At 45.8% G+C, this 121,396-nt stretch overlaps 4 protein-coding genes across 8 annotated transcripts; 2 read left to right on the forward strand and 2 right to left on the reverse strand.

Moving 5' to 3' along the window:
- Positions 1–12,012: 12,012 nt before the first annotated feature.
- Positions 12,013–69,136, forward strand: SLC6A9 (solute carrier family 6 member 9). The gene is made up of 14 exons (XM_054980643.1): positions 12,013–12,324; positions 18,914–19,060; positions 58,656–58,812; positions 59,221–59,352; positions 60,019–60,274; positions 61,258–61,390; positions 61,892–62,026; positions 62,165–62,268; positions 63,626–63,863; positions 64,518–64,652; positions 64,806–64,905; positions 66,011–66,111; positions 66,390–66,560; positions 66,646–69,136. Exons 2-14 carry the CDS (start codon positions 19,031–19,033, stop codon positions 66,862–66,864), a joined length of 1,911 nt encoding a protein of 636 aa, XP_054836618.1. The 5' UTR covers positions 12,013–12,324; positions 18,914–19,030; the 3' UTR covers positions 66,865–69,136.
- Positions 65,360–83,773, reverse strand: CCDC24 (coiled-coil domain containing 24). 5 transcript variants are annotated; one of them, XM_054980647.1, is made up of 10 exons: positions 83,354–83,435; positions 82,828–83,013; positions 75,476–75,654; positions 74,167–74,274; positions 73,019–73,108; positions 71,051–71,105; positions 70,305–70,374; positions 70,070–70,190; positions 69,642–69,796; positions 65,360–65,716 (listed from the first exon to the last, which is right to left on the reverse strand). In XM_054980647.1, the coding sequence occupies exons 2-10, from the start codon at positions 83,005–83,007 to the stop codon at positions 65,652–65,654; spliced, it is 1,023 nt and encodes a 340-aa protein (XP_054836622.1). In that variant the 5' UTR covers positions 83,008–83,013; positions 83,354–83,435; the 3' UTR covers positions 65,360–65,651. The 5 variants fall into 5 exon arrangements, with proteins under 5 accessions (XP_054836622.1, XP_054836620.1, XP_054836623.1 ...); XM_054980645.1 differs by lacking the exons at positions 65,360–65,716; positions 83,354–83,435 and adding an exon at positions 83,615–83,773 and having other exon boundaries at positions 69,110–69,796; XM_054980648.1 differs by lacking the exon at positions 65,360–65,716 and having other exon boundaries at positions 69,110–69,796; positions 82,833–83,013.
- A 198-nt stretch (positions 83,774–83,971) lies between these two features.
- LOC129330569 (von Willebrand factor C domain-containing protein 2-like) lies at positions 83,972–92,629 on the forward strand. The gene is made up of 3 exons (XM_054980650.1): positions 83,972–84,452; positions 90,817–90,946; positions 91,400–92,629. The coding sequence occupies exons 1-3, from the start codon at positions 84,135–84,137 to the stop codon at positions 91,585–91,587; spliced, it is 636 nt and encodes a 211-aa protein (XP_054836625.1). The 5' UTR covers positions 83,972–84,134; the 3' UTR covers positions 91,588–92,629.
- Positions 92,630–92,709: 80 nt separating this feature from the next.
- B4GALT2 (beta-1,4-galactosyltransferase 2) lies at positions 92,710–116,097 on the reverse strand. The gene is made up of 7 exons (XM_054980649.1): positions 115,874–116,097; positions 99,894–100,270; positions 97,621–97,856; positions 97,049–97,239; positions 95,987–96,109; positions 95,197–95,301; positions 92,710–94,260 (listed from the first exon to the last, which is right to left on the reverse strand). The coding sequence occupies exons 2-7, from the start codon at positions 100,201–100,203 to the stop codon at positions 94,110–94,112; spliced, it is 1,116 nt and encodes a 371-aa protein (XP_054836624.1). The 5' UTR covers positions 100,204–100,270; positions 115,874–116,097; the 3' UTR covers positions 92,710–94,109.
- Positions 116,098–121,396: the final 5,299 nt, after the last annotated feature.

The following is a 121,396-nucleotide window of genomic DNA, read 5'->3' on the forward strand; positions in this document are numbered from 1 at the left end:
ATTTTGGGGGGGGGGGTTGCGAGCAGGCAGAAGCCTGCCAGCCACACAGGAAAGCCAGGCCCAACAGGGAGATTGGCAACCCTAGAGGGGAAGACTGAGAGATGTATTTTTACCTCAGGACACGTTCAATGACTCCCAACAGTAACTGCATACTGTTTAGAATGTTGGGGTGATGACCAATCAGGCCGCATATGCAAATGACCTCAGGGAAGAGTGGCCATGTTGGCAGTTGGCAGGGGTGGGGGGAGCAGCCTGCCAGCCACACAGGGAAGCTATATCCCTATGGGAAAACACATTTTACCCCTTTTTACCCCCTTTCTAGGTCCAAGGGGTTTGGACTGGGCGTTGATGAGTCAGTCAGGATACTTGTCTTTATATACATAGATAATATACATGAATTTAATATACATCAATTAGGCTGCTCAGCAATTGATTTAAGAAGGTTAACAAATTCAGCTGAAATTTTATTCTTATGGAGTACAAAACTTTAATATTTGCATATCTTTTGCTAACTACAAGTATATTTTTTGCTGTGGTCCAAGGGCAAATCTACGCCCTCTTGGAGTGTCCCAGCGTTGCACTAAATGTTTGCTAAACACCCAGAAGTATAGCATCTTTCTAGTGCGATTTCAGAAATAGCGCTAGAAAGACACTGTACTTCCAGGTGTTTAGCGAACATTTAGCACAAAGCTGGGACGTGCCAAGGGCGTGTGGATTTGCCCCAAGTGTTTTCTAGAAAAGAACCCATTAATGGTGCTTAATGACAGGAATCCTGATAGGATTTTTTTAAAAATCAAGTGAACCAAAGAACAGCATTTGACTATAAAACAAAAGGAAACTTTAACAAACTAGTGCTTCAGCAAAATTTTATTTGCAGCGCAGCTATTTCAATAATGAACAGCATTTTTCTTTACATATCTTTAATATTTTCAGGGTTTATTGAATGAGATCAAGTCTGCTTGAGGTAACTCTTAGACTCCCCATGTTCCCCACTGCCCAACTACATAATCAATTACAATAGATTCAGAGCTGGATTTAGATGAAGAGAGGCCCTAGGCTACTCCACTTGTGAGGCCCCTCCCAATCCCCCACCCTCATGACTAGAAGAAAATGAAAGAGTGTTATAATCAAAACTGAGTGAAGCCAAGTATGATGACGGGTATTTAAAAATCTGCAATTCACAATTTCTTCTCTAAAGGACATGTTATTGTTAAATACCATAGCGATTGTAAAAAGATACATAAATGTTAAAATCAACACTGAAAAACTTTTGCAATAACTGAACTTTGTAAACCTTTTGTGGAATAAGCATTAATTTTTAGGAAAATTAAGTTGTACTGTTATTCTTAAAAAAAACCCCTTGAGTTTACAAATTATACTGCCTGGGAAGTGTAAATACTATGATCATGATTACCTGACAGTGTGGCACTTTTAGAATCAACTTTATATTGTCATTAAACAGTCAGTTTTAAAATACATATTAAGAAGTAAACGACAACCATCAAATACAGTAAGACTAAAAATGTTTTTTGAGCCTTTCTCAATAGCAAAATCATCCAAAACTTCATCAAAATTTGTTTTTTGCTGTATACCATTGTACTTACCAGCTATGTTGGCAGCGTTGTCATAAGACTGCCCGCGGCATTTTCTAAAGACAATTTCAAGTTCAGTAGTGAAATAGTTGAACAATAAATCAGCCATGCTTTCTCCTGAGTGCTCTTTTAGCTCAAGGAAAGTTAAAAATCTCTCAGTTGGCAAACCATCTTCAGGTGATACATATCTGATAATTAAAGTCAACCGATCAGTATGTGAAATGTCAGGAGTGGAATCTACTGAAAAGCTGGAATATCCAGCCTTTCTCACGTCAGCCAGAAATGCATCCTTAACTTTTTTGCCATGAGTTGAATAATTTCCTCACATATAGTTTTTGACAAATAATAGGGATTGCCTGATCCAGAACGTCCATACCAATTGATATGAGCAAGTAAATATGGATCAAATGTTGCCACTAGTTTTAAAAGACCAAGATAATTGCCATTATTTGGAGATCCAAAGTGTTCATTGTCTTCTCTGAATGGTAAGCCTCGTTCTACAAGAGTGCATATTACAGCAATAATTCTCTCCATGACATGCCACCAGTACTGCTGTTATGCTTTTATTTGTTCCTCTAGCTTGGAAGTTAACATTTGCCCTCACTTCCTTGTTAGGTAGGCCAACATGGCATTCCTATGCTTCTCTGAGTTTTCATGAGTTTGGATAAGATGGGGTTTTTGCCAGTCATCAAACCCTTCAGTAGCTAAAGCTGTGGATGAAGATGCAAGGTTTGGAAAGAGTTTACAAACAAAGCAATAAATCCAGCCTTTTGAGGGAGAATATACAAGCCATTCTCAGCTATATGTTTCCCCATTTGCTTTTGTTGAATAAAAAAGAGCTTTTGTGCAAAACCTGGACTGCTTTTTGTACACTCGCTTAGAATTTGAAAATGGTCCACAATGATGCAGAACTTGAGAGGGATCCCTCTCTACCCAATAGGATACTTCCTCATGTGATAATTCTAACCACAAATCAACATCTGTTACAGTAGATCTATGTTTGGCATTATCTTTATCTGCATCTGGAACACTTTGGACTTGGCCTATCTTTCCAGGTGTGAACTGCAAAATCTGACTATTTACATTATTTTCTTGTGGCTCTTTAGCCTCTCCCTGTCCAGTAAGTGACTCTTGAATTAGTTCTATATTTTCAGTTTGAGCCAGCATCATGGCTGCTTCCTCAAAATCAGCTTGCTGTTCCACATCCTGCTTCGCTGTTTCTCTTTCAGGGAGGTTTTTGTCTGGCTGCATGCTAGTAGTTGGCTCAGGCTGGATAGCTTCACTGCTGGCTCTTGTTGCTTCAATGAGTGGTTGATGCACAAAAGCAGTGATTGGTCTTAAATTCATTACCATAGCATTTTCAAGTCTCTGTCTCTTGCACTTGCTAGCACCACTTTCAAATCTTTTACTCATGCTCAGATTAGAATCTAAAAATAAAAATTAGTCTTCCACTGGATAAACACATGGATCAGAGGTCCATCAGTGGCTATTGGCACAAGGTATAGATGGTTGCTGCTGAAGGTTTACAAAATTCAGTTGGGCACCTGCACATTTTTGGGCTTTTCCCCTCCCAGGACCCTTAAGGCACTGGTAGTGGGCAGAGCAGGGAAGACTCTGTGGTCAGAGCACCAGACTGGGGTTTTAAACAAAGAACAAAGATTTTATTGACTATTTACAAGTAACAGGATTTTAAACCCAAAAAGGCACTTTAAATCAAACACAGAAAGGAAAACACCACCAGGCACAAATAAAATAAGACAAAACACAGTTCCTCTGTCCCTGAACTGATCCCTATACTCATTTTCCCTTGGGATGAGGTTCAGTTACCAACCTGCAGCCTGGACTCCTGCCTTCTACAAGTAGTTCTGGATCCCTCCGAGGATCCCTTCCCACTGCTGCCTTCCCTGATCCCCAAGGCCTCTGCCTGACTCCAACCCCTGGCTTTCCCTCACTTTTTGGCCATAGGCCTACCCTGGAGTTTTGCCCAATTTCTCAGGGTGGGTGGCCATTTTAACTTAACTAAACAACCTAAATTAAAGCAAACACAAGATGGAGTCTATTCTGTCACATCCAACAAGCCAACCCTATAGCACAACATCATTTTCCATTCTAAACATTTTCAAAAGTTTATAAACTCCCAAAATTGCCAAAAGGATTCAAAATAATTTTCTCCAAGACACATGCATTTAGGAGGCTTGAAAATGATGCAAAAACATAGGTTAATAATTAACTATAATTTCTCATCTAATAATTCCAGCAGCAGTAAACACCAAGCTCCCATCCAACAATCAATACTAGCCATTTAAAAGAGCCAACTGCCAAAAAATGTTATATAAAATAAATATGTAAAACTTTGATTAGATTCTGCAATGGCTTTAGAACAATTTGTCTTCTATTAATGTCTGAAGCAGTATTATTTGGATTTATTGGCGTTTATTTATTTATTGAAGGAGTTTTTGTTAGGCTTTAAGGTGCCAGGCTGCACTGATTATCTGGTCCTTCTAGATGGACCTATAAGAATTTTTTCTGTGACTGCCCATATTTTGACTTCTAATACAGCGCTAGGGATATGAGGCACAAACCACTCATGAATGGAAAAATCACAAAAGGTGCACACACTGGATTTGACATGAGCAAGAGCCTGTCTCATCAAATGCAGAAAAATGTGTTACAAAGGTGCATGTTTCTTAAGAAAGCGGCATTTTCTGCCTGTGAAACCTACTAGGCATTTCCAAGAAACAATACTGGATGCTCCTTTTTCATGAACAATTGTTAAGGTCAGATTACTCAGAATCTATTCTAGATCATTATAGGACCCTACCATGGGCCCTGTTGACTGGACCCTCCACCTGCTGAATTCATACTTCATTGACAAGTCCTTATGCCTTTTCCATGGTGCTGCCACTGAGGAAATGATTGGCAGCTGAAGCCTGCAAGGCACCATCTTTAGCAACTTTTCAGAATGTCTACGAAATTATGCTATTTGCAGAGCTTTACTGGTCTCATTGATGGTACTTATTCTGAGCAATGGATTTTAGCATGCTTATTAACTTGCTGATATTTTGAAATGGTAAGGTTGCAATTATTGTAGTTATTGTTATTGGTTGAGCATAGGACTTTGGTTGCTAGCACGTGGCTATTTGGAATGCCCTGTGTATAGTGATTGGTAAGGTGGGATATAAATTTTTAAATAAATCAAAACTTGATCTTGCCATGACAAGGAAAGAGAAGAATGGACTGTGAAGAACCCTTACAGCTTCACTGTTTTTAAGTTTCATCTTCTGGCCCTGCTTATTTATGTTTAACATTTTTATTCTCTTTTTCTTCTTTCAAACTCAAAGCAGCATACATGGGGTTCCAGATGGTCTCCCATCCAGGCACTTAGTAGATGCATCATCACCACCACCACCACAGCAAACAACACCAGAAGAAAACCACAATACAATCTCAACAGCAATTAAAACCCATAAAATGTCCATTTAAAATTAAAATAATAATAATTAAAATCATAGCAATGATATAGAAAATCAGTGGCAACTTTCTGTTCTTATAGTAACACACTGAAGCCAGCATAGTACTTACAGTATATCCATCAGCCAAAGTAGCAATAGATGGTTTTGATAGAGTCTTTATCACCCAAGTCAAAAAGAGTCCAGTAGCACCTTTAAGACTAACCAACTTTATTGTAGCGTAAGCTTTCGAGAATCACAGTTCTCTTTGTCAGATGCAGTTCTCTCTGAATCTGACGAAGAGAACTGTGATTCTCGAAAGCTTATGCTACAATAAAGTTGGTTAGTCTTAAAGGTGCTACTGGACTCTTTTTCATTTTGCTACTACAGACTAACACGGCTAACTCCTCTGGATTTATCACCCAAGTGATAAACTTTGCCATTTGTGATGTTACCCATTTATTTTTATCAGCAAGCAATATTATAAGTCTGTTCTGGTCTGATCTCCCAGGATATCATAATAAAATATTCTCAAGATATTGTTCATGTTCAACTACAAATCTTGAGCACCAGAAAACCACATAGGCTAGGTCCTCAATAGATCTCTGGTAACAAGGGCAGATGTGGTCATTACATGGGATTCCATTATAATGATCTCTTAACATTGCCAGTTGTAAAATAGGAATGCTTTCCTATGCTCAACATTTATTAGATCAATAAAATAAGACGGAAGGGTTAAAGGGGAGAATGCAAGCTGCCTATAGAGAGAAGGCTGTTCTCAGGGTAACCAGTAATATAGCATCTGCCTGAACACTTAATATCTAACAGACTTTGCTGCAAAAAAAGTCAAGCCTCCTTAAATATTCTTCTGAAAATCCTCGTTTGGCTACTAGATTTAGTTTATCACTTAGAGTTAGCTGGTCATTTCCTCATAAGCCAAAGCTAAGAAACCTGAACTTGGACCAAAGAGAATTTTCAATCAAAAGTTAATAGCAGCTTTATGGACTGAGGACAATATTGGAATCAAAGCCAGCTCAGATCTAACTATAACTGCTGGTGCTGAGTTAGGAACTGCTAGTAACATATGAGCAAATTTCTTTGAATAACTTCTAATGGTTGTAAATTTCCAAACCCCCAAACTGGGGCTCCATATAACATCTGTGGTAACACCTTTGTTCTATAGATTTCTAGTACTGGGAGCACCAAACAACCTCCCCTTGTTCTGTAAAATCTAAAGTCTAGATGCAGATATACATTCAATGAGGATGCTGTTATCTGGTGTCTTCAAGCCATCCCCTAGAACTGTTCTCTCTGTTTCCAAGGGAAACAGCCAAAGACATTTCCATCTCCTGTCACAAACGTTTGTCAACTTCTGTTCCTGATGCATACAAATCCTGTAAAGAATGGGCTCCTTCAGGGTCAATAGAGGTGTCCAGACAGGAACAATTCCAGATAATATGGTGCAATATGCTTCAATATTTGTTCCTGGAAAAAAACTGACACCCCCCCACACACACACTTTGATCTCCTTTGCAAAAACACAGTTTCCCCAAGCAATAAACTATACTTTCTTTTTCGTTTGGAAACTGCTACCATGTCCATGACATCAACAAGCACGTCTGCAGCCATTTGGAATGTCATGTATTAGTGTGCTAGTATCCTCGATATCACTGATGACAATTAATATGCTTCCCCTACAATATCCATGCTATTTTGTTTTTATTTGTCCCATTGTACCAGAAATATCACCAATGCATGTGAATGATCAGGGCTGGCGCGCCTATTGAGGCCAGGTAGGCAGTGGCCGCAGGCGCGGGGTGCCGGAGGGAGCGCCGGAGGCGGCGCGGCGGGCGGGAGCGCACGCCACAAAGGACCAGCCTCCTATCCCTCCCACCCCGCACCGCTGCCGCCGCCAGCACAAGCCCCCGGCCAGGCGCAGCCACCGCGGGCAGGCATCTGCGGCGGCGCAGGCAACCGAGCGGGAGAGCTCGGAGCGGGAGAGCTCGGAGGCCGCCCGCCACAGCAATCGGGCTGGCGGCGGCGCGTGCGCTCCCATGATGATATCATCACACAGGCCGGTGCGCGCACACGCGCGTGGGGGCACCTGGCCGGCCAGCCGCAAACCAGGTAAACCCTTGCGCCGCCCCTGTGAATGATTTATTATGAATGGATATGCAATTGAATATGGCTTTTGAAGAAGCTTTGCGAAACGGGATGTTTTCGTTGCTAGCGCACCCGTTGCTAACTCTCCCGGATCACTGTTTCCTATCGGAGGAAATCCTGTCCTTCATGATGGTTTATTGCCTACAAAGGAACGAGATATTACATTGACAAAAAGGACTGTATTATGTGAAATTACTCATATTGTTGGACTTACCTGATATACTTACCTTATATTGGAGCACTGGTTGAACCTAATAATTATTTATCAGGGGCTTTTATCTTAATGATTAACTGGTTGATTAAGAATAGTCAAATATATGTACAAATCACTTTGCATTTATAGCACTCGCACTTTATGAAATAATATATTGTTTGCTATATTGGCTTATTCTTGATAGAATTTTTTGGGTCTCTTTGGAGTGGGTTCCTTGGGTTTTTGGCTACTTATCTTTTTAGTCTGTATTGCAATGCAGTATTTTGACAATGGGAAGTGGGGCCACCTTTCGGGAGAATCAACAGGACAGTCACCTCCCCTGCATCAATGCCACATCAACTCTTGTGAAGCTTTTTTTCTTCTGTCTTCTAAAACTGAAATTTAGGTTTTGACTTCTTGCTGGAGTGTAGTACTTGTTTAATGAGAGGCAATTATTTACTTCACTGAAACCCTGCCTTTCTCCCAAATGGGGACCCAAAGCAGCTTGTATTATTGCCTCCATTTTATTCTCACAATAAACTTGTAAGGTAGGTTGGGCAAAGTGTGTGTGACTTGTCCACGGTCACTCATTCTCTCCGAGTGGGAATTAGAACCTGGGTCTTCTAGATCCTAGTCTGAAACTCTAAATACTACACTCCACTGGCATTTAATGAAATAGTGAAAGGGGAAATCTTACAGCAGAATGCCCCCTCATCCCCAAGTCATTGCTCTGAGGATATTCCAGATCAGCACTCCTAGATTAATAATGAATTCATTTTTTATTTAGTCATCATCCAGAAAGGCCCCAAGACTCTAATTTTGGCTTTTTAAATAACAGGAAGCATGGCCATATTTATTTCCTATTTCTTTGTCTAGTGGATTTAATTACTAGTACTACTAATATACTCCAAGCACCTGGTTAAACAATTCCCTGTTATTAAGATCTTATCTTTCTCAGTCATGCAAACAGTCATTATGAATCCCATTTGTCATTCCAGAAACTCTAGAACTTCACGATTTGCAGAGCAGTGAGGCCTTAGAACTGGATTCCTTAGGAAAGGAAGGGAAACTGCCAGAAAGTTAGGTGATCATCTAATGGACAGAAGTCATTTATACTGAAGAATCACTCAATCTAAACCTTCCCACAGAGCAGTCACAGAAGTCTAGAAAAGGTATTATGAAATAGGTCCCCCCCAAAGGATCTCACGTATATAGACCAAAGACCACCCCTCTGTCAGACTAGCTGTAGTTCTCTCACTTTTGGCAGTTGTCATTTTAAAATAGACTAAGGACTGCTGGATTGCAAAAGGCAATGGGGAGAAACTACTCCCCCTCTCATTAACAGTCTGGCAAGGAGAGATCTCTTGGCACTTGCATGTTAAACTGAAAATAGTGTAGAATCTCTGCCCACCTTCATTTTGATTAAGACCTGCTTGTGTGCATACCCAGCTCCTCTTTCAGAGAGAGAGACATGCAAACAAGTAGCTGCTACAAGGCTGTACATGCAACATATGTCATGGGGGGAGATGTGCAAGCTGAGCTATTTATTCAAAATAAGCAAGTGATTATGCCCTGCTGGGTTTTATTTTGGTGCTGCCTGTGCAGGAATAATAATGTGTGTGAGTATACACACACACATACGCACATGCATATGCTACTGACCTGGATGACCCAGGCTAACCCAGTCTCATCACACCTTGGAAGCTAGTCAGAGTTGGCCCTCGTTAGTACTTGGATGGGTGACCACCAAGGAAGTCCAGAGTCACTATACAGAAACAGGCAATGGCCTTGATAACTAAATAACCCTTGTTGATAGCCTTGATAACGAAATGGAAATCTATAAATACTAAATGTTGATTGGACATCTTCAGACAGAATCAGTTGTAGACATTGGATGACACATGTAATGTTACTCCCTTTATGGTTGTCTTTATGGACAGCCAACATGGTCTAGTGGTTAAAGCATTGTACTGGGATCTGGGAGATCTAGGTTGGAATCCCTGCTCTGTCATAGAAGCTTCAGGAGGACCTTGGGCTAGTTACATTCTTCCTCAGGCTAACAGGGCTGTTGTAAGGACAAATGGAAGAGAATATTATGAGCCACTTTGGATCCGCATTGAGAGATCCTTACTCTACAAGGGGTATGGAGAGTCCACTCCCGCTGGTTGCCCCAAAAGGGCATAGTATTTTATCTGTTTTTAATAGATTTTAAGTTGTATTTTAACCAATGTTGTACCTCGCCCTGAGCCCGCTTGTGGGGAGGGCGGGTTAAAAATCAAATAAATAAATAAATAAGAGGGGTATAAATGAAGTAAGTAAATAGTCTTTATTCCCCCCCTCCCCCCCCATGATTCAGCTCCCTTTCTTTCTACATAGGTTAATGCGCCTTCCTTTGCCTTCCTTCTCTATCTATCCCACCACTGACATTAATAACAGGTACACAAAAGGGGCAGTGGGTGCCTAGGAATTGCCTCCTTGCTGTTCCTTGCAGTTATCTTTGGGATAACTGCCATAGAATGGCCTTCAAGTAGATCCTGGATTCTGCACGGATGTAGTCTTCTTCTTCCTCCTCAAAGGTACTTATGATCTCACAGGAGGCATGCTTTCAGCAGCACAGAATGGCAGAGGCAAGTAGGAAGGACAGGTGCTTCCTTCTTTGTCTGTCTGTTCCTTACTGTGATGTGAAAGACACTTGGGATATAATCCTTTTAGGGGAAAACAATGCCCAGCAGGCTGCTACTGTCCACATTCCAGAGGGACTGCACAAGCTACATGAAGAAAGCTAATGCAGGTTCTCCCCAAGTGCAAATTACTGACTAGAGGTTGGAATTGGAAAGGAAAATGCTTGTTCTTCATCCAGGAAGAAAGACTCCGCAGCCCACAAAAGGGAGGGGGAGAGAGAGCCAACAACTTCCTTCCTTCTCCAGGACTCAAATGACAAAACACAAGGGGGAAACAGCCATTATGACTGGAGTCTAGTGGGAAAGAGGGAGGCATGAAGACCCTGGCACTATTATTTGATCTCAGTAGGTCTTATTTCTGAGGAAACATGAGCAGAATCTACCTGCAAGTGTAACACAGACTGCATTGCATTACAGAGCCACCTGCCCAGAGAATGGGAATGAGCTGTTAATGTCTGTTGTATTCTTCACAGTCATTTATCCTATAAGACTACTGTCAACTGAGGACAATGTTGGTGTTGGGTGTGTGTGTGTGTGTGTAAGTCCCTGAATTCCTGCTTGGGAGCAAAATGCCACCTGGGTTTTGGGGAAACCCAGAATTAAATTACATTTTTTTCCCAGATCAAGCTATTACCTGCAGGTAGGTGGACACAGATTCTGGAAACGTTTAGATCTACAACATTTGCAGACCGGCAGAGGGTAAAGAGTTAGTTGCGCGCTTTAGGCAAGTATTGACGAAGTCTTATCCTCTGCCCCTGCCGGGAGGACTAAGATTTACCAGCAGGGGGCGGCAGCGGACAAAATCCTCGGGTTCATAAGCATACATGACAGGATCGCCACGTAGCCGTTCCCAAATTTTGAGTAAATTCTGTAGACCAAGGCTAAAAGGCTAGTAAATTGGGGGTGAGCTCTGTCCACCCTAGAGCACAACCAGAAATACAGTACCTGGCTCGGACTGGGGAGGGTTTTCCCGTTCCTTCCTCCTTTTTTATCCTGTGGGTGATTAAGGACATCTGGGGCGAATTTGCGTTCAGGGGGCGGGACGGCGGGAACCCGGTGTTTGTCTGAGAGGCAGAGCAAGACTGGAAATGTGATGCCGCCTTTACAAGACACGCCAAACCAGATGCACTCGGGCTTGCGTGTGCCAAGGAATGGATCGAGCACCCCTGGGGAGGGGATCTAAGCTGGAGAAGAGCGCGGCCCCCTCGGCAGGGCGCTGCCCGCAGAGGCTGGGCGTCCATCAGATATGATGGTCGCGATCACAACAAGGAGCCCGAGGCACCTTAAAGCCCATCCGATGCGAAGTATGACGGCGGCAAGAGCATCGGAAGTAGGAGGAGGGCGCATCCAGGGCTTCGGGGAGTCCTACCACCCATACTTGCGCGCTGAGGGCTGTGTCTGTGCCAGGTGCTTCTTGACGGCGTGCGGGTTTTTCCTAACGCCTTCCAATCCGATTGCGAGTGCCTGGAGTAGCGCAAGCCTTCCCTTCTGTGCACTAGTGTGCCAAAGGTACTCACTGCAGGTCCTCGCGCGGGCATGTGCATGGGCTCCTAACTGTGCGTGCTGCGCCCGTTCCCAGAGTACGCGCGTGGCCTTGGCTGCGTTTTCGCCCAGAGTGAGCCCTGTGTACGTCCACGCCCTCCCCCAGGTGCTTGTATGCGTGTGCGCTTACCCCGGCCCTTCGCCAAGCGGCTGCAAGCAGGGGAGGCGTACGTCCCCCCCCCCCGGTGATGTGGGTGGCAACAGTGTTTCTTTACAAGCCAAGCAGGAGCTTGACCGTCGCCGCCACAGCCTCGCAGAGCATCGGGCTCCGCAGCCCCCTCCTCAGCACCCTAGTGGCGGCGCGGCTAGACGGAGGCAGGGCGGGGGGCGTCGGAGAGGCAGGCTCGTCCCAGTCAACAAGGGAGGCGGGATCGGCAGGGCGGAGCCGGCGCGGGGCGGGCGGAGGTGCCCGTTTCCCCCGCCGAGCTACCCAAACTTTCGTTAAAGTCAGCGGCCCCCGAGCCCGGGGCAGAGACGGAGTGTCTGCTGCCGCACAGAAGCGCACCCGCCCTCGTCCTTTGACGCGCAGCCGGGCTCGGAGGGAGCGCCGCTAGAGCTGCTGGCGGAGGCAAGGCCGGGCAGCACGGTGAGGGCTGATGCAATTCTCTCGTTGAGGCCAGCCACCTTGACAGCGCGCCCGCAAAGTCCGGGCGAGGCACACGCGAGGCTCGGCAGGCGGCCACCGGATCGGCATGGAGAAGGAGGTAAGGAGTGGACTCGGAGTCTCGCTGTCAAGCAGCGACGGGTGTGCGCGTGCTCGTGTGTCCCGGGAGGGGCGCGCTGGGTTGGAGCACAGTTGCGAAGTCCGAGGCACAACCGCTTCCAAGCTGGGGCATCTGTCAGTGTGGTCAGCCCGAAGCTGTCCTCTAGGGAAGCCTGGCCAGAAGCCCGGGAGCTTCGGAGGGGTCCCCGGGGCTCCCAGGTGAACCAATACCGGGAGACAAGAGAGGTGGCTCGGACTGGCGGAACGCAGAGGGGCTGCCGGCCCTAGGAAGGTGAAGGTAACGGGCGCTTCCCGGGGCCAGAGCGAGGGGTCTGCGCGCTGTAATTTTCCACCCCAGCATGTGCAGGGGAGGAGCCTGGAGCGGCTCCCACGTGGCGGCTGATGTAACCCCCCCTTTCCCTTGCCCGGCTGTTGCTTTTAAAGGGACCGCGCACCTGCCGGGGCCAGGTGTCCCGAGCTGCTCTGGGGCTGTACGACTCTTTGGAGGTGTCCTTACCCAACCGGTGCAAAGAGGGGCTTTGCTTAGCGCACTAGGGTAGCGGTTTGTGATGGTGGTATTGCGAGGGCTGTTCTGTCTCAGAGTTCCGGCAATCCTTATCCACACATGCGCGCATAAGCGCATACCTCTCCGGGCTCCCCATAGAGACAGGACTAGGAATCGGCTCCTGCTTCTATAGCTGCGGGGCGGGGAGTTCATGGTTGTTTGTTTTTTGCCAATATCAACAGCCAAAGTTTAGTGCTTCACAATAACACCGCTATGGCTTTTCGCGGGTGCGGGGGATCAGATCATAGATACGCACACTGGACATTCTCATACAGGCAGAGTAGACTTGAAAAGCGTTGGAGCCATGGAGGGAAATGAGTCCAACAATCCCTCAGTTTAAATCCGAATAAGCAACAGGTTGGGTGGCTGCTGCTGCAGACCTCTGCACGTGCAGTAGCAGATACTTGCTGTGAAATCATGTGCAACATGAAATCAAATTCAGAGTCATAGATCTACTAATGTGCATGCTAAAGGGGCTTGGCACTCACTCCAGATTCAAGAAATGAGACCACTGGATTGCAGGGAATGAATGGAACAGTCAGAATCACTTTACATTCACAAAGTATTCTTCCTCCAGATAGCTGAAGCAACCATCTTTAGCACCCTTAAAGATGTTTATCATGGTATAAGTTTCCATAGGACACAGCCCATTTTATTAGATACATGAAATGGCATATGTGACCTGCATATAGAGAAAAGGGAAGGGAGGAAAAAAAGATAGTCTTTGCCACAAGACTCTTGGTTGTTTTTGCTACAACAAACTAATAAGACAACCCTATATAATCAGTTTGGAGTTCCAGAGCATATGGTTTTATTTCCAAAGGTGAGGAGGAAAAAAAGCAGGGCAGCAGATATGAGCTGAGATGAAGAGGGTGGCTGGACTAAGACCCCCTGGTGCAACCCTGGGCTCATTCTAAAAGGTAGAGATTGCCCTATTGTATACAATTGTGTTGCAGCAGCAGGAAGTTTATATGACTGGTATATAGGGAAGGCAAGGGCAAACAACCCCATAACAAAGTCTGCCAAGAAACTGTCATGATGCAACGTTCCCGCATGGATCAGTAATTACTTCATGCTTGCATAGGGTGCTTGCACCTTTACCTTTTTACCTATATGCATCCTGCCACACTGAGTTGGACACTTCTCAGTTTCTCAGGCTCTGGGCTCAGCTGCTTAAATAACCAGGAAGACTGACCTAGGGCAGCATTCCTTGCATTGTGCTAGCTTCAAGTGGTGAATCAGTAGCAAACATAGCTGAAGATCTGCCTCCTGCTAATGTAACACTTTGGCAGAGCAGGGGCCTGGACTTTTCAAGGTGTGATGTATTCCCACCCCCTCTTAACAGGGTCCAGCACCCTTCTCAAAGTCACTACAGACTCTTCCAAGATAACTTTACCGGCTTTCCCTACAGGACTTCTGATCCCCTTGCAATTTTGATGGATGTCTGCCAAAGCCTATTCAGTTGGCTGAGATGTTATTGGCAGAGGAGCTCCCTATCCTGTGCCAAAAGGGTGGGGGGGAAGTTCCTCATTGCATTGTCAAGACAAGGTAGGCATTCCACTCTTGAGAGTGTGTGGGGTCTGTGACGAGTGGCTCTGAGACACAGTGCCATCTCTGGGCATAGTTCCTCCAGGTCCCTTTGTGAGATGTACCCAGCTCTGTTGCCGTATTCTTATTGCGCTTCCTTGTTTTTGGCATGGCAGAGCAGAAAACTTTTCTGCATCCCAATTCACCAGGAATTTGTTGGCAGAACAAGGGCTGCTTGAGAATGAAAAGAGAAACACCATTCCGGTCTCTGTCTAGAGGAGGAGTAGTTCACTTCAGCCTAGGGGTGGGGTTAGATGCAGTATCACATAATACCTTGCGTGTCACCTTGTTCCTCCCTCCCAATTTAGGATGCAGTTTTTCTTGTCTGATTCCTGACAGCTCGAGGGTGTCTTTTTCATGTCCTTCCTCATACGTAGGACACTGGTGCAGAAAGGAACTCTGTTCCAGCCTCCCCACAGTGTCCTTCTTGGTTGCACAACCTCTCTTGTGACCTCAGATGCTTCTTAGTTATGTTGCATGGCCACCTCTGTTCCCTGGTCACTCCGTTTGTGGCAAAAGAGTTTGCTTTAGTTGTTCTTTCGTGAAGTTAAATTGGCTTTTTTTAAAAAAAACAAGGCTGAAGTTGGTTCCCAGGGCCCTGTTTGTAGAACAGGGAACCAGGAACTGCAAAGAGGACCCTGGGAAGCAATTTCAGTACATTTGCTCTGGGCAGGATCCTGAGCTGCTTGGATTTTTACTAGTCTGACAAATTTGCTGGATGTATTTTGAATTTCTTTCGGGAAATAAGAGCAAGGATATGGGACTAGAAGAGAGGTTGCCATTGCATACTGTTTTTGACAGGGCCTATTTCCTAGTAGAAATGCAGCAGAAGCTTCGCCTTTTCCCTTAAATAAAATTCCTGCGCCCAGCAATTACACAGCCTGAGCTATGCTCTGAAACTTTAAAAAAAATGCACCATGACAAAGTTGTGCAGATTTTGTGTTAATGATTAATTATGAAATATGTAAATCAGACTATTTTGCTTATAATTTTATGTTTGACGTGGAGGGATGCAGCTATGCAGGATTTCAGATTTCTGCCCAGAAGAAATCCTGCTTATTGCCCCCTTCTGGCTTCTGGGACTTTACCATGTACTTTCTAGCTTACCTTTGAATTCACAAATGCAAGGAATTTGCTTTTTAATAAATGACTAAAATCCTTAAAATGCTGAATTCCATACCCAATTTTAATTCCATATCCAGTTTTAATATCTGAGCTTCTGTCAGTTATGTACTTTCACCTCAGTAATCTCCCCCTCCTCATACTATTGCCCCCCATACAGGAGCACATCCCCACAGCCTTATAGATATTCCTTCTCCCCCACCCCTCATCTCAGATATGGGCTGTACAACACACACATGATCACACCCTCTGCTTTGTATTAATCTGGAGCTATTAGTGATCTTGAATTACAGCAGAATCATAAGAACCAATGTCGTGTAGAGAAAATTTCTGGCGGCTTAGGTTGCTTGTTTGTTGTAGGGATGCTACAAATTTTGCTGCAAACATATTCAACTGTTGAACTTACCGTATTCAAAGATGGCGATCCGATGTGAGCTAGTCACTCAGTTCTGTTCCATTCATGCCAAGCAGTTGTGAATGCCTGCCGAACCGGGTTGCACTGGGTTTTCCCAACACTGCGCATGTACAAAGACACTGCTGATTCAAGAAGATTGCAGTCATTAGCTCCACTAAAGACTATGTAGATGAACACTGAAGGGTAGGATGTTATTGAATCACACGATTCATTGATGAGTCATTTATATGATTTGTGAATGACCTGATAGTATATTTAAATAGTTGTCTGCTTAGCAGAGCATTTACACAGCAAATATAGGAGTGTAGTAGAACTCAGTTGGGCTGCGTGAGAATGCGCTTACATGAAAAGCCAGTTGCACTGCTCTGCATGGTTAGTAAGAAATACAGTGAGACAATCCTATGATGAACAGATGAACAAACTGTCAAATTGATTGTCAAAAAGTCAGGTCTCTCAGGGTTGCCAGGTGAAAATGGGGGGTGGAGGGTTCATGGAGGGAGTGGCGCACACTCCAGAGAGCCCCATGTTGCACCAAGAATGATGTCATTCCAGGCACAACGTGGAGGTAATGGGTTGTGCCAGGGGTCAATTGAGTAAATATTGGCCCCAAACACTAAATTGGGGGTTGATTTTTACTCAGTCGGCCCCCACCGCAACCCAGTGCTTCCACATTGCACTAGAAATTACACGGGGGCACTCCAAAGTGCACAGGAGCACACTTTGCCCCCATCACCACATTCCTGCACCTCCCCCCCCCGCTGGCCTGTTGAGTGGTGGTGAAGGGCATCCCCTGGAGGCAGAGGATTCCTGCCCCCACCAGGGGACTGGCAAGCCTAGGCTTCTATTTGCAATTTGTGAACAGTATGTAAGCTGAACTGGTGCTTGTTTGAGCATCCCTGTTCCGTAGATGCTCTTTGATGAATTCAGAAATCAATTGTCTCATATCTTACAGTGTAACCACTTCTGTCTTAGAACCTGGAAAGGCATAGCACTGAGTTATTTGAAGGGATCTGCTGTTTCCTGTAGTGTATGCCACTTGGCAGCTACTGTGATTGTCCCTCAATGAAATATTCAAGGACCTGAGGTTTCTGCCAATTTGTGATCACAATTATTTTCATAGAATTTGACAGCTGAAGTACAGTTCGATCAAGTTTATGAACTGTCGGCTACATACAGTCAGTATTTATAGAAAGTCAGGCGTGAGGGTATAGCAGCCTCCAGTGCTTGAAACAGCTCTTGGCCCCCTCCACTTCCCACATCATGGTCTACTGAATTAGTACACCTGCCCTGTTAGTTCATCCATCCCAGTCTTTGGCCTCTCTCGAAAACCTACAATATCACAGAACATTTCAACCATCTACCTGAAACTGTCACATTCAACTATACTTTTGGATCGGGGAGCTAATGGTACTAAAGTTTCTATTTGACTGCGGGCTCCTAGACACAGGGATTTATGGGAAATGAATGATGTTCTGTGTCATCTGACTGGTTCTCAAGGTCTGTTTTGGGTGCTAGTTTATCTCTTCTCTCCCATTATATGCTAGTTGTGTCCAAGGAAGAAGGAGGCATCCAGGACTCTAACTGGTTTATTTACATAGCCAAATTGCTCTCACTAGAGGCCGGGTGATGAGTCTGAGATGAAGTTTGGCCCCTAATGGACACAAATTTCTGAGTCAGCCCTCTAGGGGGAAGGGTAGCAGTGGTGCCCCCACAGGGGAGTGGGGTACTTGTATAGTCCTTCATTGAAAAAGGGCTCTTTCCTTGCAAAAGGTATGCCATTGGGAGTGTTTCATAACCTTAAAAAGGGTCTCCCTTCAGTTGTGGGGGTTGGATATGAAGTAGCGTCAACCTCCATGCATCCTTTGAGCCACAAAATAATAAAGACCAAACAACAGAATAACATGACTTTGGGTCCCCATGTGTTGAGAGACCAAATGAAGGTCTATGGTTGCTTAATTTTTTTCTCCCCTTCTTTCTCTGCATTCATCATACAAGGAGCAGTTGTCAGAGTTTGTGTTCCTGAGATCACAGTGGGGGAATGCTCAGCTCCTTATCTTACCAACTCAGGCACTTAAAACCGCCCCACTCCACCCTGTTCCCATATGCTACAATGCAAAGAAATCACCTCATGCTCCCTCCCTACTTGCAATATTGTGCCCATCATGACCATATTTAAAAATTGCTGTTTCTATACTATGGACATTTTGGGCAATGGACAGCCGGGTGCCATGGATGTATATACATTCACATACCATTTCTCTCTCTCTCTCTCTCTCTCTCTCTCTCTCTCTCTCTCACGCACATGCACACGCACACGCACACATACTCGTGCTAGCTGACCAGGAAGCTGCTTTCCCGTACTGCTTTATATTGTACTAGGGAGTGGGTGGACAATTTCCTTCCCCCTTCCATTGCTTGGCAATGCCACCTGGTCTCTGGCACAATGGCCGAGCCAGCCCAGAACGTGACTGGGTGCACCAGGGTGGAAGGCAATTGCTTCCCATCTGTGTCCTTGGTGGCAGCTGTGTCCCTCTACATGCTCAGTGCCCTGAAGACTTCCGCTGCCCAGAGCACTAGCTATGCTCTTTTCCAGCCATATGTAATACTTGCAGCCTCTTCCCACTTCAAAGGTGGCAGCAGGCTGAAAGGATTCGGAATAATGGGACAGATAGGGTGCTTGTTCTCCTCCGTTCTGGGACCTTCCCAGCCCTGCTCATTTTACCATCTTTGGGTATTTGTTTAATTTTGACAGTCTAATTGTTGCAGTTAAATAAGCAGTTTGCAGGAGCCCTCGTATTAATGGAGAACCCAGTTGGTGTGGATTTTTCCTGCTGGATATTTAGGGTGTAAGAAGCAAATCTCCCCATTCTCTGACCTGTACCCTTTTTTTCCCCTCTGCAGCTTGCTGTTTCTTTGGTGTAATTTTGCTGCCATCTGAGGTCGCTGTGTAGCCTGGGAAGTATAGCCAGCAAGACGGGACAGTGGGCAAGTGGGTGCTCACATCATAACCCCCCAACCATGGCAGAAAAATGCAGTGAGGGGTTGCTGGTAAGTTTGCAGGGATCCCCTGTGGATTCTGTAATGTCCAGTCTGAGTTGGAATGTACCCAGTACTGCCTCTTGGGCATGGGGGAAGCCATGGGACTGAATGGCCTGGGACAGAGATGGAGCAGTTCCTGGACCTTCTGGCTGCAAAAAAAGTCTTACTTTCTTTATGCTGTGCTGAATCATGAGAATTTCCTGGTTCTATCATACCTAACTGCCCCTCCAGCTGGGGTCCTCTGTTCCTTAAGAGTATGGCCATTATGCATGATGTTGTGTGCAGGTTCCTCTGTTAGTCACCTTTCCCGGCTGATTTTACCTGCCCTGTCAGGCCTGCTTCGGAGCAAGCAGGGAGAAGGAAATGTTCTGGGACTGATAACTGACTTCTAATAACTGAAGTAAAATGATGATCATGGATGGAGTGGAGATGAAGGGCTTGATTGCAGTGGGAGTGAATTGTTGCCATAATAGTAGAATACTGCTACCTTAGAGGACTACTGAGATCAGATTGATAGGTTTTGTATGCACATGGACATGCAGGAGGTGGACCTGAGAACTGGAGTGTGCCAAAGTCCCAGACAATTGGTGATAGTGGAGGGGGTTATGAGATTGTTTGCATTCATCTTGTACATCATGGGGTAGTGTCTTTGTTGGCCCATTGCTCTTTCATCTCTTGCTAATGGTCCTGGAACAGAGAGGAAAAATGGACCTTTCCTATGCCAACTTCACCAGAATCAGGCTGCTTCTCCAAAGTACATGTGACATCACTCCCCTCCCTCCACCAAAGTGCTGCAAAGTCACCAAACGTTGCTGGAGAAACACAGTCTATCAGGTAGAAAAAAGCCTGGTCCCACCACACTGCTACTTTGTTTGTGTTTTTGATTTCTCCATCCACTGAGAGCGAGGTTCCCGGGAGGCGCCTGAAATAGCCTGCACCCCAGCCAGGGGGCACCGTGCCAGCTTCAGGCCTGGGACACATGGGGGAAGGGGAAGCTTGGATAGCTGTGGCATGTATAGATTGCAAACATACACAAGGTCTTGCACTCCGGGACTAAACAGCACTACTCTCTCCTACATCATTTCACAGGCACGTGCCCTGGAGCACTTCTTGTTGATTGCTGTTGGATACTTTTCTTTCATATTATCTTGAACAGCTTCATGTATGCATACACAGAGCACTCATGTCCTTTCTTTCTTTCTCTTGGATGTGAGTGCATGCTTTCTTCCTCGTATATAGAATAACATATTTTAGCTTTTTACACATCCATATACAATGCATTTCCCCACTCACCTTTTTGAATCTAGGGGTTGTAATGATGCAGCAAATTGTTTCATACCCATGCAGTTGAAGGCAGCTTTGCCTGGGAAGCAGGTTAGCCATTCTCTATCTCAGTGAACACAGGTGGTACACAAGGATGCTCCAGCCCACCTGTGGTGCTGCAACCCAGGTTGGCTTGATCTGGAAAGCAAAGAATGAGTGTAAAAGAATTCTGTTTCATATGCTTGTCTGGCAACTGGCTCTTTCAACATTATACACTACTTTAGGAAACGTCCCAGCAGGTCTACAAATGTGCACACATGTTTGCACATGCACAAACACAAAGAGTGCTGCTCCGGTTGCACAGCTTCCACTGTTCTTTGGATGCATAATGTATACTATCTTGTGCAATCTTGCTTTCTTCTTCCCTTGATATCACTTTATACTGCCTTCTAGCTTTCTGCCTCCTGGTCTGGAGCCCTTTAGAGGTATCATTGTGCCCCAGGGCAGAGAGAGTGGGATATGTAGCAGGGAGGGTCCAGCATAGTCTTGCAGTGACAATCAGTTCTGAGTCAACATTTAATCAGTTCTGGGAGCCAGATGTTTTCGGTGGGGCGGGAGGGGAGGATGCTTATAGATGCTTCTAGGGCAGGGAAAGGGGAGTAAGTCAGAAATAACCTTCAGTCATTACCTATTTCACCTACTTTTGGAGGCCTGGATTTGTTCCCATAGACTATATGGTGTCTAGGTCACTGGGACAGCCACCTGGAACTTTCTGGTCACAGAGAAGGAGCTAATCCCCTCATTGAGCTGCCTGGACATCATTGAAATAGCAACATAAACCCATCACCCATTAATCCCCTAACCCAAGTCAGGAATAGCATCTCAGGGCCAACAGCTTCCCTCTGTGGGCCTTGGATCAGCTCTCTCTGATCCTTTTGGGGGGAGTTTAATGATTACTTCGGGGCAGATTTTTTTATTAGATCTCCTGTAACTTGGCTTGCTATGATCCATGCCTAAATAAACAAACACAACCTGGCACAGAATGTCCCAATCTGACAGCCACAAACATTTCCGGGAAGAGAGACACAAGGGGGTGGCTAATGGTACATCAGAATCTATTCATCACCCCCACCACTCCTTATGTTTTGCTGTTAATACCTACTTCACCTTTTTTTCTAGTTTCCTCAAGTGAATGTTGGCCCAGTTGCGGTTGCGCAGCTAGAACTATCTCCCCGAAGAGAATTTCTCCTGGGCTGTTTTGGAACTTCTCTGTCCTAATACTTTCATATGACATAAAGCAGGAAAAGAACTCTGGGACCTTCATGTAAATCAGAGTAAGGTGGCAATGGAGTTTAGGGCTAGTGAATAAGTTGGGGGTGAGTTTTTCCTCTAATAAATTCCCCATCTCTTAACACTTGTTGGAAATTGGTTCCAGGAACCATTATTTGGGGCTTATATGTTCTGTACAATGCACAGACAGAAACAAGGGTGGGGAAAACAGTTTCAAACCAAAAGAAACCAGGTACCAGGAAGGTTGAAGCAAGAAAACCTGTTTGTGTAGAAATAACAAGGTATGTATTCAAAAACTAAAAAATATTAAATCTCAAAGTCTTTAATTGATATCAAACTCTAAAAACCATGTATTTAAAATACCACAATTTGGATACATATGTAAGTACCTTCCCCTAGTATAAACATGTCTTTTAAAATACACCTATACACATGGAAATGTCACATGTTACAGGAATCTTTCCTATGACTCGGTATTTTGATTCCTGTGAGTGGCACTACACAGCATTTGGATAATATTATGACCTGATGTATAAAGAAAGTTGTTGGTCCCATCAACAACTAATATTTGAAATTTTATTTCTGATGGTACCTGTTAATTAGACCAACAGAGTGAGATTCATGAATGAGTGAGTGAGATTCCATGAATATGTTTCTCTTGTATGCCGTTGATGTTATTTTAATGTCTTGGTCAGGCATGTTGTAATTTCAATTAATATACTGTCAGTGCAATCCTAAACAGAGTTACTCCAGTCTAAGTCCATTGATTTCAATGGGCTTAGGCTACAGTAATTTTGTTTAGGATTGCACAGTATATGGTATACAATTGATATATTTGTATAGTATACAAAACATTTCAATCATTGAGGAAGGCTTCACAGCCAAAATGCATTTGGTTTTGGTATACATGTTTTTAAAGCCACAAATAAATGTATCTAGCCAACGGAAAGATTCCTGTCACAATATTTTTTAACTTTTTGGATATATATATATATTTCCCATACTGGTTTGGAATGGGCAGTTGTATGGAGCAAAGAAGTATTTTTTAAAGGTCATAAAGGCCATAGAGAATGGAAGGCCTAAGATACAGAGCTTGTAGTGATAGTCTGACTTTTATAGTAAATGAAATCCTCTATTGTATGTAGAAGTAAAATGAACTCTTTGTTGTCAACTTGCCCCCAAAAATTGCTGATGGGAAGACTGCTGTTTGGATTGATATTTGCTATGGCCAGGCACCTCCAGTGCCCAGAGGTGCCAAGGCTTGGGGTATTTACCTTTACCTGAAGTGACATGGCATGCGTCAGTCTGATGAAGTGGAAAACTACTACAGTTTTCACAGTACTTGTGCAATATAGAACAAGCTGGGCACAAAACTACAAGCAAGCTCTTCTATGTCATTCCCCCCTCACTTGGTGACAGCATCTATACAGTGGAATGGATCAATAGGTTTGCAGGTGTCTGTGTCCCAGCAACATTTTTCTAGCTGGCCTCTGCCCAAGTCAGCTACCCATTGGACTATATGCAGGATGGTGCAGGGCATTTCTGCTACTGGAGCTAGAGGGTTTTCCTTAACTCTAAAAAATAAAAGTATGTCAAGGGGATGAAGGAAAGATCCATTCCTTCACTATAATGAGAGAGAAGGCCATAGGCATATCACCTAGGACTGAAACCTGCCTAAACATTGTTGAAACATTGTATATCAGAGGTCCCCAACCTCAGTGAACCTGTTGTCAGAATTTTAAGAACACAAAGTGAGTGCCACAACAAAGGAGTTGCTATGGGACTAGAACTAATCCCCAAACGCTGGGAGGTTCTATGTCATGTATCCTATAATGTAGGCAGCTATTTCTAAATGGTGCTACTGCAGATGCAAAGGTGCTGCTTCCTGGGGTCTTCTGGAGCATCCCTTTCTCCAATTTGGTGGAGGAAAGCCCAGGCTAACTCTTTGCTTTGGGCAAGAAGGAAGTGGAGACAAGGAAACACACTGGCAAGTGCCATGGTGCCTACGGGTATTGCAATGGGAATCCCCATATGTACTGCATCCCCTCCGCTATTCCATGTCAGTCCCATTCCTCCTCAAAACTGGCATGAATTCCAGTTCCTTTTTCTTGGTACTAGCACTGACTCCAGACATCATGAGCCTCAGGATAAGGTCTGTATTAACCATGTTATTATGCTCCAGGAAAGAGGAACTGTGTGCCTGCCTCAAACTTAGGTACCCAAGAAGAATTAGAAAAAGGATTGCTGCCTCTGAAAAGACAAAATCCCTCTGAATTGGCCAATTCACCTTAATGTCATGTCCCGTAGGCAGTCTGTCTATTTACAATAAGTAACCAAAATCATCCACTTTATTGTGGATGATAAACAGGCAGGGTAAAAAAAAAAAGGGAGATATATGGAAAAAAACAGTTAAAAACACAAATGCTCTAGTGGGTCACCTTCCTACCTTGACACCTGCTGAAGCAACTTTCTTAGATGAATGATAAATCTCTAATCTGATATGCTCAAAATTAGAAGGTCCATTTCCTTCTTTGGGAAATTCTGTCACGAAATTGAAATCTTAAGTAGAGTTATTCAAGTCTAAATCCATTAATTTCAATGGATTGAGATTGGAATAACTCAGTTTAGGATTTCACTGTAAAACCAATTCCATCCACTATTTGCCTGACTCCACTTCTGCCTAAGGGTCAAATACACATCCTGGTCCTTAAGGGTGAAGTCCATGTGTTGATGTCAAGCCATCTTGCGTATGCTGAGTACTACCTAGGAAAAAGGATGATCAAATAGGGAGAAGAACTGAACTAGCCCAGGTAATGGTGAACTGAGGTGAATTCATTCCAATGCATCTTTCAAGAAAGCAAAACATGAGGGAACCTCATTCTCAGTGGAGAGGTACAGACCTACTATCAAGAGTGTGTATATCTAGAGTATAGCCGTGTCAGTACACTTTGTGGGCAAAGACTGTTAGAACAATTCAATCCAAAATGAAGAAGGTGGAGGAAATTTGGAGGTAATCAAGGTAGCAAACAGCTCTATTGGGTGTTACTGTGCCCCTGGACACTGGGCCACAGCCCAGTTTTGGAACATTTTGTTTTGGTTCTTGCTAGAGTTTAGTGATTACAATAAAGAATCCTCCAATATCTAGACTTGCATCAAATGCAAACGTTTTGGACCAGGGATGAGAAAAGAACTTTCAGGTGCCTAGCTAACAGGCGGTATGGTATACTTGTTAGATGGCTGGACTTTCCCACTCTGCCATGAAGCTGAGTGAAGCTGGGCTGTTCACTCTCCCTCACTCTAACCTATCTCACAGGGTTGTTGTTGTGAGGATAAAATGAAGGAGGGGCAAGCAAAATTCACTAACCTAAGCTCCTTGGAGGATGGGCAGGAGACAAATACACTAAAAACAGATTTGCAGAACCCTTTCCTTTCTATGGTAACAGAAATGATAAAAAAATCTTAAGAGCCAACAGCATATTTGTAGATTTCTAGGACCCTACTTTTTCCTTTAGTTATGGCTTGCAGGCATTTGCAAAGGACACCATCATTGTAAATGTTAAGATGTGAACATGTGCTGAACCTGAGCAAAATAGCTCTGACCCACTATGTTAGGAGTCCAGATGAACAAGACTTGGATTCCAGCCAGCTTACTAAGTCCCTCCAGACTGCCTTCACGAAGATCAGGGCTCGTATAGCATGGAGGAGCCACCAGTTACTGGGGTAGTATTTGATGGCAAAGTTGTATAGAAAAAACCCTGGTAACAATGGGAGCCTTGATTCTCTAGGGAGCCATCAGGAGGTGCTGTGCATCAGAAAGAGGGTGCTAAACAGAGAATAAGAGCTTGCTGGGCTTTGGGGCAGTGGCCTTTTTCAGCAGTGCTGAAATCCACTCACAAATTCCCTTTCCTGTCCTGACAGTACCTGAGGTTTGTGTGTGTGTCTGTATGTTTCTTCTCCAGGGGGGCACTTCCCAACACAACTCAGTGCCAGACACTCTCACTTGCTCGTTTTAAGGACATTATGTTTTGTCCTTGGATTTGCCACTGCCTTTGTTTGCACAGCAGCCCCTGCCAGCAGCAGCTCCTGACTCCTGGCTGCTTGGGGGCTTGCAGCATCTGCTGGGGAAATTTTGAGAAGTGAGGGCAAGGGGACGAGGATCAGTGGTGCATATGCCATTGGCTGCACAGGGGGTTCTGTTCTGCTTGGCTGTGGGGGTACAAGAGTTAGGGGACAAGTTTCTTTCTGGATGTGGAGGCTGAAGAAGCAATCTCTGGCTCATGCAAGCTGGCCCTTGGCCAAGCCACCCCCCACCGTGGTTGCTGAGTCTTTACTGGACTGCGGAAGTGCCTCTGCCTGGAATAATAAGGGGGAGCAGGGGAAGGGGGGCTGAAGGCGATTTTCTGCCTGAGCAGCTCTGGAGAATTGAGGCCAGGCTGTCAGCGGGGCCTGAGAAAGTCGCCTGAGGATGTGTGTGTCTGGCTTGGACTTCTCCCCCCACCCCACCTCCTTATCCTCCCGTGGAATGACAGGCAACAGTTACCACCTGTGAATGAGGTAGCCAGGTAAGACCTCATCTCATACCTGGGAAATAGGCCTATCATGCCTGCACCAGAGCTGTTGTCTGTATTTCAGACTTCCACAGCCTAATTTAGGCTCACAGGGCTCAACTACATTAATCACCTCACCTGTTCAGTGCAAGAAATGTAAATCCCAAGCACTGGAATGAAATCCCAAGGATCCTAGATTTCAGTTTAGAAATGAAGAATCTAAGATTCAAAAGGGATTAAAAGAATTTTTACATATGCAGCTTTTTGATATTAGAAAATGGTTCTGGTATAACACTTCTTCTGTTACTGTTGGGTTTGGCAGCTTTTTCTCCACTAGGCTTCTGCTGTGATGCTGGCATATACATTTTGCATTTGCAAAAGGTGTATTGAAGCTTTGAAGATGCAAGTTTGCATCATACACGGCTGCAGAGGGAACTCTGAAATCATGTTGGCCATGCAGTAAAAAGCACAGAATAAATGAGATACAGATGGGAACTTGGGCAGCAGTACGAATTGAGGTGAGTGTGTGGCATCAGATATGGGATGGCCAAGATTTCTTCCTTTAGTACAGCTATTAGCTGCATGCCACAGGACCCAACTCCATTCCCTTATAGATATACCCCCCTCCCTCCATTTCCCAGGCCTTCTTTCCCATAAAAAAATCTGAACATAAAATTCCAAATTTTGCAAAGTGCTTCAAAAATAGATTCTCAATTATGCATGTTGTGGGCAGTGTATGTTTATTAAAATGTGTGCATAATTAGTTTAAATAATTGTGGGTTTCTGCTTGTACAATATGGCTTTATCAAAAATGCATCAATCTTGCTTCTAGCCCAGTGTTCCCATTCCCAGCCTGGTTGTATGGCGAGTGAGGAGGCAGGTTTCTTGAGCTGACTGGTTTTGGTCTAACAAACAAGCAGCTAGGACTGTGCCAGATGTAACTAGAGGCACAACTGAATATCTGGGTAGCTGTGTATGTGGTTCCATCAGTGTGCTGTCACGAGCCCATATGATGGGAGATGCTGCTTGAAACTCTCATCAGTTTGAGAGTAAAAGCTATACAAGCCAATCTGTGGTAGACATATGCAAACATTCATGTATGAAAGTGCATATATACTAAACCTATGTTCCTTTATTTCTCTGTTGCTTAGCTTGTTTTATATATTGGGCTTTGGTGTTTTTCATCACAAAATAGTGATTTCCTTGGATGAACTGATCTTTTACCTTACCAGGAAAGTACATGGTGGGCTGCAGCCCTAGAAAAGCAAGTGGGTCCAAGTGATCGCCATATGCTGACTTGGCCCTGAGCCACACCCTGTCAATGGGTTGGACAAGCCTATACTGGCTGTCATCATTGTTGTAGTCCAGCTCAGCTTGCTCCAGGGATGTTTTACAGTGCCATTCTTAGCAGATCTATACCCTTGCAAGTTCATTGAAAGGAATGGGCTTAGAAGGGTGCAGCTCTGCTTAGGAAGGTGCTGTTCATGTCTCCATCCACTTCTGCTGGTTTCTCATTCAATACTTGCTAGAGTCAAATACTAAGGTTTTGGCTTGCTCTGTTCCTTTATTTAAGTGTGGATTGTATAGATGCATACCCACTCAATGTTGCTGTCAGACAATGATTAATAACAACAACAACAACAACATTCGATTTATATACCGCCCTTCAGGACAACTTAATGCCCACTCAGAGCGGTTTACAAAGTATGCCATTATTATCCCCACAACAAAACACCCAGTGAGGTGGGTGGGGCTGAGAGAGCTCCAGAGAGCTATGACTAGCCCAAGATCACCCAGCTGGCTTCAAATGGAGGAGTGGGGAATCAAACTCAGTTCTCCAGATTAGAGTCCTGGCTACACCAAACTGGGTAGCTAATTTTTAAAATATGCTATTTTAAAAAAATATGCTTTATTGAACTGTCTAATGTATACATCTAAAGTTTATTATGACTAATGGTCTCAATAATAAATTGTTGTGGGCACAATAACTTCTTATAGACCACAATTTCCCCTCTTTCTTCCTATGGGAGCCCAAAATGCCTCCCAGAATCATTTCAGGCTCCCAAAGGAGTGGGGTGGAGAAGGTGTGCTCCATGAATGGAGGTCCTTACGCCTGCAGAAACCAAGCCACTCTCTGCCACCAGTTAGAATAATAGAATCATAGAGCTGGAAGGGGCCTTACAGACCATCTAGTCCAACCCTCTGCCCAATGCAGGAATAGCCTAAAGCATCCCCAACAAGTATTCCTCTAGCTGCTCCTTGAAGACTGCCAATAAAGGGGAACCGACCACATCCTCAGACAGTTGGTTCCACTGCTGAATTACTCTTAACATGAAGAAATGTTTCCTTACATTCAGCTGGTACCATCCCTCCTGTAGTTTAAACCCATTATTGTGAATTCTATCTTCTGTGGCTAACAGGAACAGCTCCCTCTCCTCCCCTAAGTGACAGCCTTTTTTTTAAAGAAGTGCAGTGATGCCTCCCCTCAGCCTCCTCTTCTCCAAAGCTGTGAATCAGCTTTACTTGGTCAACTTTCTTCTTCAGAACAATGAAATCAAAAGTTCTTATCCAAGTTGAAATCTAACCACCGTGATGTTAATTGGATCATTATCCAAACTCATAAAGTCACAAGAGAAAAAGCAGTTTTATGGGAGAGAGTGTATTCTGGTTACTTTAGTACCTCCTTTTCTCCCATCGTACTGCACTTGAAATATCCCCCATCTCCCTTATGAGAGAAATCAACATGATTTGCATTGTAACACTAGGACAATGCCATAAGAATGTCTAATTTGGCCCTAAGTTAGCTTGTTAGTCTTATATTTGTTTTCTTATATACCTGATTTTACATTTTGTTCTTTTTTTACCCTAAATAAAACTTTTTTGTTATATAAGATCATTCTTTTGCTCTAGGTTATTCAGAAAGTTTGTGGTTGCCAATAAGGTCAAATCCACATTCACCCATTACCCGCATGTTTATCGGATATCTTCCGTTTGCCTCCAATCCGCTATTTTTTCCTCTTCGTTCACATTCCTGCTTCCAATCCGTCTTTCTCGCGCGTCCCTCCGGTCACACGGCCGCTCGAAAACCGCTTTTTTGGGCGGGACCTTTTTTTCCCGCCCATTTTTAAAAAAATTTTTGAGTGCACTTTTCTGTTATTTCGATCTTGCCTTATAAAGAAACATCATTGAAGATAATGATGCCTCTCTTTCCCCCACTGACAGCACTGATGGCTCTCTCCCATTTCTTTTTTGGAAATTTGAAATGCTTTCGTGGGCATTTCCTATGCAGGACAGTTTAGTGCCTGAATTTTACTGAAGTTTCACTTCCTTGGAGTGTCATTATTTCGATATTTCGTCATTTCGATATTACAGTAATATAAAATAAAAAAAATAAAAAACAGTTAAAAAGGAAGTTTTGCAAGTCTGTTCTGAGGATGGATTCACCCCAAAATGATTTTTGAAACTACCAGATTTGATTCAGAAACAGCATAATCAATAAATCCAATGCTATGAAGTCAAAAACAGTCTTTTGCAGACTACGGAGCACTTGCAAGTTGAATCAGCCAATAGGAACTCTTGGAACGGCCGGAGAGACACGAAGGGTGGTGGTTTTTAAAAAAACCGCGTAAATTGTGCGTTGGCCCGTTCACGGCCACCGTGAAACTCCCGTTGAAAACCTGTGACCACATATTCAGGAGAAATGCGAATGAAATGCGTCTGTTTAATGAGGTAATGTGACTGGCACTCGGGACTGCGTGGGGAATGCGGGGAACATGCGACTTAGAATGAGTAATGTGGATTTGACCTAAGTCTTGTTGACTTAGTGGATACAGATCTTCAGGACGAGAATAGTGAGTGATATTGGGAAGCTCCCTGGTTAATTCAGGAAAAGATACATAGATTTCAGTTAGGTGCAGAGGAATTCAGTTCCAGTTTCATGTTAATCAGGCATCCTTATATGTCTAGATATGGATGTGTGTCAAATTGGGGACTATTCCTCTGGGTAAAGCACCAATGTGAAGTTTGGTTAGTTGATCCCAAGGCTGGATTTGTGTATAAAAAGCATGTTGGCTTAAATAGATCAAAACTGGGTCTATGACAGCAATAGATTGGGGAACTGATTTATGCATGCAAGTAGAATCCGCACTAACTGAGTAAATGCAAAATGAATAATTCAGAGTTTCCATCATGTCTGCATACAGAGTTTGTAGACGGATCCTTGAGGCTTGTGTTATTCTACAATGTGTGAATGGATGCTCCTGGTTTGTTAAATATTATATGATGTGTGTCATTTGCGATTGTTTGAGTGAGTGAGTGAGTGAGTGAGTGAGTGAGTGAGTGAGTGAGTGAGTGAGTGAGTGCAATTTGTACCATATGTATAAGTCATTTCCCTGTAGAGCCTTACGGAATACCTGTCTTGACTTTAGTTCATGCCATTAAAGTACACTAAAAGAGCAAGTCAGACTGACCAAAGTAAATGCGATTTTGTATATATACATGGCTTGTAAAGTGGAATATTTCATTTATCAATTCTTCTGGACTAGATAGTTTAGTTTGCACTTGCAGTGTGCCTGGGTTCTTTAACGCAGCACATTCAGGGCCAGAAATGTGGCCACCACCACCACCCATTCTTTCTCAGTTGGTGGAAACTCTTATATTCCCCCTCCCCAATAGTTACACTGATTTGGGCAAATACACAGACTGCATTGTAACAGTGGTGCACTTTGAGGTCTTCTCTGTTCATCTCTCTGAATCAAGCACTTTCTCTGAGCTTTAGATTGCAATGTTTTGTGCAACCCCTCATAGACTGAACAGGCTTCTTTCATACCTTTCCTCCTGGGAGTCTCTAGAGCAGAAAGTGTAGCTCTATTTCACTGTTCCCCGATACAAAGAAAATAGATTTGAGTCACCATTCTTTCATGTAAAGGGCAAAAAGAAAAAAAAATCGTCTTGGGAATATTAAATAACTTCAAGCTGTTCAAGGTTTTTACGGTTGAGTTAATACTGGAAGATATTTTAAATAATACACATCCATCTTTTTTGTTTTGGCTTAGACGTTTGCTGCCAGCTGGGTACCAGAGAATTAAAAACACATACAAGTTGATAACCTTTATTGGATCACTTTCTGTTGGTGTAGCAGGCAAGTTTTTAACTTATACAGAACTCTTCATTTACCTGAGAAGAATTTTGTATTGTCTTCAAAGCTTGCATATTGCTTTATGACAAAAAACTCATAAAATCACTTTATAAGTTATATAAAATTCATAATTCAAGTATCAAAAGCCTTGGTGGACTACATATGTCTTATCTAATCTCTTTATCTGACTTGAAGTTTACACTTTTTGTAGTTGTTCTAAGATGTTCTAATAATGTGATAATCTTTTCTAAATGACCCCTTGTGTTATCTGTTTTTTTTTTAAAAGATGTATTTGTGCATGTTTTCTGTAAAGAGACAGGTTAATTAAACAGTACGGTTCACTTATGGGCTAAAAACAGCCATATGGTGACCTTAGCTATACCCTCTTGTTTGCTTCTCTAGTAATCAGATCTGATGAAGAGAGCTGTGGTTCTCGAAAGCTTATGCTACAATAAAGTTGGTTAGTTTTAAAGGTACTACTGGTCTCTTTACTATTTTGCAACTACAGACTAACACGGCTAACTCCCCTGGATCTATTTGCAGGTTGGGACTTGGTTTACATTTATACTTTTGGGTTTTAATCTTAAACATATTGCTGGCTGTTTTGTTCAGGCAGCATCAGAAATGAAAAGCACTTTGTTATGTTTGTAGCAACAAGAAGCATTTCAGTTCGCTTCAGTAGCTGTGGTTGATGAAGTTCCTGTATGCACACAAAAAATGTTGCGTAAGTTTAGTATATTGAGTTATTTCAACGGATGCCTGGGATTCCACACCCATGGAGTAGTAAAGGAGACTGAATGTTGCTGCTTTAGCTCCAGTGCCATTTGAAAGTGAGAAAGTGTTTGCGTTCAGTGCTTTGTTGTTGTCCTACAAAAACCCACAGCCAGTTTATTCCAATGATGCTTGGGGGGGGCGGTATTATTGAACTCACATATGTGTAATAAGGAGTATGTTCAGAACTCATCTGCATTAGAATCATTCTGTCTTTTGCAACTTCCTTCCTGGAAGTTAATATGCTCCTCCCTTCAAACACACATGGTTCAATAGAAATAGCAGGCCTCTCTACTGTTCCTGTGGTGAAAGCCACATTTCCAGTTCACAGCCGGCATTTTCTTTCTGAGCTAGTTACTGGAAACAAAAGGTAAACTGGAGTTGCATGCCCATCTTTCTAGTTTGTTTGTTTTAACTGTGACCCCTGTTGCATGTCCTCTCTTGGCACCCTTTCACAGACTTCCTTTGCTTGTAGGAAATGACCTTTTGGCTAGAGTCCATCTGTGGACCTCATAGCTTAAGCTGGAAAAATCCCATGTGTCTGAGAATTTGAAAAAGTTTCCAACCTTACTGCCCCCTTTCTGGACGGAGAGTATAAGATTTTTCTTGTGACTACAGCTGGGAAACTGAGGAAGACGCAGGGAAGAAGAAGGGCTTCCCAAAAACAAAGCTATGCTGTAAGTTAACACAAGGTGTGGACGAGCTCAGGGAACGGAAAGGGCCTGTTGCTCTGCAGCAGAGCACGTGGAGAAGATTCCATGTTGAATTCCTGGTATCTTCAGGAAGTTGGTGTTGGACAGGCCTTTCTGTGCTCAAGATCCTTGAGCGCTGGTACCAGTAATAGTGGCATTCCACTGAACAAGGTGTGTGTGGGGGGGGAGATTCCGATGTTTATTTAATTCCTACTAGCTTTCTGGAACACACTATGCTCAGAAGTGGATACTTGGTAATTCTTGAAGACAGACTATGCACAGTGACCACTTTACCATTTTCAAAGGAATGACTAGGCTTTCTATTCAGTCTAAGATTTGGTCTTTACAAGACTCATTGACCTGATGTAGCCTTCCAGGCCAAGATGACACACAGTTTGAGGAGTTTGGGCATGCTCCTTTTGCGTGGTGGTCATCATAGGTAGCTCTCCACAATTGGATGTTGTTCCCATAATCCAAGCATAGTTTTGTTTAAAGGGTTAGTGCCATGATCTTGGGTTTCTGGAGAACAGAAGAGCTGACTATACTTTCCCTTAGACCATTATGCAAGATGCATAGATCTCCCTTGGCTTCCTTGGCTTTTTCCTGGGCTAGGATTCCCATCCTTCCTGGCCTATCTAGCTTCACCTTCTTGTTGGATCAGAGTTTGCTGCTGGCAGGTTCCTTTGGGTTTTCTGCAGCAATATTGTAAGTAGATTTTGAAAAATGGTACTGTTTCTAAGCAAGCATTGTGCACTGACTGCCCCTCCCATGTGTGGCAGTGAGTGGCAGCTCTTTGCTGGACTATGCCCCATCCATGTATAGCAATGTCGAGCCCCTTGACTCCATCTGGTTTCTACCCTTTTTTCTCTTTTGCCACTCTTCTCTGCTGTGTTCGCTGTCTCATTCATGCTTCACTGGGCTCCTTGGCCATTGATGCTCATGAAACAGCTGGGGCGCTTGAAGCCATAATGGAGAAGTGGGGATGCTTAGTGTTCTGTCATGAGGCAGGGGGCAGGAGCATCACAAAAGGGACAGAACAAGGCAGGGAGCAAAAGGCAAAAGGAAAACTGAGGGTCAAGTTCTTGCGGCTTCTGTAAATAGCCCAGATCTAAGGGAAATATGAAGTCCTTGGTTTTATCATCCCTAACAATCTATCCAGCTCATTCTGTGGTCGCCAGATGATTACCATGGGAATCGATACGATGATATAAAGAGGAGTGAAGGGCTTATTGGAAAGGATGTGATATGCTCCCACCGCAAAGAGAGAACAACATGCGATGGGAGAGTGGAATAACAGGGTGGAACAGGCTCCCCTTCCTACTTGGATCAATGAAGATGCACTTCTTGCTGCTCTTCCTCCCAGTTGTGTGGTTTTAGGGAACTCATGCAGCTGAAGATGGTGAGATGTAGATTCAACATGGAGGAACTTTACTAAACTCTGATTTATTCACTCAGTGACCTGGAACCAGATAAGAAAATGCACTGTTTGAACTTATGGAATTAGGAGGCATTTACCATCTCAGTGTTTACGTAAGGAACATTGTGCTTTGCATCCCTGCATTCTGGTTCCATTGTACTGTCTGATCAGGAAGTCTCATTGGCTGAATGGCTAGCATTTGAGTGAGACTGGGCAGGAGAGCTGGTTGGCAATTCAGGACATGTCAACAGAACACACCCACCCACAGCAGAGCTGCTGAGGGGAGGGAAAGTATTGGTTGTGACCATTAGGAAATTAAATCTCTGGAGGCCATACCATCAAGCAGACTGGGCCTGCTTGGAGGGGGCTAAAGCTCAAGCTGGTTTTGGAGCTGCATATGTACAAGTATCAGAGTTGCCTCTGTGTGGCTCCAATTTCTTCTAAGCTCTGGGACTGGTTAGGCTTTCTAGGATGCCCTGTAACAGGTGTGTGCAGGCAGAAATGTCCCTGTGAGGCCACTGGTGGGTCAGGTCAAGACTTAAATAGCCAAGTGAGGAGAGGCTATGTGAGCAGTGTGAATGAGCTGTTATGAAATCAGATCCAGCCCATGATGCATGTCTCCACCATATCCAGCAAAGCTGAAGACTTCTGTTTGTGTCAGGTATTCCTGCTTCCAAGGAGCCAAGCCCGGCTGTCTTGAAGAAATTCTCCATTGCGGCCTGAGAAGAAGGGGGTGGGCAGAGCTCTTCTTGGCTCCCCTCCCTCCTTGATGCCCGGCTCCTTGCCCAGGCACTGTGGGGCCCATCTGAGCCCATCTTTGAGGCAGCCCCACTCCCTATGTTAGCTAATTGAAGAGGAAGGGCAGCAACAGCTGGATGCTGCTAATGAGGCCTCATTAGTATGAGGTCAGGCTGAGCTGTCTCTTTCATCACAGTGTGCCTGCTGGGCAGACGGGAAAGGGCCGTGTCAGTATTGGATGCAGGGCAGAACAAGAGGTGAAATCTCCTACTCCTTTTCTTTCAATCTCAGTTTCTAGCTGGTGTTAGAAAGGAAGAGTGAAGTTTATTTGAATGTGAGATTGGGAATGTTAACATGCTAGGCCTGGCTTAAGGTAAGTCAGATTCCTGCCTAGGTATTAAGTTCAAAAAAGAAGAAGAGAACCCCCACAATAAACTTCTATTCCCTATGAAGTGTTTATTGCGGGGGTTCTCTTCTTCTTTTTTGTTATCTATCATTGCTGTGATACTCCTTTGTTTTACTCTCTTAACTGGAGACATAAGTATTAAGTTCTGCAGTGTTTCTCAGATTTGCTTGTTGTCCCAATACTGTTAACTCTCTAGATAGTGAAAAAAAATTGTTCTTTGCAATATGGGCCTTGTGCATTGGAATGTGGGTGCAATTGGTCCATCATGTCAAAATGAGGAGTGTAGCTGATAGTGTTGCCAGGTCCAGGTTGGGAAATTCCTGGAGATTTTGGGAGTGGAGCCTGGAAAGAGTGGAGTTTGGGGAGGGGAGGGGTCTCAATGGCTCAATAGGGTATAATACCATAGAGTCCACCCTCCAAAGCAGCCATTTTCTCCAGGGGAACTGATTTCTGTGGCCTAGAGATCAGTTGTAATTCCAGGAGATCTCCAGCCACAACCTGGAGGCTGCCAACCCTAGTAGCTGGAGAGGAATGACCGTGTGCTAATGCCTCTGAATAGCAATTCCATATATTGCTTAGTGCCTTGGACAGCAAGGCCTGTACTCTGGAGACAAACTCACACCATTTAGGTCCTGCTGTTGCAGGAGATGCAGATCCATCCAGGCACTGCCTTACCAGCCCCAGCTTCCATTGGCCTCTAGCAGGAAGAAGGCAGCGTGGGTTGGGATCCAACCACTGGTCTAGGCTCCCTCTGGAAATGGTCATTCATTTCAGTTTGTATATGAGAGTGTGCTGGCAGAGGAAGGGAAAACTGAACAACCTGAAAGGAGCCACCTTTTGCCCACCTTAGTGAAATCTTAGTAGCAGAGGAAAGAGCTGCCGCTGGGATCTCCAGGGGCTGAGAGCGCCTGCCTTCCACAAGAGACAGCAGCAGGAGAAGATTTTGATGCATGCTAGGCAGGGCGGTGCTGAGCACTGGGCAGGCGGGGGCAGCATGGTGCTGGAGGAACTGAGCTAAGAGTAATGCCAAGTTCATGAGCAAGAGGCAAGCACATTATCGCCCCAATAGCAGCAGGGCTGGATGTGAAGAAAGGAGCAAACGGCAGCAGCTCTAGCAACATCCCGAGATATCAGGAATGAGCAGACAAGGGGTACCCTGCCCCCAAGAACAGGTCAGTGTGAAGCCTTTCCTAAAGCCCTGGGGGAAGGGGGGAGCAGCTTTCGGATGGGGCTGGTAAATGTGGTGTGTGTGCGTGTGTGCATGCATGTGCAGAGCAGGGCATCTGGGAGGGGGCAGGCTGTGACTGCCACAGCAAGTTGTGGGGGGGGGGGGAGATGTTAGTGCCGGAGATTCAGTGAAAGCTGGTAACCACACTCTGTCAAAGCCTCTTTGTGCTGGCTCCCAGGGAGACAGCGGCAAGAGGTGAGGAATTGCCAAGCTCAGTGTGCCTCACATATCCCTGCCAGGCTGTTTGTCATGATGGTGGAGATGCATAAATTGGTGGTGCAGGGGTCCAGCACATAAATACATTGGGGGAGGGCACCTTAGTTGCTTTTCCACCTGCTTTATGATACCAGGAGGCTTGTATTGAAGGTTGGATGCTTGGAGGTGTGACAGGTCATAGAAGGAACAACCTTTTATAAAGATACGTAAGTATTCATTCTCTGGTGGGCACCTGTGAGCTCCCGCAATGTGGCCTTCCCAGTCCCTAGGACTCTAGCCCATGCTTCTAAGACTGCCTGCCAGCTCCTGAGGGATTCTGCATGTGCAATGGAAACCAGAACTGCTCGTCACTGCCACCAGTGTGGTTTACTGTCTGCCCCACACCTTGGGAGCCATTGCTGCATGGTTGCAGTTTATATATTAAGTATATTTTGCCTGCTGTGTCTTCTCTTATCCTCTAGAGTGAGCCAGAGAATAGCACGAGTAAATTGTGGGATGGTGGGCTATAAAATGAAGAGAATGGATTTGTTACTGCAACAGGTTAGGCAGCTCCTACCACATTCCTCTGTGGGAGTAACGGACTTTGTTCCCACAAGCCCTCTACTTCCAAGGCTATCTGAGAAGGTTTATCAAGATAGCTAGCCGTGTTAGTCTGTCTGTAGCAGTAGAAAAGAGCAAGTGTCCAGTAGTACCTATAAGACTAACAAAATTTGTGGTAGGGTATGAGCTTTTGTGAGCTACAGCTTACTTCTTCAGGCATCTGAAGAACCAAAAGTCCAATCTACTGGACTCTTGCTCTTGTCTACTGAGAAAGGTTTATGTCCTACTTTGGCCACCAGGTTGTTTTTGCCAGTTTGTCCATCCCTCCCGTCCATCCCTCCCTTCCAGAAGGAAGAAGACCTAAAAGAAACCTCTAAGTGATTTGTATGAGTGATCTGTTCATTCATTTCCAACTTCTCAGCATTTGAAGGATTCATGAGTACCCTCAGAATGCTTACGGATGGCCTTGTGCATGAATCGTCCTGAATCTTACTTATCTTGCCCTTTGCATACATTGGTCTATCAGTGAATTCCATAAAGCAGCTTCATGCCTTGTGAACAAGTGTCCCCTCCACCTTTGCATCATGCTTTTAACAGCTGCATGATAAGCAAAATTTCAGCAGATGAAATCTTTCCAAACATGCAGATTAAGTTCTTGGGGCGGGAGGCGACTTGACTTGTTGAATTTCTTGCCTAATAGCACTCAAAGGTATAGGATCTGTGCTAGAACAGAAGATTGGTGGCATCAAAGTCTCTATTGTCACAGGTTTCACAGTGCTATATTATATAAATATGGCACTGTGTTTTAGATTCTGGTCACTTTCCAGAAATTTGAGCATTCTGAAAATTATTAATACTGTTTTCCTCCCCTCTCTTTCATGTCATGAACATGAGAGCAAGAAATGTCATTTTGTTCAAGAGCTGTGCTGTCATTTTTCTGTGTTATTCTGCAGACAATACTAAGCACTTTCAAATGTCTAACACACTTCATCTAAATTATCTTGTAATCCTTATAAACAAACCTGTAAGTTAAATAATTATTTCAGCGTATTGCTGATGGCAGGCTGAGACTGAGAGAGTTCTGCCTAAATCCACCTAGCTGATTTATGGCAGAAATGAGACTTGGACCAGGGACTTCCTAAGGTCTTTTAACCACTACTAATCCTTTACGAGGGAGGTGGGGATTATGTATATAGTGGGTTTCAAAGCAATTGTTCCTATGTTCACAAAGCCATTTCCTTATAGCATCATCAGCATCGCCTTTTAGCCATGTCTGCCAATGTGCATCTAGTTTTTTTAACATTGGATGAGAACAAATTTTGATGTGGCACAAATAATTAACTTTAATATGCATTAGCAAGTGGACTGATACCAATTGATGCAGGCTAATAACTGTTGTGGAATTGTTTGCATAGCTGTGATAAAGTGTAGTGGCTTAAATGAAAGAGAAAGAAAACAAGAGCAGATAAACAGGACAGGTGGTAGATGGAGAAGGATGTTTCTAGCACACTGCTTGCTGTGAAAATGGGTTGTGCCACTATGGTGTAGAGTCTATGACCAAACTTTAGCCCTTGTGAATAGTCGGTTTTAAAAAAACCCTGTAATTGCAGGAACAGAAAACAGGCATTCATGCTAATAATAATTCGTCATGTTGGAGAGGAAAGCAGGCTTATAAATAATGTTAATAAACAAGGTCAATACAATTTATTATTTTAGAAGCTCACGACCTTGCAAGTTTAAAGGAACTATTTTTCTTATATGTTCATGAAATGGACAAACTGTTTGTACCCCCTGTTCAACAATTCTATATGGGATGAAAGTCTAACCTGACTTTATTGATCTCTTTATGGCTTTGTGACTTCTTTCTCCAGACAAAATGGTTACTTTGTTTTCTGTCCTAATGATAGCATCTACAGGATTTTTTTTTCGTTTAAACCATTTTTTTTTATTGGTCAGGGTGCTATCTATAGCAAGAAGCAATGACTCAGCTCCTTGGGGTGTGTTGGAAGGGAACCTTGTTCTGCTTGGCAGCGGTAAATACTAGAGTTCTTATAGTCAGATGGAATTATATATGTGGCACCCATCTCCTTTAATAGCCCCTTCTAAATAAACAACACTCCAGAGTACATTACTTATATTTTTCTTCCTTTCTAAAATGAAAGGTTTGTTGCAAAAGCAGCGCAAACAAAATTAGCAAAGCTAACGGGCGAAGAACAAACTGAGAAACTTACAGCCCAATCATTATTATATACCAGAAGCAAGTAACACAAAACAGCATCTATAAGCAGCAGAAGGCCTGATCTTGAAGATGGTTTCTAGCTGTAACAGTGCAAAGTACCCTTTGTGCTACCCAGGTCAAAACAGTGGCCTCCATATATGTTCACAAACAGGTTAGGTCTTTCAAAAATCCTTGGTACAAAGTTTCTGCTCTTAATAATTTAGACTTCTCATTCTTTGGATATGGGTTTTTTAAAAAATGCAAGCAAAGTTTAACTATAACACACATTAGAGAGTGAATAAATCTAATCTTGATGCGAGCCACCCAAATATTTACTTTTAGATCAGCTGTATAAGGGACCTCAAATGCTATCGTTGTCAGTGACCCACTTGTTTCTTACCAACTGCGCTTCAATTTAGAAGGATACTGTTGCTTTGCCATGGGGAACAGGGGAAACTGTTAGCATCACTGCATTGATAGGCACGTCTAGGGACAAAGGTTCTTATCTGATGCCTTGAAGAGGGGACATTTAAGCTGCAGAAAACATGTGATGATCAGTAACATGTAGGAAATTAGAAAGGTAACACCCAGAAACATTGAATCAGCCTGTTCTTTTAAAAATAAGAAAACAGTCTTAAAAAAAACTTGACTTATTATTTATTTATTATTTATTATATTAGATTTTTAGTCTGCCCTCCCCACCAGGCGGGCTCAGGGTGGAGTACAACATTTCAGTTTACATAAATACAGTTAAAAACAGATAAAACAGTATACAAAAAAAGTTAAAACAGTATACAAATAACATTAAATACAAAAAACATTAAAACAATTTTATACAATACAGCTTCTCTTTAGATGGTGATGATAAAATACTGCTTCTGGTTCACATTGCAGAATAAAGTGATTAACTATTTTGATAATTTTCCTATCAGTAACCTGTATGGGCATTTTGTAAATTCTGACTTGGTTACAGTATTATCTATGGTATTAACTACCAAGAACCATTGAAAACATAGAAAACAGATGCAAATTCAAAACTCCAGAAATTGGCGCTGTAGAAAAAATTCTAACCTTCTAAAAGAAGTCCCAACGCTGCAAGATTTGATTCAGGTGTAGATGCTGCTGAATGTTCTTTCAGTAGTAGGTGTAGCAAGAAATGCTCCCAGAAACTTCCATCAAATTATCAATAATGGAAAAGAAAGTGTTGTTTGTTTGTTTGTTTGTAGCCCGCCTTTCTCACTGAGACTCAAGGCAGATTACATAGTGTGAGATTAGTACAATCAGTATCAAGGACACTTCCAAACAGTGTCAAGGACATTCCCGTAAACAATGTCATAGGATTTTACAAGGACATAGCATTAGCAAGGACCCAATACAGAGCTGAAGAATTGCTGAAACAGAACATAGTCAATTCTAGGACCAACATTAGATAACAAGATGCACAAGTAGGAGTACATATTCAAAGCAACAGATAATATGCAAGGCCACACAGTGGTGAAGTCTATGGTCCCTAACTCATTAGTGAAGCATCTGAGACCCCCCTCCCTACAATACTTCACTCCTATCTGAGTAAAAAGCCTTTTTGAATAATTCGATTTTGCATTGTTTGCAGAAAGCCAGGAGAGTGGTGGGCTCTCCTGAGCTCCTTAGGCAGGCCATTCCACAGGATAGGGGCCACCACAGAAAGCCCTTGTATGGGCTGCTGTTGATTTTGCCCATGTGCAGGCTGGCACCTGCAAGAGATCCTGTTCAGATGAACGAAGCTCATGTTAAAAATTCTCAAGGGAAGATCGTTGAAAGTCCCTTCCAAATGATTCACCTAAATGGGAATGAAATCTAGGGACTTCTCTCTAGTAAATGGAATGCAAACTTCACAGAATTCCCACACCTGCCGCCTGCAAACAAATGTGTTATTTGCATAAGAACTAGAGTGCTAGGATATTTCGCCTCCCCTTGCTTTCTCAACATATGGAGACCTCTGTGTTTCCATTGCTACTTTACCTAAAGCAGCCATGATTGCGCTCTTCAAAGCATCAAAAGATCAGCGTTTAAACCTTAGACAAGCTTGCCACTCCAAGCAGAAAATCACAGTTTTTGTTTCTTCCCACCTGACATGTAGGACTCTGATACTTCAGTAGCTTTCCTGGCTGTCTCCCTGAAGGTGATGACTACAGAAAGTGATGTATCCCTTTTAAGGCACATCTTTGGCCAGATGGGTTGCAGCCTGTGGATGGGCAGGAGTGAGTAGGGTTGGAGCTGCATCCCTGGCTAACTCCTTTACACCTATTTGGAAGCCTCAGTTTGCCTATTTATTTTTATCCCACATTTGATGGGTTGATGCATAGATTTAATCAGGTCATATGCTTTCTGCAGCAATTTAAGGTTCAGCTCTGGGTGCCAGATGGAGTCCAAAGCATTGTTACAGTCAGTGAAGCAGACAAATAATTTCCCTTTTTTTTCAATTGCTAATGAGCACATAAAAGGGAGGAGGGAAGGCAGCATGGTATAGCCCGATTATAGCAGATCTCAGAAGATAAGCAGGGTCAGTACTTGGATGGGCAACCACCGAGGAAAGCTGTGCAGAGGAAGGAACTGGCTTCTCACTTGCCTTGACATCGCTTTTCTGGGGTGACTGTAAGTCACTTGAGAGGAAAAATACCAAAATTTGGTGATTTATTTTTCAGCATGGAAGCTACTTTCAAACATTATCAATAGGATTTCTGTTTTGGAGAAAACAGAAGTGTCTTGTGGAACCTTAAAAATTAGCAGATTGATTGTGGCATTTGCTTCAGTGGACTAGAGCCCACTTCATCAGATGTTTTCTAGCCTTCTGAATTACAATTTTCCTTTATGTCCATGCATATAGCGATAACTGAGAACAACTCTTTTATTTCATCTGATGAAATAACCCGGTTTCATGCCACGGTGGCCATTTCCTTTCTCTGCCAGCAGGTGGCTTTTTAATTTAAAAATTAGCATATAGAAACCGTATTAGAATCTCTAAATTCCTAACTTTCATTTTTAAAAAAGTAAGTCTCTGGCACCCCTACTTGTTACACAGATTGTGATAATGTTATATTGATAAAATAACAGTACTGACTTTAAAAAAAAACTAGGCAAGGCACTGGTGGCACAGAGGATTGGGAGGATGGCCCCTGCCAAGGGACTGTGGAGGAAACCTGCCATGTTGAGGCTCCTTTGCTCCTGTGATATACTGGCAGGCACAGCTGCAAGAGGGAAAAGTACACAGGCCTGTCGTCCCGTCCCCCCCCCGTGGAAAACACCAGTAAAGCTACTAAGTCTTTAAGGTGCTTTAGACCTCTCTGGTTTCTTTGACAGAGGGATTGACTTCTCTGGGATTGGTTTTGGCAAAGATGTTCCAATTCACATTAACACTTCTGTAGCTTTTTGGATTGAGAGTAGGTTGGCCAACTTGTACTTTGGAAATAACTGGAGATTTGAGTGTGGAGCCTGGAGTGGGTGGGGCTTGGAGAGGGGCCTCAGTGCCCTAGAATCCACCCTCCAAAGCAGCCATTTTCTCCAGGGGAACTGATCTCTGTCGGCTGGAGAACAGTTTTAATTCTGGGACATCTCCAGTCCCCACCTGGAGGCTGGCAACCCTAACTGAGGGGTGGTTGTATAACGAACTCCGCATATCTCTGTCCTCTAACTCAAATGGATGTCCTTGAAATAACCACTAAGTAATTCTTCTTAAATGTGAACACATTCCATGAAACTTAGAACAGAATTTGAACTACTAGCATGCTTTTCTACTGTTCAATGCCCAGAAAAACTTTCAAAAAGCTTGAGCGCTGTCTCAATAAAAAAGGGTTGCCAGAATAAAATATCAAAACAAAGGACACCCCAGAGCTGAGATAGCAGGTAAAAAATGTAACATTTATGTTTTATAAACCAGTGATGTTTTGAGGTGAGGAACATTCTCAGAGAATTGGGGACATATAATTAAATAGTATGTGAAAGATAGCCTGGGTAAAAGCAGTTGCGTTTCTTTCTGAGGGGCTTCTAAGGACAGTAAATTGAACAGACAACATACTTCCTCACCTGCCCACCTTCATAACAAACTCCATCGTGAAGAACTGGGATTCTGAGGTCTGAGTTATCAAACAATAGAATAGGGTGACACTGGCCAATCAGGGGAAAACAAGAGAGGAGACAGGCTGGGTCGCCGGGAACAAATGACAAAATGGTGTACGCACAATCCAGAGGCTCTCCAGTGATGTCACTTCTGGTTGAAACCAAAAGCGGCAGTGTGTCTTTGGTGCCAAATCAGCCCCAAACAGATCGGGCCCTCCAACTGCCCACTGCCTCCACCATCCCCCAGTTTTGAAGTAAGGGATGCTGGCAGCCTCAAGCCTCATCAATACAACAGCGTTGTGTTAGTTCGGTCTTCTTTAAACCATACCAGATTTTGAATTCAGGCTTTAGTATAATAATGTATATGTAGGATTTGAGTGAGATTACAAAGGAAAAAAAGAGTGACAATAGTTAAATTGATTCTGAGGCTAAAGGCTCGTTTTCAGGGAGCAATCCCCTTTTTAATTTGTCTGAGAAAAAAATCTCACACAGATTGCTTTTTTGGCAGAATTCATAGTGGTATCACTGTCCAACTTTGTTCTTCTAGGACACTGTCACTTGCACATTAGTAAATGAAAAGTAGGGGACTAACAAGGATATGCACAGGGCATTTCATTTTCCCCTCCCACACTAATTCCCCTTTCCCTTTTCTGAAAGTCTCCATAGTCTCTCCCCTTTCCCTGCTTCTTCCTCTCCTTCCCACCACCCAACCTAACTTTTACCTGCCCCCCCTTCAGCTTTCCCTTCCCCAGCAGCTGAGAAACCTCTGGCCAATCTTCACAGTACTAAGCCAAGTTACATAGTACTGATCCCAGTTGTGTGGTACCAGCTGCCTAGGGTTGCCAGGTCCCCCTGTCATCCCAGCGGGAGGTGGGGGCCGTGACACCTACGTACTCCGTTGTGTTTGTGCATGCACTCCTGGGACCTCGCAATGATATCACTTCCAGGAAGTGATGTCATTGCATGGGCTGCAGCCGCTCTGGGAGCACTCCAGTGCTCCACTGGGGGGGGGCGATTTGGGCCCAAATCGGGCTCGAATCGGCCCAGATCAGGCTGCTGCAAAGGGTGGGAGAGTTCCCGTGCTCCATAGTGGCTTGGTTTGGGCCAATTCAGGCCTGATCCAAGCCCAATCAGGCCTGAATCAGGCCCGTAGGAACGTGCTGCACCACCCAGGAGCACGCCCCCAGGAGGCCCATGCCTCCCCCACTGGCCAAGTAAGCAGGGGCGGGGGTGAAGGGTGGGAGTGGGGGATCCCCGCCCCCAGCGGGGGACTGGCAACCCTATAGCCACCACCAGGCCTGGGCCCAGTTCCTCTGTGGGCTACCTATAAGGACTTGTGAAGGGCCCTTCACTTCTCTGGCTAGGGTTGCCAGATCTCCTGCTGAGGGTTTTTCAGATACCTATCTGATAGTCTAACCATTACACCACACTGGTTTTTGAATGGTGGCTGTTCTTGAATGGTAGCAAGCAGCCAGATCTGGATAAGTCATGGAAGCTCCATGGTAGCAAGTTGTGTTGTTGCTGCCAGGCCTGGCCTCAACGAGTCCTCCTTCAAGGCTCAAAAGCCTGGAGAGGCCCTGCCCCTTCCCCCATATTTTACTCACAGAAACCACAGCTTGAAGGCTGGCAATACTGTTGTGGTTTCCTAGGAACCCCCAGAATGACTACTGCAGAGGGCACTCATTTCTTAAAGATACAGGTGCTGCTTCTGTTATTGGGGGGAGGGGGGTTAACCTCCAATGGATTTTGTTTTAGATTTCAATTTTTTCTGCAAATCTAGGATTTTTCTCAGGTTTGTAGAAAAATTTGTCTTGTGTGTTCATGGCTGCAGTCTCCGGGTTTAAGTATCCACAGTTGGGGTTACAATTAAAATTAAATATATTGATGATGTCCTCAAAGAACAATCCCTTACAGTTTTCTTTCTGTAGACTAAAAGCACATGGGGCATAAAAAGTCTAGAAATCTTTTGATTTTGTTCATGGGTTGCTTATTTGACCCCATGTGTAACATGTGGTTAAACCTTCCCCCTGCTTCCCCCCCCCAGAAAACTGATCCAAGAAACCATTTAAGTGAAGTATTATCATTGTCAGTAGGCTGGTGCACATAGTGGTTTTCACAGGAGAACATTAACCTCACTACAAATATATATGTTCTTGGGGTAGAAAAATGCCAACAATGTTAGTGATTAAATGAAATTCAGTTAGCACCACAATGGGTGCAGCATATTAACATTTCAGTTGCTTTATCAGTCTAGACAAAAGAGGGATTCCCATCAGCTACCTGAGAAAAAAATCTGGAAGATTTCTTTATTGTTATTGGAAGTCTTTAGGGTTGCCTGTTCTCCTAAAAACTTGGCCTTCTAATATTCCTTTTTTAAAGGAGTTGAGGGATCTAATATAAGAATGGCTCCCCAACAGTGCAGTCCTGAGCAGAATTACAGTCTTTTTAGCCCACTGACTTTAATTGACTTTGAAGTATGTAACTCTGCTTAGGATAGCACTGTTGGGAAGCCATTCTCATATCAGATACTGGTCTGGAGTTTGTCTCCAATGACAGAAGCCTTCACATTTTCTTTGAATCACACATTTAACAGCTTTTTGGTAGCAACACCAAGCAGCTCCTCCCAGGAGGGTGTCCTGTGTGATGTTTGCTAAATATAAAGCGTGAGATCAAGATAATCAAAATCTACAATGAAGTAAGAAAAAGAAAGAGGGCTTTCTCTCTTCCCCATTGATTATCAGGTACACCATTTTAAATAAGAGTGAACATGGGAGTCCTTTGACTAGCAAATGCTTCTACTCTGCATAAATTAGAAAAAATATTCCCTGGGAGTTTCAGCTGCTGTGTCTTCCGTTCGAGTCTCATGGGAAACTGGATATTTAGAAATATTTAATTAGTATGTATTTATAGCTTTCTTGCAGATCCCAGCCCCTTGCCTAGGGATGCATGTGCCCAACCCATAGCATATCATTGGCATTCAGAACTGATGCCTCTCAGTCCCTTTGGTACCGAAGGCATCACTCTGTAAACAATGAATGCTAGTTTTTGTTGATGTAAACTAAGTAGATCCATGCCTCAACTGCTCTGGATCTTGGAGGCTTTTGCAGCGATGTTCAGGGTTAGGTGAGGCTCCAGTGTAACTAGGATTGGGTAATATGGAATCCAAAGGAGGGTTTCCTTTGGCTTCTAGTAAGTCCCTACTTGCCACCTGGCTCCTAGCCCAGACCTGCTCTACTTCTCTTGCCATTACAAGGGCAGCAAGTCCCATGAGAACGATTTACCGGAAGGGGTTGTGCAGCTGACAGGAGCTTCTCAGGCATAAATCCTGTGGCCGATTGAAGTCTCCTTCTGGAAGCCCCTACAAGTGCAGCATAAGGCTCACCAGCTGAGCCAGTAGGTGAATTAGCATGAGAAAGGTAGCACTGCCAGTGAGCCCTGGTGGATTAGTATAAGAGAGTGTAAAAACTTTCTTCCCTTCCAGGCCTCTGAGACATTGCTGTGACACCATTGCTAAGTCTCTGATCTGTCATCACTTGGGCTAAACTCTGTGTGAATTTGGCTTTAATCATGCAGCTTGTGATTTTTATTTATTGATTTTGTAAAAGAAGAATCTTTGTGCAAGTGGGTGGATTGATAGACACAAATTTATTTTATTTAAAACATTTCTGCGCTGCCTTTCCACCCAAATAGAGTCCCTGAGGTGGAAAACATCCAAGTATTAAAATGTTAAAATAGCATTCAAAATATTTATACAATTTGATAAAAACATGTAAGCCGACAAACACAACTCAAACAGAGGGGAAGGCCCCATAAGAGTTACTGGGACTACACCAAACAAAATGAAAAAAATCTTCACCTTGCTGGCAGAAGACAGTGACAGAGGGAGATGGATGAATCTCCTCGGGGATGGAGTTCCAAAGTTTTGGCATCACAATCAATAAGGCACTTTATCCTCAGTTGGTTGGTAGGGGCACCCAAAGCAGGGCCTCTGAAGATGACCAGAGTGGACAGGTTGGTTCATATGGGAGAAGGTAGCCCTACAGGCATGCTGCTCCCATGCTGTATATGGCTTTTAAGGTTGATACCAGAGCCTTGAATTGGGCCCAGAAACAAATTTGGAGCCAGTGTAGATGGAACAAGACTGGAATATATGGTCTCTCTAGTCAATATTCTGGACACAGTGTTCTGTACCACTTGTAGCTTCCAAACACTCTTCAAGGGCAGCCCTACATAGAGCACATTGGAGTAGTCTAATATAGATGTTACAGAGTGTGCACCACAGTGGCAACCTTTTCCCTCCAGGTAGGGCCACAGCTGGTTCACCAGCTAAAGCTGATGAAAGACAGCCCTGGCCACCACGGCAACCTGTTTATCCAATGGGAGCCCAGGCCCAAGCACCCCAAAGCTATGAACTGACTCCTTTAAGGGAAGTGCAGCCCCATCTAAAACAGGTGATATCCCAGTTCCTGGGTAAAACCTTCCACCTACTGGTAGCACCTTCATTTTGTCAGTATTAAGTATCAGTTTGTTAGGTCTCATCAATTCCAGAATTGCCTCCAGGCACCTGTTCACAATTTCCACAGTTTCCCTCCCTGGGATTTGCTGGAAGCTCAAGTAAGAGCTGAGTGTCATCTATATATTGGTGGCAACAGCCCAATTCTCTGGATGACCTCTCTCATAGGCTTTACAAAGATTTTGAAAAGCATGGGGGACAAGATGGAATCTTGCAGAACCCAGCAGGCCAGAGGCCAAGGAGCAAAGCAGCAGTCCCCCAGCACCACACTCTGAAACCTACATTTGAGGTATAACCAAAACCATTACAGAACAGTGCCTCCTAGACCCAACCCAGAAAGATGGTTCAGAAGAATGCCATGATAGACAATATCAAAAGCCATCAAGAAGTGCAGGAGAATTAACAGGATCACACTTCCTCTGTCTTTCTCCTGGTGCATGTCATCCACTAGGGTGACCAAGGCCATTTCACCCTCATAACCAGGTCTGAAACCAGATTTGAATGAATCCCAACCAGGGCTCATTTCGAGGGGGAACGCACCGGAACGCCATTCCAGTAGTTCCCCCAAGTCAGGTGGCCCTGCCCAGCTGACTTTAAAAGGTTTTGGGCCATTTAGGCCTCGATTGGGGCCAAAACAGCCCTGATTGGGTTGGTGCCGGGTGGGGGAAGCATCCCCCGTCTGGCACCGACCCGATCCTGGCCATTTCGGCCCCGATCCGGGCCGCAACGGGCCTAAAATGGCCATTTTTGACCCGTTTCGGGCTGGATTGGGGCCAAAACGGCCGGGATCGGGTCAGTGCCAGGCAGGGGAAGACTTCCTCACCTGGCACTAACCTGGTCCTGGGCCATTTTGGTCCCAATCTGGGCCGGAATGGGTCAAAAATGGCAATTTTTGGCCCATTTTGGCCTGGATTGGGGCTGAAACGGCCTGGATTGGGTTGGTGCTGGGTGAGGGAAGCCTCCCCCACCCGGCACCGACCCAGTCCCAGTGGTTTCGGCCCCGATCTGCGTTGAAACAGGTCAAAATGGCCATTGTCGGCCATTTGGGGCAGTTTTGGCCTGGATTGGGGCCAAAACAGCCTAGATCGGGGCTGAAATGGCCCGGATCAGGTCGTTGCCAGGTGGGGGAAGCTTCCTACACCCAGCATGGACATGGTCCTGGCCGTTTCAGCCCCAGTCATGGCAAAAACGGGCCCCAAATGGCCATTTTTGGCTGTTTTGGGCTTATTTTGGCCCCGGATTGGGGCCAAAGGGGCCTGGACTAGGTCAGAGCTGGGCAGGGGAGGGTTCCCCCACTTGGCTCTGACTAGATTCGGTCCTTTTTGGCCCTGATCCTGGTCCAAAAGGCCCAAAATGGCCACTTTTGGCCATTTAGGCTATTTTCTGCCAGGATCAGGGCCAGAACTGCCGGGATCTGGTCAGTGCCAGGTGGGGGAACCCTCCCCTGCCCAGCACTGATCTGGTCCAGGCTGTTTTGGCCATGATCCGGGCCCAAACGGGGCCCAAATGGCCATTTCTGGCCCTTTGCGGCCCTTTTCGGTGGGGGTCAGGACCCAAACTGCCAGGATTGGGTCGGTGCCTGGTGGGGGACCCCTCCCCTGCCCGGCACCAACCCAATTCGGGCTGTTTGAAGCCTGATCCAGGCCAAAATGTGCCCAAAATGGCGTTTTTGGGCCTGTTTTGGCCTGGATTGTGGGCAAAACGGCCCTGATCAGGCCACTGCCAGGTGAGGGAACACTCCCCCATCTGGCAGCAGTCGAATCCTGGCCATTTTGGCCCAATCAAGGGGTGTGGCATATGTTAATGAGTTATGCTAATGAGTTCCTGCAGTTGTTTTTCTACGAAATGACCCCTGATCCCAACAATTCATTTAGGCCATTTCCACACATCCTGAAAGGGATGGCCCATTCACCGAACACTGGCAGCTTTTCTCCATCACTCCCTATGTGTTCAATTTCAAAACAGAAGCAGGCCATTCGGCTTCCATTTTATCAGCATCTTTTTGAGGACAAAATTGCGTTCTCATAAACGGTGCTGAAAAAATGGAAGCCAAACTGCTTGCTACTATTTTGAAATTGAACACATGGGGAGTGATAGAGAAAAGCTGTCAGCATTCGGTGAGTGGCCCATCCCTTTAAGGACGTGTGAAAACAGCTTTAATTTAGGAGTCCCTGAAGTTGGCCAGCCATCACTTGTTCTGTCAACTTGCTCAAGAATGGTGCATTTGAAACTGGTCAGTAGTTATTCAACTCTCCTGGGTCCAGAGTAATTTGTTTGTTTGGTTGGTTCTATTTATACCCTGCCTTTTCTCTCCAATGATGACCCAAAACAGTTTACATTCTTCTCCTCTCCTCCATTTTATCCTCACAACAACCCTCTGAAGTAGGTTAAACTGAGAGAGTGTGACTGGCCCAAGGTCACCCAACAAGCTTTTGTGGCAGAGCAGGGATTCAAACCTGGGTCTCCCAGATCCTAGTCTGATCACACTGATTCTTTAGGAGTGAATGCAACATTGCCCACTTCAAGGAGGGGTTGACCACCCACTCTTTCAGGGAGGCATTTACTGTCTCCTGGACAAAGTCTGCTAGCCCTCCCATGACAGATTTAAGCAACTGGGAGAGACAAGCAAGTGGTAAATCTCAAACTTCCAGGAACCCTGTATACATTCTCAGACTGGACAAGCTGAAAGCTTCCTGCCATAACTGGACAAAGCAACACCCCAGGGGTCATCTGACCTTATCACTTCTAACGTAGAATCCAAATCAACAGGTGTGATAGATTTTATCTGCAAGGTGCTTAGATTATACTGGGCTACAAAGCAGTCTACCTCCTCCTCTAGGCCAGAACCCAATGGCCCCTGACCACCTAGAAGAGTTCCACAGGTTTACGCTGTGCAGATGCAATGGTGGTGGAAAAATATTGTTTCTCACCACTGTATTTACCACAGAGTATGGTTTAAAATAAGCTCTGGCCCATGCCTTGTTGGATTTGTCCAGAGACTTTCTCCACTGACTCTCTAGCCATCTCCCTTGCCTTTTCATCATCTACAGCCCTTCAGTAAACCAAGGGCTGACAGGACTCTTAGACATGAGAGAGGGTGCCTAGGAGTGTTTGTATTAGTTGCCTAGGTTATTTCCTTGTTCCAGAGTACAACCAGGGCATCAATGGGAGTATTGACCGTATCTAGCAGGAAAAACCTGTAATCCCAAATGTGAACGTTGATGTTCACACACCTTTTCTGGATTCTCTGACTTTGCTAGTAAAAAGCAAACCAGGTTATTTAAACCTGTTGACTTAGATTGATTCAGATCATAAACAGATGAATTACAGTCATGGTGATTGATAGGCTGGTGGAACTTTGGCTAAATGGCTGTCTTGCCATATCAAACTATGCCTAGGAGTAGTTTAGTACTGTTTCCACTGCATAAAGTACCCTTTTTGTTCACTGAACCATTGAGCATCACAGCACTGGTCACAGACAGCAGTAAGCAAAGGAACAGAAATAAAAGCCATGGATGGGTGGGAATGAAATTCATACTTAAAAATTTAACTTAAGAGATTCGTCAATATTCTGCCAGAAGTGGAATTTCATAGACAGCTGTGGTACTTCAGCAGATCAGAGCCTTACTAGAATGCAGCATGATTTTTGTGATGCATTTGGACTACACCATACCTTCAAAGAGGCTTCTTGGATCAGTGTGGCAAGATGTTATTTGTCAGATCAGTGTTTCCACATTGGTTTATTTGCATAGCAAGACCAAGTGCATCGCAGAAATGTCTTGAGCCCCTGGAATCTCCCTGATTCAGCCATCACTACTACCATTCTCTGAACCTAGAAGAGCTCTGCTAAAGCTGCATAAGCTGTGAGGCATCTCTCAGCCTCTGCACTTCTCTCTCATGTTAGGAGAGAAGACTATCGTTCTTTATACATTGAAATTTGGGTTTGCCTGTCTTAGGTTTTTCATTTATATCCCATATGAGCATCAGTAGGTATCCTTATACAATCTGTCCATATATCTTTCACAATTGTGTCTTTTCAAATTAAAGTTGGCTACAAGACAGGATTCCTCAGTGAGCTGGAATTGCTGCTTTACCTTGCAATCTCAGTAGGTGTGGTATGCGCATGTACATGTTTACTTAGATATTCATACCCAGCCTTTTTCCACAGTGGGAATCCAAAGTGGCTTACAACATTCTCCCTCCTTATATTTTACCCTCACAACGATCTTATGAAGCAGGTGAGACTGAGAAAGAGTCATAGAATCATAGGGTTGGAAGGGACCTCCAGGGTCATCTAGTCCAACCCCCTGCACAATGCAGGAAATTCACAACTGCCCCCCTCCCCACTGCCCCAGTGACCCCCTGCTCCAGGCCCAGAAGATGGCAAAAAAACACCTCCAGGATCCCAAGCCAAACAGGTCTGGGGGAAATTGCTTCCTGACCCCAAAGTGGCGATCGGCAGGGTAACTGATCCAAGATGACCTAGTGGTCTTCCATGGCAGAAGGGAGATTTGAATATGGATCTCACAGGTCCTAGTCTGATGCTCTAACCACTGTGCTACATGTCTGGAGGGTGCAAATGGGCTACAGAGAACTTGCCTTGGCTGTATAAGGGACTCAGAGAGTCTGTGTGGATTTTACCTTTTGTGGTCTCTGCATTATAGGCAAGAATTTTGTATTATGCACATTTAGAAATACAACTTTACTCTCCAAAAATTTGGCAGCCTGGGAATATTAGAATTTCTTACTTTGGATTATTATCCTGAATAGTTTAAAGGCTATATTTAGTTGAAAATAAATAGAGTTTAATTGTTATTGCAACTAGTTACTGCTTTTTCAGTAAACGTGAATTAGAAAGATGGAAACTTGATGTAAATCTATGGTTTAAATTAGTGATTAAGCTCCTCTTGAGTCACCCCAGCCTCCCCAGCCAGACATCGCTGCACATGAATGTCATTCCAATCCTTCCAGTCTGGTGGAACTTCCTCGGTATCTTGGCACTGCCACAGAACATGAGGGCTGGCCTCTGGAGTCTTGGTGAGATGGCTGACACCAACAAATGTCTTGGACATGCCCTCCTGCCCCCTGTTTTCCTGCCAAGAAATGTGTATTTTATAAAACAGTTGTGCCAAATTCTTCCAGAGGAATATATTGGCTATATACCAAAAGTCACCTGGTTGGCAAAGAAACTCATCAGTCTGATTTAGGGTAAGCCAGATGGTAATCCTAAACTGGCTCTGTTTTTCTCCTGTCACTTGTGAGGGAACCGTCCATTCTGTTATGAGAATACTTAAAGGGCAGGGTGTGTTCTGCTGTGTCAAGGGGTTGGTAGTGGCAACAGTTGTCATCCCTCACACACTCTGGGAGCCTATTCACATTTTCCCCCCTTATGAAGGAGTGTGTGGAGCCAGTCTCCTACTGCTAAGCCACCACGTCTTGACTGCTGAATGAAGGCGGTGAGACTGCTTTCTTCCAGCAGACGACAAAGGCAAGAGTGACTGTGGCTTAGTCGCAGCACTCTCCACCTCTTGACAAGCGGCTGCAACAGTAGAGGGCTGATTCCCTGCATTTCCTCTTAAATACAAGTGAATATGCTTGGAGTTTCCCCCCCAGAAAGATGACAGCAGCCCACAAAAGAAATAGCCTGGCCTTAATAAGCTATGAAACTGCAGTGCATGCTGGGAGCTGCCCAGCTCAATGGGCACTATTCTTGTCCCGCATTTGATCCCTTTGGAGCCCTCTGCCCAACAGACCACCAGGTGGCCAATGTGAGCCAAGCTTCATTAATTAAGCAAAACAGAAACCTCATTAGTGCTGTCCTTGCAATTCCATCCGATTAGCCTTCTTAGAGCAGGCAGCCTGGGTTTCCAAAAGCCAGTAATGAAGAGGATGGGGCCACGTGGTGATCTTGCTTCTTCCATACCTTCTGTAGAGTCCTGGCTTGATGTCTTTGTTTAGGCAGCCAAGTTGACACACATCAACCTATGGGAAAAGAAGCAAGGTATCTACAGCAGAGATCATTCTGCTGTGGGCAGCAGGAGACCCAGAAGCTCCTTATTGGAGTATCATCCTACTGTCATGACTTTTTCTGGGGAAGGCTTCAGAGTGGGTACCTAGTTCCTTGCAAAGTGCTACATAGCCAGGCTGACAACTTCATTAACTGCACAGAAGAACGTGCCATGCAATCACATGCAGCTGCTGCCTGAACATCTCATCCTGAGCCTGTACTTAGGGTACATGAATTGCCGCAAGCACCTGGCAGGGACTTGATCAATGCGGGAGGAATGAGGGACATAGCGGGAGGGGAGCTGGGAATGCACAAGTTGCTTGATTTACAGCATCTGGACTCCCTGCTTCCGCGGGTGAGGGAAGAGGGGGGTCTAGTGCTTCCTCTCTTTGCCCCAGATTCCCTACTGTGTCATGGTGAAAGGCCTATTGGTCTAAGGGAAAGGGCATTGTGGGGGCTCCGCTCTCTATTGTTGCATACTTCCTACAGAGCCAAAGGCAGAGGCTGCCTTCAGGTGGACATAGATCAAGAACCAGAACAGTAGTAATGAATTGCTCTCAAAAACTAACAGTGAATATCATGTTCTTGCTGTGCCTTAATCCGAATTTCCAGTCTCTGCTACAGAGAAAGCGGCCCCCCAATAGTGCCTACTGATTTTTTCCCTACTCACTCCAGCCCAGCCTGAAGTTGTGTTTACATGGCCAGAAACAAGTGAGGCAGGGCTGCTAGCCCATGTCTGATGTGGAAGGGTGGTGCTGAGATATCTGCATTTTTAGGTAGTAATGGATTGGCAGTTGTTGAAAGGAAGAGGATGTTTGGCTCAAAGTAGCCACTGATGTTAAAGACCTCCCATAGCTGGTCTGATTTAGCTTTAGCCATAAGAAAGGAGGGAGGATTACAGGCAAAGCTTGAATTGTCAGTCTTTTCTCTCTGTAGACAAGCCCCATGATCTCATTTGTGTTTGTGTGTGTAATAAGCAAGTGGAGGTCCTCTGGATAGGCATGCATACATTTTCACATACCTACACTGCATTCTACTTGGGCTTCCTGGGGATCTGTCCGTATCCCATTTAGCAATTCAAAATTGATTGAGGAGAGACAAAATCCCCCTGAGGTTCCTTTACACTGAAGACATTTAAATAAGCAGACTACACTCTCTGCCTCTAAAGCACAAACTTCTCCCATAAGGCAAACTTCCCAGCACTAAGGACTGATAGTAGTTTCCCTCTGGATGCCTGCCCCATTGCCCTCAGCCTTGTGAAGACACGATTGGCCCAGCTGGGATGCATCACTGAGGAATGGACACTCACCTGCTACCACCTCCTACTCCAAAACTTCAGTTAATGGTGGGGAAAGGTTTCATGCCTCCCCTGTACGGGAGGAGATGCAGACAAGGGCTAAGAAATTGGGATAAGGATAAGACTGTGTGGTTCTACTTAAAAATGTTCTCAAGCAATGGTAGTCATATCTAGCAGTGTAGTAGGGACAGGAGACCCAGTGCTTGCAGGGGCTCCCTGTATCCTACAGAGGAAGAAAATCCTCCATGCCAATCCTGAAGGTTCCCATCAGGCCCCAAGGTCTGGGTCCCCATTAGCTACCCCCCTCAGGCCTCAACTGCCAGGGATGAGTCCAAGCAGGCATGGCTCTGTAGCTGCCCTGTACCCTGCCAGTCCCCCACCCTCCTAGTTAGTGCAGCAGATGGCTTCTTGGCAGTTCTGTACCACAGCGGCTGCTGTCTCTAATTGAATGACACGGTTAGGTGCACAACTCACCCGGCTGCCTGCCCCCTCCCATCCCAGTGGCAGAAGGCAGAACTGAAATGACATTTTCCATTTGCTGAGCACTTATAGCAATTGCTAGCAATCTGCAGGCAGCCACGTGTGCATGCAAGGAGAGTACAGTGTGCACTAGGATGGCAGAAAAGGAGGGACCTCCATTAGGGACCCTGTGAAGTGGCCCTTCAGGTCTTGTTAGCAGCTCTTTCATCTCAGGAGCTCTGAGACCCTAGTGGCCAAGAAGCAATGTCACCTATTCAGCCTATTTGAGCCGGGGGTGGCAGTTGTCCACTTGATTCTCAGCTGGGCAGTGGGGTACCCATGTGTGGGGCTAAGTGTGTGTGGCGGAGCTACTCCCTTCTTCCAATGAAGTCCTAGCCCACCTCTTTCTTAGGATGCTGTACCTGGGTGCTTAGTGTAGCAACATTAGCTTTTGGAAGCAATACTGTTTATCAGACCAATGTATGTTGCTCAGACGATACAAACTTTGTGTTATTTGGTGGGTTAGGGTTAGCCAGCACAAGGTTGTTACCTCAGGATGCCAACCCAACGTCGCACAGATGCTTAAGCAGATAATCAAGCAGATGCATTAGTGGCCCCTCCTTACTCACTATCTTAGATTATTGGCAAGTCTACTCCATCCCCAGCAATAATTCTGATACTAACTCTGATCGGTTTATAAAAGGGAAATGGAAGAGAGGAGATTCAGGAGCCCTTAACTTCTCTCTAAAGTCTAATTTACCCCTCTAACATCTGATTTACTCCTTGGATATCTAAGCAAGAGGTGGAAGTGAATTCAGGGACAGATATCTCAAGATCATGTAAACTTGTCCTTAAGTCTCATGTAAGACAAAACGAATAGTGAAGGGCAGAGGAGAAGCAGCAACCATCAGGGCATTATCACTTCAAGGCAGAGGCAGATGTTCAGCATGAGCCAGCCAGGCCGAGCTGTTGAGAAGCAGCCCCTTTCCCTTTGATCAGAAAGCTGCTATTGTTGTTATTGGGCAGCAGGACGTGGAACTAGCAGTGCCAGGACAGAGTTAGAAGGACAAAGCCATCATTTTTACCCCTAAAGAGAGCGATTGTGCCTGTATTTGATGCTTGGGTTCTGTGTAGGGCTGGGTGCCTGAAACCATTATGGAAGCGACACTGCTGTATTTGCAATTCAGATCTCTACAGCCCTCGTTTGGTGCTCTCAGACTATGGGTAGGAAACAAGCAAATTATCATACCAAGCTATTGGCCAGGATTGGTTAGTACTGTGTTTAGTTTTTTTTAGCAGAACTTTCCCCACATGGCCCAGCACTAGACTGTACCATTAGAGTTGGCATGATTAATGAGGACAGAGGCTCCCTCTTCTGGCTGCATTCTGTCACTGTATCGCCATTTGCTGCTCCTGTCTCAGGGAACCGACGGGGGTCTATCCTGTGCACCTTGTTGGTGCAATAAAGAAAAGTTAGCATTGGCTAACCTATACCCTTCTCCTATTTCTCCCACTGTTCCTCTATTCATTTTCTGTCTTCAGTGCCAATGCCAGATGAGCAACAAAGCAAAAGAGCATGCCCTTTAAGTTCATATTCATTGTTAACAATTTCTGATTTCACATAGCAGTAACTATTAAAACGTTATTAGATTAGATTCTTTATTACATTAGAATCTCCACCACATAAATGTTTTGTTGAAAGGGCAGAAAAATCAATTCCACTACCCTGACTGTAAGTACCAAAGGCGCTTCAAATAAATATGTAAAAGAATAAGGATAAATCCTTAGACTGTATGCGCACAGTGGAATCCTGAACAGGGTGATGCCCTTCTAAGCCCATTAACGCTTATGGACTCTGAATGGTGTAATTTAGGGTTACACTGTAAGCGGGCAGAAACCATGTTTTGTATTCCTTTCAAAGAGCTGAAGAAAGATTCCAAAAGTCCCCTTTTGCCCAGGTGTACCTCCGTCTTTTCAACCCATAATGAATCCTTAGCTTTTGTCACAATACATGGTGACAGTCAGCAGCTTTGAGGACATTAAAATGGGAAGCAAATTGCCATTATAGAGGACAGAGCTTATCACTGGTTCTTAGTCAAATGGAATTTCCAACCTGATAAGTAAATAAATATCCAGGGTCAGGGTGCCTCCAAAGGCCGGGTGCTCCGGAGGGTTATGGCCTTCTTGCCGTGTTTCTGGGCTTCCTAGAAGTATAGTGCTGGCCACAGCTGGAAACAAGATACTAGATTAGGTGGCCATTGGTCGGATCTAGTCAGGCTCTTCTGATGTTTTGTGCTGTTGGAGAGGAGGGGGGAATCTGTTCATCATGCCGAGGGCTTCTTGCGCCAGATCGATGTGCAGGCAGAGGAGTGAGAACAGACGCGCCTTTGTGCTAAGTCCTCTCATCCCTGCTTTGTATGTGTTGCAGCCACCAGCTACTCTACAGGCTGACCCAGGACCATTCATCCTGGCAGGCAGGGGGTAGTGGCTTCCTCAGTACAGTCAGAATCCCCCACCCCTGCTTGTTTTTTCTCCAGCTGGGAAAGGAAAACGACTGAGGGCAGCAGAAGTGGAAGTGTTCTGGGCTCTGGGAGTGAGTGTGATAAGTATTTGGGTATCTGCCTTGTTTAGCATACTTTCCCCTCCATGATACGAGTTAGCAGGGGAAGCTCGGATAGATACATAATAAGAGAGAACTAGAAATCCAGAATGGGAATGCTGAGCCACCCCTTCCTTCTTGCAGTCACTGACTGTCCTCCTCTTTCGCCAGAATGGTGCTGTGCCTGGTGAGACGAGGAAGCGAGATGAGAACATCAAACGCGGCAACTGGGGCAACCAGATTGAGTTCGTTCTCACAAGTGTTGGTTACGCCGTGGGACTTGGCAACGTGTGGCGCTTCCCTTATCTCTGCTACCGCAATGGAGGAGGTGCATATTGGCTAGGTTTGGATGGCAGATTGGCTAGAAAGACCAGTGCGCTTTGAACCTGGGGATAGTATTGCCCTTGTTGGGGGTCTGGTGCAGTGCTTGCAGGAAGCAGGTTAGGAGTTCAGTAATCTCCCACAACCAGTGCTGAACTCAGAGCTCCTTGCCTCCAGATTGTTGTGGGAAAGGGGTTCCCTCCCCAATCATATCTTCACAAAGGATGTGTTGTCTCTTCTAAAGGGGAGCGGGTATCCAGTGTACATAGAGCTCCCCCTGCAGGAAAAGACTGGGATTCATTGGCACAAACCGAGGAATTTATTCCGCCCCCCCCCCCCCCAATATGAAGCTCAGAGCACATGTGCTTGTGGTCTTGGTTCCTCTTCTGTTCATTTCCTCTCTTCCCCTCCCCAGGTGCTTTCATGTTTCCCTACTTCATCATGCTGGTGTTCTGTGGGATCCCTCTCTTCTTCATGGAACTCTCCTTTGGACAATTTGCCAGCCAGGGCTGCCTTGGTGTCTGGAGGGTTAGCCCAATGTTCAAAGGTAATAAGAAGCAATGGTTGCTACATGTTGCCTCTGGCCAGTGCCGCATACCCATTCCCTATGTGATTTGCAGGCAGGCCCTTGGACACACATTTGTCTTCAAAAAGCCTGATCAAAGAATTGGTAACTCAATCTACATTTGCATTAGCTGAGCAGAGTTACCCTATTAGGAGTAAATCCTTTAAAACTCAGATTAAAAAAATTGAGATGGTAAATGTGGTGGTTCTCTGTGAAAGAAGAAGTCAAGAATAAAATATACATAATGTCTAATACAAATCACACTTATGCCCTATTGTTGTATACGAGACAATAGTTCTTTAATGTACATTACAATACATATGGAGTCCTCCTGTCCCACTGTGCCTTCGTGTGCTAGTGCCTCTGGTTTACTGAACCAGGGAATAAGCATGGTGAAGTAAGAGAGGTGAGCAGGAATGCAAGTCTGATTCTATGATGTAACTAACATGAGCCTCCTGTTCCTGTCCAGGCACACTACAAGCCACAGCTTGCTATACCACTTGTGGCATGTATGCTACAGGTTGGCCAACCACACTTTGCAGCTATGGGCTCTGTGTTTGCCCAGCTCCATACTCAGTGCATTATATTTTGACTGTATACTACCCAGCCTTTCTTCTCACTTGCTCCCATACTTTGCTTTTCCCCCAGGTGTTGGATATGGTATGATGGTTGTCTCCACCTACATTGGAATCTACTACAATGTTGTGATCTGCATCGCCTTTTATTATTTCTTCTCATCGATGACACGGGTATTACCCTGGACATACTGCAACAACCCCTGGAATACACCTGATTGCACTGGTGTGTTGGACGTTACCAATAGCTCAGCTGGGTCATCATTCAACTTTACACAGATGCTTAACCAGACACTCAAGCGCACCAGTCCTAGTGAAGAATACTGGAGGTGATGATGGGAGGAGGACCAGTCAATATGGGTGAAGAGGGAGTTACCTATTCAGGGGGAATGGAGGGGCTGCCTCAGAGAGGAGAGCTCACTGCCTAGGAGGTTCCTCTACCCTGAACATGACAGATGAAAAACCGTGATACTAGCGTCATTTCCCCTCCCCCACAATGTCAAAGATATCCTCCTTTACTTCTTTTCTGGGATCACCAGGTTCTTCTGATGTCCATGCAATTTTTAAGCAGGTTGACTGTTGGCAAGATGTTTGTTTGTTGCTTATACCTCACCTTCTCCCCAGTGGGGTTCTTTAGTGGCTCACATTGTTCTTCCTTCCTCTATTTTTCCCTCACAACAACCCAGTGAGGTCACCCAGCAAATGGAGACTCAGACCTCAGCTTTCCAGATCCTACTCCAACACTCTAACCACTATGCTGTGCTGGCTCTCATGTTGCCCTGATGTTGTCCCCAACAGGGACAAGCAGCAGCTTGTCAAAAGTTTAAAACCCAGTGTATTTATGCTTTTTGAATCAAGAGATTAGAAAATTAAATAGATGCTGCGGATTTTCTTTTATATTCATTTTCTCATTGACCCAAGCTGCAGCTGTGTTCTGAAACTTTCCTCTACACCAAAGAAATCTATACACTGATGTTTCTAGTTAGAATCAGATTTTTTCTTTACAATTTCTGGGTTTAGAAATATACTGACCAGAATCTTGATGCCAGTGTGAAATTGTGCACATTTATTGATTTAGAAGATTCTTTCACTCTTCCAACAGTTTGTTCAGAGCAGCCAGATAATCATGTAATAAAACCATTGTTCAAACATTTCAGGTGATAGATCTGCAATGGCTAAGGTTGCTGGAAGCCAGGCATTCTGAGGAAGGCTGCAGGAAGGAAGTGCAGACTGGTGTGGTGTATTTGCTAGAAGCAGCTGTGAGGCCTCTGTGAGCTATGACTCTGGTTTACGTGTCTGTCTTCTGTCCCAGGCGATATGTGTTGAAATTGTCTGATGATATTGGAAACTTGGGTGAGGTGCGACTTCCTCTGCTTGGTTGTCTGGGTGTCTCTTGGGCTGTCGTCTTCCTCTGCCTCATCAAGGGTGTCAAGTCCTCAGGAAAAGTAAGTATAGTTCCCTTTCTCTGAAGTAAGTCCTCTATCCAAAACACATGGACCCCCCTTGCCTCTGACACAGCCCATCCAGACTCCTGCAAGCTTTATCTACTTCTGTTGTCCTCTCACCCTCAGGAGTCCATCAAAGGTCTCCATTAATATTCCCTTCAGACCTTTTGGTGGGGTTACAACCCCCCCTCCTCTTCTTAAGAGGAGAGCTGGAATATAGGTATGATTCTCCAGTATTTAGATTATTGGGTGAACGAGTGTGATATAGCCAGAGAATTATAGTGTGTAACAAACCGTTGGTATTAAATACACATTTAAAATAGCTATAGCAACACTGAAGAAGTCTCCTTAGAGTGTGATGAGAAATATGAGCTATGATGCTAGCCACTTGTACTTGATACAGTGAATGTACCATGGCCTGTGGAGGAGGGAATCTCTCTGGATTTTGCTTGTCAATTTTTGTGCATCTGCATTTTAACCAACTTTCCCTGTAACCCTCAGGTTGTGTATTTCACGGCAACCTTCCCGTACGTGGTGCTGACAATTTTGTTTGTGCGGGGGATAACTCTTGAAGGAGCCGTTACTGGAATCATGTACTATCTAACACCTCAATGGGACAAAATCCTTGATGCAAAGGTACTTGTGCCACCAGCCTTGGGGCATCATAACTGCACCATCTCCCTCCCAACTATCCTTTCTCTGGGAGTTTTTGGCTGGTGTAAATTGGGCCAAGAATTAAGGTGGTAACCTCAATGATGTCTTTGTCTTCGGTAGGTATGGGGAGATGCAGCTTCCCAGATCTTCTATTCATTGGGCTGTGCCTGGGGTGGGTTGATCACCATGGCATCATATAACAAGTTCCACAATAACTGCTACAGGTAAGACTTTATATAAGCAGTTGGGGGGAGAGAGGATGTAGAGAGAATTTGTTGGGGAGCATAGTTCTCATCAAGGTAAGTATGGAGGAGATGATGACAGAATATAGAAGTCTCGTTCTATGCCTACTGGAAGTGCAGTCCCTCTGAGTTTGTGGGCTTTAGTGCATATTTACACTGTTATCTGAAACCATGAGGGCTGGAAACTTGATTCCTTTTCAAAGCAAAGCCATGGAGCTGGAAGAGATCCCAAGGGTCATTTATCCAGTTCCCTGCACAATGGAGGAAATTCACAGCTATCTCCCTCACTCCCCTCACCTCTCCCAGTGACCCCTGCACTATGCCCAGAAGAAGGCAAAAAACCTCCAGGATCCCCAGCCAATATGGACCGAAGGAAAATTCCTTCCTGACCCTGAAGTGGCAATAGGCATTACCCTGGGCATGTAAGGGGCCACGAGAGCCAGGCACCCTTCATGCCCTCCGCTTTCCTGATCTGCATACATTCATATCAAGTCATAGAATCATCACTGCTGTCAGATGGCCATCCAGTTTCTTCTTAAATACCTCCCAAGGAGGGAGACCCCCCCACCTCTCAAGAAAGCCTGTTTCATTGAGGAACCAGTCTGTCAGGAAGTTCTTCCTAATGTTTAGCTGAAAACTTTTGCTTTAATTTTAACCAGTTTGTTCTGCTCCAACCTTCTGGGGCAACAGAAATCAACTCCAATTCATCCTCTATGTGACAGCTCTTCAAATACTTAAAGAGGGCTATCATATCCCCTCTCAGTTGCCTCCTCTACAGGCTAAACATACCCAGCTACTTCAACCTTTCCTCATAAGACTTGGTCTCCAGACCCCTCACCATCTTTGTTGCCCTCCTTTGAACACATTCTAACTTGTCAACATCCTTCTTAAAGGCTGTAACCAGTATCTTAATTAGGCATATTGGGCACATGCTCAGAGTTAAGTGAGGTGGATTAATTACAGCTTAAATATACTTAAGTCTTATTTTAGCATCCGCTATCAGTTGAAGAGTAACTAAAGATCTTCATCCTAACAATTGTTTAAATTAAATTTTTATTTTATACATTTGTATGCTTCCTTTCCACTAAGAATTTGAGAGCTGTATACATGGAGTTTCCAGATGTTATGCATAACTTTACAGAGAAAGCTGTATGAGACACTTTGAGACTATTCAAACTTCTCTTTATTCATTCAGTGATTATTTAAGGCAGAAATAGTACAGATCTGTCTACTTCCCACCACTTACAAAGCCCTATGATTTGACACCTTTTTTGTCTCTCTATTTCTCAACCCCTTTCCCTTTTTATCATGACATGGTATACCCTCCCATTTCCTACAGGGACAGCATTATCATCAGCATCACGAACTGTGCCACGAGTGTCTATGCGGGCTTTGTAATCTTCTCCATCCTGGGCTTCATGGCCAACCACCTTGGTGTGGATGTCTCCAAAGTGGCCGACCACGGTCCTGGCCTGGCATTTGTAGCCTATCCTGAGGCACTGACACTACTTCCTATCTCCCCTCTCTGGTCTATTCTTTTTTTTTTCATGCTCATCCTGTTGGGACTGGGCACACAGGTAACTATGGAAATGTGCAGTTAGGAAATGTGGGGTGGGTGACAGGAAAAAAACAAACATGAGAACTGAATGTTAAAGCAGTGTGGCCAGGCACACAAATAAATATGATAGGTAGCAATGCTGATAGCTAAAGGTTGGGCTATGAGTATCGTCCTTGATAGGTATGTGCAGTCTCTGCATGAAGATGGATGTACTAGTAGATACTGGATGTGTGTGTGTTACCAGGGACTAGCATGCAGTTGGGAGTCAGGGGTTAGGCAAGCAGGGACTTTCCATACTTGGTTTATAGAGTCCAGTGAGAAGGATGAGTGAATTGCAACAGAGAAGAGGGAGCACTGGGTAATGGAAGCTTCAAGAACTACTTGAAATCACGGGGCTATCCCATGTTGAATGGTTACTGCCTTTCCAGGGTGGGCAAAGTAAGGCCATTGGACCTAGGAGAGCAAAGACTGGTCAGACTTAAGAATTAACACCCAGTTTTTTCTAAGGAGTGCAAGAGCCAGCCTTGCCCACCACCTAGGCCACTTTCTAAGCCTGGAACAGATAAACATGGAGGACACAATGGAGGATACTAATGCTTAAGGAAGAAGAATGGAGAGATTACATACAACCCAGTCTCATGTCCTGCTTCCCTTTGATGTGTTCTCTCTTCAGTTTTGCCTCCTGGAGACTCTAGTTACAGCTATTGTGGATGAAGTAGGAAACGACTGGATCATCCGTCGGAAAACCTTTGTGACTCTGGGTGTGGCTGTCGTGGGCTTCTTGCTAGGTGTTCCACTCACTACACAGGTGCGGTGCATGGCGAGCAGAGCATGACTGAATCTTTTGTATGCAGGAGACTGAGAGTGGACAGAGGGAGGGTTTAGTAAGACATTAAAATCACCTCTGCTAGTGAGGGATCTTGGGCCAATCCCTGTCAACCACTTTCCTTCCCCTCCCCAGGCTGGCATCTACTGGCTGTTACTGATGGACAACTATGCAGCAAGCTTCTCTCTAGTCGTCATTTCGTGCATCATGTGTGTCTCCATCATGTATATCTATGGTAAGTACTCTCCCTGTTGCATGATAATGTCTTCTGGAGCAGCCAGTGGTATGCTATATAAGGGCTAAGCAAGGTGGAATCCACATGAATTTTCTTCCTTTCACAAACCAAATCAAGAATAGGACTGGACTCTGGTAGGCTGGAGAAGCTGAAAGCAAGTTAGACTAATGATAACTGTACTTATATACCGCTTTTCTAGACAGATTAGTGCCCCACTCAGAGCCATCAACAAAGTCAGTGATTATTATTATCCCCACAATCCAGCTGGGGAGCTGGGGCTGAGAGGAGTGGCTTACCCAAGGCCACCTGCTGAGCTCATGACAGTAGTGGGATTTGAACCAGGAGAATGTTGATTCCCAACCCAACCACTTAACCACTATGTTACAGCAGAAGGGAAGCATCTATCCAATAGACGGAATCTCATTACAATTCAAGACTGTCAAGTTTCTGCCTCCCATAAAACTGAGCACTGTACTAGACAGGAGGACAAAATTCTGTGATAGGAGCTTCTGTCTTTTTAGTTTCTCTTGCACAACAAAGGAAACCAGTTCCATCCACTGCCCTTTTCCCAGTGAAAAATGGTCCTCTAGAGAAGCTCCCCAGTCAAGAAAACATGGGGAAATGTAAGCTTTCCCTTTCCAGACAGATGAAGCCTCCAGAGTAGCTGAGCTGACTTACCAGAGAAAAGATGTGAGAAGGAAAGGGATTTTTAAAAGGTTCTCACTGAGCACCCTTTCCTCCTGTGTTTAAGAGAGACACAATGTCCAGAATGTGTCTTCAGAACGTAGTTCAACTTTAAGAGCCAGGAACCCTGCATTTGTTGAAAAAAGGAGTCAGTTAAATTGGAGTAGTGGATGTGCATTTCTGAGTTGCACCCCCATATTCAAGAATGAGAGACCAGTGAGAGTGGGGGAGGCTGGGAATCAGCAAGTTGTGCTCATTTCTAATTTGCAAAGACTCCCCCACAGCTGGGTTTCTCCAGTTCTGATGTTGGCCATATTTCCCACTGACCCCTGAAGCCATATAAGGTGATTACTACTCCGCCCGAGTCCTGTTGCCAAGTCCATTCTGCTGATCGATTGTTCTTTGCCTCTGCTCCACCCAGGGCACCGTAACTACTTCAAGGACATTGAGATGATGCTGGGTTTCCCACCCCCCATCTTCTTTCAGATCTGCTGGAGGTTCATCTCTCCCGTTATCATCTTTGTGAGTGTGGGGAGGGAGAGCTGCATGGGGTGGGTATGTGACTAGTCATCTGAATGGGAGTAGGGAAGAAAGGTGCATGAAAGCATAATGGAAGCATGGGTAAGGAAGTTACAAGGAAACAGAGGGCAAGAGGGACCACAACTGCTAGAGCGATGGCCTTAGAGCTAGATGATGAGCTCAGTATGTAGAGTGGATGGACATGGGGAAATGGAGATAAAACAGGAGGCTCGATTCCTTCAGAGTTTGTCTCTATTGCTCTTTCCCCCCTTCTCTCCTAGTTTATCCTCGTGTTCACAGTGATCCAGTATCGACCCATCTCCTATAATACATACGTCTACCCTACCTGGGCTGTTACTATTGGCTTCCTCATGGCCCTCTCCTCAGTAATCTGCATTCCAGTTTATGCTGTGTTCTGTGTCTTGCGCTCAGAAGGGGATTCGCTGCTGCAGGTGAGGTTGTGTGGGATCTGAAGGGTGCCTCTCAGCGGTGGGCAGTGTCCACAACCCTTAGCATGTCATACTTTTGTCTTTGCAGCGTTTGAAAAATGCTACCCGGCCAAGCCGTGAGTGGGGGCCTGCTCTTGCAGAACACCGGACTGGCCGCTATACATCAGCACTCAGCCCCTCCACAGAGTCCCAGCTGGAGGTGCAGTTGCTGAACCCTGAAAAACTCAAGAGTGATGAAGCTGGTGTGGCTGTTGCCATCAGTATTGGGAGCAACGGGTCTACCCACAGCCAGGACTCCAAGATCTGAACGTTCGCCTGGGACTCAGGGCAGGGAGCCCTCCTTGCGTCTCCCCCTTTCCCACCTGCCCTGGTCCTCCGAACCCTACTCTGCTCAGATACACTACAGCGCCCCCCACTGGGTGGGGGAGCCCGGGCTCCCAGGCTGTGCTGGACTCTGGAGGGGTGGCTGTGCATTCCCACCCCACCCACCTCATTAGTGCCCCTGCTCCATCTTGTAACCCTCATGTTTACAGTAATGTCCAGAGGGCCCCAACTCACAGCCAGGACCAAGGGTTGTAAAGGGTGCGTACTGGCTGAACAGTTCAGGGTGCCTTAAAAGGGTACCAAGAGGGCAGGCTGGTGCTGCAAGGGGTTTCTGGCAGCTGCGCCTCGGCCCAGGGGGTCTGGTATTTGTTGGGGATGGTATGCTCCTTACTGCCCTGGATCAGGGCCATGGGGACTTGGCCCCACAGAGAAGTGAATGGGAAATCAGGGAGGGGGTGGGAACAGGGCAAAAGGTTTTGGCAGTAGCTGTAAATGTAACCCAAACATTCTAGGCAAAGCTTGACCTTGGGTCTGGCAGCCTTCCATTAGGCTGTTGCCCCGAGTGGGTTCTTCCTAAAGATGCATTGAAGGCTTTCATTACCCACAACAGTACATACCTTCCCAGCGTTTTCACTTCTATTTCTAGGACAGGTGAGGTAGCTCCTCCATCCTTACTAATCTGCACTTCTAGTTATGGAGTACAGCAAAAGAGATGCTCTTGCTAGAAACTATTTAATAGATTTGACAGATGAACAACAGGAGAGCAGAATGCATGAGCAAGCTCTCCGTAACAGCTACAGCCAAGGAGGAAGTGGGAGCATTGTAAGTCAGGTACATGCTCATATTCAATCTAACCTTGCCTAACTTGTATGCATATGTGTGTGTGTGCAGCACACATGCTCACGCACACACCCATCCATACCTACATATGTATATCTAGTTTTAAACACACACCATCTCTCACACATGCACAGCTAAACATCTGTATCTATCATGTGACCCTGATAGAAATTCAGAGTAGTGTCACATGCGCTGGGCAACATGTGTAAGTAAGCCAATGAATCAGGGTGCCTACAGCATCTTTTGAGTGCCCATCCAAGCTCGTTGTTCTTGAAATTGACCCTAGGGACCTGACACTTGAGCCCTGTGGTGGGTAGGAAGTGTTTCTGAAGCACTCTTTTATGCCCCTCCTCTGAGAGAAGCAATGAACTTGATGGGGCAGTGTATTGTATTGGCAAGACACCATTGGGACCTAACCCTGTTCCATCCTTTAGGGGAAGGGGCAGAGCCAACTGTGGTGCTAAGAACAGATGATGTGTCATGTCTTGTCCACACCATCTGGGAGAAGCACAAAAGAAAGAAGCACAACCTTCCTGAAAGCCTGTCCCCAGCCAGGCCGGAGTTCCATGCAGCCCACTCTACCAATATTAGTTGGGGGGGCAGAAGCCACCAGCCCCCTGCCTGAGGCACAGGGGGCAGGCAGCCAGAGGCATTGGCTCCATGTCTGGCTCCAAACCCTGCCACAAAGCATGGCCAGCATTGGCTTTGGTGCATAAGAGTGTCTAATGGTTCTGTCTTCCAGCCTCCCCTTCACTTTGTTTTCATTTCAGTGTTGCTGCCTGCACTTTACCCCTAGAAATGCTGAATGGAGGGGACAGGAGGCCCTGGCAGCCACTATCCTGCTCTCTACACCATGGCAGTGTCATCAAGTCACTTTGCAGTGCCAAACAGTGCGTGCAGAGGGCACCACTTCTCTTAATTGTGCACAATTGCTGCAATGTAGCCATGGTGCCATTAGCAAGGGCACATCCAGTTTCTTTCTCATGTGGTACCTGCTGTAGCCAGTTCTATTGGCACAGTGTCCAGCCGGTACCATTGGTACAGTGGCCAGTGTTTAAGTGCCAAATGTCTGCAATGTGAGCAGATAGAGGAATGACAGGTGGCTCCATGCTATGGTGGTACTCTTGTCCTAAGACTTCAGCATCCAGTCTTCCCCTCTTTCCCCTGCACCAGTGATGGACTATTTAATGCATGGTTCCATGTCTGTCCTTCCTTCTCATGTTAAGTGTGGCAATTGCCATTGCCATCTCTCGTTGTTCATAGCAATAATTGTGATGCGTCTCCCATACTGTGACTCTCCCAGTTGTAGATTTTTAAAGTCTGATAGATTTTAATGAAATTTATATTCCTGAGCGTAGGATGGTGTAAGTCCATTTTTGTCAGAATAGGAAAGGGGCGCAGTTGACCCATAGTGTCATAGTTGACCCATAATGCTAACATAAAGGCTGCTGCACAGAGTTGTGGATGAGAAGGAAAAGAATCTCAGCCTCGGGGGTGCTTGCAAGAGGATGATCAGTGTTGAAAGGGACTTGTTATTGCCTTTCTACTTTCCTGAAACCCCTCAAATTCCCCTCACCTGTACCGAAGAAAGAGCCAAAGGAATAGCAAATAAACCCAGGAAACAACACAAGCAAGTGCCTCTTAAGAGAGTGCATCCTGGGGGCCAAAAATGAGATGTCTAGGGAGAGAGGGTGATCTCCTTTCCCTAGCTGGGCTCTTTACATTGAAGCAACCTAGTGCGGGGGCAGAAGCGGGGCAATGGGCATGGCTCTGGGGGAGGTGCTGGGTGGAAGGTGGGGACCACCCCTCCTATTGTTATCCTGCTGGCCGAAATGACTCTGCGTCCATTGGGAGGTGCTGCAATCACAGGACTGTGTATCTGAGGGCACTTGTCTTTCCATGCTTGCCTGAGTTCCTCACCCTCAGGCTGCAGTCGTCCCAACAGGCCTTTTTCTGAGCGGCTCCACCAGGGCAGCGTCTGATGGCACAAAGAAGCATTTTGATTTCTGGGATTTAGTGAAGATGCAGGAGCAGTCTCCCCAAGGTCTGGTCCTTTTACTGAAGCTCTCAAATGACTGCAAATTAAAGGGGGCAAGGTTAGAAGGAAGCTGCTGGCATTGCCCAAACATTTCTCTTACCTAAAAACCAACAACAAAGCAGCCTCAGACAGTGCTGCAGAGTTCATGGGTCCCCAGTGATTCCTGTACAGAACGACTCCAGCAGCCTTCAACCACTTCTGAACCACAACTGTCGCCTTCAGTCCCGGGTTCCTTCTAGCACCACAGATGCCCATAGTGGTGATCTGCATCCTCATGGTACCTTACTTATAAAGATGACCCTCCTCTTACCAAGGCTGAAGCTGGTAGCTACCCCTGCCAAGCCACTTTGGCGTCAGGGAAAGATGAGGGCAGGGCTGAGTCTGGATCAGCTGCAAATCTCGCTCCATGGCATGCTTCTCTTCTTGCAGTTCTGGGAAGAGAAGGCTGCTTTCAAGGATCTGCTAAAGGTGATGACTGTTGGCATGATAGAACTGTTCCCCTTCCTCCCCCTTTATTGTGAACATGAGTCCAGGACTCTGCATACCAGCCATGCTGGGCTCCTGTGTTGTCTCTAGTAACTGTGCAGCCTGGTAATGAGTTTCTTCCAGCTGGCGCTGTGGAATAGGAAAACAGAAGCAAAAGGAAACAATGCTGAGGAAGGTACTTTCAGTTTTCCCAAAGATGTTCACAGAGAATCCTCCCCATATGCGATACCAGGGCTTCCAGCCATCCTAGTCACTGCAAAAGGCTAAAAGGGATAGGACAGCAGAATATGCAGCTGATTCAGCTGAAGATACCAGTTTGTGGTTCCACTGGAAATTAATGTGTGCCAATTTTTCTGGTACTGCAAGCAATTCTAGCAGAATTTCCCAGCTTCTGAGACTGCTGCAGCTCAGCCATAGAACTGTTATACCCAGGATGCTGCACAGCTCTCCTGCCACTCACCTCTCTCTCCTAACCCCCTGCTGGGAATAAAGATCACACCAGCCACTAGTAACAGTTGGAGCTGGGACAGCAGCAGCAGCAGCGACAACCCCCTCTTGAAGAATTCAAGCCCACCCACCCGTCTTTCTAAGCCAACTGTGAGTTACTCATAGGACAACGTGGTTGGGGAAGGGAGAAATACTAAAAAAAAAAAAAAAGGGCAGAGTGCAAACTGGCTTCACAGACCCACCCTCCAAGACAGAAAGCAGGCTCCTGCCTTGCCTCTTGACAATGTGACAAATGCCGTGTAAGGGAGGAGTTTGGCTGCAAAGAGCTTACTTGGGGTGGGAGGGATCCAAATCTTACCTGTAAATGAGAGATGCACCTTTCTAAAGCATGGCACTCGTCCTCTAGCAGGGTCCTGGAGAAATGGGATTGCCTATGAGATCCATCAGGTATGGGAGGCTCAGGACAGAAAACAACTGCTAACTTTATTTATTTATTTCAATTTATATTCAGCCCTCCTCGCACCAGCAGGCTCAGGGCAGATCACACTTCATAGCATTCCAATAAAACTTGCATTTAAGAAAAATTTAAAACTACAAATAGATACAATATAAATATTTAAAAATTACAAAAGCAGCACAGAAATCCATCAGTCTCTCACGCAACTGTCACGGAAAAGTACTTAGACAAATAGATAAACAGCTAAAAGTACAATCTGGTGGTGGATACTTATGATAGGGAGGGCCATGTTCTTCTCCAAAACAGCCAGTGGGGCCCGGCTCAGCCTCGACTATACTTCTGGCGGAATAGCTCTGTCTTACAAGCCCGGCGGAAAGAGAGCAGATCCTGCCGGGCCCTGGTCTCATTAGGCAGAGCATTCTGCCAGGTTGGAGCCAGTAGATTTATAAAGAGGAAATGCACTATTCGCTTGTTTACCATCATGGTGCAGGGCATGGCAGTTCAAAAATGAATATGGGGAGAGGGTGGCCATCACTTCTTTACAAGAATAGTTAATTGTGCTTGGGAGAAGATGTTCTGGCCCACTTTTGAAGCACTTTGGGAGAAGACTCTTCCTGTGTAAAAGGTACAACCGCTGGAACTTTTGAACTACCCAAGCATATGCTTTGCTGGGATCCCACTGCTGAGTTCTCAAAGTTTCTGACTGACGAAAGTTTTTCTGGGATGTCTTGGCTCTTTAAGAAGCAACAATGAAACCTACTGGACTGGGATCTGCAGGATGCTCAGCTGTGCGGTGGAAGAATAGTAACAAAGTCCTTTATGTAATCCTCTCTTGCAACTGCTGGGACCACAGGACTTCACCCAGTCATCAGGGGGAGTGGTTGGGTATGGTATAGCCCAATCTTGTTAAATCTTAGAAGCTATGAAGGCTCGATACTTGGGTGGGAAACCACCAAGGAAGGCTGGGGTAGCTCTGTGGAGGAAGGCAATAGCAAACAGCCTCTGTTCCTCAGTTGCCCTGAAAATCATTTGATGGGGTCACCATAAGTTGGCTGAGATGGCACACGCACGCACACACACCCAGTCTTCACATCCCTACATTCTGCTCTGTCCACAAGCTCCCTAACCTAGGAGGCAACTAGTTTTTCAGCCTCCCCCAAGGAGGGCACAGCCCTCACACTTCAGAATGCTAAGGAGCTAAGAGAGATCCCTTATAGCCCTGAGGGTGGGGGGATGAGAGGCCACAAGCCATGCTCAACCTGGTTCATCCACTATACTTGCACAGAGCAAGTTAAGCAGCCGGAACTGTGTGTGTCCACAGGAAAGGACTTTGGAGAGGGACTCTGTAATTCTTATTTTCAGGCCTAGGATGCAGACCAGCTTGGAGGGAGGAGGCAGCAAGGGGGGGGGGTGAAGTTAGAACACAAGCTGTCTGACTTGACTGACGCACATTTTCAAAAAGAGTCCAGCAGCACCTTTAAGACTAACCAATTTTATTGTAGCATAAGCTTTCGAGAATCACAGTTCTCTTTGTCAGATGCATGGAGGGCAGAAAGAAACTGGTCAAACATAGAGGGGAGGGGAGGAGGAGAGGAGGGATGTAAACAAATCATTTGATATGGAGATGCAAACAGCTCCTTTTGATGTGGGGATCAGTTTGCTTGTGTAAAGGTTCAAAGGATTTTGCTGTGTTAATGTGCACATTTTCACACTCTTGCTTCCAGGTCACTTCAGGGCTCTGGGATGATTACCAGGTTCCACCACTAGGTGTCCTGATACACATCCCTCCACTTTATACATTTCTTTCCTTCCTATATTATGTCTCCAAAAAAAATGGAGCAGCAAAGCAGAACAAAAACAAAAACTTACCGGAGTCGAAAGGCTACCTCACCAATATGGGCGATATTCAGTTTATTACAGAATGATCCCAGGTCATTACTGGCTCTGGAAGACAGCGGCCTGGGGAAATGAAAACAGGGTGAGTGACAGGCATCAGGCAACCCAAGAAGGGCTCGTTGCTTTCTGCAGTCTTACAAACTCACTGTAGGCAGCCAGCCATTCCTACACTAGGCGAAGTTTTAGAAATGGGGCATAGTATCTAGGAACAGGAGTTAGCTGGATTCTCCGTAATGTTATCTCCAGGTCAGTTTCAGTAAGTTTTTGTATGCAAGGTAAGAATATATTCTTAGACACAAGGAAAGAGTCATTTGAAAAAAAACATACAAATTCAGCATATAAGAAAATAAACCAAACGTGCATGCTAACTAGCCACTTGTAGCTTTAAGTATTTGGGATCTTTAGGAGAAGTGGTAAGTCTCTCTTTAAGGGGCTCACTCAGCTGGAAAGCTAAAGTCAGCCTGCATTTCTCTTGCATGTAACTTCAAGAACCAGTGACACCTAATCTGCAACGTCCTCAGGAAAAACACCTCTATTTATAAAGTAAATCAGCTCATATATCAGAGCAAATTCCAAGTCTGGTATTTATTGCAAAATCTGCAAATTAGAAATCTAGTAATTTAATATGCACATCTGATTCCAACAAACCATCAGAAAAAAAGGGAGATTAGGCTCAGAATCAGCTTCAGGCAAAATCAATCCATATCTCCAAAACAGATTTGAAGAAATGGCAGAAAGGATGGAATAAACTGATTAAACTGAAAAGGAGATACAGTGGGTGTGACGTGGCTTAGATGTTGCTTTTCACAACCTCTTGAACTGATTTGAGTTAGCATCCAAAATGCTGATGTGTGTAAGATGAACACTCATCTCAAGTACATATACAGTTCTATAACTAGTTATTTCTATGTCCATTCCACAACAGGCTTGAAGTAAGCAACAACTGCACACAGGAATTACTGGCAAGCCCTGTGGAGTCTGTACAAGGGACAAGAATTGGATAGTAGTGAGCCCCACCAACAGACATAGCACCCAAGGTGTTGGGGGTAGGGATGTCAGCCCAGGGTCACATTCTGGGGAGATCCTCACTTCCCAAATACAGAGCTATCCCTAAGACTTACCGGATGAGGGCACTGCTCCCAGATGAAGGCCCTCCAGTGTCAGCATTTCCCTTCAGAGCAAAGGAGACCACATGGGGGCTGTATTTAGCAATGGCACAATCTTGGTCCCTGTTAAGAGAGAAGAGGCAAGTTTATTCTACCACCCAGCACTGCAGCCATCCATTAGCTGGAACGAATGTGAGTCACACAGTCCTCTTCAGCTGAAAGATAAAACAGATAAGAATGAAGGCGCCCTTCACTCTCTGTTTAGTGTGCTGGAGCCATGGCATGTGCTCATCTCTGTGCAGAGAAAGATAGCGAGGGGAGGGGCTCTTGTTATATGAATGAATGGGACCGGAAATAATCTTGTTATATGAATGAATGGGAATGGAATTAAGGCTTGAAGGGTGAAGGGAACTTTTTGGTGGGCACAAAGTAAAAGCAACCCCACCTTGTGACCAAGATGTTCAAAGGGAAAACATGTCCCCCACTGGCCAGTCCGTTCCAGTCTCTGTCTCCATTTACCATTTCACTGTCTGCACCAGAGCAAGGCAGGGATCTAATCCCTGACTGAGTTTCTGCAGGTGCTGATGCCTGTCCTTGCTCAGATGAATGCTCCTTTTGAATTGTGGAGCTGGGAGGTTGGTGGGGGGCATAAGCACAGCCTCGGGCTATGGACTGAATACACCAGAGAAAAGAAGCACCCGCTGAGCTGGCATTCCATCAGAGTTCAGGGGTGCTCCATCAGAGTTCTGCATGGAGGGAGCCAGGGGAATGACAAGTAATATGCTCTGAGCCATGTGGGATTGGGAAGCATCATATGGCTAACAAAAAACAATAGAGTGGCACATACCTCCCTGAACGTTTGCTGGCAATTTGGAAATCTGCATTTGAATGGCAGGACTGCAGCACAGACAAGGGAGTCTCTCAACCTCCTCCCGTGTGCCACCCCCTCCCTGCATGTCCTATTTGCTCAGCATTGACCATTTGAGTAGCAAGCACATTCAATTCAAAATATTCAAGCACCAATTAGACTGCACTGATACTGGGATCCTTTGGGAAGCCTATCACTCTAGCTCCCCCCAATCAGACCTGCCTGGGCAGAAAGATATGAAAACACCAACTCCACAAACAGATCTCCCACCAGCCAGTTCAGTTAGAGTGCTATCCTAAGCAGTTACATCCTTCTAACAGCACTGATGTTAGGATGGCACTGTAAGAGACCAAGCAGATCCATTCTTTCCTCAAAGAGGCTTCTGCATGTAGGGTCTTGTGCCCCACCTGCTCCCCCCGCCCCACACTGTGGGTCTTCCCACCTGCTCTCCAGTACCTGCCCTCTTGCAATGCTTTTTGCTGGAGGTCTTTCAGAAGAAGGCGGATTTCCTCCCTCATCAGCTCCTTAAGGTGGGGTGGAACAGCAAGCAAGCTATCTACTGCCTGTAGAGGGCTCTGTTTCAGTCCTGAGTGCTCCAACTGTACCTCCTGATAGAATTCCAGCAGCATCTGCACCTGTAAACGGAATGGTTCAGCCTGGATTATGGACAGTGTGCCAAAATGCACACACTGACACAAACTTCAAGCTCTTTCTCCTAAGCAAGCCTTCATCCCCCTCCATCTCGCCAAATGAAGACAATCACACATGGTTGGAAAGGACAAACTACAACCCCATTCCCAACACAACATGACATATACTTCTACCTGCAAATCAAACTGGCTGCTCCTTAGTAAAGAGACACACTCAAAAAAATGCAGGTAAGCAATCTCTCAGAAACCCTCTCCCATGCTAGAAGGCCAAACAAGTGGCACATGGGAACAAAAAATACTAGCACTGTGTTTCTAGATAATCCTCATTATCACAGCATGCAATCATGAACATCCCAAAAATTGTGACAGTTGTAGTGATGGGCTCTCAGACATGAACACATTCCTGAAGTATGCCCTGCATCAAAGCTGTGAGAAGGTTAAGATGTCACAGTCTTGCACTTGCTTCTCCAGCACATTCCTGCAGGACTTGATGATCAAAAGCACCATTGCTTGGTTGCCCTTAATTCACTTCTCATATAACACCCCCCCACACACACAATCTTTGTTCAGTTCCATCTCTCTTCCCTGCTGTCCTGGTTATATTCTGTGCTGATTTCTCCTCTCTTCCCATGTTTTCCTCAAATCCTTATCCCAGTACTCTACTTTTTCTTTACACAGGACTGAGAGATTTAATTCTTTTTCAGTGAATTGTCAAAGTTTCTTAAGAAGAAGCTGTTTAGACTCAATAAACAAATATAGGTATTAAAAATGTGTGTTAGAAAAAAATGCCAGGTGCATGATATTCTTTGGAATGTGTTTGTACAAAATATATGAAGAAGGAAGGAAGGAAGCTGAAAGGGTTTTTTTAATGTGGTATAATTTAGGATAGTTAACATAGGACAGAAGACAGTAAGTGAAAGTAGAGGTAACTGCAAGAATCAGGGCTGCAATTAGTGGTTGGATTGCAAATCAGCACTCTGATGGTTTGAATTCCGCTACTGCCAAGAGCTCAGCAGGTGGCCCTTGGGTAAGCCTCTCCTCTCAGTCCCAGATCCCCAGCTGTATCATGGGGATAATACTAACACTGACTTTGTTCACTGCTCTAATCTATCTAGAAGAGTAGTATATAAGGGCAGTTATTTTTATGAAAATCTGAGGATGGTTTTAAAAGAAATGGGTGTGCCATAACATCTGATTGTGTTGATGCCCAACCTGTACTTTGGACAAAAGGCTACTGTTAGGACAGAATATGGAGAAACAGAATGGTTTCTAGTTGGCAAAGGAGTCAGACAAGGATGTATATTATCTCCTTGTCTGTTCAACCTATATGCAGAACATATCAGAAGGAAAGCCGGATTAGATTTAAAAGAAGATGGAATGAAAATTGGTGGAAGAAACATTAACAATTTGAGATATGCAGATGACACTACCTCACTAGCCGAAAACAGTGAAGACTTGAAACAACTACTGATGAAGGTTAAAGAAGAAAGTGTCAAAGCAGGATTATAGCTGAACATCAAGAAGACAAAAGTAATGACTACTGAGGAATTACACAGTTTTAAGGATGACAATGAAGGAATTGAAATTGTTACAAGATTTTCCATTCCTTGACTCAATCATCAACCAAATGGGAGAAATCAGAATGAGATTGATACTTGGAAGGGCAGCCTTGAAGGAAATAAAAAAGATTCTTAAGGATAAGGATGTGTCGCCAGATATCAAGATAATCCACACCATGTTACTCCCCATTACAATGTACAGATGTGAGAGTTGAAAAATGGAAATTGTTAAAAGATTTTCTATTCCTTGGCTCAATCATCAACCAAAAGGGAGACTGCAACGAAGAAATCAGAAGAAGATTGAGACTTGGAAGAGCAGCTGTGAGGGAACTGGAAAAAGATCCTTAAGGATAAGGATGTCTCTCTGGGGATCAAGATCAAGATAATCCACACTATGGTATTCCCCATTACTATGTATGGATGTGAAAGTTGAACAGTGAAGAAAGCTGAGAGGAAGAAAATTGATGCATTTGAAATGCGGTGCTGCAGGAGAGTTTTGCAGATACCACGGGTGGCCAAAAAGACAAATAAGTGGGTTCTAGATCAAATCAAGCCTAAATTCTCCCTAGAAGCTAAAATAATGAAACAGAGGTGTTATGATCTTCACTTTCTTTAGGGTGGATTTTGCTTTAATCTTTCCCTTCACACCCTCTGGGTAGTTAGCTGCCACCAGGAATATTAAATTCCAATAGATTTTATTTAAGTTTTCCCTTTGGTAACGTGTTTATGCGTCAGGCTCCTTCGTGGTTCTATGTGGCCCTGAGGATGGGAGATAACAATGACTGCTACTCTGGGATATAACAAAACAAAATAAAAGTTTATTTTTAAGAAGCGTATTGGTTACATAAAAGTAGTTCTTAGTTCTTCTAGTTGCTTCATCCAAACTCATTCACACAGATCTCTTGTAAGGCTTCACACACAGTTAGCCTCTTTCTCTAGGCTCTATATTTCTCTCACAGAGAACTCCTCAGACAGCACACAGCTAGCCTGTTTTCTTTTCACTCTCAATTCTTTCTCTCTCAGGCGCACACAGTTTGCCTGCTTCAAATAGAATGAATATATAGTCTCACAGACACACTCAGTTCAGGCTTCCACTCAGGTTGCCTTTCCCTCACAAATACATGAACACACTCAGGCTGCACACAGCTCGCCTCTCTTGCCCTAACTGAATCTTTTTCTCTCCCTCAGTAACTGAAAACTGCCTTCACTCCGCCCACTCTCTGTCATCAACCAATCATATCACTCACTCATCTCTCTCTTTCACCCCCACTCTTCACCTATCTCACCAAAGATTTCTGGGAAGTGGTATGTGCTAAATTAAACACCTTTGACCATAGAATGTTTTCCATGTAACTCAAAATTCTGTGTCTTTTAGCAGACTAAACTGAATTTGGTGTATTCTTGTTTGGTATCCATTGACCTCAAGTGAACATGCTTGCCTTGGGACAGTAGTGTAGGCAGACAGCACCTGGACTGGCAAGCCAAAAGTGATTTCTTTCTTCAGGCTTACCAAACATCTCACATGCACCCATTTCTTGAAATCATTACAAGAGGCTATTGTACTTTGGTCACATAATGAGAAAACAAGACTCGCATGAAAAGATGATAATGCTAGGGAAAATGGAAGGCAGGAGGAAAAGAAGAAGACCCAAAATGAGATGGCTGGACTCAATAAAGGAAGCCATGGCCTCCAGTTTGCAAGATCTGAGCAAAGCTGTTAATGATAGGATGTTTTGGAGGTCTTCCATTCATAGGGTTGCCGTAAGTTGGATGGCACATAACACACACATTTTTATTATTATCGTAAGTCCCACTGACACAACTGAATGTGCCTGTAACTATAAGCCTGAAGAAAGAAATCACTTTTGGCTTGCCAGTCCAGGTGCTGTCTGCCTACACTACTGTCCCAAAGCAAGCATGTTCACTTGAGGTCAATGGATACCAAACAAGAATACACCAAATTCAGTTTAGTCTGCTAAAAGACACAGAATTTTGAGTTACATGGAAAACATTCTATGGTCAAAGGTGTTTAATTTAGCACATACCACTTCCCAGAACATTAATTAGAAACCCACCCTCCAGTTCCTGGAGTCTGGTCAGACAGGAGTGATTGGGGAGAACCCCAACTCTGGTTGTTGTGGGTTTTCTCCGGCCGTGAAAGCCTTCGACAATACAACCCCAACTCTACTTGAGTTTAACGTATGACTGCACTCACCTTCAAAATGATTTCAAGGGTGTTTGCCCAAGAGACACGTGCAATAGGCGAAATAGAAATAGACCGACCTCCATGGGTCTTTTTTATCTGCAAATGCAAACTGGGTAGTAAGCAGGGACAAACAAAGCCGCTCCTGCCTCTGCATGCACGCATGTGCATGCACACTCACCCGGGAGCGCTTTTTCCTTCTTCCAAACCATTTTGAAGGTGATCATGGTCACACATTAAACACAGGTAGAGTTGGGGTTTCCCCCAATCACACATGAGTTTAGGGCACATCTAATCAGGCTCCTCACTGGTTCAGATTGCTATCCACATTAGCTGGCACAAATGCACTGAACTGTTGCCATCTGCACTAAAGACATTCCATAAAAGGTGCAATGCTAAAGACACCACCACCCTCTGCAAAAAATCCTCCATCCCTTCTGAGGAAAGCCAAGGTCATGCAGTAAAAATACCCCTAGTTACAGCTGACGTAATACAGGACACTTGAAGGGCAAGCATGCTCCAAAATTCCCTTTCTGGCCCCATGCATCCACAAGGGAACTGCCATAGCACAGCTGCTGCCCTGGGCAGCTTCCCAGATCTCCTCAATGGGGAAGGGAGGGGTTCATAGACAAGAACCAAGTGAGGACCTGAGAGCAGAGAGACAGGCAGCTCTCTGGCCCCGTTCCTTAGGCTTTAGATGAGGTGGTAATAGAAATCCAGGTGAGGGGGCCCCTTAAGGGGACTGCTATCCACAATAGGGGGAAAAAACCTGTATACCTGGCTTTGGGCACAGGGGTCCTAGAAAAGCCCTAAAACAGAGAGTTGTGTCAGAGGAAAGAGAGCCTGCTGGTCACAGTGTGCTGTTCTTCTGGGTTCAGAGGGAGGTAGGGCCTATTACCATGTGAAAAGACTCAGGCTGTTTACTGGTATTTCTCAGCTCCAGTCAGGACTATGCTGAATAGGGAAAGGGTATGAATGCCTGGAGGAGAACAAAGGGCTTGGAATAGCATGGATTAGGTGCTCTGGCCAAGCGCTAGCACAGCTGAGCGGGAGGTTAGTAAACGGAGACCCTACAGACAAAGGAGGGGTGGAAGCAACTGCGCTGTTTCACTCCCATACCATTTTGCCTTCTCACAACAGATATGCTGTCCCTGTCTTAGCATCCAAACAGGGTTGAGAAAGCAGCACAGGCTGCCAGACCAAAATGCAAAAGAGGCACTTCACTGAACATCATTCTTCTGCTCAGATATTACTCCTGTGTTGGAATACACATAATGTCATGTCATGCCTTGTGACAAATGAACATGTGTCTCTTTTGCCACAGGCCCACACAGGATGAAGTAGCAACTAATCACAGCTGAATTTAGTGAAACAGATATGCATGCATTTTCTCAATTGATACACACATTGGTTGTTGTGGATTTTCCGGGCTGTATAGCCGTGGTCTTGGCATTGTAGTTCCTGACGTTTCGCCAGCAGCTGTGGCTGGCATCTTCAGAGGTGTAGCACCAAAAGACAGAGATCTCTCAGTGTCACAGGAAAATCCACAACAACCATCGTTCTCCTGCCATGAAAGCCTTCGACAATACATCAAACACCTCTACGGGGAGGAAACATTTCAACAGACCCGGAGATTGGAAACACTTCGGAACAAGAAAGCACATCTACTCTGTTCTTTAACCTGGAAAATCCACAACAACCATCGTTCTCTGGCCGAGAAAGCCTTCGACAATACATCGATATACACATTGTTTCCTTACATCAGTATTAGTAATACGGATGTACAAAATAGTGTATATCGTATGGGCCTTTAGCAGCATTTCTCAAGTAACTTTTGAAAAATGCATATTCTTAAGCTAGAATGCGTTATTTGTGAATGTTAGGCTGAAAACAAAAGAAAGAATTCACAACTAGCAGCATACCTCTCTCTAGTGTCAATGATGGGCTAGTGAGAAGCACCAAAACACCCAATGATGTGCTATCATCTTAGCCCAAGGTTGGTAAGGGATCAAACAACCAACAATATAGAGCAAGGTGGAAGCATCATATAATAGGGGAAGAGCAGAAAACTGACAGCAAAATAAGCAAAAGTTTCATTTTTAAAAGCAGGTTTTGAGGAAGGACCTGGAGAAGGCCCTGATGACAGAGAAGCTGTTCTAAGAATAGGCAGTCCATGACAGAAGGCATAGTAGTGTGCAGTTGGGATTGAAAGACATAAAGATCATGGCACTAATATAGAGCAATGGGAAAGGAGAAAGATGAGTATGGTGACATTAAGGACAACCATAGCATGGACATGTTTTAGCAGTTAGTATAACAGATCTCAGAGATGCTGAAAAACAGAAAAATCTGGTGATTGCTTGAACATGGGGAAACAGAGAAATCAGAGATGATTCTCAGATTACCTGTCAGAAACTTTAAAATGTTTTTAAAGTAAGAATGCAGAAGAGAAGAAAGGAAGAAAGATCCAACAGTGGTGAAAGTAGGAGAGAAGAGGATTTGGATGGAAACAATAGATTCTTTGGATGGAAAAAACAGACAGAAGGGAACATTAGAGAGGGAGACTGAGCAGTTTTATTTACTTTAGAGAAAAATGAAATGGAAAAGTGATTTAAGCATCTTTTGTAAATGTGAGTTAAGCACAATCACAACAAGTCCTCCTCTAGAGACAGGTGGACATCAGACTGGCCATCTTCAAACGTGTCATTTACAATATCATTTATATGCCTTTCAACAACACTAGACAAAGGGACATCGTGGAGTTATGGTGCCTTCTATGAAGCCCAACAAATATGTGCATTTTTATATACCACCGCAATAAAAAACAAAATTCATTCCAAGTGTAGAATACTGGAAAACACAGAAATTTTGGCAAAAGACACAATCCACTTTCATCACAACAACAAACTGCTCTCAGTAATCATGTATGACATTGTACCAAGTCCAAGTATCGGGACTCGTCATGGGATAAGCACTATTTGCCATTCAGATCATACATTAAAAAAAAAGACATTGATAATAACACAGAAATGAAAAGTGTGACTCCATTACAACTTGTGTGTGTGAGCAGATGTGTTTACATCCTGCCTCAATTTGTCATAGAAAGGGAGCTCCTTTAACTAGCCAGCCCCTTTTTGCCCAACTGGTTTTACTTCTTTAGCTGCAGAAACATTGATTTGATTCTTCATACAGATGAAGAATTCTATTTTGGCACCAACTAGTTATAAGCTACCCATTCAGGGTGGTGAAGGGGTGTAGGTTTGTGTTGCCATTGTTTTTTGTGGCTCCCTATGCTATCATTTAGGAACATCTCTCAACTGCCAGAAATGGGGACATGAAAGGCACAAAACTCCCTGGCCTACAGCCCCATTCAGAGGAGGCCTAGAGTTCCTGTACCTCACCATGCAGCTCCAAGCTCCGTTCCACAGCATCGTCCCCCAAGATGGTCTTCACCTCGAGTCTCTCACTGGGCGCTACTTGCTCCTCCACCATCCTCCACAGCGATGGCACTGGGTGCAAGGCCTGCCCGAACCGATCAAGCAAAGGCAACATGGAGGTAATGCTCAACTCCAGCATAAAGGTCTGGCATTTAAAAAAAAAAGTGGTGCAGATGAAGTAGGGGATTGGAGGGACCAGATCCTTCTCACACAAAGCCACAGATCAGCCAGAGAAAAAAATTCCCTTGCTTTCCATTTGCTAACATCCATCACCCCATATAACCCACAGAAGCACACTACTAAGGAGGAGCCTTTACTAGTAAATAACCTATTTAGTTCCATTGCCCCCACATCAGCCTCTAGGAGGCTCCTACCCCCTCAGCTCTACCCATTCCTGCATTACTGTCCTCGTACTTCCCCCTCTCTAGCACGATCAGCTCCCCTGTCAGATCGTGCTACTATGCCCCTATTGAGCATCACCTTACCCGGTCTAGTTTTACCCCACAGCCTCGCCCCTCTGTCCTACAGACCACACGCGCTGCTCCACACCCCTTTCACGGAGCGCCGGGGACACCTCGTCGTTTCTAGCTCCCTCCCCCCGCACACTGCGCCCTCTGGCCCTTGCTAACATACACCCGCCGTCTCCATGGAAACGCCCCACCTCTTTCCTTGGACTCCTCGCTTCTTAAAGGAACCGCGTCGCAAAGACCGAAGAGCAGGGCGGAGACAGGGACCTACGAGGCTACCTGTGAGCGCGCGCCCCTGTTGACTCAGGGACAGTTTTGTCTCCTCTCGCATGGGATAAACCGATTTATGCTTTGGGCATCGGCACAGTAAAAGAACTTCTGCCTTTGCTGCCGGCTCACGCTTCGGGGAGCCGCGCTGGGGATGGGGAGGCGCGATGTTTGCTGCTGGGGTGACTGGAGAAGCCTCCAGGTGGGCTTTGGGGCCGTCAGCGAGGGGACGGAGTGCGGCAAGCAGCGCCGGAGACTCAGGCAGGCGGCTCTGCCGCCGGCCCCTCCCTCGGCACTGGTCCCTCCCGTTCGCCCGCCTCAGTGGGGACGGGCTGGGCTTGGATTTCACTAAGGGGCGGGAGGCGCCGGCACAAAGGCCGAGGTATGCTGGGGCTGGCCTGGGCGGGTATCAGCCGCAGCCTGGGCGAGCACCTCCAGGTGGGACTTTCCGAGCTCCGCCGAGTGGGTTAGGCTGGCGGCTGGATGTCGTTCCCCCCTGCCCTGCCCTCGGCTTTGTCGCGTGAGTCTAGCGATGCCTTTCGCCGCGGCAGAGGTGAGGCTCGTGCTGATGCTGGCTCTGGTGCCCAGCCCAGGACTGGCTGGGCCAGTGAGCACCTGTGACGCGAACGGCAGCCTCTACTACGTGGGCGAGTGGTATTTCCTGGACAGTGACCACTGCACCCAGTGTGAGTGCACGCCCGAGGGGCCAGCGTGCGCTCGCACCGACTGCATCGCCCTGCCACCTGCCTGCATCCACGTCAGCCACTACCCCAGTGACTGCTGCCCGCGCTGCGAACGTGTCGGCTGTGAATACCGTGGCCAGGTTTATGAGCTGGGACAGCATTTCCAGGTAGGGGAGCCGCGTGGCTATCTGGCAAGTGGCTTGGGCTGAGCCCAGTTGGCACCAGATATTAAAAGTCTGAAATGTGGACCTGCGGGGGATTACGTTTAGCCAGAATGTCAAATTTTGCTGTGGGAAAAGCTAGTGGTAGGTAGAAGGTCCTTTCCAAGCACGTTTTACAAGCATTAATAGTATAGATCGAGGGTATAATTAGAACTATACTACATGTGCGGGATAGGTGCTTCTAACCCTGGAAGTCAGAATCATCATAACCAGGAGAAAAGTAATGCAAACAAAGAAATTAATTAGGAGACACAAAAAGCCATTACTCTCCTTAACCTTGTTGAGAAGTGCCAGTGCAACAGAGTGCTTGTAAAATGAGATGCCCTGTAAAGATACTAACTTAAAACCAAAGTTAATTGACAATTCTAGAGACTAGAGGGGGCGCTATTGGCCTACACTGCCAAGTTACTACTTTGAACCATCTGCCGCCGCCCCCCCCCCCCACAATCTGTTTTTAAGGCCTGTTACTGGTCAGCACAACACTTTTTTCCAGAGCTGTTATTATCTATCACTGCTAAAACTGCAGATGGTATTTTTAAGATCTGAGTCAGCTCAAACTATCTTGGCACTCCTGGGCACAGTGGGTGAGGGAGCACTTGACAATCAGCCTGCACTTACCAAAGGGAGACAGGGTTTGCCCCGTAGGATGAAGATTAAGATGTAAAATTTGCAGTAGAGACATAAACTTTCCAGAAATCTTGAACTCATAGAAAGAACCTGATTCCCCACCTTGCTTTTGGTGGGGGGGGGTGAAGTTTTTGGGGAAATTGAAATAAATGCAGTACTTTTATTCCTATGACTAAACCAATTTTGCTGATTTAACAACATAAAATACATTATAACTTAGCATATAAAATAGTATAAATTTCTACAAGCAAATTTTCAAATATACCCAATGCTAAAAGAAAATTGCACCCTAAAAGAAAATTGCACCCTAAGCTATCCTAGCTACGCTATCACTCATTCCAAACCAGAAAAACCTATTTCATAGATGTTTTCTTCTAGTACTCCCCCAAATATCTACATTTTTCCAGTGGAAAAAAGTCATCCTACCTTTTCATACTATACATTTTGAGCAAATAAAACCTTGTATTTTAAAAAGCCACTTCACTCGTTTCAAAAGAAAAGTATTTCACATGAGCTGCTTTTAATGTTCCTTCAAATATCCCAGTCATGGAGTAAGTAAAATGTTGCCTTTTTAAAATAGGATTTTATTCAAAAGAGGGGGGGAAAAAAACCAGAATTTTTTAGTGACCAGCAAAATTTGCATTAAAAAAGTGAAAAAGCCCTCAGATTTTCATGTTCCATGTTTGAGTAGATGAAGCTTTGTTAAACTATTTTACTTATTTCACAGAAAATATTTCATAAGTTATTTAAATGTTCTGTTTGGGGAGGAGGAGGGCCTTCACATCTCTTACCCTCTATGAATGCCATGAATTGAGTGTTTGCAAATGTGTGTGTGAATGGAGCTATGTAAAAATATGTGCATAGCTGCAGAAAAAGCCAGTCTATGTAGTTAACCAGAAAGGGCAGATCTCCTTCCTCGTTTAATTCCCCATCTTATTGAATAGACCAAATTTATTGACTGTCCCTTGTGATCTATCTTTAGCACAGTTCCATCTACCAGTCCTGACCAAAGTCAAAGGCTTTTGAAAAGCAGAGATAAAGGTCTTTAAACTCTCTGCAGTCCTACCGACCCAGATTTAGTTTCTCTGGGGTTGCATGGCAACCACTCAGCAGTTCAGGGTACCAGGATACCGTGCAAGTTCTCTAAGAACTGATAGCAGGGCTAAGGCAGGTTTAGAAAAACAAATTATCTTAGGAGATCCTAAACTTTCTCATCATCCTAGATCTGTGAGCAGAGATGGAATTTCATACAGGCAGGTGTGTTCTGGAAGCTTTTCCCTTGGGTGGGGATTTGGAATGGTGAACATGCTTCAGAACTGCTCAGGCAGGAAAGGGACACAAATAATATGATACTAGACTTTTACTTTCCAAAGGGAGCAAAGTAACGGCACTGGTAGCTGTTCTTTGGTTTCCCTTTGTGGTTGGGCTCATCATGGAATGCCAGTAACAGATTGAATGAGAGATGAGGAGACAAACAAAGATGCTAGTATTTTCTGCAGGATATCTTAAGAACGAACTTGATCTAGCAATGCTTGGTGGGAGGGCTTAATCCCTATATTCATGGAAAAGTGCATCTGTTTTTCTTAACAGAAGCTACAGGTTTTCTCAGTTTCCAGCTGCAAGGATATTTCAGGTTGTAAGCTAACTTCTAGGTGGGTAGAGTTGGCAGGAGAGCAGAACAGAATCTCTTCATTTCAACAGCACTTCAAAAATACTAGAATCATTCCTGTTTGGGTTGATACTGCCCATTACTGGTGTAATTCCTGAACTGCGCCAATTATATACGGAATTTACAACAGCAAGAATGGGATGTTTTACACTTTACGAGAAAAGTTTGGGATTACAGATCCAGAGTAACAGCCTGACCCAATAGCACCTTAAAGACAACTTAGATTTCCAAGGTAGAAGCTTCTGAGAGTCAAAGCTCATACCTTGGATATCTAGGTGGTCTTTAAGGTGCTATTGGACCCACATCGTGCTTTTCAACTTGTGGACAAACATGGCTACTCACCTGAAATAGATCCAGAGTGCAGCTACCCATCTGTTTTGCTAACGTTTAAGTAAAGGCAGATGTGACAACTGACCAATCATGGTATGTGGTCTATTACGTCTCTCAAGTATGTATTTTTGACATATCTGTACACTCATTTCCCTTGATGAAGAAAACAGATACGGCTAAGATGGCACGCTGTGAAATTACAATGTTTCTTGAAACCTATAAAACAGGCCTTGCATAGATCTATGTGTGTGTCACATGCTGTCAAGTCATTTCTGACTTATGGTGACCCTATGAATGAAAGATCTCGAAAAGGTCCTATCATGAACAGCCTTGCTGAAATCTTGCAAACTGGAGGACATGGCTTTTTTCATTGAGTCAAGCCATCTTGGGTCGCCCTCTTTTTGGGCTGCCTTCCACTTTTCCTAGCATTATTGACTTTTCCAGTGAATCTCGTCTTCTCATGATGTGACCAAAGTACAATAACCTCAGTTTTGTCATTTTAGCTTCTAGGGAGAATTCAGGCTTGATTTGATCTAGAACCCACTTATTTGTCTTTTTGGCCACCCATGGTATCAGTAAAACTCTCCTCCAGCACCACATTTCAAATGCATCAATTTTCTTCCTCTCAGCTTTCTTCACTGTCCAACTTTCACATCCATACATAGTAATGGGGAATATCATAGTGTGGATTATCTTGATCTTGGTCCCCAGAGAAACGTCCTTATCCTTAAGGATCTTTTTCCAGTTCCCTCACAGCTGCTCTTCCATGTTTCAATCTTCTTCTGATTTCTTGGTTGCAGTCTCCCTTTTGATTGATGATTGAGCTAAGGAATAGAAAATCTTTTAACAATTTCAATGTCTTCATTGTCAACCTTAAAACTGTGTAATTCCTCAGTAGTCATTATTTTTGTCTTCTTGATGTCCAACTGTAATTCTGCTTTGGCACTTCTACCTTCATTAGTAGTCATTTCAAATCATCACTATTTTCTGCCAGTAACATGGTGCCATCTCCATGGCCGTCGTCACACGGGCATCTCTTCCGTTAAATTTACAGCATATAGCGTCCTACCTGTTATCGGCACAGTAACGTTTCTTTGGGTCACCTAACAGCTCTTCGCGCCACCAGCTGTCCACACCGAAGCACTCTGTTCTGTTCTCTCTAACCGCGCAGAAGCAGCTCCTCCCCCCCTTTTTTTTATTATTCTGGCGTTTAATTCCGCTATAACGGAATAACAGCATATAAACATTCCGTTAGAGCAAAACATTACGACCCTTTTGTTTTTCCAACTTTGAAATTATATAAATAGCCCTTTACCCGCAGAAAACTCCCTGTCTGACGTGATCCCCATCGCTGAAGACTCTGCCATGGCGATTGAGTCATTTTTACTTCAGCAGAAAGTTTGCATTGTGTTATGGCGTTGTGGCGTTATAAGGACATAATAAAATTAAAAAAAGGGGAGTCGCAGGAAGAAATGGATTCTGGGATTGAAGGGAGGGCATAGGACGTTGCGAGGCGAAATACATCGATGTGAGGCATTCACACTGAGGCACAAAATATCGCAACTATCAAGCAAAAAACAGCAATGAGGAAATCGCATCAGTGTTGGAATAAGGTGGGTGTTTGCCGGGAAATAGCGCCATTTTAGCGCTAAAAAAAAGCCCATGTGATGACGGCCCATATCTCAGACTACTAATGTTCGGTCCACCGATGTTCACTCTTCTTCTTAATCTAATCCAGTTTTCCTTATGGATGTTCTTCATATAGGTTGAACAGATAGGGAGATAATATACATCCTGTTTGACACCTTTGCCAATTGGAAACCATTCTGTTTCTCCAGATTCTGTCCTAACAGTAGCCTCTTGTCCAGAGTACAGGTTGGGCATCAACACAATCAGATGTGGCACACCCATTTCTTTTAACACATCCATAGCTTTTCATGATCAAAAGCTTTGCTGATTTTCTTCTGAAATTTCCTAGTGTCCTCCATTAGCCATCATAAATTTTCAATGTGGTCTCTAGTGCCTTTTCCTTTTCTGGATCCAGCTTGAATGTCTGGTGTATCTCATTCTATGTACAATAAGAACATTGGCTATAGAATTTTGAGCATCACTTTGCTTGCGTGGGAAATTAACATGATGGTCTGATTGTTGCTGCACTCTTTGGCATTACCTTTTTTGGGAATTGTGGATTGAGCGTTTCTAGTCTGTGGACCATTGCTTTGCTTTCCATATATATTCTAGTTGAGATTTTGATGGTTTCTGTAGCTTGAAATAATTCTATTGGTATTCCATCTACAGTACTCCTTATGATTTATTTCTCCCAATTTCTTTGAGTGCAGGTTCATTTCACTTTTTAAGATTTCAGGTTCTTCATCAAAATATTCTTCTTTGAGGGAATCTGTCATCCTTCCATCTCTTCTATATAGTTCTTCAGGGTATTGTTTCCATCTTTCCTTTATTTTGTCCTGATCAGATTCTGTATTTCCAGACTGATCTTTCAGCATCTCTAGTCGTGTTTTGAATTCCCCTTTGATTTCCTGGATCTTGTGGAACAGCTCTCTTTTTCTTCTGTTTCTTTACATTGGTTATTATAATGCATATAATGTGTAGACCTATACACATGTATGCATATATTGCATAGTGGATTGTATAAAAACTGCAGTGAGTAGGATAAGCGTCTCCTGGGAACAACTGAACAGTTATCTTGGAATACTACCAATGCCGTCATTCTGTGCTGTAGAGGTGGAATTGAAAGCAGACTTGCCCCAGTGAGGGTAGAACTAGGAACGTGCCTAGGTTTTCAGCTGCAGGATGAACTCTGCTTTCGCCTGACCTTGCTCTTCGAGCAGTACATGTGGAGGTTCCAAAACAAAAGCAGAACTACTCTGATTCGTTTTTGTTTAATCTTTCTCCTTCATGGTGGACATGGGGCTGCCAGCAGTATGCCATCCAGGCTCCGACCAGACTCAGGCCTGCTTAACTTGCTGCCTACTATGTCTTCGGACCATGCCTTGGGACTCCCCCGCCTACTATGTCTTCTGACCATGCCACAGGACTCCCCCGCCTACTATGTCTTCTGACCATGCCACAGGACTCCCCCGCCTACTATGTCTTCTGACCATGCCACGGGACTCCCCCGCCTACTATGTCTTCTGACCATGCCACGGGACTCCCCCGCCTACTATGTCTTCTGACCATGCCACGGGACTCCCCCGCCTACTATGTCTTCTGACCATGCCACGGGACTCCCCCGCCTACTATGTCTTCTGACCATGCCACGGGACTCCCCTGCCTACTATGTCTTCTGACCATGCCACGGGACTCCCCTGCCTACTATGTCTTCTGACCATGCCACGGGACTCCCCTGCCTACTGTCTTCTGACTACGCCATGGGACTCCCCCACCTACATGCTTCCAGTGGGCAGTTTTTTCCGCTACTCCAAGCATCTTACACAGATATCAGCTTGAATATTTGTTCAGTATTTTATTTCTCACACCCTTTTTCATTAACATCTGCTCGGAGATGGTAGGGAAGAGTACTTCTTGGCTGGATCCTAAGTGGTTTCTTTCATTAGGGGAAGAAAGAACTATGTGCGTCTAACCAGTGGCAAGTGCACTTTAACAGTCAGCTCACATTAAAATTATATACAGATAAACACCCTGACCAACCTTTCTTTCTCATAGCCATCGGAGTGTGAGCAGTGTACCTGTGATATGGATGGCATAGCTCGCTGCCTAGTGGCAGACTGCGCCCCTCCACCATGTGTCAATCCCGTCTACGAGAAGGGTCTCTGCTGCCCCTCCTGCAAGGATGGTAAGGGACCACTGTCTACAAAACTACTCAGGTGTACAACTTTCATGTGGGGTGGCAGTCCTCTTGACTCACTCTCCTTGATCAGTTAAGGGTTCCTGTCTGGAAAGGGGAAGGGACAAGCAAGGCTGAGCAAGTTAAAAAAACTGGATTGGGAAGGGTACTTAAGAGTTAATGAAGAGACAGATTCACCTGTGACATCAAACCCCCCTTTCTTGAATGAGCTAGCAGATACTGGGCCCTGGTTCCTGCCCTAAGCGAAGAAGCTTCCCAGATGTCTTTAGGCTGTTTCTTCAGATTAAGAACCTGGGGTATTGTAGACACTAGATAAGCTGCACTTTTTGGGGCCCAGGAGTAGAATTGTCTCTCAGGAGAATCTCTCTAGTACTAGCCTTTTCAAAAAGGCTTCTGAAAGGTAAACATTGATAAATTCTAATACATGTCATTTCTCCACAGGGCCCAACTGTTACGTGGATGGGAGCCGGCATCAAATCATCCCTTCTGGGGAAAGCATCTGGGTGGGGCACTGTACACTTTGCCGTTGTCATGATGGCCAAGATGCTGGCTACTGGGAAGGAAATCGTGTAGCCAAATGTGAGCTATTACAGGGTTGCCAGACTACACCAGCTGGACACCATGCCTGAGTTGTTTACACCCAGCAATTCCTCAGCCAACCCACCAGATTAATACGTCTCAAATCCCCACTCATACAAACAGTCCCTGTCCACCAGCTCCTTATTTTCTCCCATGAATGTCCTGAACTATGACGCATGGGACATAACAAGCATTGCCAGGACCCTTCAATATGCCTCTTTATTTAGGGTATCACCTTTACTCAATCCCCAGACAAACTTTTCAACCATCTGTTCTACTTCAGTTGTGTTCAGATACAGCCTGCACTGATTAAACATCTAGCCCTATGTAACCATGGAACAAGCAATAATAAACAACCGCAGAGCAAGCAATTGGTCTAATCTCCTAGGCTACTTAGCCATATATACCCAGTTCTTTAGGCTAGACCCAGGCCCTCTTTCGGGCTAACAAAAGGCACTAGTGTAATATACCACAGTCAACTTTAAAGTGGCTCACCCTAAATTCTGTAATGAAATGGATGAAAAGGTATACTCTATGTTGGGGATGATTAGGAAAGGGATTGAAAATAAAACGGCCAATATTAAAATACCCGTGTGCAGCCTCATTTGGGATGCTGTACGCAGAACAGAGCGCAGTTCTGGCCATCATATCTCAAAAAGGACATTGCAGAGCTGATAAAAGTACAGAAGAGAGCAACCAAGATGATTAAGGGCTTGGAGCATCTTTCCTATGAGAAAAGGCTGAAGAGTCTGGAACTTTTCAATTTTAGAAAAGAGATGATTAAGGAGGGACATGATAGAGTTTTATAAAATTATCCACAGGGTAGAGAGTAGACAGGGATAACTGGCTGACTACTGTGTGAGAGAGGATGCTGGAATCTGGTCTGTTCCAGCAGGGCTTTTCTTATGTTTTTATGAATAGCTAGATAACACATGCAATAACCTTCTACCGACTCAAATAACTAGTCTAGCTAGGTCAGCATAGTCTACTTGGACTGTGGAGGGTTTCCAGTAGATTTCTTTCACATCACTTCTTACCTGTCCTTTTAAGTAAAGATGCCAGAGATTGGGGGACTTTTTGCATGTGAAGCGGATACTATACCACTTAGCCACATCCTCAACCTTCCCCTGTAGTATTGTCCCCACCAACCCACATTCCCTACACAAGGAGTCTCCAAGTTTTGAAATTTTATTGAATATAAAAGTCTGATCATAGTGACCAGTGTTGCATTCACCATAGGCTTGAAAAGGGATCAAAACATTCAAATATACAAAAGTCACCAACACCCGGGCTGTGCAATGTGCTGTTGCCGGGCTTTGAGCCTGGCCCAGTTGCCACCCCAAAGTGGGCAGATGCAGGAGATTCTACCTGCCAGGCACCATAACCAGAAATGAGAGATGCCAGCAGCTTCCTAGCTTCATACTAGGTGGAGAGCCGCTATGAGTCATGAGCCAACTGCCAGATCCAAGGGCCCAGCCTGAAGTAGGAAATGGCAGCTTGAGAAGGAGGGCACTATGACTGGTAGAGGGCACAACTGCCTGGCAGATAGTGTAGAAAGGGTAGGATTTCTTAGTGAGGGCAGAATGGGTGGGATAGAGCAGTGGATCAGGGCAAACAAGCAGAAGCCAGCTTGGTCTTCCTCCGTTTTGTAGCGATGGCCAGTGGTCCTTTAATATCCATGAAAATGAACAGCAAGCCCATGCTGGAATAGGCCAAACCACACTATTCTCAATTTACCCTCACTGAGAGGTGAACATCACCACCCAATGAACCTGTCCCTTTCACAAGCAGGGAAGCAAATGCTGCTCGGAGGAAGTGCCTGCTGCCCTGCTGCCACCAGACAGCCTACATGCCACACTAACCCAGGAAGCACTCGAGTATTCTAATGAGGGTTTTATATAAAACACCCCTGTGTTACTGGAGCCAGAAGAGACACCCCGGGCCCAGCAAGGGGACAGCACCAAGCCATGATTGGGGGTGGGCAGTGGCCAGACCCATGAGAGCTTCAGCTTCACTGGATCTCTCCCCAACTGGGCATGTGAACCACCTTTAAACCTTGTCAGCCGGCAGTTGGAATCAGAGAAGACCAATGCCCTGGAAGGAACACTCAAAAGGCAGTAGTCTTGCAGGCTGCAAGAAGAAAAAAATGGCCATGGTACTTCTGGAATCCGCAAGAGAGGCTACCCTGCAAGAGTTCAGGGAAAGGCTGAGCTCTGGTTGAGGCATAGGGAGGGTCAAGGACCTGCTCCAGGCTTCCTCTGCTCTTGGCACCATCAAGCGCAAATGGGGCCTGACTGTGTCTGCAGCTCCCGGCACCGAGTCAGGCAGCATAAAACACTCAAATTCATTCCCAACTGCTGAAGGGCACTGTGGAGAACTGACTAGTGAGAGGAAAGATAGTCTTTAGCCAAAGGCTGGGGCAAGGCAAAGGTGTAGTGTGGGCCTTTCCCCATCCCCGCGAAGGAGGCAGGCATGTCCTACCAGCCAGGACACAGACCTCTGAACCAGTCAGGGCTGGGATCCACACAGCTCCTCATGCATGGGGCCATGGGCAGGGCCAGGCAGCAAAGAGTCAACCCCGAGGGGGGCGTGGTGGTGGGTGCCCAATCTCCACAGTTACATTGGTGTACATGGGACGGCTAGACACCTCCACCAGGCGGTATTGCAGTGAGCCGATGCCATCACGCTTCATGGTCACCTTGGTATTCTGGATCTTGGTGAACCTGCCAGGGCAACCAAAGAGAACATCTTACAGTGCATGAAATGGAAGAACCAGAGGTTGCTCAGGTCATTTGGAAGGATTTTGTTGATGCTTGGAAATCTCCAGTCCAAGTGTGCGCTTTGCATGAGTCTGCTATACTATTAATTTTTTAATACTTTTCCAGCATATAAAATGCTTCACAATTCTTATCTCATTTACACTGCTTGGGAATACTGAAATTAATTTTTCAAGGTATACTGAGAACCACAGGCAACACACTGATAACCAAGATATATAGGAAAGAGTTAAAAGAAGAATGTCTGCCAAATGACGCACCAGGTTAGCAGACATGGCACAACAGAAGTGCTGTGAATGGTGCCTGCTTTTACAGCACCAAGGCAACCAGGAGGTTAGGACACTGCCCCGCTTCATTTGGAGTGTGGTAACTCAACTGTTACCCAAGGTACTATTAAGGGGGGACAAGAGTATTGGCATGTGACCTGTAAGGGGCCGTTGGCTCTACATTTTAAGATATGGGTACCTTCTTCCTTCCCTGGCTAGCACTGGAGGGGCAGAGATTTTCTTAAACAAAGCAGGCACAGAACCATGGTTTTTACACTGGGATTCTGATTCACCTATGTTGTTCTTAAGTGTAAGGGGCAGACAGCCAGGTGGGAAACTAGTGGAGATGACAGCATTATTATACGCAGCAATACAGAGCTACTGTGATAGGCAGGCTGATGAAATTGAGCACATGGATGTTCTACAGAGTACATGTAAATGTATGGCACACCCCTCTTTTAGCTGTTCTATGTGGGGGATGCTACAATGGAAAATTTCTCTCCACTGAGACTGGGCTTGTAAGTGGAACAAGGAATGGAAGACTATGCAGAAATTTTGTAGGAGTGCATCACATAGCTTATGAAGGGCTACGCAGAGCCAGGGTGCTCTCACTCACCGCTGGGGATTGGGCTCATTGTGCCGGTCACGCTCATGCTTGATCATGCGATAGCGCCCAATGCGGGCATCAGGACGTGACACTTTCATGCCATTAAGCGAGATCCTGGGCAAAGAGAGGTTACAACTTAGGGACTGACAAAGTGCAGGATTTCATTCTGGCACCATCCACAAAAGCAGACATTAATGGAGAATAATTTTCAGGACCAACTTAACTGATCTAGGGCCAAGTGCCTGCTTGAGGCACCAAAGCAACAGAAAGAGGCAAAATGTGAAGAGGTGATACCTGTGGTTTGTGCCTATTGACACCTCCTAGACCCATACCCTGGCCAGTCAGGTGCAGAGCAGGCTGCACAGATGCTGCTTCTGGAGCCTGTCTGGAGCTGTGCAGGGGCAGCATGGATAGAAGAAAGCTACCCACCCCTGCAATTTTGCTGCTGCTGCTTCTTCCCCAAACCTCAGTGGGATGGCACAGAAGAATGGTGTCTGGGGCAGCCAAAAGGCTGGAGCCAGCCCTGCAGTGATCACAGACACAAGTCTTCCATTGAGTTCTTGCAGCTCTTGAATGGCTGCTAGCCTAGGCCTTCCAATGTATTCTTGGGATCCTTGTTATTGCATGTCAGCAGCTGTAGTTTGCAGAACTACCCCAACCCCAGGAGAGAGGCATTGGCCCCTGCCAATCCACACATCCCAGACAGGCACCAAATGGAAGTGAGAGGCAATGTAGCTACTGAAACCAACCATCCCACAGAGGAAAATTTTGGCTTGGTTTGCCTCAGCCTTTCACACACCGGTTAAAGATGTCATCATCTTCTCCACCCCAGCCCCAGTACTCATTAGGGAAGCCATTGATCTTCAAAAATTGTGTCTTGCTGAGGCCAGAGACTCCTCCAAAGTAGCCCGAATACGGCAGCCTGTGGGAAACAAGCAGGAAAGAGACAGAGATCAGGAAAGAGCTTAGGAGCATAGAACCAGCACGGTCGAGTCAGCCCTTGGTCCCAAGTTAGAAAGATCCCACAACGATGTAAGCCACTGCTCACTGCATTGTGCTTCCCTTAAATCCTCTGGTTTCTTTTTCCTGACTGAACTACAGAGATTCATTTTACACATGCAGCCTTATCTTGCATATAGTGAGAGGCTGGAAAGGCCAGCAGGCTGGGCTTTAAAGCACGAAACATGCAAGTGGCAAACATGTCTGGTTTTGCATTATGTCAGGAGCCTATGGGTACTGAAAGTACCAGTTCCAAAATGCAACCATTCCAGGTACTTATCTGCAATGCCTCAGCAACTCACAGAGGCAGTGAAGGCTAGTTTTTTTACAATCATGGAAACCCTAAAAATGTTTTGGACAAATGTATCATTAGGGGTTAGAAAAATGAGGAAGGCCCCTAAACTGCATCCCAGTTGAAAGACTTCCATAAGCTTCAAATCTGCACAGGCAAACCCCAGGGAATGCAAGCACACAATTCAGGAGGGATAGTCCTTTCCAAGGAATCTCCAAAGCAGTTTAAATTTAAGTACGCTACATTAGCAGGGTGTGTTACATGTGTGTATAAAAACGGGCAGATCCCTCCTGTTGGTCTCTTACCTTTACATCACTGGCTTCTGAACAATTTCAAAGGACCACTGGTGTCTCAAAATGGATCACAGTGTGCCAAGTCATATATTTAATCTCCAATTAATGGCTCTCACATAGAGGGGCTGATAGAAGACTATTAAGCTGATAAAGTCGGTTGTGGGAGCCCTTGTTATGACTCAGTGTATGGTAAGGCAGTCTCTGGATAGGCTGGTGTAATTCCCAACACAACTCGGTGCATTAGAGAGCATTTAGAAGAGCCATCCAGCCCACTTACCGGAAACCAAACTTATCCATGGCAACAGCAAAGTGCCGAGGCTGATCATAACACCGGTAGAGATTCCGGTCATCCATGGGCACAAGATCAACATCACTGAAGATGAAGCAATCATAGCTCTCATCATCCCGCAGGGCCTCCAAGAAGCCTACGTTCAACAGTTTGGCTCGGTTGAATGTATCTTCACCAAACTGTAGGGAAAGTTCATCAAGGATAGGGTCACTCCAAATAGTGTTCCCTTGTCATGCTTATCCAGCTGATCTGGCCTCTTCCTTGTTACTTTTTGGTGCGAAGAACATTCTGCACTGTCCTGCCTTCTTTAATTGTTTTTTTTAAAATCCTGTTAAACAACAGGCCTTTGTGAAATGCACAGGAAAAGCTGCCCATTTGTAACTCACAATAAGTCACAAAAAAACTCTCACACTGCCTCCCACAAAAGCAGTATGCTTTTGCATCCAGTTAGGGCAGAGAGGACCATGAAAAACTGGCTCCATCAGCATCTCCCTAAATGACTCACCTGAACTAAGACTAGCCACCCCCTCCCCAGCAACAGACCATCACTCACAACATACCTGGTTAATGATGTAGATGCCATAGGACACTTTCTGCCGCCGAAGAATGGGATGCAAGTAGTGCAGCCAGTACTTGAGGTGGTGTTCACGGTGTCGGAAGGGGATGAGGATGGCCACCTTCTGGCGAGGCACACAGTCTAGGGGTGAGTATTTGCCACCCTCCTGCACATCTGGGTTCTCCCGCTGCACCCGCTCCATGCTCATGGGAGAGCTAAACTCAATCAGGAGCCGGCCCACTGCAACAGAAGGGAGTTAATCATCTGTGTATTCTCCACCCAGGAGCAGCAAAGTCTCCCGGCTTGCACATCTCCAGCATGCAAAGAGCCACTCTCATTAGCCAAAGGGAACAGTGTACTGCTCAGAAAAGTTCAGGAAAGGAACCCATCAATCAAACTTGTATCATGCATAGAGACAGCAAACAGGCAAAGCACAATTAAGCTCATGGATTCAAACAAGGCCCTGTATAGCTTCACAACCAAGTGCAGTTTGCCCAATGATACTAGCTCAGTGTTATCCTGCCACTAGGTAGGATCAACATCACTCACAGCAAGTATGGCATGAAGAAAGGGCAAAATGCAATCACCTACCATTATCAAGGAAAGGGCTCAGCGACAGATCACATGCTTTGCATGCCAAGTGTGCCAGGCTCAAACTCTGGCATCTCCAGTTAAAGGATCTTAGGTAGATGTTGATGTTGCCTAAGAATCTGGAGAGACACTTCATCAGAACTAGCTAGACTGCTTAAGTCATTCATATGGCAGCAGTGCCACCCCCAATGTAGGATATTAGCTGGGCTTGAAGACACAGTGTTCAATCACATCTCCAGCAGTAATAAGGCGGTCTGACACTGACCAACACTGACTTGGTAGGCAAGAGATGGAATGCCCTCCCCCTTGAGGCTTGCCTGGTGCCTTCCCTATTCTTTTTAGGTGTCAGGACAAAACAGTTCTCCCCACACCTTCCAGGCTTTTAACTAGGGTTTGATCTTTTAATTGATTTTACCATCTGCTTCAAGTCCAAGGATTGTTATGAGGATCATTTTGGCTGCCAAATGTTTTATGCTCTGAATTTTTATGTGCTTTTACGCATCTGGGGTTAATTGGCTGGTATTTAATGATAGTTAATTTTAAATGATTTTATCTTTTCTGTTGTAATTCACCCCAAACACATCTCTGAAGATGCAGCAACTGAAAGTTCTAAGTAAATATAATCACCGACTCAGTAGCTGAGAAAGGGAAAGCCTTTGCAAACCTGTCAAGCCTGAGAGCATGTGTTCTCCATGCCATGGATACTTTCCCCTGAAGGGAGGTGGGAAGAGGTGATCTGCCTCATGCTTTCATTAGAAGACCTCACCTAAGAAGGTGTCGACCCCTACACATCTTGATAAAGCATGTCTGAAGACTGAGCAGATCCTGAACTTCTTCCACCACTATTTGTAGCCCATACACCAAAGGTAAGACAGTACTTACCTGGGAAATTAGCTTTTTCAATCACAAACCCAAACCACACAATAAAGTTTGCACATATTTGCATCTACCGTTTTGTCTGAAAACGTATCCAGTCATGAAAGATTCCCCACCACCACAGCTGGGAACCCCATGGACATTCCTTTGAGCTCCTATAAACACTGAACTAAGGAAACCAAGAACTGCACAGAGTAAGATGCAGTATTGCAAAATGCTGCTTGATTTTTCACAGAATTTGATCTATTTTGGCAAAGATGGGGTGGATGAAGATGTGAAGGAATAAGGTAGTATGTGGTCTGTCAAGACAGAAGGTGTAACAACCTAGGCACAAAGAATGCTTGAGAGGAACAGGGAGTTATCAAGGGTAGAAAATTTCATTATCTAACCATAAAATCTCATTATCTAACCATAAACTGTCACCCAAAGCACCTTTTTGTTTGCAAATCTGAAAAAAAAACTCTGCCCACATATTTTCATAGTTTCTTTACTACTATGAAAATCAGATTCCCTACTAGGGGCCATATTCATGATTTGCAACATAGTGGCTGTCCTGTAGATTTCTAGACCTGGTTCTTTCTCTCTCCTGTGGCCAAAGCTAGAGGCTACCTTGTACGAACAAGAAATGGAGATGGAACTACAGGTGGTAACCAGAAAGAGATGAGCTCAGGAGATCTGATGCCAGATAACCACTGGAGAGGCTTATTTGTGGCAATGGGGAGGGTGGTCAAGCACTAGAACAGGCTGGGCTACGGACAGGCACAGAACTTCCAAGGGCTCGTCTGCAGTAAGACCAAACTACCATCTCACCTAAGCCAGGAGGCATCTCTGGACAGGGTGGTAAGGGCTTCTCGGTGACGGTGCTGTTGCTGCCGACAGACTTGGCACTGGGTGCTGGGAGCTCAGGGCCCAGAGGCCCGGCAGTGCTGTTAGGCCGAGAGACATTGACATAGGGCAGAGTGCGGGAGGCATTGCGCACATTGAAGCGACTAAAAAAGTCCAGGCGCTGGGCATAGACATCAAAGTAGAGGATCATGATGATGAGGAAATGCAGGAGACACAGGAGCAGCACAGCCTTGCAGATCCTCTCCAAGGTCACCCCCACCAGCAATCTGCTCATCTTCTGGGCACAGACTGGCCAGCATCAGGGGGGTACAGCATAGGGGGCTCTGGCCCAGGCACCAAGCCTGTTGGGGGGGAAGACAAGGGAGTCAAGACACACACCGACCCTACTAGAATCAGCCATTAACCCCAAAGCACTCACCCGCCCCTTCCTGTAATTTCTTAAAATTTAGAGCCCATCGCAGCCAATGATCAGGAGGATGACAATTTCAAGACATCACTCTTTAAAGGGAGACAATACATTATAAGGAAAGAAGTGCTCTCTCTCTTCATCCTCCATGCCCCCTCCCCAACAAGTTGGGACAATATTTGCTCTTGAAAGGAAGCTGCCATCTCTCTCCCACCCTCCCCTAGTACGACTATGCATGCTTATGCTATGAATATTGATTCTAAACTACTTAGGCCAGCTCCTTCAGTCTAATCATCTTCTCTATGGAGAAATATTGGTGGTTTGGAAAAAACAGGGTTAACATACCTGTAACTTATGTTCATCGAGTTCTTCTGTGCTGACACACATGGGGACTGCGCAGGCGCAGGCCAGCCGCCGGAGAATTTTCTAGAGCTTCTATGGCTCCGAAGGGGCCGTTTGTCGCGCGCCTCAGCGACCGTTTTCCCGCCCAAACGGTCACGTGATCCTCCAGCGACCAACGGCCCCTTCCCTCAGTTCTCCCTTGCCGCCGCTTGACCAACACACTTCAGCCGTAACACCTTAAAAACACCAATTTCCGTTACAGCCATTACAGTACTGTGCATTGGAGTTCACAGCGGGGTAGGAGGGAGGGTTGTGTGTCAGCACAGAAGAACTCGATGAACATAAGTTACAGGTATGTTAACCCTGTTTTCATCTTCGTTCTTCTGTGCCTCCACACATGGGAGTGTACCAAGCTTCACACAATAAGGAAGGCGGGGGTGAAGTCCAACACAATTTTATTAAGCAAACAAGAACAACAATAAATAGATATGCATATATACATCTATGTAAAAATACTGTGTAAGGACACATAAATACTCAATATTTACATATATACACACCCCCAGGTACATATATACACTTTCACTCAAGGGTACCCAACAGGTACGCCAAGAAAGTCATTCCAAAACTCCCTCAGGAAAAAAGGGAGTGTAAGACAGCCTTGGCCACAGATACATCCTGCTCCGCATTGACATCAACGGCGTAATGCCTGACAAAGGTGTCTGCAGAGGACCATGTGGCTGCTTTACAAATGTTAACCAGGGGCACCCCCCTGAGGAGTGCCGAAGAGGATGCTTGGGACCGCGTGGAGTGGGCTCTGACATGAAGCGGGCAAGCCACCCCTGCCAGGGAATAGGCCTTGCTAATGGCCGTCACAATCCACCTAGACAGGGTCTGTGAGGAAGCCCTGTTACCCTTGTCCTTGGCCCCAAAACATACAAACAGGTGAGGACAGGTGCGGAATTCCCTTGTCCTATCCAGGTAATAGGCTAGGGCCCTCTTCAAGTCTAGGGAATGGAGGGCCTTTTCCCCCTTAGAGGAAGGTTGAGGAAAGAATGCAGGCAGTGAGATATCCTGCGAGAGGTGGAAGGCGGACACCACCTTGGGCAGGAACCCGAGGCAGGGACGCAGGACCACCTTGTTGGGATGAAACACAAGAAAGGGAGGGTCAGACCGCAGTGCAGACAGCTCACTGACCCTTCTGGCCGATGTGACGGCCACCAAGAATGCTACCTTGTAGGATAGCATATCCAAGGGGCATGTAGCCATAGGTTCAAATGGAGGCAACATGAGACGTGAGAGCACCAAGGACAGCGACCACTGAGGCACTGGCGCCGACACAGGTGGGTAAAGATTGTACATGCCCTTAAGGAACTGGCGGGATTGTGGGTGAGAAAACACCGTAGCACCCTCTACTCGGGCGTGAGCAGCTGATATCGCTGCCAAGTGTACCTTGAGGGAGGACACCTTCAAGCCCTGGCCACGCAAGTGGCACAAATACTCGAACACAACCCCCAAGGGACTGCTATCGGGCACCACTCCCCTGGCAAGTGCCCAGAGCTCAAACCTGAGCCACTTGGCCGCATAAGCGCGCCTAGTGGATGGCCGACGAGCATTCAGGAGGACCCTCTGCACCTCGTCAGTAAAACCTATCGGGGAGGAACGATCCGCCAAGCCGTTAGGTGCAGCTTCTTGGGATCGTGGTGGACTAGGCTCCCGTTTAGGAGAAGGTCTTGCCGAGGGGGCAGACTGACATATGTCCGTTGGGACATCCGCAGGAGCTTCGGGAACCAAACCTGCCGTGGCCAGAAGGGGGCCACCAGGATGCAGTCCGTCCCGTCCTCCTCTATCTTGCACAGGACCCTGGGAATCAAGGGGAACGGAGGAAACATGTAGTGCAAGCCCTGCGTCCACGTAAACTGGAAGGCATCCCCAATAGAGAGAGGGTCGCTCCCTGCCCTGGAACAGAACGTGTGGGCCTTGGTGGTCGCCGCAGTGGCGAACACGTCTATCACTGGATGACCCCACATCCGGAAGATCGGCCCAACGCACTCTCCGTTCAGTTCCCACTCGTGGTCTAGTAACGGGGCCCTGCTGAGGGCATCTGCCCGGGCATTGTCTGTCCCAGCCACGAGTATAGCACGGAGCGACACGCCGTTCTTGATAGCCCACTGCCAAGTGAGTGTGGCTTCCCGGCACAGGGCCATGGACACTGTGCCCCCCTGCTGATTCACGTAGTACATGGCAGTCGTGTTGTCCGTCTGCACCAAGACATGACGAATTCTCAGCAGTGCTGTAAGAGACACAAGTGCGAAACGAATGGCCCTTAGTTCAAGCACATTGATATGGAGGGTCTTTTCCCTGTCAGACCAGACATCTTGCACCGACACATCACCACAGTAAGCCCCCCATCCCAACAGAGAGGCATCAGTGGTAACCGTGATGTCATGGTGTTGATACCCGAAAGGGGTCCCTCTAAACAAGTTGTCATCAGACAGCCACCAGTCCAAGGAGGAGAGGATGACCCTCGGGATAGAGAATTTGAGGGACGGAGGGTGCAGTAGAGCATCATACCTCCGCACAAACCAGTTCTGGAGAGGGCGCATACGCAGCCTAGCGAAAGGCACCACAGAGGTGGCCGCTGCCATATGCCCTAGTAAGCACTGGATAGTGCGCACAGACTGGAACCGGTTCCTTTTAAACATGGACACTAGACCCCTTAGGGACCGAGCCCTCTCCAAGGGGAGCAGGGCCTTACCCTCCACAGAGTCTAAAAGCGCACCAATGTAGGACACCTTGCAGCTGGGCACCAGCTTGGATTTCTCCAAGTTCACCAGGAGCCCCAGGCGTTGGCAAGTGCTAAGTACCAAGCCAATGTCCTGCACCAGCCTAGACTCCGATTCAGCCACGATGAGCCAGTCATCGAGGTACGGAAAGATGGTACAGCCTTCTTCCCGTAGGAAGGAAACCACAGGGGCCACACATTTAGTGAACACTCGTGGGGCAGTGGACAGGCCAAAGGGGAGCACCTTATACCGGAAAACCCTATACCGGTAAACAAAACTCAGGTACTTCCTGTGCTCCTTCCGTATGCCCACGTGAAAGTATGCGTCTTTTAAGTCAAGAACCGCAAACCAATCCCCTTGCTTCAGTAAGGCGATCACCGCCGCCAATGTAACCATTTTGAACTTGGTCACCTTGAGGAAGGCATTAAGGCCCCTCAGATCTAAAATGGGACGTAAGCCCCCATCCTTCTTAGGGACCAGGAAGAACCTAGAGAAGAAACCCTTTACAGAGTCCTCATAGGGCAATTCTTCCACAGCACCCTTGGCCAAGAGCGACACGATCTCCGCATCCAGCTCGGCCATAGTGTTATTGACAGCTGTCAGGGGTGAACTGCATCTAGGCAGCTCAACGAACTCCAGCCCGTATCCCAGTTCAACAATAGTTAAGACCCATGAGTCAGATGTTATTGACTCCCACTCAGAGAGGAGTGGACTAAGTCTGTCCGAAAAGTTCGGGGATACGGCTGGCGCGACCCGTCAGTACTGCCTCCCGGCGCCCTGCTGGTCTTTCTGCTGGGCCGGTTGCTGTGCCTGACGAGGCTTGAAGGGCCGACGCCTCCTCTGCTGTTGTGCGGGAGGGTAAGGCCGCTGCTGGTAGGCAGGATACTGATGGTAGCCCGGCCGCTGCTGTTGGTATCTGCCCTGGTAGTGGTAAGGGCCAGACCTGGGAGCGTACCGTGACCTGGAGGAGGGCTTGTCCGCTGGAGCCAGACCCAAAGACCGCGCCGTCTGCCGGTCCTCCTTCTTTTTCTTCAGGGTCTCGTCGGTCGATTTGGAGAACAGCGAGTCCCCCTCAAATGGCATGCTCTCCACCCTGGAACGTACCTCTTGGGACAGGGCCGTAGACCGCAACCAGGAGTGGCGCCTGAGGACCACCGCCGACGCCATACCTCTAGCAGCAGTGTCAGCAGCGTGGCTCCCAGCGTTCATCTGCTGCTTAGACAGCCTCACAGCCTCTGTCTGCAGCAGGGACACCACAGCCTTCTGCTCAGGAGGGAGGTCTCGTGTATAGGATGCCAACTTCTCCCAGAGGTACAGCTGGTACCCTGCCATGATGGTCTGATAGTTGGCAATCCTCAGACCCAGGGAAGAAACAATGTACTGGCGCCTGCCCATGGCATCCAGCTTCTTGCCCTCCTTATCGGCAGGCACCGAGGAGTGACCCGATCGCCTGGGGTTGAACTCCTCTGTGACCAAGGAGGAAGGTGGAGGGTGTTTCACCAGTGCCGGCCAGGTACCCTGCTTGATTTTGTAGAGCTGCTCAATCCTCTTGGATGTTGGAGGCTGATCACAGGGCACCTGCCATACCTTCTCCACGATTTCCTCAATACCCTCGAGCATGGGGAAGCCAACGTACGCCGGGTTGTCCCCGTAAATGCGTTTGAGGAGCTTGTCCTTGGTCTGGGGGACTGCCGAAGAGATGTCCATCTCGAGAGCCTTGGCCATCCTTGCCATCTGGTCGGCGTAGATGCGGAGGTCCTCGAATGGCGAGTCCGCAGATGGCACTAGCTCCTCAGCCGGTGATGGTTCGGACCAGGACTCCGACTGGTAGCCGCCAAAGCTCTCCCCATCCTCCTCATCGGAACCGAGCTGGGATTCCGGAACCTGGAGCGGAGGGGGAGGCCACGCCGACCTCGATGTCGAAGGCCTCGGTTCCGACACGGAGAAGCCCGCAGGTGCCCCCTCCCATTGGCAACGGTATGGCGAGGGGAGGTAGGAAGCCTGCCGATGCCGGGACGCAGTGGACCGGACTGATCAGACACTGTCCCCGGAACCATGCCGCTCACGACCGACCGGAGGTGGAGACGGACGGGCAGGCGACGGACGGCTCCGACGAGGAGACGGGCTCGGTTCCAGCCTTGGCGACCGAAGGGGAAGCGATGGTCGGCTCCGACGGTGCGGGCTCGGCTCCGGCCCCGACGAGAATTCCGCGGGCACCGTCTCGAAGGCCATCGGATCCGGCACAGGAACGGTGATGTCCTCTGGCTCCGGGGAGCCCAGGTGAGGGGAAGGCGTGTGAGGAAGCACGATGACCTCCTCCTGAGGAGCGGGACGCGGCGACCGATGATGCTTGGTCTTCTTCTTCTTCGCTGGTTCCGAAGAAGACCTCGGAACCGACGCGCTCCTCACCTTCGAAGGGGACCTCGGCTTCGACCTCTTAGGCTTCATCGGAACCGATCCGGACGTCGGTTCCGACCGGGGACTCGGTACCAGGATCCTCGGTTCCGACGTAGGTCTCGGATCCGACCTGGTAGATGACGCGCTACGGGGCGGCCGCACCGGTCCCTGCGCTGGAGAGGCCGCTCTCGACGCCGAGGTACTCGGGGGACGCGGTTTCGACCCCGACCTCGCGGAGGCCACTGAGCCAGCTCTGGAATGCCGTTCGGCAGAGGGGCTTGGGCCGGCCTTGGAGGAGGGCAACGGAGCGCCTCCGGACATGACCTTCTGCCACAGGGAGGAGTTCAGTCGGGCCTTGCGCTCCTGCCGGGCCTTGCTGGTGAAACCCTGGCAAATTTTACAGGCCGTCACATTATGGGTCTCCCCCAAACAGAACAGGCACAGTTCATGGCCATCGGTCTTGGCCATTTTCGTGTGGCATTGGAGGCAATGCTTGAAGAGAGCCTTTGAGGCCATCTTCAGGGGCACGCGAAAGGAAGGTCAAAACAGTCCGAGTCAAATTACCGAGTCCACAACAAAGTCCAAAACGAGATCCGAAGAATAGTCGAGGTCACGAAGTCCGAAGTCAAAAGCCAAGCAATCAGTCAGAATAAAGCACGAAGCACAAAAAAGCACAGAGCAACGAAGCCCACGTTCTCTCCAAGCGGCGGCAAGAAGAGAACTGAGGGAAGGGGCCGTTGGTCGCTGGAGGATCACGTGACCGTTTGGGCGGGAAAACGGTCGCTGAGGCGCGCGACAAACGGCCCCTTCGGAGCCATAGAAGCTCTAGAAAATTCTCCGGTGGCTGGCCTGCGCCTGCGCAGTCCCCATGTGTGGAGGCACAGAAGAACGAAGATGAACACAAGATTAGCCCAAAGGGCTGCAGGATTGGCACTCAACAAGGACAGCCAGCCAAGGGAAAAGGCAGCATCCCACTTACCTGTGGCTTAAGAGCAAAGCAGAAATGGGAGCAATCCCTTGCACCCTCAGAAGAGCCAATTTAGGTGTTGCACAAAGAATACACAGAGGAGGACATTGCATCCCTCCCTGGGACAGAGGCCTCTCTTATCTCTCCCATGACAGCTCAGACACTAGCCAGGCTCAGCTCTTGGCATTTTATGATCCAGCAAGCCCTTTCACCAAACCTGCCTACCCCCTTCTTTCCAGATCCAATTGCCCTTTTAAGCCCTTCACTCCTTCAAAGTTTTATAGCACATATATGCATGCACACAAGTCACTCAACCTTCATCATACTTTTTAAACAGAAATGCCAGCAATTCTACAGAATTTGGAAGAGAATACTTTTCAGCATGACCACCCGTTTAAGATAAGATGTTCCACTTTGACTTTGAAATCTTGCTGTCTCCAGCTGGACACTTCTTGGGGAAGAAAAAGGCAAGCCAGAACTTAGAAACATTTGCACATGCATTGAGAGCATCTGATCTTATCAGCAGGATCCTTCTCAATTTTAACAATGAATTTGCCTGATCATAGCAGAGTCTTGGTGGAGAGGGCAGCAAGCAGAGTAAGCTAGGATACTCAAGCTTCTTTGCCTCACACTGCCCTCCCCCAAGCCCCACCTACAGTGGCATGTCCATGGCTTGCAAACTACAGTCAAATCATTGTAAGGTGAGACATCAGTAGGTTTGCATACTATTCCTTTGCCCCCCCCTTTGGTTATTTGAACCATTCCATGCCTTTCAGTAAAACAGCAAAACAGGGCCAGACAAAGTGGGTGCTTCTGCATATTTGGGGAGATTTGCCAGAAATGCAGTAACCTATTATTGTAAATTAAAATAAAAAGGTATTCCTTCCTTAAAAAATCCTAACAAAGACTGAGCATGTTTGTTGACATTTCTATGGAATGCTAAGGGCCAGGAGTAGCCATGGAATGTTCAGAATCAGTTTATTTTATTTTTTTATAGTCTGCCTTTCTCACTGAGACTCAAGGTGGATTACACAGTGTAAATCAATGCAATCTATAGGCTGTGACTTCTAATAAGCAATGAAAGCAGAGTAGGATTACAGAAATTTGAAAAAAAAGCAAAAGGATTAAATGTGATATGTTAAACAATGCAAAAAATGGTATTATCAGGGCTTTTTTTCTGGGAAAAGAGGTGGTGGAACTCAGGACCGCACAATGACATCACTTTGGGTCAGCTGGAACAAGGGGGGAGTTTTTTAAAGTTTAAATCGCCCTTGGCAAAAATGGTCACATGGCCGGTGGCCCCGCCCCAATCTCCAGACAGAGGGGAGTTTAGATTACCCTCCGCGCCGTTGCACGGAGGGCAATCTAAACTCCTCTCTGTCTGGAAATCAGGGGGCAGGGCCACTGGCCATGTGACCATTTTCAGGAGGTGCCGGAACTCCGTTCCACAGTGTTCCCCCTGAAAAAAAGCCCTGGTTATTATTATCCTCACGACAATCATCCTGGGAGGTGGGTGAGGCTGAGAGAGCTCCGAAGAGCTGTGACTGACCCAAGGTCACCCAGCTGGCTTCAAGAGAAGGAGTGGGGAATCGTGTCTCCAACTTAAGAGTCCTGCCACTCTTAACCACTACACCAAACTGGCTCTTAAATAAAAAAGTGCTGTTTCACAATGACTAGATGGCAGACCCAGATTCAAAGCCTTACTCAGCGATGAAGCTCATTGGGTGGCTGTGGGCCAACCATTCTCTTTCAGCTTATCCTACCTCACAGAGGTATTGTAAGGGCAAGACTGAGGCAGGGAGACTCATGTGTGCTGCCCTGAGCTCAGTGGAGGAAGTGTGAGTGTAAAGTGCCATCAAGTGATGGCCAAATTATGGCGACCCCAGAGGATTTTCAAGGCAAGAGATGTTCAGAAGTGCTTTCCCACTGACTGCCTTGCATAGTAAACCTAGACTTCCTTGGTGGTCTCCCATCCAAATACTGACCAGGAGCAACCCAAGATCTGACAAGAGTGGGCTGGCCTGGGTCACTGGAGGAAGTACAGGATTTTCTAAAAGTGTCTGTGAGGGACAGAGAGTGTGCGCAATTAAAGAAAAAGGAAATTTCCTTGCTTCCATATATAATTACCTCAGTCTTGTGATCTTCTTTGGAGGCCGTGCTCAGTGTGTTCCCATCTTCAGCAGCAAAGAGGTGCTCTGAGACCTGCATTCTTTGTTACCATGCCTCAATTGTGGAACTTCCACCCCACATCTATTCATACAGCACCTATTCTGTTGAGCTTTAAACACATGGTGAGAACTTTTGCCAGTTATCCAGGCTTTTGGTGATATGCTATTGCTGTTTAGATCTTGCAGCTTTATGTATCGGTATTAGTAAATTTGGTTATATTGCTTAAAAATGTGTTCTAACCATTCCTGTGAATATTGTTTTAGATATGGAGTATAAATATTTTAAAGAAATTAGGGTTAGGTGATATGCAACACAAAGCAGGTATCCCAAAGCAGTTTAGGCTGCTACAAATTTTTTCAGAGCTTTGACTACATTGAAGTTAAGAGTATCTTGGGGGAGAAGGGGATAATTAGGATCACCGGAAAAGCCCTTCCTCTAGATCTAATTCCCACACACACACACACACACACACACACCCTAAAAGAACCCTCTTTAGTTACAAAGAAGGCACAGCCTCTGCTCTAGAGCAGGGGTAAGCAATTTCTTGCAGGCCGGACCATTTTGCTTGGTGCATATGGCTGGTTCTCTATCTGAGGGATCTCCCATGAAATGCTAGCAGCATTACTAAGCCTCAGTTTGCTACTAGACAGTCTGGCCAAGTACAATCCTCATCCTCCTTCTTGATTTGTTTGCCAGCATCTTCTTGGGTAGATGTTGCAGAGTGGCATGCTTAGGGTATCCCACAATGGCTGATGACAATTAGACGTCCACCCAACACATGCATGGGAGTGAGAGAAAAATACATGCATAGGGGGGAGAGAATAGGATGTCCTACCCCCACCCAATACAGCATGGGGGTGGATAAAGAAGTCAGGAGGAATACCCACCTCCCATCCCACGCAACTCACATTCAAGGCTAGACGAGCAGCTTGCCAGCTCAGCTGCTAGACTTCTGAGACTCCAGGCTAAGTGAGCAAGAAGCCAATCAGTTAGCTCCAGAACTCTCAGCCATCTCACATGATTATGCTATGAGAAAGAGGGAAGTAATTATCCACCATGCAGTTCTTCATAGCCCCGACTTATGCCTAAGTATTATGGATGTTTCTCTGAGGGTTGCAAAAGGCGAAGAGCCAATAGCTCTTCTCTCCCTTGAAAAGGATGCAGTGGAGTAAGAGCACAGGGATGGACTGGGGAACGCAACTCTCATGCGATATTCACAAGTCCACTTTCCTACATTTAAATTAATCAGCTGAGAATAAAATCTTCTACTCTTGGACACAATATACATTACCAGCCGAAAGGAATCTTTACTCAGACACTGTTCACACAAACAGCAGATAAAATGTTAAAACTGTTCCTAACCTGTATAATTTCAATGGCAGATGGGTACGGACAGGAAGAAGGCTTGAATGCTCTCCCATGAAAAAAGATTCCTTATGAAAAGAAACCTGCCTTCTCAGAAAAAAGCATCCTTCTCCTCAACATCTGCTTTCCTATACAAGGGCCTTCTTGACGGCAATTCAGCTGCTGTTTGTGAAGTAGGGGACGTGCATTGAAATGGTATTAGGAAAAATGCCATTTTACAACTCCTGAACAACTTTGATTATACATACTGGACAGCAGCTATTCTGTGTTGACTCTAATCTTGTGTATTCCTCCAAGAACTATCAAGGAAAGTGGAAGTTTGGTGAGAAGAACATGGCATGCATGGTTGGGGAAAGACGGATTTTGACATTAAAGCCCAGCTGCTCATTGTCTCTGTATCTCATATGCCTGTAGTAGAGATATAGCTTAAATCACAATATACTGTAGTTATACATATGTATTCTAGTGAGCTTTATATGAACTTTATTAGCAGATTGTATAAAACACAGCTATTCCTTTTATCTTTAAACAACTACTTATAAGTACTTGAACAAAGGTAGATTAATGACTCTTTAGTTGCTAGAATGAACCACTAATAATCTACTCACTTAACCTCTTGACAACTTTTAAAGATTTATAGAATTTATCATGCAGCTGCACAACAACATCACATTTGGCTTTTGTGGAACATCACATAATTGAAAATCTGAAGAATCAGCTAAAGTAAGACCAATAATATTTTTATGTTATTGTCACATGTGAAAGATTTGAGAGGTGTCTTTACCGATAGCACATGTTAATTAGTATTTTTTAAAACCCAGATAAGAAGTTAAGGTGTTGACAAAGGAAATCTGATGAAGAAGATTTAGATAAGAAATATTTATATCTATATCAAAAAGAGTCCAGTAGCACCTTTAAGACTAACCAACTTTATTGTAGCATAAGCTTTCGAGAATCACAGTTTTCTTCGTCAGATGCATCTGATGAAGAGAACTGTGATTCTCGAAAGCTTATGCTACAATAAAGTTGGTTAGTCTTAAAGGTGCTACTGGACTCTTTTTGATTTTGCTACTACAGACTAACACGGCTAACTCCTCTGCATTTATATCTATATGTGTGTTTATTAAAAATCCAATGCATTTCATAGTAGACTAAGATTATCTGAGTTTAAAGCATTCTTAGCTTTAATGGAGAAATGTTAAGAGATTTACTTTTCATTACATGCATATGTTCATCAATTATTGGGTTCATTTTAATAAGCCTTTATATTTTAATATCTTGCTTCATTAAAAAAATTAAGTTTTTAAATAAAGAATAAAGAAAAAATCTAAAGAAAGTCTCTGTGTGTCTTGATAGCGAAGAGTTAAACAAGAAGAATTCACAGCAATTATTTGTACAAAGCAACAGTTTCTTTAAAGAAAGATCTCAGTCTTTAGACCTTCTGAAGCTCCCTAAGCAGTTCACAATTTGGGATATAAATCTCTGAATGTCTGGATGCAGATAAATCAGTCCATTAACATGTCAGTACCAGGCCCATCCACAAAAGCACACAATAGGTAGCAACCAAGAGCAGAAGACAACACAGCCAGCAGTATGCTGACGAAGTGCATGAGAATGGAGCTGTTTTCCTGGATGCACTCTATGACTTGGCCAAATCCACAGACTTTTTGCACCATACCTGAGATCATGACCTCAGGCAGAGATTCCAATGGACACAATCCCTGCATCGGGGCCATAGGAGTAAACTAAAAGTGCTCTCTCAGCTATACTAGACAGCTATGCTCTGGAATCTCAACAGTAGCCATTGCCTGTCCTCACATCCTGCATCCAGGGGTAGAGCACTGCATCCCCACATCAAGCCTCTCTATTCAGCTTCATTAGATAGTGCACCCAGCAAGACTTTACAGCAATATAATGAGAAGGAGAAAAGGCTGCCTTAAACACCCCACTGCACTCCTTTACCTCACTAGGGCTTGTTGCCAGTTAGATAAAGCTATTTTATTTATGGCTAGACCAACAATTCTCTTAAAAACCAGGAAAATGAATACAAATAGGGAATATCTTGCTTATATTGCATTGCTACACTTGTAATTTCATTTATGGTAGGTCATGTCTTATACTATTTTTTGTTAGTGTGTTTTCTAATTTTGTAATCCCATTCATATTACATTATTTATTGGCTGTCTTGCTGTCTGATTGCATTGTGTTATATTTTGTAATCCACCTTGAGTCTCAGCAAGACAAACAGGCTATAAAGCAAATAAATAAATAATTTGTGTCCAAGGACAGGACAACAAGATAGCACCTGGTTATAGATACGGACATGCACTGGCCTTCTAAAACAATGTGATCCACGTTTGCCAGATAGTTACTTTTTCTAGAGTTTCTTCAAGATAACTTGTTCTGGAGCACGTTACTGGCTACCATAGAGGACTGCCAGTACAACCACTGAAATACAGCTGTCTCATCTTAGGACCTTCGCTAGATCCTAAGGGCTCATCCTCAGATACTTTTTTGGACAACAGTGCTCCTCCTGGATCTGTCTGCAGCCTTTGACACAGTAGACCATGCCATCCTGTTGAGGCGTCTAGAGACAGAAGTGGGCATCAAAGGATGTGCCTTGGACTTGTTTAAATCGTTTCTCAAGGGACGGACCCAAAGGGTTGCTGTTGGAGATCAGCTGTCTCCAGAATCAGAGTTATCTTGCAGGGTTCCCACAGGGCGCAATCTTATCTCCCTTGTTATTCAACCTCTATGATGGAAGTTATGCTTGTTGGGAAGGCAGAGATCTTGAAGGACATTGTACTTTTGATAGAGTTCGTCTGACCCTTGCAGACACAGTTAAGAACCTAGGTGTTATATTGAATCCAGAGCTACTACTAACAACAAGTTAAGGCAGCTGCAAAAAACACCTTTTACAACCTCACTGTAGCCTGGAGGATGGCTTCTTACCTTGACCTGGCCACCTGGATCCATGCTATGGTAATATCAACACTTGACTATTGTAATGCACTATACATAGGTCTCCCATCCAAATTAACTAGGAGACTCCAATTGGTACAAAATGCTGAGGTTCGACTGCTATCAGGAGCAAGAAGGAGCAGGAACATCACCCCCATTCTGCAGTCACTCAATTAGCTACCTATCAGCTACTGTGCTCAGTTCAAGGTATTGGTTATCACATACAAAGCTCTTCACTGCCTTGGCCCAGCATACCTACGGGACCACCTCCCTCCCTATGTTCCTCCACAGCAGCTTCACTCATCTGAACAGGATCTCCTACAGTTGCCACCCTGCACATCGGCCAAATCAACAGCAGCCCATACATGGGCTTTCTTTGTGGTGGCCCCTACCCTGTGGAACGGCCTGCCTGAGGAGGTCAGGAGAGCTCCCACTCTCCTAGCTTTCCAGAAATGATGCAAAACCGAATTATTCAAAAAGGCTTTTGTACTGTAGGGAGGGGCTCTCAGATGCTTTGCTAATGAGTTAAGGACCATAGACTTCACCACTATGTTGCCTTACCTACTACCTGTTGACTTAAATATGTGCTCTTGTGAGCTACTTGTGCTTCATGTGGTCTAATGTCAGACCTAGAATTGCTTATGTTTTGTTTCAACATTTCTTTAACTCTGTATGGATTCTTACTAACGCTATGTCTTTATAAATTGTGTTTATTTACCCTATGACAGTGTTTTTGGAAATGTCCTTGAAACTGACTGCACTAATCTCACACTGTGTAATCCACCTTGAGTCTCAGTGAGAAAGGTGGACTATAAATGACATAAATAAAGATACATACTTCCTCATAACAAGGCTTCACTGAGAAATATAGGAAGAAGTTCAGAAACTACAGAAAGAACTTAAGTAGCAACTTGTAGGGCAGAAATCGTTCATTTCAGAAGCAAGGAAAACTCGTAGCTAATGCACAATGCAGGGGACCCTTAGCCGCTCTTCTGTCCCTAGCATGTTCACCATATAAGTCTCCACCTGGATAAGAAACTGAACAGCCAAAAGGTAACTTAACATCACCTTCTCAGGCTTGAATGTGGTGCCTGAAAGGACTCTATTCCCTTTCCCCTTGATTAAGTATATGGCTGGATATTCTATTGTACAACTAGACCATTCAGAACACAGCTTAACATGGCTGGGGAGATGGGCTTTTTGCAATGCTAACAATCTACTAATGGAGCCAGGCTGCAGCTGGGCTGCTCCTTGGCTGTGAATAATTTATTTGGAAACTCAGCCATTTCTTCTGTCTGGAAATCATCAAAGAGCAGACATCAATGTTTAGGTATTTTGTTGCCATTTAGAAATATTCAGGTTGAACATAACCATGAATCAATGCTGCTCCGTGTAAAAGGTTTATGCCAAGGAGATTCTTTGTGGTTAGCTGTTGGGAAGGTTACCTCTTTTCCCTACCTGTAAAAACTGGAGAGCAAAGTGCAGAACCTTCTTTCCAGACATACGTGGCTTTCCAGGGCATCTAAGGATTCAATAATCTCAAGATTCAGATCGGATAATCTAATGATATTCCTAACTGGACTCCCAAGGGACACAAATGCAGTTGGCTAATGACTGATCTACGGACAAAGTGCTGCGAAAGGTGAGCTGCTGCCAGGCAAGTCTTTCCCTAAACGGATCCAAGTGCCAGCAGTAGGGCCATTTATTTTATACTGAGTGCACAGCCTAGCAAACATAGACACACTCCATTATTTCCCTGTGTCCCCATCACTATGAGGCCCCTCATTCCCAAAGCAGCTGGGCCTTCCCTTTCCCAAAGAAAGGCTGCATTGTTCCCCCAGGGATCTCCTCCTGGAACAGGAAATCCCATGTTTTGTTAGGAATCTGCAAGGATAACAACCCCAAGAGTCATCGTGGCAGAGACACATGAAGAGAATGAGCCAGCAGAGCAGGTGCAAGAGTAAACACATACACACTCCTGAGCAGCCCAGACACAGCCCCCGTCTTCCTCTGCTAGCAGAAGCGCCCTGGGGATTGTGCAGGAGCCATCTTGGGGGAGGGGGAGGGAGGCTGCCCGGGGGAGGGACTCGAACATGAACATCCCAGAGAGACAGACACACACACACACACACACACACAGCTAGGCGCACCTCGACTCACACATATACCTGCCTGTACATCAGCGCACAAACACACACCCATCCAAAGCGCACATAGTCAGGATCCTTGCACACAGAGCCTCCATCTACGCCCCTCAGACAGCCGCCCATACACAAGGCGGCCCACACAAAGCCCGATCTACCCACGGACGGTATCGGATCAAAACATAGCCGAGGAACCTACGGCGGAGCTCGGCTGGGGCAGACGCCGTGGAAGAAGGAATGCACAATATCGGTGCGGGGACCCAGAGACAGACATGCCGGGAACACACCCAGCCCCGCTCCGACAACAAAAGGAGGCGGCCACGGGCCGAGGCAAGAGAACCGGGCTGGCTCGCCCGCCCGCCGCCTCCCTCCCGAAGGCTGCGGACGCGGCTGCCGGCCCCACTTACCGCCCGCTTGTTCCCGGCCGTGCGGTGCGCTCCTGGTGCCGCTGCCTCTCGGCGCCCGGGCCGGGCGGCTCAGGGGACGGCGCGATGGCTCCCCCGGCCCCAGCCCGGCCCGGCCTCAGAGCGGGCGGCTGCTCGACCAGCAGCCACAACGGCCCCCGTACCCCATCCCGGGCAACACAGCGGAGCCGGAGCCGAGGAAGGGCGGACGGCCACACCGCGGAGCGGATCGGGCCTGCCCGGGCGCGCCAGCAACCCCGCCTCCCACCCGCTCGGCGCCGCCCCGCCAGCCCCTGCCAGCCATTCGCGTCAAGGCCGCTCCCCCGCCGGCTCCACTTAGAGCCACAGGACCGGGCGACGAGCCGCGCGGAGCCGCTCCTGCCTGGCCCGGACGGAGCGCCCTGGCCGGAGAAGCGGCGAGGAACGTGGGCGAAGTCCCGAGAGCTCGGCGGCAGCCTTGCGGGCCGGGGGGCGTCTGCTGAAGCTGTGGCAGGGAGGGCGACTTGCGAGCAGCCCGCCAACGGAAAGGGCAACAAACTCGTGAGAGGGCCAAAGGTCCGGTGATGAGATCTTCTCGGGATCCAGAGCTCGGCCCCGGAAGGTGGGAAGGAACCCGACTTACTTCCACGCGCTCCGTTTGGCGAGTCAGAGCGTGTGAACAACTAACAGAGCACCTCTGAGCATATGTAGAGTGTATTTTCCTCTCGTGTGAATAACAACATCCCTTTTCTGGCCGCCTGCCCCCCTCAGCGGAGCTTCCAGGTCGGCACCAGTTCTAGGTCGGCACCTAAGCCTTGCCCCTTCTTTTGTTCAGGAATTCGCCACTGCTCACGTCAAAAAGATGAAAGTATAGCCGGGAATCTGGGTTGCCTGGTTCGTGTGTTTAATAAAAAGGACATCTAGCTTGGAATCTCGATATTCCCTGTGGGCGCGATGTTTGGAGTTAAGATGCAACAAGGGTTAGAGTGGGTGGCTGAAAGACTGCCAGTTTTTCCTCCTGGGATGTGCCTCTGCCAATCTGGCCCTACCTTGTGGCATTTTCCTTGCAGGAGGAAACAACTTCCAAGGCCTCATTTAACCCTGGTGCCACTCAAGGCTGCTCCGCTTTGGCTCCTAATGTTGTTGAAATGGCATCAATGGTATCTTTTTCCACATCGGGGACGCTTACTACAAGCCACCCCTAATTGCCCTGCTTTTTCACGCTTGGAGGTGCTGTTGCTAAGGGTAACCAAAAGCAGGGGGGTGGGCCCATCTGGCGAAGTGCAACAGAGAGGGAGGCTTTGGCCTTCTTCCAAGCTGCAGTCCTGTAAAATGAAAGAGAATCTCAGACGAGAAAGAAGAGGCCATTTGGGTCCATCCTCTGTTTATTCTCTCATCTATTCTGCATGTCCTGAAAATGGACAGTGTATATGGAGCCAGAAGTAGGAATCCCCATGATAACATTACAACCTCATTCAGCTCCATCTCCTCCTCTGGGCAGAGTCACAGCCAGAAACTGTTCATCCACAGGTCAGCCTGTTGATTTAGGGTAGGCATTTGAGCAGGAGAGGGAGATGCAAGAAGCTTTTTTATCACCCAAAGTCAATGAGGTGATGGCACGGCCAACCCACAGAAGGGGCACCCAAAGAATAAACTCAAAATTGTCAGCCAGCTACAGTGGGAAAGGACTGGTGAAGGATATTTCTTGCCATCTCCAAAATGCATTCAGTATGTAATAAGGTCACTTGGGTATCTCTTGGTATGAACTTGAGCAAACAGCTTGGATTTTCCTAGCAATCTCTCCTTCCACAAGGATTGTATTCAGAGCAGGTTTGGAGAGTGTGTAGATGAGAAGGTGTGGATTTCCACACTTCCTTGCCCACATCCAATGCAATTTCTTCCCCTTTGCACCTCCCTCCTCCGCAGGTTTTTGCTTGAGTTTTTTTTTAAAAAATGGTAGTTGATATATTGGTTTGTGTGAACTGGGGGAAAAACAGCATAAAAGCCCTGCATTGGTGAAGGGGGAAAGGGAAGGCAAGAGAAGAAAGCATGGGGGAAATCTCTGTGTGGTGGCTCAGTTGCCACAGCAGTGGCAGTGAGAGCAAAAGGGGGAATGGACCCCACGTGGCTGCAATCTCTGCTAGCTTTAAGAAAGCATAACCAACAATCTTGTTTCAAAGGACTTTTGTCAACTGCTAATCTGCCAGCTGTTTAGTATTGGTGGTGGTGCTGTGGATTTATATATTTATGGGACAGCTGGGATTGGATATGTTTTAAGATAATTATTTGGTAACTGACAGTACTGTGTTTAAGATGGTTTTTATGTGGTTGAGCTTGGAAAGGCAGGTTATAGTTTATAGTAAATATATATGTAAAATAAATATAGTTACAAATAGAATGCAGGACATCAAGAAAAACTAAAGTATGTGAGGGAAAGTAAATACTTTGGTCAGTGGTTAAGTGGTTTGGCTGCAAATCAGCACTCTACTGGTTCGAATCCCACTACTGCCATGAGCTCAGTAGGTGGCCTTGGGTAAGCCACTCCTCTCGGCCCCAGCTCCCCAGCTGTATTATGAGGATAATAACATTAACTTGTTCACCACTCTGGGCGAGGCATTAATCTGTCTAGGAGAGCAATATATAAGTGCAATTATTATTATTACTCCAAGGAAAGTTAAGTGCCCTTGAGACTCAGTAGGGTCTAGGTGTGCTCAACACATACGTGGTTTGTGTTTTTTTCTTACCAGTAAATCTTGGGGAAGTTACTAACAGTTAACACATGTATAATATAGAAAACACACCACTAACATAACTATTTATCCACTGTAGTGAGGCACTAACTGTTTAGGTGAGTTCCCAGAATCCCTGTGCCTTCAAATGACAAGATGCTGTCATTTCTGACACTACATTCTGCTGTATCTTCATGTCTGGCACAGACAGGTTGGTTTTCACACTTCACCCCACCCCTTCAGGACGCCTTTCCGTCTCTAGCAACTCCATCCAGTGCCTCTAAGGAGTTGGACATTTCTAGTTATCTGTGCAAAAAACAAGACCATTCAAAGGAATGGACTCTTCCAAGAGATTTAAGAACAAGCATTACAAGAAATCAGGGTTCAGAAAAGAAATGGCCGCTGAATTAGCGGATTAGCTGAATTAGCGGATGCTCAAAAGGACACTCGTTCTTGGGGAGGAAATGTGAGATAACTATAGTGTTCCCTAGCAGTGCTGAAAGCAGGTCAGTGAGGGCCACTTTGTACAAGAAAATTGTTCAGAGGAAAGGTTAAATAGCCCCAACCCCAAGGGCAATTTTCCTCTTCAAATTGCCACACAAACTGCTGAATTTTGTAAAAGCAAAACCTACCCCTTTAAAGAATTAAACAACCAGTAATATGTAGCTCTGACTGAAAATGTGGCCTCAGTGAAACTGCCATATATCCTAACCTAATATAGTCTTTACTCTGGCTGCCAGTGGCTCTCCAAAGCTTCACACGGGAAATTTCCATCTTTTGCTGCCTGAGATTCCTTTAGATGGCACTACCAGTGCCTGAACCTTTGACTTCTTGCATGCACCATAGTTCTGCTTTGAAGGTGTGGCTCAGAAAGCCATTTGCCAAGGCCAGCAAGGGTTTCTGATGTTGCTAGACCCTGCTGATCAAGCTGGCCCCCAAATCCCTCCACCTCAAAGCCAAGCTACAAGTGACACCTGACACAGGTTGGACACTTGTCAGCTTCCCTCAAGTTTTGATGGGAAATGTAGGCATCCTGGGCTGATTCCAGATGGCCCGCCGCATTGCGAAATGTCGCGCGTTGTTGCGCAGAAAACACAAAATATCGCGTTTTCTCGCACAAGTTTTGTGCGATGTCGCGCAAAACTCGCGCGAGAAAACGCGATATTTCGCGTTTTCTGCGCGATGACACGCGACATTTCACGATGGGAGGGCCGTCTGGAATCGGCTCTGGTCTTGCAGCTGTAATGGAGAGCCAAGCTGTAAAACCAGGATGCCTACATTTCCCATCAAAACTTGAGGTAAGCTGACAAGTGTCCAACCTGTGTAAGGCATCACTTGTAGCTTGGCTCTCAGTATCTTCAGGGGTTATCTGCCCAAAAGCTCTTTCCACTTGTCAGTGAGATTTACAGTTCCCTTCTATCTAAATAGCCTCAGGCTGCAAATTCTAAACAAAGGAATCCACCCCCCCCCACAACTACCTAGCCCCACCCATACTGCCTGCCCTAGTTTGCAAAGCAGCCTTCTCCTCCATCCACCATGTAACCTGATGAGCACGATGGATCCAGGCACTCGGCAGCCCATGCCAGCATTCCTGCTCAAGCTCATCAGAGCTCCTTCAGTCCCAGTGCAATACTGCAGGACTCATGTGTTTATTATCTCCCCCCCCCCCCCGCCACACACACATATATCACACTCCTAGGCTCTTCCTTCTAGCTTTGTTTCACTGCCTTGGCCTGACAAGCCCATCTTCTTATCACACCCAGTAACTTGCATGCTTGCTAAGTAGGATAAGGGATACAGTATCCTGAAAGGCCTGACTCTCCCCACCACCACCCACCCACCCATTATGCTGCCAGGATTCCTGCCAGCTCATTAGGCTGATGAGCCAGCTTGGCTCCTTATGCTGGGCACTCTGCAAACATCCAAAGTGAGTGGATTTGCTGTGCCTTAGAGCAGATTTGCAGGGATGTGGCAGAATTGCTCAGGGAACAGACACTAAGCCAGCAAAAGCACCACAATTGTTTTTAAGCCTTTGAGAGGAGGAAGCTGCAGAACTTCACCCCCATGTCGGCACAGGGGCCATGTGCACAGTCCACAGATTACCAAGGACTGGATTGAGATGAGACAAAGTCACTGTTTTTATTGGATAATTTGTATATTGTTTTTGCATAGTATAAGTAACTTAAGTGCTACATTGTGACAGAAAGGAAGTTTATTCCTTCAGGACTCCAGAAAGTAACAGGGGTCCTATGCAGATGGCGGGGGGAGGGGGGTGGAATCTTGCTACCAAGAGTTACACAAACATGAGAATAATTGCAGCAGCAATAGAAAGTAGAAATTAGGATAAAAGGAATCATTTGGGAGCAATCCGTGTCTGCATAGGTTTCCTGATAGGCAATGGGATACCAGGATGATGCCTTTGCAAACACCTCCCCGTAAAAGAAGTTCCAGTAGGTGCAACGATGATGTTCTGTCTCCATATCATGGGCTACAGCCAGTGGGCGACAGCCAATCCTCATTCTTGTTATGTTTCCAATCAGAGTGAAGTAACAAATGCCCTTGCAAATCTATGTAGAGCAGTAGCAAGGCAAGCAGATCAGGCTGCCATGTGTCACACTGCCTACCCCTAAACTGCCTGAATACAGAGGGCTAGGATGCTCAGAACAGAGGCCTACAAGAGATCATGTCTGGGACAAATCTTAAAGGCTTTCTAGACAGAGGCAGGCAGCTTCAGCTACAATTGTAGCGCAAATATAAGCACCATATTATAAGGTAGTTCAGATACAGGCCTGAAGATGGACTGCTAGAGCTCTCCAAC

Source organism: Eublepharis macularius, chromosome 5, assembly GCF_028583425.1.
Source record: "Eublepharis macularius isolate TG4126 chromosome 5, MPM_Emac_v1.0, whole genome shotgun sequence".
Classification (NCBI taxonomy): Eukaryota; Metazoa; Chordata; class Lepidosauria; order Squamata; family Eublepharidae; genus Eublepharis; species Eublepharis macularius.

What these genes read in the sequence shown, in the direction of transcription:
- LOC129330569 (XM_054980650.1), top strand. Translation starts at nt 84,135, where the DNA reads ATGCCTTTCGCCGCGGCAGAGGTGAGGCTCGTGCTGATGCTGGCTCTG. An exon ending in AGCTGGGACAGCATTTCCAG is followed by an intron (nt 84,453 to 90,816) that starts GTAGGGGAGCCG and finishes TCTTTCTCATAG; the next exon opens with CCATCGGAGTGTGAGCAGTG. An exon ending in CTGCCCCTCCTGCAAGGATG is followed by an intron (nt 90,947 to 91,399) that starts GTAAGGGACCAC and finishes ATTTCTCCACAG; the next exon opens with GGCCCAACTGTTACGTGGAT.
- SLC6A9 (XM_054980643.1), top strand. Translation starts at nt 19,031, where the DNA reads ATGGCAGAAAAATGCAGTGAGGGGTTGCTG. An exon ending in TTCCACAATAACTGCTACAG is followed by an intron (nt 62,269 to 63,625) that starts GTAAGACTTTAT and finishes CATTTCCTACAG; the next exon opens with GGACAGCATTATCATCAGCA. An exon ending in TCTCTCCCGTTATCATCTTT is followed by an intron (nt 66,112 to 66,389) that starts GTGAGTGTGGGG and finishes CTTCTCTCCTAG; the next exon opens with TTTATCCTCGTGTTCACAGT.
- CCDC24 (XM_054980645.1), bottom strand. Translation starts at nt 83,007, where the DNA reads ATGCTGGAGTTGAGCATTACCTCCATGTTGCCTTTGCTTGATCGGTTC. An exon ending in GGGAGCAGTGCCCTCATCCG is followed by an intron (nt 73,109 to 74,166) that starts GTAAGTCTTAGG and finishes TCATTTCCCCAG; the next exon opens with GCCGCTGTCTTCCAGAGCCA. An exon ending in GGTGCATCTCTCATTTACAG is followed by an intron (nt 70,375 to 71,050) that starts GTAAGATTTGGA and finishes CCTATTCCACAG; the next exon opens with CGCCAGCTGGAAGAAACTCA.
- B4GALT2 (XM_054980649.1), bottom strand. Translation starts at nt 100,203, where the DNA reads ATGAGCAGATTGCTGGTGGGGGTGACCTTGGAGAGGATCTGCAAGGCT. An exon ending in AGAGATGCCTCCTGGCTTAG is followed by an intron (nt 97,857 to 99,893) that starts GTGAGATGGTAG and finishes CTTCTGTTGCAG; the next exon opens with TGGGCCGGCTCCTGATTGAG. An exon ending in AATGAGCCCAATCCCCAGCG is followed by an intron (nt 94,261 to 95,196) that starts GTGAGTGAGAGC and finishes TTGCCCTGGCAG; the next exon opens with GTTCACCAAGATCCAGAATA.